Here is a 144179-nt window from a genome sequence, read left to right on the forward strand (position 1 = left end):
ACTTGCTATCTTGGAGGCAAGCTTGTTGAAGCACTGCATGTTAAAGGTGAGGTGAAATTGCAGGATGTTCTAAGGGATGGCAAAATTCTTCATCCTGTAGGGAAATCCAATAGAATGAGGAAGTAAATAATTCAATGGCTTCAGACAAGCCCTAAAAATGGCCAGATTCACTAGGTCCCTCCCTTCCCAAGCTTACATAAGCTGCTGAAAGACACTCTCAGACAATCTGAGCTGCCTGGAAGAAGCAGACAGCAACTGAGGTGCCTAGAAGAGACTCAGACCAACAAAGCTACCTGGAAGGATGCTCTCCAACATGTTGAGCTGTCTGCAGGTTGTTCGGTGAACTCCAGGTTTTCAGCCTTTATGGGCTGTCACTCGGGTGGGTGGGCTTTGAGGATGTGGTATCTTTGAGCCATTTCTGCTCCTGTAATTCTTCACCCTTGTTCCTTTAAGAAACCTCAATAAAACTCACGGGTTTACAAAGTTGGGCTTTGTGGTAACCATACTTTGGTCTGTCATTGGCTCACTACCTGAGGTGAGTAGACATGTTCATTCCAGAAATAGTGACACATAATATAAATGATGCCTGAACATGGAAAACAGAACTGTTGATGAGTTGGGGTGGTGATTGCAAAATTCTGGTTATGACTACAAACTCAGGAAACTGAGGCAGAACAGCCTTGGGGTGAGTCATTTATGAGGTGGAGCTGCCTTGTCTTGCATTGTTTGGTCCTGAAAACCTGATGGCAACAATGGAATGAAGAAAGGGCAGACACATGTATAGAAAGCTAAGATGAGGTGATGAGCTGTGGTCCCTCTGAAGAGCCACACCAGCTGTGAAACAACCCAGGACCTCATTTTGTGCATCATGTACTGTACAGGGAGGAGGAGTGAGCTAGCCTCAGTAGGAGGACCACTCTCAAGCTGTAGAGATAAGGGAGGAGGAAGTTGCAGTGGCTGTTTTTTGCACACACATAGATCAGATGTCTTAGCCTTTTTCCTGAACCTGACTCTAGGTAGGCTTTGTCAACTCCCAAAGGTCTGAGACATTGGTCTGTCAATAGTACCCATTCCCTTGGGATATCATCCACTGCAGTCTTCCTCAGCTCCCAATAAGGTTCCTGAAATGGCTACTTGCTATGAGATGGTGTGCATGCTTGTTACATTAGCAGTTGCATGGGTGCTGAGACGTGCAACTAAGGCTGAGTTCTCCATGTGAAGGAAAAGTCCAGGTGGGGAGACCATGAGGAAAATACCAGAGAAACTATTTTCTTCTATGTGGTGCACGGTGGCTGTCTGCTTAATGAGTAGTACTCAGTGTGTGAATACAGATGCCTGGGTCTGAGGCCAAGAAGGCTACTCAGTGTGTCCAATGCTATATGTACCATGATCATGTGTCTAAGGCCAAGATGTCAGCTCTGTGTGGCCACTGTTGTGTCCAGTGGACATGTGTCTAAGGCCAAGATGGCTGCTCTATATGGCCTTTGCTTGTGCTCAGTGGACATGTGTAATAGATATGTGTCTAAGGCCAGAATATGTCAAAGGCTCAGTGGGGATTTGCTTGTGTAAGAGGATGAAATGAAGATAATGCCATGCTGTGGTGGCTTGAATATGTATGGTTCCCATAGACTCATGTGTTTAAATGCTTGGCCCACGGAGTAGCACTATTAGAAGGTGTGGCCTTGTTGGAGGAAGTGTATCACTATGGAGTCAGGTTTTGAGGTCTCAGAAGCTCAAGTCTGGCCAGTGTGGCACAGTCTCTTCCTGCTGCCTGCAAATCCAGATGTAGAACTCGTAGCTACCTCCCCAGCACCATGCCTGCCTACATGCTGCCATGCTTCCCACCATGATAATAATGGACTAAACTTCTGTAAAACACCCCTAATGAAATGTTTTCTTTATAAGAGTTTCTGTGGTTCTGGTGTCTCTTCACAGCAATAAACCAATAATTAAAGCACATGCTGAGTCTTAGAGGATACAAGAAAAATTACCAGTTAAATCTGTACTAAAGAGCTCTTCCTGAATCCAAAACTTAGAGCCCATGGAAAGAGTTTGATAGTAAAGAGAGAGAGAAAAAATAAATAAAGATAATAATAAAAACAAAACATAAGAAGGTGTTTGAGGCTCAGTTCACAGTGTCAGAGAAGACTTCATCCATACAAGAGTTGAGAAAGGCGAATTTATCAGGGACCTTGGGACAAGAAAGGAGTGTTAATTGCTTTGTTGGGTCCCATGGTTTTTGAAAAGTGAGATAGCTTTCTGCAGACCAGAATTGCCTAGGTCAATATATAAACAGCTCTAGCTACTTTTTACGGAGTAGACAGGACAGGAGTTTACTTGGTGCTAAAACAAGTAAAAATGATAAAAAGAAAAAAGCCAAACATGTCACTTAGAGACTAACATGGACAGATTTTCAGCAAACTAGAGTCCCTAGGAAATAAGCATATAACATACCAAATTTGGTGCTGGTGGGTCTTTAGAAGACCTTCAGGACTAACAGTTGACTGTAGTTGTAAAAAGCAAAAGCCTGAAATTGCAGGTGATTTCTACTCTACCTCCCCATAGAGCAGGGAGTCTCAGCCTTCCTAATGCTGTGATCCTTTAATACAGTTCCCTCTTACTATGGTGATCCCAACCATAAAATTATCTCATTGCTATTTCATAACTGTAATTTTGTTACTGTTATGAATCAAAACATAAATATCTGATATGCAGGATATTTGATGTGTGATTCATCTGATAGGGTCATTCGACCCCAAAGGGGTCACAACCCATAGGTTGAGAACTGATACCATAGAGAAAGGAGGTCTCCACTGGTGAGAACCTTCCCAACTCCTTCTCTAACAGTGACCGGGGGCAGTAGAGGACCATGAAGGGTGACTGAATGCCCCAGGTTACGTTGTAGATATACTGATCTTCAGTTAATGTTAAAAAATATTTAGTGGCTGGAGAGACTGCTCGGTGGTTAAACACTTGCTGCTCTTGCATAGAATCTAGGGGTTCAGTTCCCAGCACCCACGTGGAAGCTCACTATCATCCAAAACTCCAGTTCCAATAGATGCAGTGCCTTCTTCTGAACCCCATGGATATCATACACCCACATGGTACAAACATGTACAAACATAAAAGAAAAAAATGAGCCGGGCATGGTGGCGCACGCCTTTAATCCCAGCACTCGGGAGGCAGAGGCAGGCGGATTTCTGAGTTCGAGGCCAGCCTGGTCTACAAAGTGAGTGCCAGGACAGCCAGGGCTACACAGAGAAACCCTGTCTCGAAAAACCAAAAAAAAAAAAAAAAAAAAAGAAAAAAATGGATTCCGTTGATGCTAGAAGCAGGCATTCCTTACATTCTGGGGCCCTCAAAAGTATCAAAGACAATAAGCATTGGTTAGTAAACATCTATGTAAAATAATACAGGCAAAAGAGATTAAGCGTGAGAAGGGACAGACAGCTGTTTCTTCCAGTAAACTATGTATATTTCTCTTCTGGGAACTTACACTGCTCCTCCAGCCAAGGAGACGGAGATGGGTGACTATTCCTCCATTGACCTAGGCTAGACTAAGCAACTAGTGTCTGCTACGTTAAGTTCATCAGGGTAAAGGAAAAACAGAGGCCCTACATATATACTCTAGGCTAAAACAGCCAGATAATTAACATTAATAAGCAAAATATGTTTATGCTGCACTAGACATTGCTAACAATTTAGTATCTTCTTGGTAAACTTCTATAATGACCTGATGCTTGCTCAGAACAGGTGACAAAAAGCTGAAAAAGGTGTTCCATCAAACTTATCTCCATAATCCTACCACAGTTCCTTATATGATGGTGGTTCAGGACTTTGCATCATTGTCCTATTCACTCTGTAAAAAGATGTCTACATTTTATCCAATCCAGGGCCCCCTGCCCAGAGACTGGCACTGCCTGAAGTTTCCATGAGTCTTCCCACATCAATTAGCATAATCAAGATAATCCCCACAGGGATACCAGACATCTTACTTAGAGTTTTTTATTGCTGTGATTAAAAAAAAAAAAAAATCATCACCAAAAGCAACTTGTGGGACAAAGAGTTTACTTCAGCTCATAGCTTGTAGTCCACCATCCAGGGAAGTCAGGACAACAACTCAGGCAAGAACCTGGAGACAGGTACTTGGCCATGAAGGAAGAAAGGTGCTTAACTGGCTTACTCCCAATAGCTTGCTCAGACTAATTTCTTATAACACCCAGTACCACAGTCCCAGGAGTGGTACTGCCCACAAAGTTCTGGGCACTCTCATATCAACTACTAATGAAGAAAATGCCCCCACAGGCTTGCCTACAGGCCAATCTTGTGGGAACATTTTTCCAATTGAAGTTCTCTCTTCTCAAATGATGCTAGCCTATGTCAAGTTGACATAAAAATTAGGCAGCACACCCAGAAGGCCTTTCTCAGTCCTCTCTGGTGATTCTAGGTTCTGTCGAGCTGACTCTTAACTCTAAGCATCACATTGAACACTGCTGCTCTGAGCTCTCTCAGCTTTATTTTCTGAAATCCAAAGTCTATTGTATATAACTCAAGTCAGGTCCCATTCCAAACAAGCATTCATGGGTCCAACATATTTAGAAGGAGAATAAAATAAATAATATATTGGAAATAAATATATTGTGTGGCCTTATTTCTCCATATGAACTAAATATATTTACAACATGCTATATATCCACATGTCCCCAAAATTACAGTTCAAATACTTATACCAAAATTTAAGTATTTTCACACCAGTTTTACCTCTTATGGGGTATGCCATTTTATATTTATAAATAAACTAAAGGAGATTAGTTAAACCACTAAATGATGATATTGCACAAGGGTATGCCACAATAGAAAGTGGGTGTATGATATATATACCCCGTATCTAAGTCAAAAGCAAATGCAACTTCCAATAGGCTTCAATTCAGCTTCAACAATATTACCTTCTTTCTTAAACTGAGTTACACGTATATTGATTTCTTCTGCATGATATTTTCCTGGTTTTACACTTTTATATTTAAATAGTTTTCCATTAATAAAAAGCCAACATCAAAACTCTAGGACTGGAGGTGCTGGCTGAGCACATACAAGGTCCTGGGTTATATCCTCAGCTCTGCCCAACTCAAAATTCAAATATAGTTGTGTAAGTGTATATCAAGTAGTTAAATTTCTTTAAAGATTTACTGTGTGACTCTGCATTTATTTGATAAGTGATGTCTAACATATTTAAAGATTTGATGCTTTCCTTCTAGTCTGCTTCCCCATCTGGGTCAGACCAGAGGACCAATAACCTCCCAAATCTTACAGCCTGCTTGCCTCCCAGGAGGTCTGCAGTAATCAAAGACACTGGTGAGAATCTCGCCCAAATACCCACACCAGCTGGGGCACCCACTGAGCCCAGCTAAAAGCTAGAAGACCCTGGACAGATGTTACCCAGACCCTAAGAGAACACAAATGCCAGCCCAGGCTACTATATGCAGCAAAACTCTCAATCACCATAGATGGAGAAACTAAGATATTCCATGATAAAATCAAATTTAAACTATAACTTTCTACTACTCCAGCCCTACAGAGAATACAGGAAGAAAATTTCAAACAAAGGGAGGGTAACTATATCCAAGAAAACACAAGAAATTAACATTTCATAACAAACCCAAAAGAAGAGAATCATACACACATAATGCCACCTCCATCAATAAAAATAACAGGAACTAACAACCATCTGTCTTTAATAACTCTCAACACCAATGGACTCAATTCCCCAATAAAAAGACACAGGCTAACAGACTGGATACATAAACAGGACCCAACATTTTCCTGCATACAAGAAACATACCTCAGTGACAAAGACAGACACTATCTCAGAGGAGTAAAAGACTGGAAAAAAGTTTTCTAAGCAAACAGCCCCAAGAAACAAGCTGGAGTTGCCATTCTAATATCCAATAAAATAGAATTCCAACCAAAAATTATCAAATAAGATGACACTTCATATTCATCAAAGGGAAATTCCACCAAGAGTAAGTCTCAGTCCTGAACATCTATGCCCCAAGTGCAAGGGTACCCACATTCGTAAAAGAAACTTTATTAAAGCTCAAAACTCACATTGAACCTCACACAATAATAGTGGGCGACTTCAACACCCCACTCTCACCAATGGACAGGTCATCGAAACAGAAATTAAAGAGAGACATGGTAAAACTAACAGAAATTATGAACCAAATGTATTTAACAGGTATCTGTAGAACACTGCACCTCAAAACAAGAGAATATACCTTTTTCTCAGCACTTCATAGAACTTTCTCCAAAACTGACCATATAATGAAGCCTCAAAAGATACAAGAAGATTGGAATAATCCCATGAATTCATCTGTGGTGGTCTGACCACAGATGAAGGCAGGGCTTCAATAGCAACAAAAACAACAAAAAGGCCACATACTAATGGAAACTGAAAAATTCTCTGCTCAATGATAATTTGATCAGGGAAGAAATAAAGAAAGAAATCAAACACTTTATAGAATTCAATGAAAATGAAGACACATCATACTGAAACTTATGAGACACAATGAAAGCAGTGTTAAGAGGAAAATTTATAGCACTAAGTGCCTTCATAAAGAAATTGAAGAGATGCTAGAGAAGCAACTTAACAGCACAACTGAGAGCTCTAGAACATAAAGAAGCAAATACACCCAAGAGGAGTAGATAGCAGGAAATAGTCAAACTCAGGGCTGAAATCAACCAGTTAGAAACAGAACGATTCAAGAAAAAGACATGCACAGTATGTACCCACAGACTGAAAGGCCCAAGTGAGGATGCTTCAATCCTACTTAGAAGGGGGAAGAATCATGGGAGGCAGAGGGAGAGAGCTGGGTGGGAGAGGAGAGTGGGAGGGGAAAAGTGGAACAGAATCAGGTATGGGGGTGGGGAGCAAGAGAGAAGCCCAGAGGGCCGGGAGAAGGAATGGAAATAAGCAGCCTGGGCATAGGGGTGAAAGTACCAGAGACCAGAGAGGTGACTCACTGGATTCAAAATGAGTGACCTTAGCCAAATGCCCAACTTTGGGGAGAGGGAACCTGAAAAGTCCACCTCCAGTAGAAAGGGCCCCAAGTGAAGGGGCTGGTTTACTACCCCGCAGTCAACATTTCTGACCCAGAATTGTTCCTGTCTAAAAGAACTGCAGAGACAAAAATGAAGAAGAGACTAAAGGAAAGGCAGTCCAGTGACCAGCCTAACTTGCAATCCATCTCACTGGGGGACACCAAGGCCTGACACTATTACAGATGCTATGATGTGCTTACTTACAGACAGGAGCCTGGCATGGCTCTCCTCTGAGAGGCCCTACCAGCAGTTGACTGGAGGCAGATGCAGATACTTATTTACAACCATTGGACTGAAGTCAGGGACCCCTATGGTTGAATTAGGGGAAGGACTGAAGAAGCTGAAGGGGAGGGAAACCCTAGAGGAAGACCAGCAGTCTCAACTAACCCAGGTCCCAGGGAGCTCCCAGAGATTGAGCTACCAACCCGGAGCATACACGGGCCAGTCCGAGGGTCCTGGCACATATATAGCAGAGATCTGCCTGGTCTGGCCTTAGTGGGAGAAGATGCACCTAATCCTGGAGAGACTTGAGGCCCCAGGGAAGGGGGAGGCCTGGTGTCCGGGGGAGCACCCTCTTGGAGGCAAGTGGGATGAGGAACTATGGGAGAGGGGGAACTGGGAGGGGGACAATAACTGGAATGTAATTAAATAAAATAATTTTTAAAAAAATAAAGATTTGATGCTTTGATACATATTCATGTTATTAAATGGCTAGTACCACCAAGTTAATTGATGTATCCATCAAGTAACATGGCTACCCCAAATGTGTTGAAAACACAATTCACTCCCAAATTAGTTACTTTTTTTGTTGCGTGATAAATACCATGGCCAAGGTAACTTATAGAATAAAGAACATATTTGAGTTTATGGTTCCATCACAGTGGAGATGCCTGGCAGCAAGCAGCAGGCGCGGCTGTAGGATCTGACAGCTGAGAGCTCAAGGCTTCAATAGCAATTGCAGAGCAGAGTGGAAGGACAGCAAGGCTCCCAGTTCTCAAATCTGGCCCCAGGTGACACTTCCTAGAGGAAGGGCATGCCTTCCAAACCTCTCCAAACAGCATCACCAACTGTGGATTAAGTATTCAAGTGCCCAAGACTACAAGGGACATCTCCTTCAAACCAGAGCTGTCGTAGTAACTATCCAGTATAGGATATATATATATATATATATATATATATATATATATATATATATAGGATCAGAAGCCACAGTCACAATGCACTCTTAGAACCTTTCTGTCTTCTAAACGGAAACTGTACCCATGAACAGCATCTCCCCATGCCACCTGCTTCAGCACCTGGGAATCACCATGGAACTCCATGCTTTTGGGACATTCATATCATGCAGCACTTGTCTTGCCTCTGGCTGACTTCACTTGAAATAATATCCTCAAGGGCCACCCATATTAAAACATGTAATAGGAATTCATTCAGCATTCATTTTTAAAAGTTAATGGTTCCTTTCTTCATCCCTCCGTCCGTCTTTCCTTATGTATACATGTTTAGCCATTTAAATTTTTTTGGAAAAATATAACTTAGGTCCTTTGACTATTTTAAAATCAGGTTATGTGTTCCTAGTGCAATATAGTTGTTTGCGTTTCCTTATACAGTTTAGATATTAACTTCTAAAAATAGTCCAGTTTTGCTGATACAACAAAATATCTTATACTGCATACTTTAAAGGAGTTCATTTAGCTCGTTGTTTCTTTGTTTTAGACAGTATCTGCTTGACAAAGACTCAACCCAAACTCAAATCCATCTTCCTGCCTCAACATCCCAAATGTACCACCATGAAAAGCTAACTCATGGTTTTAGAAGTTAATAATTTATCAAGAAGCCACATCTGTTTAGCCATGTGGTTGATGATATTACAACCATGGGAACAGGTTCTAGTGAGATTCTATGACAAGATAGGAAGCTAGAGGAACACAGAGGAATCCAGGAGCCAAGTTTGCCAATGTTATAGCAACCACTCTAGAGGAAATTAATTAGAGCCCTTCCAAACTACATTAGCTCCCTGTGAGGGTGGGTCACCAACAACTTAATTGTCGTGTAATGTTTTCCACCTCTTAGACGTCCCACTAACTCTCAACATTAGCACACTGTAGACCATTCTTGCATCACATAAATCTTTGGGAACATAAACCATATCCAGAACATAACAAGCCTCAGCTATATGGCTTGCAGTTCTGTTTCCATCCTCTAGGCTGCTCTTCACTCTGCTGTTCATTGCTGTGCAGAACATTGTACTTTAATGTTATCCTAGCTCTTTCTGTACTTCTGTTTTCTGTATTTGGAGATCACATCTCAAGTATCACTGCCCAATCCAATGTCAAGGAGCGTTCCCTCTGCATTTCCTGTAGTTTTGCATATCAGGGCTTTACTTCTGTTTTAGTCACTTTTGAACCCAGTTTCTTTGGCTATTCTCTGTAGATATAGCTTCTTAGTCATGCATTTCTCTTATGGAAAGTTTTTATTTCTCCTTTAATTCTGATGAATATTTTTACTGGATATAATAGTATGGGTTGATGTTGTGGTCTTTCAGAACTTGGAATATATCTTTCCGAATCCTTCCAGCTTTAAAGATTTCTGTTGGATAATAAGGTATCATTCTAATTATAAGTGACTTAATCTTTCTCTCTTGCAGCTTTCAATACCTTTCTTTATTCTGTGTGTGTGTGTGTGTGTGTGTGTGTGTGTGTTTTAAATGCTTTAACTAAACTACATCATAGAGAATTTATTTTTTGGCCCTGTCTATTTAGTGTTCTATAGGCTTCCTGTACCTGAAGGTGCTTTTCTTTCTCTAGGTTTGGGAAATTTTCTTCTATGATTTTACTGAAGATATTTTCTATGTCTTCACTGTGGCATTCTTTTCCTTCTTCTATGCCTGTAAAAGGTTGGGTCTTTGCATGGTGTATGTCTTAGTCCGGGTTTCTATTCCTGCACGAACATCATGACCAAGAAGCAAGTTGCGGGAGGAAAGGGTTTATTCAGCTTACACTTCCATACTGCTGTTCATCACCAAGGAAGTCAGGACTGGAACTCAAGCAGGTCAGGAAGCAGGAGCTGATGCAGAGGCCATGGAGGGATGTTCTTTACTGGCTTGCTTCCCCTGGCTTGCGCAGCCTGCTCTCTTATAGAACCAAGACTACCAGCCCAGAGATGGCACCACTCACAAGGGGCCTTTCCCCCTTGACCACTAATTGAGAAAATACCTTACAGTTGGATCTCATGGAAGCATTTCCTCAACTGAAGCTCCTTTCTCTGTGATAACTCCAGGCTGTGTCAAGTTGACACAAAATTAGCCAGTACAGTGTACCAAAAGTACCTCATGCCCCATTATTTTTGCTTTGATTTTTTTTCATTGCTATATACAGACTGAACCAATTCCTCTACTTTTCCTTTCATCCCTGACTGTTTTTGTCAAGATCCACTAAATTGGTAAGACTTTCCACTGTGGGTTTTATTTGGCTTATTTAGTTTTTTCAGTTTGGGTTTCCTTCAGCAATTTGAACTCTTATTTTTATGCCTTGGGTTTGATTTATATCATTTGTTTCTCTGTCTTTGTTATCTTTGAGTTATTGTTGTTGCTTTTCCATATTTATAATCATTTTAAAAAATTATTTTCATGGAAATTATTTTATGTCATTTTCATTTAGGCCATTACTATGTGATTTGTATTTTTAGAGGAAACATGTTAATTCTCTTTTTCATGTTCTTTTTATAGCTGTTTTGGTATTTGTGCATCTGCAGTTCACTGGTTCAGGTTTTCCTTCTTTGTTTATGTTGTCTTTCTTCTATCAACAGAGGTCTTTACATTGTTCAAGGAGGAGCCGATTCATAGCAGAGCTGAGATTTCCACATCCTCTGTCTGTCTGGCATTTAAGGCTAAGCCTCTATTTCCCATTTTCTGCTTGTCACTTACAGTCTGGTGTCTTCAGCATCTTGGTCAAGGAGCATGGAATACATTTCCCCTGGCACTGTGATCTAGTCTACAGACAAGATGGATTGACTGGAGTGTCAGAATCAGGGAGCTGGCAGGGCTCTGACTAGTTCCGAAGGGAAGAAAATGGTCCAGGAGTAGGCTCTGGTCTCTGGCAAGTAACTAACTGGGCTTTGAGGCAACATGAATAATGGGAACTGTAGAATGGGATGTGGAAGCATACCTGGGTCTCTGGGACACTTAGGAAGGCTGACATATTTTTACCTGTGTGTGTGACATGAGTGTGTGTGTGTATGTGTGTGTGTGCATGAGTGTGTATGTGTGTGTGTGCATGAGTGTGTGTGTTTATCTGCCATGTATGTGCAGTACCCATTGTGCCCAGGAAAGGGCATTAGATTCCCCCTCAGCACACTTCCCTTGGAGCTGTTGTTTTGGCCATGGTTAGCAGAAAGCTCCATTCTCTGTTCAACCCCTGGACCCAATTGCCATGACCCTCTCTGTCTAGATTGCCTGATGCTTGCTGCCTACAAACTACTCATTGCTGCCAAACCCCTCAGTACTGCAAGTGAGATGAGAAGTCAGTAAGCTTCTTGGAAAGTGTTACCATCACTGAGGAGGACACCAACTCACGACAGTTGAGGGGATGTGTTACTCCATTCAGTGTACCTCCATATTTGTTCATTTTCTTCTCCCTTCTCACCCCTTTTTCTCCTCTAGACTCCTTGGCTCATACAGAGGAACTCTCATTTGTTAGTGACAACCAAAATTGGCATTCCTGTGGGGAACAGGGACTAAAGACTATTCTATTTTGCTGGCATCATTCCTGGGCTCTAATACAAACATGATTCCATTTCCATTTATCAAAGTGTGGCTACTAAAAACAAAGTGTTCTATAAAATTATCATATTCAAAAAGACAGTTCAAGAAAATACAAGAATTTTGCAGGCTGGATTGGATCTCAGTGGTGCATTATTTATCTAACATGTGTGAAGCTTTGGTTTCAACTGCCAAAAGAAGAATGAGAAGAAAGAAGTTAGGGTTTTACTAATGTGAACAGACACCATGACCAAGGCAACTCCTGTAAGGACAACATTTAATTGGGCTGGCTTACAGGTTCAGAAGTTCAGTCCATTATCATCAAGGTGGGAGCAAGGCAACATCTAGGCAAGCATGGTGCAGGCAGAGCTGAGAGTTCTACATCTTCATTTGAAAGCTGCTAGTGGAAGACTGGCTTCTAGGCAGCTAGGATGAGGGTCTTAAAGCCCACCCCTATAGTGCCACTCCTACTCCAAAAAGGCCACACCTCCTAATAGTGTCACTACCTGGGCTGAGCATATACAAATTATCATAGAAGGATAAAGAAAATGGAAGAAGAGAAGGTAAAGGAGGAAGAGAAGAGAGGGGGGAGACAAAAGAAGAAGAGAAAACAATAATAGTGGTTGAGAAAAGACCCATTTCAACATTTTCTTTTACAAATGAGGCTTGGAGGCAGGAGAGCAGCTTAGTCATCATTGCCCAATGTGTCTGCCAACCTAGCTCTCATCATTGCGTCCACGGAAAAATATCAAGCCTAGGGAAACCTCTCCACAACAGGGATGTTATTATTCCTAAATTGATTTCTGGGTGCTGCTCATGTCTCAGCATATGGTGTTAGATCTACAGAATCAGATCTGAAGGCTGTCAAAACCCCATCTGCTTGACCCCTGAAGTCAACTGGCAGTATATCAAGCATTAAAATCAGAGTTGGGTAAAAATGTAGGCAGACTGTGGCAAAGCTTCAGTGTATTTAGGAGAAGAGGTCACATTTGAACTCATCACCTTTGGAAGCTTTTTTCTAAGGGAACACAGAAAAGTCTCAGTGGGTATGGAAATCAAAACTGTGTCCTCAATAAGCTGGGGATGGAATAGCAAGCAGTCACTGCCTCTGTATACCAATCAGGGTTTTAAAGACACACTTGGGATTCCATGGAATAGCTGAGGTACTGGATTGGAGTGAATAGTTAAGACCAAAGCATAAGAGCAATTCTCTTATTCAGATCAAACAGTGTGTTGTGCATGACTTACATTTAAGTGTAAATTTCAAAACCAATTACAATTTCCAAATATTCAAATATTCCGTTAGTTGCACAATCAATGCACTATGTGGTTCATCAAACAATGCATTTTAGAAAAGCAGATAAAGCACAGGTCATCCTGCTCCATGTGTCAGAGTGCATGTGCACTGTGGATTCCCAGCCATGCTCTCATCCGGCTAAGTCCTGACCCAACCAGAGTACAGAAAACCCAGAAACAACCCATTCCAAAAGAGGTTCCTCTGCAGAAATAGGCCAGGCCGAAAGAGGGCAACTTCTCACTGTCATGAACCTTAAGAGACATCTATCAAGTGACACATCATTTTCCCAGAATCGACTGACCAATTTTTTTCTTTTAAATTTCATCTAGAGCAATATTGTCATCCTCACGATGTGGTACAAAGGTGAACAAAAGGGGCCACAGCTTTGCAAAGAAAACTTAGAATCTGGCATTAAAGATGAGTCCCGGTTAGCATCACCTGGGGGGTGGTTTTTTTTTAGCTGCTATTTAACTTCTGTTATCACTTCTTTGCTTGTAAACCAAACCAGTGATCAGTTGGAAATATTCAGTTACTGCTTCCATGAGATAAGGACTTACTTTCAGTAGTGGGAAAGCAAAGCCAAGAGCAATTCTGACACACTGCTGTTATTCGGCCAGACAAGACTAGTCAGAAATGGCCGCAAGTAAAGTATTTCTTTCGAGAGGATGATTTTAAGTTTTCCTTTTTTCCTCCTTTTTAAATTTTACAAGTTGCTCAGGAGAGAAACTACACCTGCCAGTGCCCTGATCTTACATGTTCAGCCTCTAGAATTAAAAAAGAAAAACCAAAACATTTCTATTTCATAAACATCCCTGCCTGTGGAAATTTGTTATGGTTGTCCTAGAGAACAACAGCAACAAGAGATGTCAGATGCTCGCTAGAGCTCTCCCCACAAGGTGGTTTCTGAAATCTCTCCTTTACCTCTACCATTTAAAAAGTAAAGTGCTATTTCCACCAGCAGTGCTTGGGCCACTACTCACATGTATGCAAAATGAGGGAGCCATTTGCCCAACATATTGAACAGAAAAGGCAACTCAGACTGGATCAAAGACTGAAAAGTACAACATCCCTAAAAGAAAACCTAGGGCAAATCATTCATGCCATGGTTTTGTGTGAAACTCAAAGGCTCAGGTCAGAACAACAACAAAGAACCAAAAGGCCAGACAGCTGGACTTTATAAAAGTTTTAGGATGCTGAACCTCGAAACACACTGCCAGCAGAGTAAACATGCATCACATAGATGGGAGAAATAATAGCACACCATATCACACTGAGAAGTGATACCCAGAACACACAGAGAACTCCTGAATCTGAACAAATAAACATCACTACCCCAAAAAGGCGCGGGCAAAAGACTTGAATAGACATTTTTCCAAAGAGGCACATACATATTTATTAAGCATATAAAAAGGCATTCCATATTATTGATCAAAAGAAACTCAAGTCAAAAGTCCAATGAGTTACCACCACCCCATACTCATTAAGATGCCTGCAATTCAATAAAAACCAGAAACTATCAAATATGGCAAGGATGTGGATCGAGGCCTTCATCCACCAACTACCTTCCCTTTCAGGGATATAACAGTAACTATATTGATCACCTTTCCTTTGCTGTGGCAAAATGACTGGCAGAATTAACTCACATTGGAAAAGAAACTGCTTGGCTCACAGTCTCAGAGCTGACCATGCATAGTCATCTGGTCCCATTGTTTCTGGATGTGTGGTGACCGCAGACCTTTAGGATGGGGAACATCGGACCTTACAGCAGAGATGAATGATGGCCAAGAAGCAAAGAAAGGGAGGAGCTAGAGACAAGAACCTGCTCTGCATAACTATGATTCAGTCCCCATCACCTCCCCACCATCCACCAAGCCAAGACCCAACTGATCAATCCGCTCATCTTCTTAGAGCCCTTGCGATCCAGTTACCTTCCCAATACCATACCTCTAACACATCCCTGCCATGAGTTCTTAACACACACACACGAATCCATGCATGAGCCTGAGAGACAGTTCAGATTCAAAGCACAACAAGTTAAAGTCCAATCCTCACAGCATGCCTGGATTTCATGTCTGCCAACCTAGTCAGAATGGAAATAAGTCTCTGCCTAGTTTCTGTGCATCCATGACCACAGACATGACATTCCCCACAGCTACACCACAGAAACAACCCATGAGAAACGGAAAGATAAGCAAAATATGATACATCCACACAATGGACTTCTGACTACAAAGGGGAGAAGCTTGGGGAAGCAACAGGCGAAGACTGGCAAGATTAACATGAATTCATTGGCAAAGAACAGCTATCTTAGTTTCTAGCTTCCCTTGGGGTCACATAAGGCTTTTATATTCTCACAACTTACAGCCTTTATGCAAAAAGACAGCTCCTAGTCACTTTCCTTCTGGTCAAGTGCATTTGCCATCCTTGGGCCAAACAACCACATGCTGTGAGCAACACAGGTACAAGAAGCTCTTTTAATTACAAAAATAGTAAGTCAGGCTAAAACAGGAGAGAAAAAACACATGGTGAACACACAGCAGGAGCTGTATTTCTAGCGAACAAATCTACATAGCCTAAAGCAGACATCAGGAAGGAAGATGAAAAAAAAAAAAAAAAAGACTGGAAAAAAATCATTTTCCATATAGTTTCTGATGTTTATAGATCTATGTCCCAAGCCAGAAGAAGAAAGATGCCTCTGCAGGCCATGAAGATCAGCCTTGTAGGGCTTCTTGACATCTACTGGCGACAGCCCAGGGCAGCAAAAGATGCACAGAAGACAAAATAAATGCCTCATGTGATAAACAACGCTACTTCCACGGGGTGGGAGGAATAACCTATATAAAGCAAAGTTAGGGAGATAAGTTTTAGCGGGAAAACCTGTTTTAGGGCCGGATATTGGACTTGCAAGTCAGGAGTCCAGGGCAGAGGGCATGGCCAGCCCCGCCCCAGTCCGACCTCTCGATCAACCGGAGTTGCTGAGGCCCTTTGTGCGGCACTTTGTGCGACAGTTCCGACGCACTTTACGGCCCCCCTGCCGTGTTGCGCGGCGCTGGTGGAAGTGGCGGCAGCGCTGGCTCGGCCCCGTCCTTCTCCACAGGCGTACTGTGGCGGTGGGCTCGCGCTGGGATGAGCGCGCGGTGCCGAGCGGCGGAGTGGAGTCATGGTGAGTGGTCGGCGCTGACGGGCTCCGAAGGGGCGCTGGGCGGATGCGGAGACCGACCTTTACTCCGGCCTCCGGTGGCTCCAGCTGACACCCCTCATCTGCTTGCAGGCAGGCACACGTTTGTGCCTCCTAGGAGGTCGGGCTGTTACCCCACTACCATCTCCGCACTCCTCCCCTCTTTACGGTGGAAATACCTTATGGGATCAGGGAGCCTTTGCAAGCACTGTTTCCAAATCCAGCAGAAATCTTATTTCCACCGGTCTTGTCTAAACTAGAAAGGGGTTCAAATGCCTGAGGGTTAAAGTTCTCTTCCATGGCTGAAAAATCACCATCTTACTGTTGTGGGTAAAGACGACTTACCCCTTTCTTCTTGGTGAAAACCCCATACTCTGACAATAAATTGTGGATAAAAATTGCATTAGTTTTTAATTTTTTTTAAAACAGGGTTTCACTTTGTAGTCCTGGCAGTCCCAGAACGTACAGAAATTCACCTGCCAATGTCTCCCAAGTCCGGGGACTAAATGCAGGCCGCCAATGTGCACCACGTCCAATTGCAGTAGTTTTAAAGGTATATTTCTACCAGAAAAATGTTTCTTCCAGCAGACCCTGTGCTGCACTCTGTAAAGTCCCAGTTGCTTAGAGAGCTAGTCGCAAATTCGTGGGCAGCCTGGACAATTTTAGCAAAACTCCACCTCAGAATAAAAGTGTTGGAACTTTGAGAAAGGCTGGAGTTGTAGGCACCTTACCAGCATGAGACACACACTAGGTTCCATCCCTAATCCTGCCCCAAAAGGGAAAAAGAACCCATCTTTCACCAAAATGAAGGTCGTGATGAGTTTGGCTGCAGAATAGGTAGCAATCAATAGTAGTGAAGACTTACTCTTCTCCATTACCAGGCCAGCACAGTGGTAGCAGTCGGATTGACCATTGCTGCTGCAGGATTTGCAGGTTTGTTTATGGGCTGGGGGTGGAGGAGTAGACTGGTTATGGATGAATTTGCTTATTCTGTTGCTTTTGGTTTTAGGCCGTTATGTTTTACAAGCCATGAAGCATGTGGAGCCTCAAGTAAAACAAGTTTTTCAGAGCCTACCAAAATCTGTAAGCGAACCTTCTTGCTAAGTAAATTGCCTGTATTTGAAGCCCGGAGCTTGCCTGTAAGGTGAATTCCACAGGTCCATGGAGCTCAGTGTGGTGTTGCAAACCTTGCAATGGGCCACACTAGGAGTTGGTTTTCACACGTGACAACTGAGGGTGGGTGGCCTTTGCAGATTTAGAACGATGACAGAGAGTTAGCAATTAACTTTACTACACATACTGTTGACCCAAGTTTATCTGTCCAGCTGCCTTTCCTCGTCTGTTGTGTCACATAGGATAGCTTCGCAGTGATGTTAGATAACGACTCTGAACTGGTTGTAAAGCACAAAGCTGCTGCTGTTCAGGACTTGGAGAGGCCATGCCATGGATAGCTTGGGCAGGAGCATAGGACCTTGCTGCACATGATCTCTACTAAGGTTAAGATTCTGATGGCATAAATTTCCTTACCATAAAGTCTTGTTTTAGTTGTTGCCTTGAATCTTTTAAAGATCTCCAGGTCGTCTTTTGAAACTGTTTTATGGGTCAAGTTTCTATCTGGAATATGGATGAGAGTGGTTTCCATGCACTCATCCTCCCCCCCCACCCCCACCTTATGTTCTCAAGACACTGTTCCAGTTTAGTTGCAAGAAATGGATGTTTAACACATCTTAAAATAGTTGGCTACCCCTGGTCAAGCTAAAGTGCCTTGGGAAGTACACTTGTAGTTCCCTGAAATGTACCACTTTCTTTAATGATTTAACCAGACTTCCATTTACTTCATTAATCTTTTCTTCCAATTCAATTTCTTTCAGGCATTCAGTGGTGGGTACTACAGAGGTGGATTTGAACCCAAAATGACAAAACGGGAAGCAGCATTAATATTAGGTGTAAGGTAAGATTTCTACTCAATTCTGAGATGTAGGGTAAGGTAATTCCTAGTAGTAACTGAGAATGAAGTAGTTGTTGGGGATTGTTGATCAGTGGAGCTTGATGTCATTCCTATAGAACTCACACATGTAACAGCCTGGGACAGTGCTCACTGCTGCCTGGAGTGATCCACAGTAAAGTCTACTCTGGTATGCAAGCTAAGCGTTGACTGAGGACTATGATGTCAGCTACATTTTTTAAAGCACTTTTGGCTCTTAAGAAGTGCATTTTACATCTGTTTCATACACAGCTTTTCAGAGTTTTGTTGCTTTACTAGTTTCTCAGTGTTTAACTTGACTCTTCTGTAATAGTTCATGTTGTTTTGTTTTTTTAAAGCAAACTAAAGCAACAAGTATGTTTTCCTTTTCAAATTAGCCCTACTGCCAATAAAGGGAAGATCAGGGATGCTCATCGCCGGATTATGCTCTTAAATCACCCAGACAAGGGTAAGCAACTTTTATTAATATACTGGACTGTTAATGGAATAGCTAATTCTTGGTGTTATGAATGTCTGTGTGTGAGCAGTTTCCCAGTTGTGGATCACATTGTAGTGTCTTAAATGAAATTCAGTACATATGGTGACGTTCTCTGCAGTGACACCTTGTCTCACCAAAATAAAGATATAATGAACAACAATGTAAGAACGACTGTGATTTGGCAGGAACAGTAAGCACTAATACCACTTTTAGGTTCTGTGTTTATGATAGAATGTCTTCCAGTCATGGAGGTGACAGTTCTGCTAGATAGTTTGGTTGGTTGGTTTTTAGGCCATCTTGTCACGCATCCAAGGTTGGCCTAAACCTTGGCCACCCTCCCTCATCCCCAAAAGCAGGGCTTAAGAAGTGCACCCCAACTCGGCTATGTTTTCAGTTTTCCTTTTTAGGTTTGCATTATTTTTGTTTAGACTCATAAATTTAATTAAGAAAAACTTAAGGGGCCTCTTAACGTGGTGTGGACACTTGTGACAGAATGCTTGGAAACCTATGAGCTATATTTGCTTTTATTCAAATACAGACTTCAAAGTAGCTTTAACTGGTAAAAACAGATTCTTTGAGCAGACCACAAAGACCTGTTGTCATGCACATGAAATTTAAATAGAACTGTTTAGTGTGTGACTTCACAATGTAAGGAATTTAGCTTGCAGACCTCGAAGTATTCTGTTCTGGATGGTAGTGGAGTCCACGTGTACACATTCTACTAGAATCCTCTTGACCCCTCTTTGATAGGGTTAGGACCACACTGCTCCATCACTTTAGCAAACAGCAAATCTAGATGACATTACAAAGAGTCAGCTAATATTGAGAGGAAAACTGAAGCATTATAGAATAGAAAACAGATAAGTCTTTCAACATAAGCTTTGAAGCCTATGGGAAGAACAGTGGATTATATCCACATATGCAGTAATGAGTAAGCTTAGAGTTCTGTAAGTGTGTATGTGGGAGGAGCCAGATCCTATTTAGACTTTAAGATTTCTTAAAAATGGTAAACTTTTGTGTGAAAACATCTCATTTCCCATTGATCTGATATTTTACCCTGTAATTTTGAGACCTATTTATAGTATCATAGTTGCTTTTTAATGAAGATACCATTTCTGTTACACCCTGGAATCCTTGAAATGCTTCTGACAAGACTTAGAATCTGTGCTCTAAACTGTGTCTCCCCCATCCCCTTTCTTCTATAGGAGGATCTCCTTATATAGCAGCCAAAATCAATGAAGCTAAAGACTTACTAGAAGGACAAGCTAAAAAATAAAGTAATCTGATGAATTTTAAGTCCATTAGTCTACTTATGAGCATGTTTTGTAATAAAATGCCTCAGAGCTATAACCCATGAAAATTGCTTGGCAAAAGCTAAATCAGTGTCTTGGTATATTTTGTTCAAACTTAAGGATTTCAAGAATTATGATTACAGACACACAACATTAGACTATAAATGCTGTTCATTACTGACTTAGCAAAGAAATTTGGCACTTGTTATATTTTCAAGGCTAAGGCCTTGCTCTGAGAATACCCCACTACAGTCAATTGAGACAGACAACATTAACTATTGAAAGCGGGATTCTTACCTTTGGGAGGTAAAACTCAAGGTACAACTGGCCCAGGTACTTGAACACTGTACTTAAGGCATTTTCACTGGGCAATTCAGATTCTGATAAATTAAGACAATATTTTTTTAAAAAAAGAGACAGTCTCAACCAGTCTCAATTATTATATAGCTCTGGCTGTCTTGCAACTTGCTATGTAGCCCATTCTGGCCTTGAACTCAGAGATCCACTTGGCAGTAGATCTGTCAGCCCACCCAGCTACATTAAAACTGTAATAGAAACCTTCCAGTATATAGATCCTGTCAGTTTTGTTGTTTAGCTACTAGTCCCTTGGAAATACTTGATAAAGTGTTCCTTTGTTTTGATTTTCAGTTATGACCAAGCTTATCTGTGACTGTAAATTTCCCTCAATTTTAAAACTTGAGAGCCAAGTGTAACACACACCTTTAATCCCAGCATTTAAGTGCTTTTGATTTTCAACCTCAACTGTTAATATTTTACATACTATAAACCACCCAAGTTAGACGGTCAATACTAAAGTATGTAAGTTGACCTGTACAGGTCAGGAGGTAAAACCCCTAGCCAGTGGTCCCTGTAGCACTTAACCTGTCAGCACTTTAAGCTAATGAGAGGGCTTTGCAGAGATCAAGGTGTTTCAATTCACTCAAGCTCACTAAAAGTTATTTTCTATCATACACCCTCTCGTAAAATCCTTAAAGTTTTTCTAGATTCTAGAGATTTTATGTAACTAACTCTCTCAAATCCCCCTCATGCTGGGGGGGGGGGGGAGGGAGGAGAAGAGGGGAGGTCCAAAGGTACATCTCATTTTTAGTCACAGCAAATAAAGAAAAAAAGTGTTCCTAGGGGAACTGGTTGTGAGGCTCTAGTCACATGCTTCTGTTTGAACAAGCCTTATGTGTTTTATAATATTAAACTCGGAAGCAGTGTAGCCCAACTTTTGTCATATACAGCCTTTCTTGTTTTGAGAAACACAGTACTTAACCACTAGTTAGGAGGATTAGAGAAATTACAAATAGGAACACAGCACATATTCTATTGCCTTATCTGAACACATGGCATTAGAGATGACCAGCAAATCATGTTTAGTATTGAAGTTTTATGTTAGCAAGCAGGTAGGAGTCCACAGATGATGATATCTAAAGCATTATGGCTTACTAACCTTTTATTTGCCCCTTTGAACTAATAAAAAAAATTTCAGAATTACAAATATGGCTCATCCACTAAGCCCTGCCCAGGTTTGACCCCTGACCCCCATATAGCACCTCAAAATCACCTGTTCACTAGTTCCAGGGGACCTGATACCATCTTCTGGCCTCACTAGGCACAGTCTACACATGGTACAAACACACACAGGCAAAACACTCACACAGATTAAAATTTTAAATGTTTCTATGAATGATATGGCAGAGTTGGCTACAATATAAAAGCAGGTTTTTGAAAAGTATTATAAAATGCCCACAAGGAGTCACTCATTAGCTGCAGAAAGGACTGCACTATAGGTGAAAGTACCTTTGAATGTCAAATGCTATGTATGCCTGTTAGAAGATGGGTGTGTCAAATCATTGAAAGCCTTTCCTACTAAGGAGCACAGCCAATCATTCTTTATTTTGGAGTTGACATCACTAGGATAGAAGTCGTAGCTTAACTCTCTAGAAATTTTACTTCTTTGGTAATGCCAACTAGACCAAGTAGTGCTGAAAGACAATTATCTTTGACTACTATTGATTTTTAGCAAATCCCCCAGCCTTTGACCATTCTGCAAATGACAAGGAATACTTAAGGAAGCAGGAACACAAAACTACCCCATTTTGTAAACTATTCCAGAAGGCCCATGGTTGTATCTGAGACCTTTTATACCTGTAGATTCTAAACCACTGACAAGTACAAGGGGAAAATACAATGAGCTGCTGCTCAACAAGGTAAGAAACTACAGCCAATGAACAGCTCAGTGGGTAAAGACAACTCGCAAGCCTGGCAAACTCAAGTTACTAACAGAGAGGATGGAGTGAACATCTCCCAAAATGTCCTCTGGCACAAATGTCCCACACTCATCCAAAAATGTATTTAAAAAAATAAATCCAGGAAAAACCCTAAACCCGTGAACTGCCATCCTTTAAATATGCCCTACCTCATATCTTACATAGCAAACAAAAATAAAATGAGAAAATGTTTCACTTCAAATAACTGATAGTGATTTGGGGCCAGACCATAGTGCAGTCTCAGATACAAAAGAGAATTTATAACACATCTTCTGGTGATGATCACTATAAAGATTGTTTTCCAGTTCAGAGACCGAATGCCATCATACTCATAGAAGTTATGGGAAATTTACAACTTCACTCAAGTTCAAGTAGCGTATAAACAACAGCATATAAAGCAAATCACAGGCTAGGTTTTAAAGATATTTAATATGCTCAAGTAGCTAAGACACTAGAGCAAGTAACCCTGAGTGCAGAAGACATCAATGCCCTTACTTTCTGTTGCTGAGGCAATGCCTTTTATCTGCTTAGAGCAGATTGTTGGCCCTAGAGATGGGATGCTAGTGCTTCTCTTAATTCCTCTACCCCAAGGATAGGCTGAGTTATGGTACGGTGTAATCTGGAACCTATTGGTAAGTGCTGCCACCATAGTAGTATTCTTGATGGTGGAATTAAAATAACTTTTCTTAAAAAGTACCAAATCAAGGCAAGATAGCTCAATCGGTGAAGTACTGATTGCCAAGCCTGACAACCTGAAGTTACCTCAGAACCTACATACAAGTCCAAAGGAATGTAAGTTTGGGGTAATAAATACTAATTAGCTTGTAACTAGTTTTTGTTTGTTTAGAACTACAAGATTAGTAAACAGAACAATTTTAGAAGTCATTAAGATACAACTACCAAAATAGTTAAAAATCATCCACTAAGTGACATAGTGGCAATGGGGCTAAAGCCAACTGATAAACTTGTAGGAAGGCTGCCAGGCTGAGAAAGAAGGGAGCCTAACAGGAAATATCAGGGATGAACATACCCAACACACCACTGTGAATACTTTCATACTCACAAGGTTATGGGTACCTAAGGTTAAAATGTTACTCTAGATTCCGTACATTAACATCTGAACAGCAGGAGGTTAGCTAGTACAGACCTTGTGATTATAGAGAATAATTGACAACATTATGTGCTTTTTACCTATAACATCTCAAATGTTCAAAATGAAGAATTAGACAATGGAAACCATAGTCAGGTTTGCCTGTACTTTCAGGTACACAGAAGGGTGGGACAGAATCTTTAAAAAGTCAAAGCCAGAGAGCTAGAGTGATGGCTCAGCAGTTAAGAGCACTGACTGCTCTTCTGAAGGTCCCAAGTTCAAATTCCAGCAACCACATGGTGGCTCACAACTATCTGTAATGGGATCTGATGACCTCTTCCGGTGTCTTAAGACAGCTACAGTGTACTTACATATAATAAATAAATAAATAAATCTTAAAAAAAAAAAAAAAAGTCAAAGCCAAACCCAGTCAACATCTAAGTCAACCGGTGCAGCCAGGTAGGCATGGTAGTTCGATGCACGAAGACCTGAGGCAGGAAGATTACTGGGAGTTTAAAGCTAAGATGAGCTGTACTTCTCCCCAAAATTTCAAAAGCTTAATTACAAAGAAAATAAGGCAGGATACAACTCTATGTCAAAGCCTTTCATGCCCAGGGCCCTGGCCTCAACCCCTAACATCACCAAAAATGAGTAATTTTAAATGGCATTTTATTACAGTTCACATGTACCTCCATCATCCAGCTTTGATGGCTAACACCAACTCCTTCCTGAATTCCTAGTGCTTTTACTTAAAACGTATAATTTATTTGACAGAAACTGTCAGTAGTTGACCATCGTTGAATTCTAAGTGTAATAATTTAGAATAAATAACAATTAAGTTTAACAGGCATGTTTCAACCAATAGTAAGTACATACTTACAAGTTAACACCACTTGCTCAAGGACTGCTTGTATCAAACTGGAATTGATTTCAACAGATTAATGCAAACTCTTGCCAAGTATTAAACAGGTTAGGAGCAATACCCTGATTAAACCTGTTAGCAGGTAATGAAACTGGTGTGGGGGACTCCAAGCCAAAAAAGAAGCACATTAGGACTGGATGAGATTTTAAAATAAACATCCTATCCTTTTCAAATTCTACACAGCTCCAAGTAATAAAAACTGTAACCCTCCTTTAAAGATGTCGCCTTTGCCTTCACACATCGCCAGTCTCCTATTTACTTTTCCTTAGCACACACACACACACCAAGTCTTTAGGAATGCTAATTAGGATTTTTAAGCCACAAGAAAATTGGAATGTCTGCAGAGGACGTACCAACTTCTCCAGACTTTCCTCAGGCTATCTAATGCCCTAGTCAAGTCGCAGGCAGCTGTAGCAGCTGTTTTGGCTTAAGGGTGATGGAAGGATGCAGAAGAGTAAATAAACCATCTAGTGCTTCTCACCTCTCACTCAGTGCCTGATATGCTTGAGTTCTTCTGCTTTAAAAGCCCAGTATCGCCATCTGCACTTTTTAAAAGTAACTCATTTCAGCAAGCTCCCTTGCTTTGACTCCACAGCACCTAAAGTAAATCACTAAGAACCCAATGGACTGACATGCTGCTGAATTCCACATTAGAAATTTGTTTTTGCATCTCTACTTGGACTTTCTTCCCCGTAAGAAATTTCAGGAAACCCAGATCATTTTTGACCCTACCATAATCTGCATTCCCACTTCACAGTCAGTTCAGGTTTATATGGAATCCCATGTTGCCTACATCAGTGCTTTGGGCTGCACACACCCTTTTCAGAATACACTTTTCTGATTTCACATTTTGTGTAGTATGTGCAAGGATAATTTAACCAGGCTGGCATCCAAAACACCAGAGGCCAACCTGAATCGACATGTTAGCCCTGGGGAGGTGGCTTTTTACTGACCCTAAATAAAACTGACTAATCCATCTGTAAGAAAAACAAAAACCCAAGAACTTACAATTCTTTAGTGCCTCTTTGGGTTAAGTCACTGGTTGGTTATTTTCAGGTAATGAAATATCAGCTCTTGAAAGAATCCTTACCCAAACAAAACAAAACAAAAAAACCAAAAATAGCCGGGCATGGTTGTGCACGCCTTTGATCCCAGCACTTGAGAGGCAGAGGCAGGTGGATTTCTGAGTTTGAGGCCAGCCTGGTCTACAGAGTGAGTTCCAGGACAGCCAGGGCTACACAGAGAAACCCTGTCTCGAAAAACAAAAACAAACAAACAAAAAAGATTCCTTACTATGTCCTATTCAAGTGTTTCAGCTGTACTTGATTTTTAAGATAGTTTAATCTTTATGACAAAAAGATCTTGGAGAATTTTGATTAGGGATGAAAATAAAAAGAACTATACTTTCTTAGTGTCATATTTCCCAGCCTGGGAATTAAAACTCTTTGTGGGCTAAGGATGTAGCTTAATGGTAAAACACTTCAAGTCCCAATAGACACAAACTTCTCTTTGTTACAACTCATGGTTAAATTTGTAACTCATGTACACAGAACCAAGTAATTAAAAAGCCAATTATTTAAATTGTTTTCAATACTTTGAAAGTGAGGTTATGGTTATTTAATCTGGTATACCTGTTCTATACAGAGTGCAAGAATTTCACTATACATAACTCACTTCAAAGTTCTACTATCTGTACTTTACAGGTTTTTTTGTTTGTTTTTTTTTTAAATCTCCTATCAGTGCATGTTAATATCAATTAGAATGTACGTGACATCTAATGGCCCGTTTGTAACTATATGTGAATTATCCTTCATTTATAAAACAAGTTCAACATTTTTATGGACATAATTAACAAATTATGCACATAAAAAAAAACCTTCAAATGACACAAAGTACATGTCCAGTGGGAGCAGAGCCCTAAGTCCATAAATACGCAATTTACAACCATGGAAGTATATGTGTATCATTAAACTGCCACCTGAAAATGCTTCATAAAATTAAGTCTCCCGAATGAAAGCTCTTTAAACTTTTAATTACTGATTTTCAATCACTGGTACGAAAACCTTCAAAGTCATTTATCACTCAAAAAGCACATTATCAGCCTATTAAAAACTGCTTACCATAATTTAAAAATAGTTTTTAATAAAGAACTAAAGGCAAAAGTGAAAAGCTTATCTTCTGCCTCCCATATCTTCCACAAATTGCCTTTGATTAGAATTTAATACAAAGATGTTTCTCTAATGGCAAAGACATTATACATTTCCTACATCATTTACTAGCCAAAACCTTAAGTGTTAAGATTCTGGAGGGTTCATTACAAATGATTAAATGGTTAGATTTTAACACTAAATCTGAGAAACAAAATAACTGCTTCTGAAAAGCAATCAAAGAATGCTATCTATTCTAGGCCTGTAAGTACTCCTACTACTTTCAAACAATTGGCATAAAAAGTAGAAAGTTAAAAATCAGCAAATGGAAGATCAAAGTTTATTTTACTACCTGCATACAAAAACATATTGCACATCAAACAACCAAAATCAAAAAAAGGGGGGAAGGAAAAAAAAAAGAAAAAAAAAGGGTAGAAAGAAAATGTGAAAGGTACTCTACTGAAGACTAAACATGTAGTTTATACAGAATAAACCTTCTGGAAATTGATCTTTTCAGTAGTTCAGGCTATGTCTGAATGGACATGACTAGTCAGCTTAGTGTTTCAACTAAAGCTATGTTTGATTTTTAAATACTGTACACTTTAATAAATAAACCAAACAAAGCCTCAATGTAGAACAGTCACTGCCAATATCACCCAGTATCCCTGCAGATGAGTTAACATGTATTTCCAGTGGTCTGCAGAATTGCCTCTACAAACAGCATTTAAAAAACACATTAAACAGACCAGTTTCCAGACTAAACTAATGAAGAAATTACAATTCAGTGCAAAATATTTTAGACTGCTTCATTCTAGTTTTTCCTCGGGTGAAGAAGTGGTTGCATATTATTAAAAATGTAACAAAAGCAGCTAATGCTTTCATAAAGAATATTACGTTAGGGACCCCACCCCACCCACCTCCCCCCATCTCTGCCATATTTTGAAAACAAAATAACATTTCCTATAGCCAGCAACTTTTTTTAATGTTACATATACTATTCTCAAGGCACATCTGATGATATATTTTTAACACAGTAGGTGTCAAAGTATGTTTAACATATGATTTCTTCAGGATCCCTCCCCTTTCTGAATTCCAAATGGAGGAACTGAAAGTGCGATGTAAGACTGGCGATCCGTATTCTATCTTTGGCAAGCTTGTACAAGCACTATTGTAACTGTAATGTAAAAGAACTGTAAACTAGGAACTTCCTTCAGTTATGAGACACCATTCAGGACTGCTGCTTCTTGAGTGCTGTCTTCTTTTAAGGTCTTAGTCTTTTCTTCTCCCAGAGTACGCGGTAGCTTAGGAATTTCATCGCCAGAAGCGCTAGTTGGACCATTTATTGCCTTTTCTGAAGGACCATGCTCTTCAATCACATCTTTTGCCTGTCAAAGGGAGACAACTTTTTCAACATCTTTATAAAGAAATCTGTAGCTGAGGAGGAAAATAACTATAAACATTAGCTTTTAAAAATAGGATAACTTTCATATGCCATAAAGAAAGTATTTAATACTTAAAACAAATACCAATGCACTCCAGTATCAGGGTTTTAAAACTATGTATTATTCTAGTGCCTCTGAGTGCCCACATCACAGAAAGCACCTGCACTGTCCAATGAAACCTGTACCTAGTATTATGACCATTGGGACGTTCACCATATAAATGGTGTAAAAGAGTCAATACAGCAAGCAGAACAACAATCAGCCATTTTACTCACCTTTTTGAAACTCACGTATAAATCACTGAAAACATTGAATACAAATGAAACTTAAAAGGTCTATTCCCACTACTGACAAGAAGTACACACAGCCTTCTAATTATCAATCAAGTAAATACTAAAGTGCTATCTATCTGGCCAATGTCTTAGGCTCAAGCATGCATATCTTCATTTATCAGGGGCCTGGGATAGAAACAAGGATCTTCTTTAAATATCATCTCTTAAGGGAAACAACTGACCATACAGCAATTAAAAAATAAATAAATCTAAACAATACGGAAATCATAAAAAACGAAACAAAAACCCTACAGGTTAAATTCTCCTTACCATTTCTTTCTTGTTTTTAGCCAAAGTTTCCCTTGGGAGGTTTCTTTGTCTGCTCTGAGACTCAGCTCTAGAAATATAATCTGCAACTGTGACTGTTAAAGATGAGAAAAAAATTACAGGTGTTGAAAAATATTTCTAAGTTCTATTATGGATAAAGAATAATTTCACTATTAAAGTAAACTAGTGGTGGGTCACCCAATTTCAAAATTTTACGCTGGGTACCCACCTCCGAACAAAAGCAAAGCTTGAAAAAATGTGTCTGATTTTAGTACTGGCAATAGAAAAATCCTTCTCAGCTGGAACCTGAAGAAATCTAGACTAACGTCCTTTTTCCCAGGAATCCAGCTATCTCCTGGTTTATCTAAGGTTGTGGGACGAATGTGGTGTAGCAGCCCACCACCAAGAACCGCACTTCGAGTGCAGTGCTCTAAGTGCAGAGGCTATCTGCAGCAATGGGGGATGGGGCAATGGTGATTCAGATCACAGTGAGGGGAGTAAAAGTTTGAAAGCTTTGTGTTTTGGTTATCTCTCTGCCCCAGGAAAAAACAGCACAATCAAGGTGTTCAAGTGTGTTATTCTCTGTTTCCTTCCTAACATTTCATGCTAGACAGTAGTATTTAAACGAGTTGATGTTCTGACTTGAAGGAAGTACAGGCAAATTAAGACAATAAACCATAATCCTCAGCATGTAGTGGACACAGGGTGGGAAAGGAACACTGGTAACAGAGATGCTGTCCCATCAACTCTGCTATCTTGCTAGGTCTGAGGCATGAGATTAATCAAATAAAGCAATGACCCTATCTATCTATCATTCTAATAAATGGCCTCTGTTGTATTAGTACAACACTGGCCTCAGGTCTTGAAACTCAAAATCCTAACTTTGTATTATTTCCTATCGCAAACTAGATTTAAGAAAGCCCTAAATTAAAAATAAAAAACAAGTCAATTTTACATTATTTTAAGCCACTGCACTATGTTTGTGTAGAATTGGTCCACTAGACCAACTAACAAAATAAATACAGTAAAGGGCTGAATTGTATTTTACAATTCATTCATCTTAATAATGCATGACCTAACATAAAAACTGGAGAATTTCCTACTAACTCATTACTTAATGAACTTTAAAAATTTATTAAGCATCTTGAATCAAAACTTTATTAGAAAACTATAGATATTTGAAATCTAAAGCTGCTTTCCTTCAAAGTTATAAGGAAATGTTCATTATGAAGCCTTTAAATAGCTTCTCACTTTAAAATCACTGCCAAAAAATGTACAAACATGTTTAGCACTATGCTGGGGTATTAGTCTACTCTACAGGGTGACAGCACTGTCCTGAGAATGACTGTAACCATAGGTGGGAATAACATGCCAATGAATATGGTTTTCATGGTGCAGACCTCAGTTGACACCTGAGAACGGCATCTACTTCAGGATGCTGCTGCACAAACAGGCATAGTGCTCAATTTAAATGTGTGCAAACAGTTCTTAGGCTCTCGCTCATCTATCCCTATACAGAAAAAAACACTGTGTAGTTATTAGTAGTCCAAAGTTTAGCAAGTGGCACTTAGTTCTGTTCCTTGCCCCCAAATAAAAGAGAGCCAGTTAAGAAACTTGTTTTATAGTTCTTATGCAATACAACCCCTTAAAATTCAATAGAAGTTTAAATTTCAAGAAAAAAAAATCTAAGCAATTTTATGGTGTAATCGGGACCCTGGGCTTAAGAATCAGTTGAGACCACCAGAGTGTCATACTGTCTAAGTAGAAGAAAGACCACTCAATGGTTATTTACATAGACATAAGAACTAGAAATTTGAGCCAAATGAAAAACAACTATCAGCTGTTTCCCTGGACTGCTGCTGGGAAACAAGAAACTCTGAAGAAGGGGTTGAAATAAAAGAATTTGAAAAGAGAAAACACAATGGTTCCTAAGAACAGTAAAAACAAATCAGATATAGTATGCAACAGCACATCACTGTTAAAATTACCAAAACTCCAAATTATTCATTTTAGTTAATTCCATTCAAAATCATCTAACTCTTTTGGAAGAAATTCTGCTAGGATATTTTTGTGTCTGTACATTTAACTATGATCACTGGCTTAAGTTATAGTGAAAGTCATTCCAAGTTAGCGAGCCCATACTAATAGCCTGAATTTTCTATCTTGCAAAAAAGTAGGGTCAAAAAATCTTCACTGCTGTGCTACTTTCAAAGCTGAAATTTATGACCTCTTCAACTAAAATACATCCCTAACATTAAGAAGGAAAAGGAATATAAAGGGAAAACAAATTTCCTGGACACTAGCTTTGATAGTGTACAGTTTTAAACACAAACTCTTCATACTGAATACCCTTTACTAATTCCCAGGTCTCTACAACCTCTGCAGTGCAACATTTACAATGTCCATTATTTGGAGAGGGGGGAGGGGGGTAGAGAACACACATGAAAGAGTATGTTTTGGAAAGAATGCAAAAATTAGTTGGTTTGAAAGGGGTTTATTTCTACTATACACAATTTCTTCATGGTGAATATACAGTGATTCTCTGTACATAGGAAATGAATTGTGTTCAAAGTAATAGACATAGCAAACAAGTTTCTTTCCAGTTACCAAAACTTGTGACAACATAAAATACTGAATGAAACTAAGTAAGTACTATTTGAATGGTTAGTATGTGTCAAAGAAAAAGCACCACACTACAGTAACACAAAAACATTAACATGCATCCTCTTTTAAAGAAAAAGACACTTCTACATTTTATTTTAAAATTTTGAGTATTGTAATTCCCACCAAATGAAGAGCTCAATCTATAGTAAGCAGGCACCATGTAAAAAATTGCCTAGTTTTGCCAATCAACCTCAACACAATTCACACCATAGTCCCTGCAATGGCAGTTCCCATCTGAAAGCTGAAGAATCTGCCAGCTGAATAAAAAGTAAAGGTACTGAAATTCTGCCCATGTAAGAAATTAAGACACAACATTAGTTCACTTAAGACTAGATACTAAACATTTACACTGGGAAGGAAGAATGCATTTTCTTGAGCAGCATTATTAGTTGAATAAATTATGCAATGCAAATTCTGAATGTATACACACATGTGAACATATAACTATATTTAGAATGCAGACACATGACATTTTTTTCATGCTTGTGACCTGACACCAACAGGCCCACTCAAGTTACCTGGCTGTCTATCTTCTGCCTGACCCCTGAAACGACGCCTGCGGCTACGATTGCGTCGCTGGGGTTTTTTTTCACTATCATCTGTAATTGCAAAGTTTACCATCAACTATTCTGACAAAAAATAAACAAAAAACAAACAAAAAATTTCTTTCCTTATTTAATGAAGGGAAAGAGAAACTTTTAATTAAACATCAAAGATAAAGCATATACAATACTGACAAAGAATTATACACATTTTTTGCAGCATAAAGCACTGCCCTCTGGAAATTAAGAGGGCAAACTGCCATGTAATTGAAACCACCACCATCATTCAGAAATATAAGATATCTCTCCAACATTACCCTGGGTCTCAAAGCTAATGACATTTCAGCCCCTTATTAATAAATGCTAGGTTTTTGCAGCCCCCATAAATATGTACTATAATTATTAAAGAGGGAGGGACTAAAACAGTTAAGTTTTGTTTGTAGACAGATCAACTGAGTATTTAGGTTGATTTAATGGTATGAAAGGGCACTTTAAGGAATCCTCCCAGTTCAGATAGTCTGACAAATATGAAAATGAGTGCCCAAGATAGCAGCCATATCCCTCATTTAAAGTAAACACTAAAAAGAAAAAGAGGGGAAAAAAAAAAAAAAACATTTGTGAATTCTATAGAAAAAAAGAAAGGCTTCATCCATTATCAACACAATGCAATCACACACACTCTCAACTCTTCCCTAAATGCTTACATACCTAGCCCATTTTCATTAACTGAGGCTGTATCAGATTCAGTCATTCCATCCATCAGAACAGCATCTTCATCAGTCCTCCGTCTACGAGACCGCCTACGACGGTTAGTACTGTGGTGAGATTCGCTGGCGTCAGTGTCTGCAGTCTGATCTGATTCTGTATTATCAAGTAAGCTGTATGGATTGCTGTCTGGATCTTTGAGCACTATATTCATGTCAGAGGCAAGAAATATTCATTTAAGAGGACATCAGTTAAGAACGCTCCATCTACTGAATGAACTACATGCACTAATACCCCCCAATAAAATATAGGTCTGAAATTTAAATAAAAAAAAACCCTTAACACTAATTTATCTGGAAAGTAGTAATGATTAAATAAAACTTTAATGAGAATGAAAATTTGTAAAACAAAAATTATGCTTACTTTATAAGTTTCCTAATGTTTCCTTTGAATTGTTTACAAAAATAGTAAGTCTCTCTACATCTTGAGATCAAAATTACAAGGGAAGGGATGTATATTAAACATGTATGGTTCTATTTTTTCCCTATTGCTGTGCCTCAAATAAATGTAAACTATTTACATGGCATTTTCACAGTATTAGATATTGATAATCTAGAGATAATATAGAATGATATACAAGTATGTGCAAAGATCACTAATATATTTTTCATAAAGAATTAAAAAAAAACAAAACCACGAGTATTCTTGAGCTCAATCCCCCATGGATAGTGAAGGATGACTATATCAGAAATTACACTACCTACTAATTATGGCACTCATAAGTTAATCCTACTTAGAGTAGAAAAATAAAAACCAAGAGAAAGAATGTCATGATTCTAAGAGAACCATTGTTCCTTACATTGCTGATATTTTGTGCTATTAGATTATTCCAAATAAAAGAAAATAAACCATCTGCACCCAAGACCTAAGTATGAACTGAAACAACCAAACCAAGTCTATACAGGCATCTAAATCCGGCTCAAAGTGTAACTGGCTATAGAAAGGACAACACTGAAACACCTAACTTGTAATCCAACTTGAAAAACAAACCATGGGGTGAAGTTAGAAAAGAACAGTGTCAAGATACAAATAAAAAGAAAAGTGCCCATCTTACCTATATGCATCTACTGCTTCCAACATTCAAATTACAGAAGAAATTCACCTAATCACGATTACTCCTAAGTTTTCCTTGATAAGTTAGCAAGCTAGTGTCTTAGCAAAAAATACTGAGTTTACCTATTAATCATAAACACTAGGTAAAATACATTTACTTTGCAATTCCACAAAATAATTGTTTAATATTACAGTATAGAGTGCATTTTAATACAAAAATTACTTTTCTGAAAAAACTAAGTTAAAATTTCCTAGGGCCCAATGAAAATTGTAATCCAATTAGAGCCAAAGTCTTCCCTTCATTTTATGCCTATTTGTTCCAGTTTCTGTACATTTACATGTATTTTTAACATGCACAGACTATGCTAAGATTTAAGATAGAATTTTAAATGAGACATTTAATCATTATAACTATTAAATATGACCTTCTAAAAGGACAATGAATAATGCTAACACACAATGTATTAAACTAATCTAGGCTATGTATTCCTGGAAAGCCTCTCCTTCTGTCTAGTCTACTCAGAAAGAGAACTCTGTCAACAATTACTATTCCATGATAAAAAAATAATCAAGTGATCGCAGCCAACATATGCTTGAGCATACGAAGTCTTTAGTCATCTCTACACGGTATCTATGAACATATGGTGTGCCCACACACACCCACAGATCCACAAGAGGGCACCAGATCCTCCAGAGCTGGAGTTACAGTGTTGTGAGTAGCAACATGGTGGGTGCTAGGAGCTTAATTCTCTACAACAGCAGTAACAGTTCTTAATTGCTGAGTCAACTCTCTAGTTCCTCTATATGACTCTATATGGTTCAATTACTCAATAAATTTTTCTTAAGAACTGAGTCCACATGTTTCTTTCTTCAAAGTGTAGCAAAACTTTTTGGGAAAACAAGTAAAGTATTAGCTAATTGTCAAAGATCTCAAAAGGGGAAAGGATAAACATGACTCTCAAAGCCTGACTTCTTAAGGAGACCTTCACTGGGAATTACTCTTCACAACATTTACCAGATGAATTGCTATACAGTCTACTATTTACTCTAAGACAGTAAGCAGAATCACAAACTTCCAAATATATATGGCCCTGAAAGAAGGAATAACCTTTGCCGGATTATATTGTTTACAAAGCATGAATGCTGATGTAGTATGTAAAAGACTACCAGAACTGATGGAGGATTTGCCACCACGTGGTCCACCGCGACCTCGTCCCCCAGAAACACTTCTGCCTCTTCCTCCTGGGCGTCTCCTGCTGTCTCGCTGATGTCGAGTCTCTCGATCATCTTCTCCTGCCAATGACCAATCACTCAGCTCATCTTTACGCTCAGATTCTGTTTCGGAGGGGTTAGACAGCTCAGAATTTGTACCTTTGGGGAAAGACAATATATAAGCCAATTAGAAGCACATAAACAGAAATGCTAAAAAGTTTTTAAAACAGGATCTGCTAAGCATCATTTACATAAAGAAGTATAGTAACTGCTCCAAAGAGAGCAAAATTAAAAGTAAACTTTAAATTTATTTTAAGTGTAATTATCAGATTCAGCTAAGCAGTAAGAGAAAATGTATACATGAAAATGCAGTTAATAAAAAGGTTTCTGCCAATTTTAAAATTGCTAGCTTAAATTATCAGTATGTTAGCCAATACCTAAAAATTAACATTTAGAAAAAAACTAAGTTTTAATCAATAGTTATTTCCATTATTTCTGACTTGAGTATTTTTTTTCTCACACATTTTAATTTCTCTCCAATCAGAACACTTCTTGTAACTGATAATCTTAAGAAGTTAGGAATGTACTTGTCAGTTAAATGTTTTCCTATTGCCTCAGATCAGCATAATGATGTTGTTTCTGAGAAAATAGCTACTACCTAATAGAACAGAAGACACCGACTACTGAAATGAAATTTACATAATTATCTCCTGCAGAAACTGACTTCCAAATTCACACCAATTTAACTGAAAACAGAATCCCTCCCCTTCTTATTGCCATGTGGTTACTTTTCTCAACATTTTCCTCTATAGATCTACAGTGAAAAGGTCCCAAATGTCTGAGTGTGCAGAAAATTCCTTTTTATGATACATTATTTTGAAGTTTAATTGGCTAGACTTCCACATATGATTTCATGAAATCAATGTATTTAAACTACACGAGCATTTGACAGTAGTAGTAAACCCTGACACAGAAGTAATAAGGTGCAGGAAAAGTGGACTCTACCAATACAAATGACAGAGCAGAAGATGGAACACAAAAGACAGTTTAGGGGGAAAAAAATCCAGTTTTTCATTCAACTGTTTGTTGGAATGAGATCTCATAGAAGAGAATAAAGTACACATTTAACAATGATTTGTTCGAATGACAAAAACACTTAATACTGTCACTGTTGAAGTAGACGATTATCTAAGAAATAGTGAAACAAATTTGGGCTAAAATGTAAAGGTAAATCAGTCTTAATAAACTATTTTATCTTACCCAAGGATAAAAGCAAGGAAATTACTCTTTAAACTTAACCTAAATTCAGTGGGGTTTTTTTGTTTGTTTGTTTGTTTTTTTGAGACAGGGTTTCTCTGTGTAGCCCTGGCTGTCCTGGAACTCACTCTGTAGACCAGGCTGGCCTCGAACTCAGAAATCCGCCTGTCTCTGCCTCCCAAGTGCTGGGATTAAAGACGTGCGCCACCACGCCTGGCTAAATTCAGTATTTTATGAGACTAATATCTCACACACACAACATTGTTGATGGACTGGCTAATATTCATATTTCATGATCACAAAAAGTCAAGTGTAAGGCTACACCATGAGATGAGAAGATTGCCCTAAAATACTTGGGTGGGCTCCAACGGGCTCATGGGTCTATAAGACCCATGCCATAAAGATGGCAGAATGAAGACTGTTACATCACTGGCAATTTAGACCAGAGGCAGGCAGTCATAAGCCTGGAAATGTCAAGCAAGCAGGTTCTATCGAACTTCCAAACAAACAAACAAAAAAACCCAACACAACACCTGCAGTCTAAGTGATGGGTGCGAGGTTAGCCCAGTGCGACAATGGTCAGTTTTACAGTAATAAGGCTGTGCTGGTCATGCCTCTAGGTTGCTATACATTAGTGATTACAGCACTGAAAACAATATAGCCACTTCAACATCTCAATCTTATCGTACAAGCAGGATATAAGGAAAGAAATCACAGAAAAGCCTTTAAAAATGAGCCATGACACTCACAATCACAGCTTGCTTTCATCTAAATTCCATAATCAGGCTTTTCTCTACAACTTCTATCACTCTTTTTTTTGTTTGTTTTTTGTTTTTTGAGACAGGGTTTCTCTGTGTAGCCCTGGCTGTCCTGGAACTCACTCTGTAGACCAGGCTGGCCTCGAACTCAGAAATCCACCTGCCTCTGCCACCCGAGTGCTGGGATTAAAGGTGTGCGCCACCACCTGCTTCTGACCATTTTAAATGGTCATTTGATAAAAATGTACATTAAAAATGCTTTATTATAACCAAGATCTGATAAACTTCTAAGATTGAACTAAATTTAGCACAACATTAGAAATGTTGTACTAGTATCCATTTCTTAAAAAATGTTAATACTGCCCAGTCCTTTTGAAAAGTGCTCAAAAACAGCTGTAATTAAATTCAAATGGTCCTTTCTCTCAAGTTACTTCAAAACTACAATGTTTCTTGTTCCACAAACCTAAGCCTGCCATCTGCGGAGCATTTTCTGAACCAGATTTCAGAACCTTTGCCATTTCTCCATCTATTTATTATCTATACCTCAGCCACCTTACCAGAGTGCCTCCCTCATCAATAAGCAGAGGCATCAGACACTAATCAATCTGTTTAATGGCTTTTCACTCCTGCTATACAAAAGCCATATCTGATTGTCAATTTATAATTTTTTGGGGGGGGGGGGGAGGGGAGGTTCGAGAAAGGGTTTCTGTGTAGCCCTGGTTGTCCTGGAACTCACTTTGTAGACCAGGCTGGCCTCGAACTCTGAAATCCGCCTGCATCTGCCTCCCGAGTGCTGGGATTAAAGGTGTGCGCCACCACCGCCCAGCATTAACTACTAGTATTAAATACACTTTTGGACATACACCACTAGCTTACAATTCTTCATCTTTTACACACTCAACACTATATTAGAATTTTATTTGCAAACTTTAATACAGTGTTTATGAAAACAGAAATACACCAAGAAAATGAAATACTTGAACATAAAGTTGCAGCACTAGAGGGAAGGGATACTTCAGCCTTCCACCTGCACAGTGAATGTAAAAAGCACAGGTGCACTACATCAGTAGATTCCTTTGTTAAATGAAAAGTGTGGATCTGAACCTGCACTGTGCACACCTGAATTCACCTCTACTTTCTGTAAATGCTTCCTACTTTGGCCTAGGTTCATGAGTATTTTCTCTAAACAAGATGAACACAGGGAGAAGAGAAGAAAAGAACAGAAAAAGCAAATGAAGAGGGATGGGCAGGAGATCAGGTCACAGCTAATATCCAAGTCCAAATGAAGAAAGATGGAACAACTCCAAAGCTAAACAAGAATAAATGAGAATTTATGATTAGAGAATTGTTAACTACCATAGGATCCACTGATCTGTTCCTACCCTAGGCCCCAGCTTCCAAATGAAAATATAGCTTATAAAATGTTCATGACAGAAGGTTAACTTAAGCCTTCATCTTGAAGAAATGTTACTAAACAATTACATACAAGGTACTAAAACACTCAAACCCAGCAACATCAGCAAAGCTGCTGAAGGTTTATTATATGCAACACTGATCTAGTGATCAGTCTATTACTTTTCATTTGTGCTCATCTTATAGATAGCAGTAGCACACTAACTGGGAGTCTACAGAAAATGTACGAAACCACATTAGTTGGATCATAAGCCATATTCCCATTTACTCTTTATACATACTTATAACCTACTGTAACCATAATTAAAAATTATGCATTAGGTAACTATTTGCAAACTATACACCTTTCACTGTCACTAGTATGTCACATCGATGGGACATACACCTTAGAACTACCTTTCAGCCAAAATGTATGCAGCATCTAAACTAGAACCACTCCCACACACACTATACAGAAATAAATCAATGTTCTTTTTACCATAACCGGAGGTGTAATTAGGGCCCCGACGACCTCTGCCTCTTCCACTATAAGACCTAGAACCTTGTACAGAAGAGACGGTACTTTCATCAGTGGCATATCCTTTCTCTCTTTCAGGCCCTCTGGTGGAAGAAGGTCTGAAACCCATACCAATCTGCCGCAGCTGCTCATCAATCTGTAGGCGCTCCATTCTTAGTTGTTCCACTTCCTAGGATCAAAACAAAAATCCTTTTACTGTGTGTGTGTGTGTGTGTGTGTGTGTGTGTGTGTGTGTGCGCGCGCGCGCGCGCGGAACTGTACAATCTACACGAAAGGAAACAAACTATGATCTTTGAAATCATCTTCTCATAAAGCAGAATCGTATTCACAAGGTCATTTGCTGGTCAACTCAAGACACTGAAAGCTTTTGCTATAAGCAAACAGTATAGACAATTGTCTTTCAAGGAGCTGTTCTATTACAATAACTTATCTTTTATTGTTATCTAATATTACCAAATACTGTTCTTTTTCAATTTTGTATGCGTGTGTGTACATGCGTGTATAAGTCTGTATATGCCAACATGTGCCTGTGGAGATCTAACTATAACTTAAAGTAGTTGATTCTGTCCTACAATGTGAGATGTGTGTGTGTGTGTGTGTGTGTAAGCAAGCTTGTCTGCAAAAGACTTTATGCAAGGAGCCAGCCAGCTGACTGGCCAGATACTGTCTCTTTAAACAAGGAGTTAAATATTCTATTAACGGTACTATTAGCAAGCTACTTTATGTAAGATTAACAACATCTTCATTCACTACTGAGATGGACAAGCCATCCTGATCATTTAGAAACTGAAGTCCTGCAACATGTGAAGGTAACCAATCTAAACAGAGCTAATGGCTGGGAGGAAGACTACAGAAGATAAAAAAGCATTTGCTTACAAGGTCAGGATGGATAAAATGTAAATTAAATGGCATTATCAATTGTGCTTTCAAAATACATGTACAACAATGAGATCAGAGAGTAGAAGGAAAATATACTAGAAGTAGAGAGCAGTTTAGGATTATTACTATGAACAACAACAAAAAACAATGAAGAGAAAAAGAACAAAGAAACCATGACGCTTACTGGCAGCCACTCGTTTTCTGTAATCCTTGTGTACTGTGTTTAAACTGAAATTAACAAACGGGGGCTGAGGGTGGATAAAGCCCAGAAGCTGATGCCGGTTTGGTTTACCATGCACTTGGCTCTGGTTTGCATCTCTAGCAACTCACCCCTCCCTCAAAATTGATGGAACACAGTGTATTAGGGGCAAGGTAGCTGACTCAAATAATACCAGGGTTATCAAAGAGGCCCAATTTCACCTTGTGTGCAGATGGCTAAAACTTGGAAGCAGAAACAAACTGGCCCTATGAAAGCAGCTACTGTAACTGCTGAGCTCGTCAAACGTGAAGAATGGAACCTAAAGACCTCTCCTTCTCCTGCGGAAGTGAACATTTTATTCTTAAGGCCTTAACAAATAACGGGGTAAAACTTAATTAAAAACATTTAATTACCCAACAACAGTACCACAATAAACAAGAATACTCAACATGTGGGCTACATTGCCCTTGTATGTGTTAAGTATACAACGTTCACACAGAGCGTGCAGCAGGGATGACACATGACGACAAAGCGAGCTGCATCCATACCTTTAAGTAAGCGATGTGATACTCTAGAAGAACTTGCACATTCCCAATGCTTTCTTTAGTGCCAACAAATACAAATGGAACCATTCCCTGTAAGAAAACACAATGTCCTCAGTTTAACACACTAATATATAATTAGGTTCTTTTCCAACACACAGTAATTAATCTAAAATGTAGAGATTTTTCAATGCCTCATTTGTGCTAAAATTTACATTTCAGTTTGCTAAAAAAAAAAAAAAATTATCAGTTTGTGCTAGGTTTTCTGGGTTTTAGTCAATGTAATGTTTCAAGAATACAAACCACTCTTAAAACAAACTACTCAAACTGACCATGGTCTTTCAGACTAGAAAAATGATCGTGGTAGGCACAGCTTTAAAAATATTAATAAAAAGAAAAAAAACCAAACACCAAACACATAAATTGTGTTAGACAATTTATCCCCATAAGTGCTCAGATACCCTTGAGAAGGGTATGGTGGTTCATGCCTGTAATTTCAGGCCTTGGAAGCTGAAGCAAGGGAATTGTTATTAGTTCAATATAAAACAGTATCTAAAGGGGGGGTGGGGGGAAGCAAAAAGACTAAGTGTCATGTATTTCTGACCATGAAAAGACATTCTCAGGGCTGGTGATACAGCCTAGTGGGAATGGGCACTTGCCATCAAGCTCAATGGCCTAGGTGAATTTGATCCCTGGAACTCACCAAGTAGAACAGAAACAGCTTCTGCAGTTGTGCTCACCTTCACACACAATGGCAAACACACAAGTGCCGACATGTCACATGTGTACACAAAAACATATACACACATTCACAAAAGGAAAAAAAGTAAAGACATGCTGACTGCAGAGCATTATAATTTACACAGTGTAAGAATAAGAAGGTCATTGAAAAGCAGATACCCAGACACAAAAATAAACACTGAACAATAATCCCAAGCTCATGTTTATCTGGTTAAATTTCAGAACAAGGCACCTTTAAAAAGTAGAACAAAAGGGAGATAAAGAGACAGCTCAACTGTTAAAGAGTATTTGTTCAGATCCCAGTGCCCAAATGGTGGTTTACAACCATATTTAACTCAAAGTTTCAAGGGATCTGATGCCTTATTCTGATCTCCACAGGCACCAGGCACACATACATAGATGCACACAAAATAATTATTTTTAAAAAGCAAACCAAAATGGCTAAGTCAAGATTTTCTGCCATATAGCTTTCTACTATCAATTTAAACTCCCTGTCAGTTTCCATTTCTCCTCTCAAAAAATACTTCCAGAGTTTTTAAATAGACTAGCTCAATAATTTTCGGTTATAAATATGAATGCATTTTCAAAGTAACTTTATTAAAAACTCTAACACAGATGACTTATTTAGATATAGAAGGTTAAGTAGATAAAATACCAGGGCATAAGGATCCAGTACAGAAAGCTCCACTGACTGTAATTTCAACTACGAAGGTACAAAGTAAGAATAAAGTTCTGATGGTGTACTAAGAAAATAGCAGATAGGAATGCAGAACTTGCCGTGTGTGTGTGTGTGTGTGTGTGTGTGTGTGTGTGTGTGTGTGTACTTTTATACTGAACCATGTGACTTGTCTCAACCCCACAAAAAATTTCAAAGGAAAAACTTTATACATTAGAGCAGCATATGAGGTAGGCACTCCCACCCAGTATTAAGAATGAAACCAAGCAGCTTGTGTTGACAGAAGCAGTCTTATCCCTACCTGTCTTATATAACCAACTTCCTTACTCATCAAACATTCAGCTGCACCCTATGTAATGTATGGGCTTAGTGTACCTCAACTAAGTAATACAAAGAAATAAAGAAGTGCTATCTCCTGTAGGTATCTTGGGACACCCAATACTTGGTTGTCAAGACACTGATCTGATCTGAGCTAAATGTCTACAACTTTTCTCTATTAAAAGACTGACTTTCCAAGAGTTAGCAGATTCTCCAAACAGTTCTATAGTGAAAAACTGAACGAAGTTGTGTAGTGTCGAATTCTGGTTGATAATTTTAGGGACAACCGTTGGCTCATCTGCAGGCTTTAAAACCCCAAATTAGCTCTATCAAGCTGACCACAAAACCCACAGATTTAAACATCTTAATGTTTAAGTAGTTAATAACAGAACTGTAAGCAAAATATCAACATGAAAAAGGACAGAGAAAACAGTTTCAGAAAGGACAAAACAGACTAGCAACATGAAATAATGCATGCCAATCAAGGAATGTTCAATGTTTTTAGGTTCTACAAAAAGCCCAAGGAGCAATCAAGAATTGCTTCTGAGCCGGGCGTGGTGGTGCACGCCTTTAATCCCAGCACTTGGGAGGCAGAGGCAGGCGGATTTCTGAGTTCGAGGCCAGCCTGGTCTACAAGGTGAGTGCCAGGACAGCCAAGGCTACACAGAGAAACCCTGTCTCGAAAAACCAAAAAAATAAAAAAAGAAAAAAAAAAAAAAAGAATTGCTTCTGGACATCAAATTCTACAGCTTTATACTCAAAGAGTAAAAATGACCTAAGATGAAGCTTGATAGCTCAGTGGTTACGAGCATTTTTTTCCTCACAAAGGACCTGGTTCTGGTTCCCAGCAAAGTCAAACAGCTGACAGCCATTAATAAGTCCAATACCAGGGGATCCAGTACCTTATGACCTCCACAAGGGCAAGACATGCACATGATATACATATATGCATGTAAGCAGAATACTCAAACACAGAAAAAGAGGAGGGAGGACCCAAAAAGGAAAAAAAACATTTTTTAGGCCAAAACTTTTGTAGGAGCTCAAGAAGTACTGACAAACCAACTAAGAAGCCACACAGTGCGCAAAACTGAAAGATTATTCAAGTATGTAAAGTAACAGTCCAAAGAAGAATTTTCAAAAACAAGTACATCCACAGTATGGGAAACCAACTGTAAAGCTTACCAAATAGGCAAATAAACTGCATTAAACACTTACGTCTTCTCTAGGTAGTTTATTTTCATTGTCTCCTTCAATTCTTACTCGAACCACACCAGATTTATCCACTATTTCTTGAATAACTTTGCCATTTTTTCCAATTACTTTTCCTTTAGTAAGAGAAAACAGTAAGTTAAAACTTGCTATCCATCTTACATACCAACCTAGATTATGTATTACTTTCCTATCAAATGATAACCACCAAGCAAAGATGATTGTTTTTACTTTCAATAACCTCACCTAAAGACTGCTAAAGGAGCAGTCTCTTGTCTGAAATTTTCTTTGGCATATATGCCTAAAGGCTACTGACTTCAGTAGACCAATGCAATTCACAAGCAAGAGAATTCCCATGCCTAAACAGTTTTAAACATTCAAGCCATTTCTAATACTTTAAAATATAAACTCCATTTCAAACCCCTGCCGTGCCCATGAACTATATATAACAGAAAGCAATTCTACGGCTATTAGCCATGTCACTTCCTTCATCTCATTCAGACATATGTGTGCACACATCCATACGAGTATATTCTTGCAAGCAAAAATATTACAAGTTTTAAAAGTAGTTTATAGATTTACATAAGTGCATATAGCATGTATAGCCTGTCTTGCTAGGAATGTCATACTGTAAAATGATACAAAATTCATACCTTCAGACTTGACCTGTTAAGTCTTTCAAACAGCAGTTATTAAATATATAATACTTAAAAAGAAAAACTCCAAAGGTAACATGGAGGTGTTCTTTCCCTATTATAAAGCTTAACCCAAAGAATCAATGTTTAACTCAAGTATCTGGTATATTCTTGGGATATAAGTAACAGCAAAATTCCCTCTTATGTAGCAGCAGCCTTGCAACAACCAAATCAACATCACAGTTTTATTTTTAAAGCCGTTTACACAAAAGCTAGAATTTGGGGTGGAAGGAGATAAAGTAAGTCTGTCATGTGTGCTTGAAAGAACAGTTTCCATTACATACAGAACAGTGACAACAGTAAACAGAGTGGTAGAGCATAAACACATTCTTCTGATGGGCTTTTTCAACCTCTTACTCATCTCAAACCCCTTCCCCATCAGTAAGCCTCAATGTAAAGAGCAGCCACTGAGTAGGTTAGAACAGACATCAGAGTTCACATGACTGGGTCTTCTCAGAGAAGCCCTAGCAGCAGCACGTCAAAAGCAACCTTCACAGATTACACAATGAAGCTTAACAGCAGCTTCATCCTCCAACCTGCTAAAATAAATAAGCAATGCCTTTTCAGAAAACAAATGAGGTTGCTGGGCCATAAGCCCTTCCCGCAGAATCTTGTTCACTTGCTTCTTGGAACTACACCAGTGGTGAGTTAAGCATCCATCACCCTTCTGGGTCCTTGGCGGGGACCTACCTTCAAGTCTTACTTAGTCCCACCAGAGACCTTCAATATTTTAAATGATCATTTCCACAGTTTAAATTCCAGAGCATATTGACAAACTGAAGCAGACCTGTAGTATAAATTGAGCATTGAGTATAACGTTGAAGGGACAAAGTAAAGAAGTGATTAAAGGCTTCTTCTAAGAAGTGAATGATTTTGATCCATTGTCATTCAAATCAGTGGTCAAGAAATACTGTTCTGATTTTGGACAGGTGGGAATGATCAAATACTAGAATGCCTCAAACGTAGAAAGTGATCCATCCTCTCTGGAACTTACCCACCAAGTGGTCCTCATTCCCTCTTACTCCCCAGTTCTCCTCTTTCATTTGGATTAAGAACATGTACTTTTCAAAAGACTGCTTAACCCATCAAGTATTTTGGAAGACAATATGGTATTACTATACATGACAAGCACAGAAGCACCACAGGTTCAGCACTGTAAAGTCACTCCTGCTAATGCATGCTTTCTAAAGAGCACATAAGCAATTCAAATCACAAAAGCCAAACAAGACAAGAGAGTGGACAAAGGTACATAGCATGGATTCCCCTCTTTGCATTGATAACTAGATAAAGAGCCAGAACTACAAATATATCCAACTTCCGTATTTCTGAAATATCAGGGATTTTTATTCATTATTAATACTACAAAATCTTTTTTAAAAAGGCTTATCTTTGTAGAATTAAGCTGAACAAAAGTTGATTTCCTTTTTACAAAACCACCACCGAAACCCTTCATACTAGTGAGAAAGCCTAGTTCAGTTAAATGATGTTCTATAGAATAGCTACCAAAATCTTAGCACTTCATCCATGTGAATAATTGACTTTAAGAGCACAACAAACATTTTCAAAAGCAGCTCTTGTGGCTGGAGTATGGTTCAGTGGTAGAAGACCTACCTAACATGGGCAAGGCCCTGGGTTCAAACCCTTATAATGGAAGGAAGAGGAGAAAAGGAGGAACATAGCAGGAGAGTAAAATTACTATGTATGGCAGGGCAGCATGTTGTCTCGGCTCGTAAAAACACTTGCCATACAAGGCTGGCAACCTAAAATTAATCCGCAAAACTCAGACAGATGTACATAGAGAAACTGCCTCATAGTTCTCTCACCTTTACCCAGAGAGCCCAGGATTGTGTTCAAATAGTTTTAGAAATTCAAAAGTTCTTTTTGCCAACAATAATCTTTTAACAAAGTTTTACATTTTCATGTTTATTAAAATTATATAATATTCAATTTTATTATCTTCACTCATCACATAAAGCATTATGCAGTGAACAATGGCATACCAAAAAACTAACAGAATTTGTATTAACTGGCAATATCACAGCTACTTAAATGAACCGAAAAGCCTTCTACATAACTGTTAGTAGCAGAATTACAAGAAACAATTTTTTCTGCTATTAACCATTTTTCCTGTGTGAACTCCCCATGTGGTAGCCAGAGGTCAACTTTGGGTATTTTTCTTGATTTGTCCTTGTCTTTTTTATTACTTGTTTCTTTCTTTATTGGGTTGAGACAGGCTCTCTCTCTTAACCCAGAATCCATTTATTCCCAGCCTGACTAGCTGGCCATTAAACCGGCAGGATATGCTTCCCTACAGCAAGGCTAAAGATGTACTTGCTACAGCAGGCTTTGTATACAAGCCCAGAGGAACTGAGCTCAGTTTGGAAAACTAGCTTTCGACCCACCGAGCCACATGCCTGCCGCCCTACACCACACCACTTAAGTGTTCCAACAAGTATCTTTAAGAAGGTAAGTGTTTTATATCTTTTCCAACTTTATTTTACAGGATATGAGAAAATACTACATAGAGAGTGAATTACCCAATGGGCTCAAAGAAATTTCCTAGGGTCAAAAAACAAGGAGACAAAGGAAACAAATCTGTATGACTTGCTAGCAAATTCCTTCCTATTATGTTAGCACTTAATTTTACACTTACAATTTTGGAGAATCACTAACTTCTTAACATATATCCAAAGTCTTCCTTTCTCCATCAAATAGCACAAACAAACAAACCAAAGAGGCATGACACCATTCAGTACAGCACTTGAGGCCCTGGGTATGATATGATCCCCAGCCTCTCAAAGACACAAAACCAAAGACAGAGGGCACATCAACAGCAGCTTCACTAATTAACATACCTAAAAGTAAGGTGAACCACTGCAAACTCAAAACTGTCACCTTATACCTCATTAATATCATGAGGAGTGATCATCAGTGATGGAAGTAACAATGTAAGCATCCCTCCTGCATCCTCCCCCTCCCCAAGGCTTCTTACCCTTACTCTATGCTTTTGCCACAACCATCATCTATTCCAACCTACTGTGTAGAAAGGAGCTTATTACTCTATTCTTAGCCCAGGTTTACTTTTATTTCCACTCTAAACAGAAGAAAACAATTATCACAGATACTGGAAGACCTTCACCATCATAATTTTGATGGACATATAAATGAGAAAAGAAGACATTAAACAGGAATTAATAAGGGCCCAAAGGAGAAGACTTAAGGAAACCTTTAACAACAAATCATTACAGGAATTATGGGTCTTATTAATGGCACAGAACAAATACATCTTCCTTTCTAGATAGAAGACAAAGTTACAAGTCACATAAAATGCTTTCACAAAAAAAAACAATACAGGCTGTCTAACAACTTGTATTACACTAAGGTAAACAAATTATAAAGCTAACATCCAATTAAATAAATTAACTTACATGTATAATATTCATTTAACTTTTATACAAGTACCTACCAACAAGATTCCTGGGAACTTGAATAAAATCTTCCACAAATTCCAAGAAACCTCTAGCTTTTTTTACAGCCTCAGCACTCTGGATGGAGGAAAGACAAACAAACTCCTGTTAACATTTTAAAACACCAAGCCCAAAATATATAAAAAGGGAGAGAACTCTTAATTGTAATAGTATGATACAAGTCCTGCTCCGTCTACTCCAAGTTCAGGTTAGGTTGTTAGGTAACTCAGTGAGAAGCGCTTGCCTGCCTTATACAAAAGCCCGGGGCTCTCTCTTCCCAGCACCATAAAACAGAAAAGAGTTAAAGCTGTAAGCTGGCCACAGTAGGTAGCACAGCAGCACAGTCATGCACTGAGCTCAGGAGGGAGAAAATCACCTTCCCTCATGTGAAGCTAGCTTGTTCTACACAGCAACAGCCTGTACATAAAACAAAGTTGCTTTGCTTGTCCAGAGACACATTTTTAAAAAGACCTACTTATAAGATTACTTCAATTTTATATTGTGGATGATTACTTTCATTTCTTGTTCCTTAAACATAGTTCAAAAATAAATCTTCATGAACTATACGGTAAACACCATCATCATTAGACAATGGAAAGAAAGTTCAGTAAATTTCTAAGACTCTACTCCAGGCAGTACAGTTCAAAGCCTGTCCTCCTAATGAGGTTACACTGGCTACTTCTGAAGATTTCAGAAATAAACATTATGTTATGTGAATTCTTATCTCAAAACTGAAAAATAAAATTACAGAAATAAATATGATGGAACAGACTACTAAAATGCCAAATTAAGTGAGCAAAGGCAAGAAGCAGACAACTTGCCTCTCCATAGATTCTAAACGTTCCGGTGTCTTCATCTAACTCAATGGCAGTTACTCCAGGAACCTTCCTAGCTTGCTGTATGTTACTACCATGTGTTCCTATTGCCAGGCCCATTAAATCTTCTCTCACAACAAATTCTTCATGAAAAGCTGCTGCAAGTTGTTTTGTGCACTAGGGAAAAGAGAGAAATTAGGAATGTTTCTTTTGTAAAACTTTAAAAAATAAAACAAAACAAAACAACCCTGATGTTCAATTCACCATCATTCAAAATAATCAAGTAGAGGGGAAAATCCATGTCAAACAACTAATAAATGCATAACATGTGGGCTAGTCACACAAAGCTAACACCAACAGAGGAAAGTGGCATAGGTGACATGTATGAAAGCCAAGAACATTAAGATTACTGTCCTAAGAGGAATACATCAGTCAGAAAATACTAACATCACTTACAATGACGGAACCAGTTATCAGTTAAAAAACAAAGAAAACAAAAACCAAACAAAAAAAAAAAACCAGTGTGCTGATGGCTTCCCTAGCATAAGCAAAGTACTGGTACACTGAGGCACACCTCAGTGCTTGAGAAAACATCTTTCTTAAAGTATGAAAATTGTTATTGGGCACGGTGGCAGGGAAATCATGCATTACATGCCAGTCTCAAACAAACAAGCAAGCAATAGTTTAAAAGTAGCTGTGCGGTGTGAAGGGAGGAGGAAATAGGAAGCTGCTGTTCAAGAGTTTCAGTTTTTAATATGACAAGTTCTGGAGATTGACCAAGAATGCTAAATATGTGAACGGAATGGGCTAGTCAAAGATAGTAGATTTTCAGTATATTCCATTTATGTTTAAAGTCAAGACAAAAAAAAAACCCTAAGTTTAACAAGGTCAGCAAAGAATCTATTACAGAATAAAGGAAATTCATCATAAAATTGAAGAAAAATAATTTCAGTCTATTTAATTCTAGTCACAGGAAACTAATTCTAAAATTATTTTCATGAATTAGATACCAGCTCAGATGGCTGTTTCAAAACGCAGTTTAGACTGTTTAGAACATCTAAGTAAGGGCAGTCACAAATCTGAGTTATAAAACCTCTCAATTTTTCCAGGGTCAAGTGTGTGTGCGTGCTCACTCGGCTGGGCAGAGTATCATCACAGTGGCAGTGGACAAGTAGGTGCAGGTACAGAGCACTGCCACAGCAGCAGTGCCAGCCTCTGTAAAGTATGCTCTTTCCCCTTATAGAACAACTGCTACCATAAACTAAGGTCACATCTGACAGGTGACAGGGTGGTAAAAATCAGATTAAAGGCAGAATAAAGAAAAATAAGTAGTTTTTCTAGGTATGCCCAGTTACTAATCTTCTAAGCCCCAAAAAGAAAGCTAAGCAACACTTAGCACAATGAAATGTTAGGTTTGACATAAGTAAAACAGAAAATTAATTTTCTTAAGAACTCTTGGTATTAGCCATAAAAACATAGGTCTTAGGTGGCTTTCTGTTGTTACAAGTCATGTATGTAGTTTGAGACACAGAAAAGCAAACCAACTTACTTCTAAATGCTTAGTGGCCTCTTCATTTCTGGACATAAGCATCAACTTCGTCCGAATACTTCTCAAATGCATATCACTTAAGATATTTACTCTCTTCACAGTCGCTTCACTGGCCGACTATAAATGAACATGTTAATCACTCAAAAACTTAATTTTTTCCAAATAATTCCAAAATGAAAATCATTTAAATGAAGCCACCCTTGATTCCTACCTGCGGCTTATTTATTTTCATCCTAAATTCTCTCTCACACGTAATCTTACTTTCCTTTCTAATCTGCTGAACTTACATCTATCTGCTGCTCAGAATGTGTGTTAGCAGGCGGAAAAAAGGAAAAAAAAAAAAAAAAATCAAGGATTTTACACATTAAGGATCTCAAGATGTCATGGAGACCGATACGTAATTTATGAACCAGGCATGATAGCCCACCTTTAATCTCAACAATTGGCAGACTGACGCTACAGGACTGCTACTGGTTGGTCATAGCCAGCTGGGAGTAGTTTTATCAAAAAGTCAGCCAAAATAAAAAACCAAACCGAAATATTTGTTTCTAACTTACTAAAGGAGAGAAAATTAACATAGCTTAAAAACAAACAAAAACCTATTATTAAAAGTAAATTCACTGTACACATTATAGCTTAGAAAATATGGCTGGTCATTAATTAACTTAAATTATGGTCTTTATCTTACCAGTATCATTAGCTGGGTAGTTTCAGGATGATAAAAGATTCTGCATGCTCCTACTGCTTTCTTAAAATCTTTATGGGCATTTTCATTAGCACACCTAGAGAGAAATTAATTTGGATGCAAGATTTCAGTAGTGGATTAAATTTAGGAAGAGCATTATGCAACCTCAGTTTAATAGCGCCCATTAGAATTTAAAAGTTTTTTTCTAATGCTTACTTTAGTATTCCTAATTATGTGTCTTCTGTGGCAGTTAAACACACTTGAGTCCAAGTGCCAACCAGAGGCATCAGAAGCCCAGGGATCCGAGTCACCCAATTTTAGTGGTGGAAATCAAACACTGTCCTATCAAAGATGAGCAAGCGCGCTCATCTGCAGAGCCATCTCCCCGCCCTTTATTTACTTCTGCAAGGTTTTGATTGGTTGACTGAAGAATGAAGAGCTCAGCTTATAAACAATGCAATAAGACTACTCACGCTTCTCTCAGGTCCTCAGGAACATCCACTGTGCACTTAAAGAAGGTATTTTTTTTGACAGTTTTATTTTGATTGACAGGCCGAAGTCGTTCAAATGTGACTATTTCGTTGTAAGTGGCATCACAAGCAGCATATTCAATGACATAAAACTAAAAGACAAAATTCTTTTAAAAGCTCATGTGAACAGAAGTGCTGGCCTTCAGACGATGCTCTAGAACCCCTCTATGTACAAGCACTAAGCATACCTTTACATTACCAACATCGTTTACATAATAAGCCACATTACAAACGTTTACAAGCATGAACCTTTACAGTCGTAGTCTTGAGGAATACGTCTAAAAAGAATCCTTGGTGTTTGGCAATAAAAAACAAAATTGAAATTAACAATATAGGAATGTGTTAACAACAGATTAACGCTATCGGAGGTGACAGACACAGCAGCTCAGAGTTAAGGTGCCTCCTTGGAGAACAGTCACTTACCTCTCCTTTCATCATCCGAACTTTAGCCAGCCACCATCCACATGGCTCTTGGTCATTTGCTCTTGAATATACCTGAGGAGCAAAAACATTCAATTATCTATCCATCCCATAAGATTTTGACATTAAAAATGTAAATGTAAATGTAAAATCTAATTGAACTCAACCAAATGTTATTACTGAAATGAGCAAAAGAGAAATGCACTTTAAGACTGAAAGCTTGAGTAACAGTTTTCGGAAATCTATCTTAACAAATAACTATTTAAATAGTTTTAAATAAATTAAAGACATGCTTCTTACAAGGCAACTGTATTAAAATATGTATAACATGTGCCAACACTGCTCATCAAAATTAGGTTGTTTTGAAGAATTAAAAATATTTAAAACTTTAAATTTCAAAATATTACAATTTTTACAATAAGGAGGATCATGACCACCAACTGTCAAAAACATAAAGTACAATGTATTACAAGTGTTTATTTGAAAAGTAAAACATAAGACACACTCAATTCATCTAATATAGTAAACATATCTTACAAAAACAACAAAAAGTGATTTTCACATTTTATTATTTTGTTGTTGATTGCTTTGTTTTCAGACAGCGTCCCTAATAGCTCAGGCTGCACTGAACTGTTTATATCAATAACAGTGTTGACCTGAATTCCTGATCCTCCTGCCTGTACTTCTGCAGGCCATTTTTATAATTTCAACTATTTGGACTAAAACAGAAAACATCACAATTCAGATAGTTGTTCTGTTGCTGTATTTGAATCTGTGAAATCCTTACCCTGAAGGTTGGCTTGACTAATTAACCTGGTAGGCACAATCAGTCACCTGTCTAGTAATTACTCAGCCTCTTGTGGGTATAACTTATGTACTGAAGTTCTGATTGCTGGGTTTTTATCCCTAAACCTTCCATTTGGCTGTCCATGATCCCTTACAATTAACCAATTAACCAATTAACCAGTAAATCAACAAGCCTTCCTATCTATCCTAGAAGGATATTCAAAGAATGTCAGCTACCCTCTACTAATCTGCAAAAATTCAAGATTTAAAAGAACATTCATAAAGAAAAAATGTATTTCATAAAACTATCAAATACAGGACTTAGCATATCATTCAGGAGTAGAACATATGTAAAGCATGTTCTTTTGTTTTCATAAATAACTTTCACAAGCAGCACACACACACACACACACAGCTTTTCTAATTCTGTGTTTCTGTGGTATGTATGCCAAGTGTTCTTATCTATTACTCTCTGACACAGAAGCTCTCTCTGAACCTAGAACTCCTATTTCTTTTAGGGAGATTGGTGACAAGTGAGTACCTGTCTCCTCTCCCCACCAACCAGTGAGAAGCTGGGATTAAGGTACATGCTAGTATTGTTACCTGAGTGCTGGGACCCAACCTGAAGTCTTTCACTTGTGCAGCCAGTGCTCTTCTAAGTCATTCTCCCTAACAAGTGACCCTCTTAAAAAGATTTGGCATAAGCACATTACTGCTTTTTGTTGTAAAAGTAGCAATTCTGATCTTAGTTTTGGATACATCCATACCACGGAATTTTTTGTTTGATTAAAAATAAAACAAGTGTGAGCAAACATAACAATCTCTTTGATGCCCTCATCAGTAGTTACAATTAGTACATAAAAAAAAAAATCACAAATATGTAATATAGTCAAAGTTCTTACATCCTAAAATTATTTATATATGCAAAGGAGAATCTAAAACACACTCAACTCTAGCCAATTATATCTGTATATAAGTATTATAATATGTTACTATTACTTAAAACATATTTAACGCCGGGCGTGGTGGCGCACGCCTTTAATCCCAGCACTCGGGAGGCAGAGGCAGGCGAATTTCTGAGTTCGAGGCCAGCCTGGTCTACAAAGTGAGTTCCAGGACAGCCAGGGCTACACAGAGAAACCCTGTCTCAAAAAAAAAAAAAAAAACATATTTAACTTAAACTTTTTCCTTAAAATTTCAAGTTAACAAAGTATGATTACATCTGAATTGGTGCTATTTCACAAAACCGTAAAGAGCAAAGTTTTACTAGGACTGAATCATGAAATGGAAAATGAAGTAAAACAATCAAGGAACAATGATTTCCAAATCTCTGGCATGTTTTTGTCACAACTAGGAAAACTAAGTCACAGATGATTTAAAGTCAGGATAAGTATTCCCAGGCAAAGATTAGGGAAAACAGTGTTAAATAAAACATCTTTAGCCCTTCACCAATGAGTTGTGGGGTTTGTTGCTGATTTAGAGTGCTCCCCCACCCCTTAAACCAGAGGTTTACAATATTATTTTAACAGCAAAATAAAAAGAACAAAAATTATTTAAAACAAATCAAATCAAATCAAAACAAAACAAAGCAAAACACCAGCCAGGCATGATGTCACACCTTTAACCCCAGCACTTGGAAGCCAGGCATGATGTCACAGCTTTAACCCCAGCACTTGGAAGGCAGAGGCAGGCAGATTTCTATGAATTTGAGACCAGCCTAATCTACAACGTGAGTCCAGGACAGCCAAGTCTATTACAGACAGAAAAACTCAGTTCTGACAAACAAAACAACTCTTAAGTCTGTCCTCCAAACACTTCTAACTGAGAGCACTTTGACCTTGAGACGTTTTCCTCTCCTGACTCCCTGATGTGGAATTCCAAAAGAGGAAAACACAACGCTAACAGAATTAGCTTTTAAAAGCCAAAGTTAAACTTCTGCCCTCATACAAAAATATTAGAGAATAACACAATTCTGAGAAAGCCATGTTTGATGAAGTATAAAGACAACACTACCATGGAAACTTCCAGCATCACTGCCATAATTGAGTGTCTCGGAATTACCTCTGCTGGCAGTCCCTGTCTACCCAGAAGTCACTTGGCACTATTTTCTGAGGTCTTACCACATCTCTCAAGAACTCTACTATAGTATACTGGTATACTGTATTAGTTATTTTCATATTGTCATGACAAAACACCATGACTAAGCCAAGTTATAAAACAAAGCATTTATTGGGGGGGGGGGTGGTTCCCAGAGGGTTTTGAGACCATGACCATCAAGACAGGGAGCACTGCAATGGAGTAGTTCTGAGAACTTTCATGTAGAAACAACAAGCACAAAGCAGAGAAAAAAACTAAGTGGGAATGGCATGGGCTTTTGGAACCCAAAGCCTATCTACCACCATTGACATACCTCCTTCAACAAGTTCATACCTCCTAATCCACCTCAAACAGTTCTATCAACTTCAGAATAAGCATTTAAATATTATAGGCCTATGAGGACCATTTTTATTCAAACTACCACCTACATCTAAATTACAGTTATGGATCTCTTTAACAAACTTAATGGGCTTATTTTGGTAGAAGTTAACAAGAAAAGAGAGGAGTGACTGCATTTATTACTTAAGGCTCATAGTACTGACTCAAAATTGTAACATAGCTTTGTGTAAAAGCAAAATAAAATAGTAAAGCCACCTGCTGTTTTACTATCTGTGATGGTTAATACTGTCAACTTGACAGGATCTAGAGTCACCTAGGGAACAATCCTCTAGCTGTGTCTATAACAGAGCTGGGGACAATGACCCTAAAAGAGAAGTACCATCTCATAGCCTGGGATCATGGGCTGAGTACAAAGGTGCAGAGCACAAGCATTCTCCTCTCTGACTGCACAGAACAGGAACAGTAGCCTCAAGTTGCTGCTACTATGCCTTCCCTACCAATATGAACCATACGGGGCCAAAATAAACACATCTTTAAGTTACTTGTTAGGTTTTTCAATGAGGAAAAGTGAGTATACTATCCAGGCTCTATAAACCAGGCAAAAATGAGACTGGAAAAAAACTCTTTTAAAAATAAAGTAAGCATAGAAAAATTAAAAATTTATACCCTAGCCTTCCAGTCTACCATCTTTAGATCAATGCATCTTCTCAAAGATTCTGTTTACAGTAGGCAGTGACAGAAGAGACCCACAACTAGCCAAAGTGCAAATACAAGACTGCAGACTGCTCAGCCCGAAACGGAACAGTATCTGCTCTTTCCAAGAGATCATGATGGAAGAGGGGGCAGAAAGAATGTAAGAGCCAGAGACAGTAAATAGCTACAAAGAAACAGTATCTTCTGGTCATAGCAAAGCAGCTGTGTACTCATGAACTCACTGCAGCTGTGACAGCTGCACAAAACCTGTGCAAGCCCGAGCTAGACCAAATCCAAAAAAGTATCTGTTGACCAAGCAATCCTGCCCCTAGTTATAGATCTATTAACAACTGCTAGCTGCTAGGAGAAGGAGAAATGGTTTTCAGAGACTAACCACTCTTCTGTGGAAGATCATATCTCAGAGTATTTGGTCCTAAAGCATAAATTAGTCTTAAAGATTTGCTTTGTTTTTTAATGGGTGGGAAAAAAGATAGTCTGGTAGATAGGTGGGGGATAGCAAATATCATCAAAAATTTTGTACAAAACCCTCAAAGAACTAAAAAATAAAAGTTTAAATAAATAAAATAGTATTGTGATAACATTTTCAACTTGGGGAGGTGGGGGAGGGAGGTTGAAAGTACAGGATTTTATACATGGCCCAATATAGTCTCAAAGGAGTACAAGAGATTATACACCCGCAACACTATGCCCAGCAACAGCAAGCACATTCATCAAAAATAGCTAATGCTGAAGACAGGGAGCAAGTTACAGAAACAGCAGTGAGTTCATCCAACAGTGGGGAAAGGAGGTCAAAATGCAAGATGAACAATGAATGCGCTAAGTAGTAGGATTTTTGTGTTTTGTCATTTTTTGATTTTCTGTAATTTTTCTAGATATTCCTACAGTATTCCACAAAGCAGTTCATATATACATAATATATAACCAAAGGTATTGAAGCACAAACCACTAAAACTAGCTTTAGAAAGTGACTAACACTATATGGTTCTGTTCTAGGTTTCTTCAAAAAACTCAAATGCAATATCACGTAATGTTTTAAAAAACTTTTTTGAAAAACTTGATCAAGCCCACCAAAGCTAAAAATAGCAACATTGACACATGAATCTATTTCTGACTTAAGTCTCCAGTAACACTACCTCATAGTCACTGCCAATAACTAACAGGAAAAGGAGCATGATTGTCCATGAGCTGAAGATGTGCTCACAAGGATATTTATTTAGAACAAAAAATAAGGCAGAATAATGAAAACTTAAATACACATACCTCTACTTCGTCTCCTTCACTAATTTCTTTTTTTATATCAGGTGGTGGTGGTAATCGTACTTCATTAAACGGAACCTGGCGTTCTGGTTGCCAACTGAAGGATTAGAAGAAGAATTAGTACCTGTATTTTAGCAGACCCTAATAAGGAAACACTGACTAGTGCTATGTATTTTCTAAGTTAATTTTATCATTCAGAATGTTCCAAAGAGAAAACCGAACCCCTTATTCTTTAATTCATTAAGCTGACAGACTTTTGTATGATTCTTGATAAGCTTTATAACTAATTCTGATAGATGCTAAGAAGGGCAAATACATCATACCCTGCAATCGAAATGGGCTAATTTAGCAACAATGACTAGGTCCATTCACAGCTATCAAACAAAAGTGGTGAGATCAAGAATATGACATCAAAAAGATCCCAACTTCATAAATTACAAAATAATAAAAACTAACTTTAGTGTACATGCTCACAAAAGAAATGATCAGCTCAGGAGCTGAGGAGATGACTCAGTGGCTAGAGAGCGCCTGCTACTACTTTTCAGCACACACACAGTAGCACCAACTCCAGATGACACTCTCTTCTGGCCCCTGACGAGAATGGGCATGTACGTGGTACAGATATATATGTAGAAAAAACATTCATACACATAGATTTTTAAAGGACATCTTTAAAATATACAGTTCAAACTCAAGAGTTTATGTCCAGATGGGAACTTTGTGCTTCGCATGCTCACAGGGCCTAGGTTAAATCTTAGCATATACATCCTCAATAAAGTTTAACTTGTAATTAGAATCTAGTAAGGGCATAATAATCTTTACAGCAACATAAACTAACTTAGCTGCTGTTACCTGACAAAGTTTTATAGTCAAATGTCATTTTCAAGTTTCCATAGGCCATCTAACACCTGGGAGAATATCCCCCACATAAAATGGTGCTAAGTTGAATGCGGAGCAAGGAGTCAGCTTAGAGTCTAGGATTTCGCTGCCCTTTCTTTTCTCCCATTATTGTCTACATGGAGCTCACAAAGACAGAAGCTACCTTGACATCTGTTTCTCTATAAGGCAGCTGTCAAGCACATAGCTCTTCAAAAAGTTCAGAGCCATTCACAAATTCAACAATTCTTTGACCTTCAAGTTAACAGGTCCTTCTACAACCCTTCCCAACCCAGCCCAGTATATTTGTCTTCCTCACTTATAACTGCCTAGCTTCTAGAATATGAAGAGAATTACTATCAATTCTTAACATCAAGCAATTAAAGATAGCCTCAAACTCACTACTGTAACTATTTGTACCACTGCTTCAACTTCAGTCTTAAGAATTATGCTACTTGTACATCTACTTCTGCAAAAACAAACAAACAAACAAAAAACTGCTAAATGAATCATATCCATACATATTTTGACAAAGGACATAAAAATGTCAGGTAAATTGTAGATAAAAAAGCAAGTGAAAGATTATCAAAACTGGACTTGGAAATCATGAGAATCAAACACTAAAAAAACAGAATCATTTTCCTATTGGCATCAGTAAGAACAATCAGCTCTTAAAAGTTAACATCTACCAATAACTTACTTATTTTCAAAAACAACTGTGAGGGAGTCTTCGTGGACATCTTTGATAAATCCCTGCATAAAACAAAAAGTTGTATCAGCATTAATGTTATTATGTAACTCTAAAAACCTGTAATAGTGATTAAAAACTGTAGAATGACAAAAGAACACCGGTAAAGGAAGACCAGGGGGCACCAGTCTGTCTCAGCACCATGGAAGCTACAGCAGGAGGACTGAGCTAAGTTCTAAACCAGACTAATCATACAGTGAATACCAGACAAGATCAGGCTACACAAGACAACCCTGTCTTTAGAAGGAGAAAAATAAAATACCCAGGGCTAGAACTATAGCTAAGTTGGTAGAATACTTGCCTCCCATTTTCAAACACTCAATCCACAGCACACTATAAAACAGTAGGACAGACAACTCCAGGAGGATCACAAACTCAAAGTCATTCTTGGCTACACAGCAAGCTGAAAGCCAGCCTAGGGTGTGGGAGAGACTGAAAGAGGGGATAGAGAGAGGACAGACAAAGACACACACTTTCCACCTTACCCACAAACAAACCCACACTCCCCACCCACCACAGAGTTTACACAGACTCTTCAGATGTGAATTTGATTTTCATTTCCACCATTTGTAAAAAGCTGTTCTTTAGCCCCCTTGAACTCTGGTTATAACAAAAATGTACACAACAAACACAACACATTCTCATCCTTGGAGCACTGGCATTAGTTGGGTGAAGTAAGTTGTTTGAGAGTTCAGTAATTCAGTAAGAGCTAATGACCCAAACCCTTGTTGCCAGGTAACATCCTAACTCTAACTCACATACAATTGTAATCTATAGAGTTAATTAGTTCTCATGTATCAGAAATTAAAGTTTAAGTAATAGTCAACAAAGTACCTAGCACTATAACTATTACATTACAGCCCAACTCTGGAAAACATGACATCTGAAAACTAGTCAGATTTTTTCCCTCCGAGTTAAACATTTCAGAGGCAGAAAGACAGTTCAGCAGGTAAAAGTACCGGCCATGCAGGTATGAGAACCTGCGTCTGATCCTGGGGACCCACAGTGGAAGAGAGGACTCCCAAAAGTCCTGTTACTTCTACACACACGCTATAGAATACGAGTGTCTGCACCCACAGTTCACAGCTACTTTCTCAAAATGGGCTAGAGTTAATACAATTCCTCAAAACCATAAATATATTACCAACAAACATAAAATCCATGATCATTTTCTAGCCTTAAAAGGTAAATTTTAGAGTAACTGTGTATCTTCATTTGACACAGAGCCACAATTAGAGCTATAATCAGTATATAATCAGATGGCTAAGTAAAACAGCCTGGGTTATCATAGACTCCAACTATCCAATCAACCAACATCAGTCAACAAAGAAAAAAGTATAATGGATTGGGGGGGGGGGGGGGTAATAACATACCACATAAGATTTGTTTTTAAGTGAAACAGAACTGCAAATTCCTCTCTAGTCCAGTGCTTCTATACATAATTTAACCCACCGGTCAATTAGTAAATATTTTTCAACACTTACACACACTGCACTTGGTACTTGGGTAAAGCAAAACAAAGAAATCCTTCTATTCATGCTCCCTTAAAATCTGTTTAACACCAAAGTGTATGTCAAGATAAACTTGAAAAAGACAAAAACAAAAAGTATAACTGTTGTTAAATAACAGAGCAGTTTAAAAGAGCAATATTTCAATGTCTTACTATCTATTAACAAGCTAAAGACAAGCATAAACCAGCAAAGGAAAACCAAACAGCAAGCTTAGTCCGACCACAGAAAGAGCTCCTTATAATTGAACAGTCAGCCATGCCCTATGAAGGAGAGCTAGAAGAATCTTAAGGATTCCATAACAAGATTTATTATCTAAATTTAGCTGGAGTTTTGGCTAGAGACATTTTTCCCCATGTTGGGGAACCAGCAGATCAAGTTACTTGTCCTGCTGCAGTCTTTCTTTTCAGTAGTTAGGATCCTCAGGGGGTCGTCCCCTGCCATATCTGATCCACATCACTCTGGAAGGGGTCCTTTTCTCCTTTCCTCTCAACACAAATACAGAGCCTCTCTCCCAAAATAACATGTCCTTGGTCCAGTAACCAAAAATCATTAAGGATATAGAATGAATTAAATTAATAACTTGACCTCTTCCAGAGGATTTTAAATATCATAAATACCAAACTTATAATCATCCTCATTTTGGTAACTAAAACAACTCAAACAATCTAAGCAAACATCTGTTGGGATAGTGCTCCACCACTATCTCCTGTTTTATTCTTACAATTATTTTTTTTCCTTTTGGTTTTTTTGTTTTTTTTTCGAGACAGGGTTTCTCTGTGTAGCCCTGGCTGTCCTGGAACTCACTCTGTAGACCAGGCTGGCCTGGAACTCAGAAATCCGCCTGCCTCTGCCTCCCGAGGGTTGGGATTAAAGCACAATTAATTTTTAATAGTGAGATTAATGTCTAAGTTTCTACTGTCTGAGATAGCTTAGGCTGACTATCCCCTCCTTTTTGACCTATAATTTAAGATCAAAACCCTCGATCATTTATTCATCTATGTATATTTAAAACCTCCCTTCAGTGGAAATTAGTTTCTCTCTGTGGTACACATGTCCCTTTCTCTTTATTTAACTTGAATTAACATAAGTTTAATCTAAGGAGTTTTTTATTTATCCCCTGCTTTTTGACCTATAATTTAAGATCAAAAGTTCCAATTAGTTATTCCTCTGTGTTTAACATTAATTAAATCCCTCCTACTTACTGTGTGAGCCTAGTTCCAGACTCTGTTTTTGTCACACCAGGCTAAGTAATCCCAGAATTCCCAAGTTCGAAGATCCAGAGAGCTGCCCTGGCTAGATTTTTTAAATTTTTCTTTTAATGCATTTTTCTCATTCCTTCTATTCTCCGTCTTTGCCTCAGAGTAGCCTGCCTTTGTTCCCAGCACCTCCAAGCTCAGCTCTTTGAGACAGTTAGAAACCTATTAGAAGGGCCCAGGGTAAATCCCCATTGGCAGTTGTGTTCCTTGTTCTAGTTTCGTGGACTCAGCTTGGCTTGCTGAGAAACCATTTCTCTCCTCCTTCTAATCTTATATCATGATGCGTGTGTATTCCATTCAGGAATTTCCAATTAATTTTTAAAAGTAAGTTCTTGCCCCACGTTGGGTATCATCTGTAGCAGTGAATTAGTTAAATCCACTTTGGTTCCTGGCTGCCTGAGCTGGACTGTGAACAAAAAACACAAACACACACACCAGCTAATTTTGATATACCTTGACTAGCTCAATGACTGGGCACTTTTAAACCTCCCCCAAGGCAAACACACTCCCCTCCAGTATTCCCAAGTTAATATCTTTTAAAATCTGCATTTCATCTCTGCTACTGCAGACCCAATGGAGGAAATAGCCCCTCAGGCCACTTTCCAGGAATCTTCCATGTTGGCAGGACTTTAAGCTTGTTCTCCTTGCTCCCGAAATGGCTGTCCTAGAACCTCAAGCTCACAGAGCTCCACTTGACTCTACCCAGGAGTGCTGGGATTAAAGGCGTGAGCCACTCTGCCTGGCTTTAGAATTTTTTTAAAAGAGGGTAAAGAGAGTGATTTACTTTTAAGCAGTACTCATACCTTTGGCTAATTCTTATGGAAAATGAAGCTGGGTGTGGTGGCACAAGGCCAGAAACACCAACTCTCAAGAGGCAGAGCAGGGTCAAAGCCAACCAAAACTGAAAAGATCTAGTTTCAAATTAATCAAGGGATGGGAACTGCAGCTCAGTGGTAGAGCACCTGTACTCAATTTTCAGCACCACCACAAATTTGTCTTCACAAAATTAATGATTAAAAGACTTAATAAATTTCTTCCAGGCTAGCATGTGCCTCTTATTCCCAATGTTCAAGAAGCTGAATCAAGAGAAGCAGCTCAAGGACAGTCCAGACTACATAGTGAGTTTGAAGGCAGAATGAACCAAACAGAAAACCTGCCTCAAAAACGGGGTAGGGTATGGAAAAAATTTTTATTTTTTAAAAAAATGGGGGGGGGACAGGACATAAGTAAATTATTCATGATCCCAGTGTAAGGAAGTCATTTCTAATCAAAAATTTTGAGACAAAACAAAACAAAACCTACCTAAAAGACGAGCCATGATAATCACAAAGGAAAGAAGGTGGGCTGGGGGTGGAAGTTAACTCTCAACTAAGAGTTAAATTCTTAAGTTTCCCAGCCAATAAGAACATCAGGAAAGACCAAACAATGAAAGTGAGACTGTAGTTTTAATATATACAACTTTTAAGATGTTACATGTGTTACAATTTCTTCTACCTTTGCTCTTTTCCTATTTCACTTTGTTTTGTGACCCACATTATCAACATAAACAACTTTGCTTCGGTTTTCAAGTATTACCCTCAGATGCTTGGCAGTTTTGATATGGAAGCATAAACAGCTTGAAGAAAGTTCACAGTACAACACAGAACAGCCATTGAAGATACAGTTTTGAAATGATCTTCCAAATCCTCTCATTTTAGAGAAAGAAACTGCAGCAATTCATATCAACACCAACCCAAAGTCTCACTTCCTGGAAGGTTATAAACAGTGCTTAAAAAAAAAAAGCTCATTCTTTTTTAAGAGCTCTTTCCATTAAGGAGAAACAGTGGATTTAAGTCTTAGAACAATACTACCAGTAGAAATGCTGGAGACTTTCATATTTACAGAAAAAAAAAATCATCAAAACCCAATTTGTAACAGGAAAGCAGAATGGGGGGTCCTTGCTAGAACCACCATGCATTTGAAATCTGTAGATCTGAAGCAGAAGTAGGGGAATCGGGTATCAGATACCCAAGGTCATCTTTGGTCAGTTAGGAGTTCTACAGCAACCAGCCCTCTCAACAAAAAATAAAAAGGCTATAGACAGGAATCCTTTTGAAACCATACCACTAAATTGGAGGCAGAAAAGAAAAGACAGGGAAATTAATGAAACCTGGAAAGGGGAAGGAGCCATCAAGTTGATGAAGTTCCTGGCCAGCTTAGAGTAAAGAATTCCAGCCTAATTAACATTTGCTAAGATTGCTTACACACAGCAAAGGACCTTGTTTAAAGCTTGAATGTAGCATCATCAATATAGCCACACTCCTTTTCCAGCCACAAAGTTTCAATTCTCCAAGTATCTCACAAAAACTCCACTTTACAGAAAACAAGTCTTGACCTCCTTTTGATATGTGATTTCACCTCATCAGACTAATCCCTTCAAATCAGCTCCAGAGACACCGTAAACCTCTCTACTCAAAGAGAAAAGAATCGTAGCATCAAGCTAACTTCGGAACTACCAAAACTGTCTATGGCGCTTGCTGACACTCTCTCAATAAGTTTACACCTACACTTAGGTGTATCTTATTGTTTCCCTGAGCACCTCGGCAGTAAGGCCTTACGCTTCAGTCTTATGTTAAAATCTTTAACTCAGGTACCTGAAAGAATTCTTAAGGCTGCAGCAGATGACAGTATGCAGTAGTGTCTCCAGCTCCCAGGCCCCACAGCCACTGCCTTAACCCATTTGGAGAATTATATGACCAAGCTCAATTATTACTTTTGGTTGTTTAAGACCTCATCAAATGTCTTCCTTTTACGCAATCCACTACAAACTAATGTATACTCCTTACAAAAGGGGAAACAGAAACTAAAACCCCCACAGCTAGCGTTCAGCAAACAAACCACCAACTGTATGTAATCAGGAACTAAACAGCTAAAAGCTACAAAACTGAGTTCAGGATGGTAGTCTAGATAAAAATAAATAAATAAATATACTAGACTTACATGCTATAAAAACTCAAACTCTAAATTTGTTAGAGCTAAGGTTTCTACTGCAAAACAAACTACTAGCAACAAGAGAAAAGCTAACACAGCTTTCTAAAGTGAAGACATGCCTCAGCCTAATCCTTAACTTGTTTGTTTGTTTAATGATTTGTTTATCTGTTACAGATCTGCTTACTTTTTAACTTGTATGTGTGTGGACCTTCGTGAATGTATATACCCCATATATATGCAGAAGTCAGAAGAGCAACTACAGTTACAGGTGGTTGTGAACTGCCACCTGGGTTCTGAGACCCAAATCCAGGTCCTGTGAAAAACCAGTATGCAAGCACTCTTGACTTGCTGAGCCATCCCCAGCCTCTGATAGTGAGTGGTTCTGATGTTTAAAGTCCAATCTATTAAAAATCCTCATTGGTTGAGCAGGCAAATAGGCAGTTACTGCCAAGCCTGTCCACCTGAGTTCTATCTTGGGAATCCACCCCCAACTCCCAGTGGAAGGAGAAAAGTAACTTCTAAAAGTTGTCCTCTAGTGTGTGTGTGTGTGCACACACGCACACACACACTCCTTAAACAAATTTAACTTACAATTTTGGGAGCGGTGAGAGAGATGGCACAGTGCTAAATTCCCAGATCCCATGTTGGGCAGCTCATAACCACTTCTAACTTCAGCTTCCAGTGGGATTCGATTCAATGCCTCTCGCCTCCCCAGAAATCTGCACTCACATATTTCCACATACATAATTAAAAATAAAAACAAGTGGCTAGAGAGATGGCTCAGTGGTTAAAAGTACTGACTGCTCTTCCAGAGGTCCTGAGTTCAATTCCCAGCAACCACATGGTGGTTCACAACCATCTGTAATGGGATCTGATGCCCTCTTCTGGTGTTTCTGAAGACAGCAATAGTATAACTCACATATATAAAGTAAATAAATCAAGAAAATAATTGCTTACTGAAAAAATTAAAAATAAATAAATAAATAAATAAAAACCAAGTATGGTAGGTAGCTCACACCTCTAATCCCAAGGCCAGCTTGGTGTACATAGCAAGTTCCAAAACAGGTAGGACATAGAGACTCTGTCTCAATAACAAAAAATAACAAATCAATAATTAATTAAAAATAAAAACAAGTCAGGTGTTATGGCACACACTCTTTTCAATCTCAACATTCAAGAGACAGAGGCAGGCAGATCTTTGTGAGTTCAGGGCCAACCTCAACTACATAGCAAGCTCCAGGATATCCAGACCTCTATAATAAGACCCTTTAAAAAAAAATAAAGTAATTGTAAAAAGAAAAATAAGTCTAGTCTCTAGTTCACAATTATCTTCATGAGCAAGCAAATATACTACTAAACTGGCACTAATAATAATAATAATTTCAAACGACAAAGCATTCTTTTTAGTAATGGGCTTATTTTTCTGCCATGTATTAGTGTTCCTGAGTAACATTTTAACATTTTTCTAGATTTGGAAAAAAAATAATTTTATGTGTTTGATTTCTTATCAAAGGTAATTAAAAACAGGTCTAGTTCCTGACCTGAAGCAAACTTGTGGTGAAGTACTGCAGTTCTAAATACCAATTAACTTCTCTACTACTAAAAGCACCGGACTCAGTGTTAAGTGCTACAGCACTCTTTCCCTCATCCTATCAGTTGAAGATCACTGCTGGCATAATTTACACAACACTTAAGGATTCTATTTTTCTTGAATTGGTAAAATTGCATTAGATTATGACTTGCCAGGCTTTGGGCAATTGATAAGTTTATTCAAAGGTTCATTTTCCAGCTCCTGTCTAACTTCCCAGTCTCAAGTCCAACAATTCAGCATCTCTGAACCCAGGATGCTTCTTAAAAATGAGGGCATCTTAGAATAGCTGACAGCCACATGTCACCACTTAGGCATGCTCAGACTTTTGTTTGCTTGCAAATTTTCTGCTGCACTCAAGTATCATACTAAGGAAGGATTGAGGCTTCTTAGCAGAAAGTTGTTGATATCTTCTCATAAAAATCAAGAAAGTACCAGCACCACTACTTGCAAAGTAAGTGAAAATTCATGCAAGATATCTGTTTTTAATGGTGTTTTTAGTGACTTATTTAGCCTGCATTTCCTATTTTTGGTACCCAAATTAAAAATTATTTCTTGTAAGCTACTAAATGATTGCCAATCCTTGAAATATAAGCAAGCAATTTTTCTCTTGCAGTTGGCATCATTTTAGGTTATAATAAAATGGCATGGACCTTTCACAAAACATCCAAATCTTTCTGTAGAAATAATCTATTCCTCCTAATTAACTGTTTCTTTTTAAGAACACCCTCTGCAACAGACTTGATTTGAACTTGCAGAAATGTTCCTGCCTCAGCCTTGCAAGAGCTGAGATTACAGACTTGCGTTACCTACCACATTCAAATTATTCCTTGGACTCTAAACCTAGGTCAACTAGTTTGACTTCTTGACCATGGCTTATGTTTCAGCCAACATGGATAAAGACAGAATATCACCTTATATCATTTTCAATCCTACCCATGTATGATCCATCCACTTTACAGGATTTTCTAAATACAACTGTCTTTTCTAATCAGGTTTCCAATATAGCCCAACACAGGTATTAATCCACTGTGTGTAATGAATTAAGGTTTTTCTCACATCTCTAGAATATTATCTAAAAACAACGTTTCTTGTCCCAGACCTGGGAGCAACTTTATGTAAAACGAAAAACAAAACAAAACAAAAAAAAAAACAAAAACAACCTGCAAGGGACTGGAACTTGTTAATAATGAGGCACCCTCAGACACTCAAAGCGATGCTCAGGAGCATTAATGCTGCTGGCTCCATACTTCCAAAACACTACAGCAAATATTAATTTATGACTCAAACACCTTTATGTTCCTGGACTGTCTGCAGTTAAAGATACAAGGGGAAAAGATCCTTATCAGGACAAGGAAAAGACAACACTGAACGGTGACACTACAAGATAGCAATTTTGCTATTAGAACCTAAGAAAGCAACAAAGATTCCTTGTGAGTTTTCTCAACAAGCAAGCCATAATTTTCCCTCTTCTGAGCCTCTTTTCAAATCTTCCTAGAGTACCCAAGATTTTGTTGAACAATTCAAGGAGTTCTTTATCAATCCAGCCATCCTGGATACCAGATGTCATTCTCATTCCAATCCTAGAAATTGAAAAGTTGTAACCAGTACCAAGGGTTCTCAGTTCCCATATGTTTATATGTTTCCATATAAACTCTTTCAAACTGTGGAAACCACTGAGTATTATTTAAATACCTGGTGCTTGCACAAATGTCTATCTTTGTGGGGATGCACTCTTACATTAAAGGATAATATACAGATCTCAATAACTGACAAAGAACATCTCAATAGAAAAATAGACTAAAGACCTGGCTAGCTGTAGAAGAGCAAATCCAAAGGGCAAATAAACCTTCCCTAGCTGGGATATAAAGAGAACGGAGTTATCAACTATTAAAAGAAATAAGTTTTCTTTTTCAAAAAAATAACTTATTATTAGAAGCTTTTGTTTTCTGCTATTTTTAAGTTCCTTTCCAAACCATCCTATTCTTTTTTTGCACCTATGTTGTATGCATGTATATGTAGGTGGGCAATGCCCATGGAGATCAAAGGTTAACATAAAGTGTTTTCATCTTTCTCTACCTTATTCATTGAGCCAAGGTCTCTCACTTGAACCCAGAGCTCACCAATTCAGCTCCCCTAGACAGCCAACTTAACCCAAGCCCCCCTAAGACTCTGGTCCTTAAATTTCGATGACAAGCATTTTATCCATTGAGCCATCTCCCCCGGCCCTAAATTATCCTTTCTTTAAAATCTATCTAATAGAAACATGGGTATTGGGGGGAGGGGGTTGCATAGGTTAATGACAATTTTATACTCTTATAAATTGTTATGTAATCACTATAAATTATACTGTACATGAAATCAAGTACATGATTCTAGTTTTTCATGGGCACACTGAAAAACCCTACATTTGTTTCTGAATGTTTCCATACATAATGCTAAGGAAATAGAGAGAAATCTGGAATTACATTTATCTAGCTATAAAGACAGGCTTACCTGAAATGGAAGGAACAAAAAACACCATCAGGAGAAAAAAGGAAAACATTTGGACTGAACCAAGTTTGTATAGCACACCAATAATAAATCACATATGCATATGATATTGATACACATAGGTGCTTTAAAATGTGTGTTGCTAGCAGAGTGTGGTGGTACTTGTCTTTATCCAAGCACTTAGGAAACAGAGGTAGGAGGATCTCTGTGAGTTTGAGGCCAGACTCATCTACAAAGTGAGTCCAGGAAAGCTAGGGCTGGTTATACTGAGAAACCCTGTCTCAAAAAAACCAAAATAAAAAATAAGTGTGGTTGAGCATTTAATAGTATACAGCTGTAATCCCAGCACTTTGGGAAACTGACATAGAAGAATCATGAGTTAAGGGGTCAGCATGAAGGACTACATAGTGAAACTAATTTTTAACAACAAAAAAATTTGTCCTTAGCCAAGCACAGCAGCTTTGATCAATAACAACTGCCTTATACATTAGCACTGAGCACCTAACTGTTCTAAACACAAAGCAACAGGGATAAGATTGCACAGATATCAGCCACTACTTGCACTAATATAAAACAGTTCTTGAGGGGGCTGGTGAGATGGCTCAGTGGGTAAGAGCACCCGACTGCTCTTCCGAAGGTCCAGAGTTCAAATCCCAGCAACCACATGGTGGCTCACAACCATCCACAACGAGATCTGGCGCCCTCTTCTGGAGTGTCTGAAGACAGCTACAGTGTACTTACATATAATAAATAAATAAATCTTTAAAAAAAAAAAAAACAGTTCTTGAAATAAAATGCCTTAATGGTTCTACACAGCTACTGAAAACTCCAAATTTCCTGTTGCAAAGCACTGAAGTTTCAGTTATCCCTGTGTGTGTCAGTAAGTTTCTTTTGTGACAATATCAGAACTTATGTTCTTATAAATATATAAAGATTTGTTTATTTTATGTACATAAGTACACTGTCGTTGTCTTCAGACACACCAGAAGAGAGCATTGGACCCCATTACAAATGATTGTGAGCCACCATGTGGTTGCTGAGAATTGAATTCAGGACCTCTGGCAGAGCAGTCAGTGCTCTAAATCACTGAGCCATCTCTCCAGCCCTATAATCGCTTTTTTAAAAAGCCATTTAAAATGTTCAATTTGAACCAAATCAGAAAGATGTAACTTTTTATAGAGAACTACTAAGATGGCACAACAAATCACCTGTGTCCAGAAAACAAGACTAATTCTTTTACTTATTCAAATATATACTGATGCTACTATTGCAAATGCCATCAATATTACCAAGAACTCTCCAGTCACTCTCCCAAAATACTAAAGGTGAAACAGAAGGGAATAGTTAATAAAAAGAACCTCATGCCAAAAATAATCTTGTTTCCTATGAACAAATGAACAGAAATTTACTCTTAAGTCAATGTGAGATTTAATAGTCAATTTTACCATGGCTTTCAATCTGATTAACAAAGCAATGATCTGCTTTCATTGCCTAATTTTCTTATATTCCAGCTATTATTTTGAAAACCTAGTCCCAGAAAAGGGGTCCCAGCAATTTGTAGTTTGTTCCTATTCATTAGCTAAACACCCTGACCCTCCCCCCAAAAACCCAAATAAACAAACAAAATACACCATTTTTTTAAAGACTTGATCTTAAAAAATAATATAGGCAAGGCCCCAAAATTCCATTTCTAGCATGACCAGAAAAAAAATTTTTCCAACAGGCAGTTCATTTAAACAAATATGTATGTGCACTTTAAATATTTCAAAGTATTTTTGCATACTTAGTAATGCAAAGGTGAACTATGAAGATGTAATTATCTCAAAAATATAAAATATGAATCATGTACTTAAAATAGCCATATCAAAAGTAAAAACAAGTTAAGTTTTAATTGCTTAAAACCCAATATACTCAAAATATTATTTCAATACATAATTAGTATTTTTAAACCTATTCCGTTTTATAGTCTTTTTTAAAAGACTACTACCTCAACTCTGACTCTCTTTCAGCTCAATGGCTGCCATTCTGCTACCATTCTTAGAAAGCAAAAGTCACAGAAAACACCCAAGTCATTCTGCAACACTCATTCATCCCAAGTCAGTCCTCCTTATTCCCACTCTATCAGTAATAGTTGTACTTAAGAAGATCATACTATACAGCATGGTAGGTAGCACAAGCCTATAATCCCATCATTTAGGAAGTAAAGGCAGATTAGAAATTTCATTTCAGCCTCTTACCAAGTTTGAGAACAGCCCTGACCCTACCTCAAAACAAAGTGTTTTGGGGGAGGTGGGAGGGGATATCTATACTATATGTTAAAAAAATAAATAAATAAACTCCAAGGAAGCAAAACAGACTAGGAATCTTAAATAAACTTGATTTGTGGAGCTGGACAGGGCCTCAGATCTCCCCAAATGGTTGTTTCACTGTGAGACTAAATTAGAAATGCAAGTGTACAAAAACATTTAAGAAACAATCTGAAGGCTAAGCACTAACTGTTGTTAGGGCCTGACAATATAAAAAACGTCCAAATATTATCAGCTTTTACAATGTAAATACATATACAACTGCCCACTACAAAATTAAGATATTTATTTATTTATTTATTTATTTTGGTTTTCTGATATAAGGTTTCTGTGTATAATAGCCCTGGCTGTCCTGAAACTAGCTTTGTAGACTAGACTTGACCTTGAACTCACAGAGAAAGGCCTGTCTCTGCCTCCTGAATGCTGAAAGTAAGAATCATACTTGAGGGCTGGAGAGACGGCTCAGCGGTTAAGAGCACTGACTGCTCTTCCTAAGGTCCTGAGTTCAAATCCCAGCAATATCATGGTGGTTCATAACCATCCCTAATGAGATATGACTCCCTCTTCTGGAGTGGCTAAAGACAGCTACAGTGTGCTTACATATAATATTAAATCTTAAAAAGGAAAAGAACCTTACTTGATAGTGTGATTGAGAACACAATCACTAAGATATAATCTAGTTTAATTCAAACAGACAAGATGGCTCAGCAGGTAAAGGCATTTGACATAGAAGCTTGGTGACTTGAAGGAAAGATCTTTGGAGTCACACTCATCCACAAACACATATACAGTTAAACACACACAGTCCATTACTCAAAACTATCATGTAAGGAGGTGTAAGAAAATATAAACTAAGTAACAGGAAGTGAAAACCCTGGTGTTAAATGGCACTTCAAATAGAGCGTAATCTTGGACAACCTTTATCATCATAATCAGTTCCTTGTCTATCAAATGAATTAGGTGCACACCTCCTAGTCCATGTATACCTTTAGATCCCAACATTCCAGAGGAAGAGGCACCTGGATCTCTGTGAGTTCCACTAATAAGATCTACAATGAGTTCCAAGCCAGCCAATGCTACACAGTGAGACCCTATCTCAAAAACAAAACCCCTACACAAAACCATACCTCATGAATTTCCTAAGTATGCAGGAAATGCATGTGGAAGCCTAACAGAACATCTAATAAATAACAGGCTGTCAAGTTATTCTCCTACAAAATACACAAAAAAACATGACACTTAAAATATATAGATATTTTGGAAAATATTAGAAAAATATTCCTGAGTTGGGCGTGATGGCGCACGCCTTTAATCCCAGCACTTGGGAGGCAGAGGCAGGCAGATTTCTGAGTTCGAGGCCAGCCTGGTCTACAGAGTGAGTTCCAGGACAGTCAGGGCTACAGAGAAACCCTACAGAGAAAACCAAAAACCAAAACAACAGGCCTATAAACCCAATATTCAGTAAGTTAAGGCAGGATTGCAAATTCAAAGACAACCTAAAACCTGTCTCAAAACCCAAAATACCATTCATTTCCATTTACAATTAACATGTACAAAGCCTATATTTTAAATACATAGAAATTCAAAAATCATCTTACTATATCTAACTGTATTTTAGCAAAGAGCCCTGATACTAAGATAGCTACCATTGCTCCCTCAAATACTAAATTAAGAGTCGTTGGTGAGGAGTTTGACAAGGTTGCTGCAAGGTTTGATCTACAGTAAACTGGAACTTTAAAAAAAAAAAAAAAAAAAAAAGTGTTCTTTCCATCAGGTGGACTGCCCAGCTCAAACTCAAAATTGTCAGGCTAGGCAGCAAGCACCTAGCCACTCTTCTCTTTCTGACCTAGGATTCTGATGTTCCTGCCTCTACCTCTCAAGTGCTGGAATTTCAGGCATTTGCCACCGGGCCTGACTTTCAATCAAGATTTTGTACTCACTGTCAAGTCATTATGTCCTCAGCCCTCTACTCCACTGTTAATTTAGTTCATCATGAGTGATAAAATAACCTACTACTGCACAACTTTGTTATTAATCTGTTTTTATTTTTACTAGTAAGCTTAAGAAAGGAGGATATATGGATCCATTACAATACTTTGAGATGTGTCAATTATATGGTTAAAGCACAATGAAAGGGCCCCAAACTTCATTTCATTTGTACAAACAGAAAAAATCCTCCATATAAATCAGAAACTGAATGATTTGCTCTACTTCTTTTTCAAACTGTATTTAGTGTAGAAATATACAGGTCAGACATAAAACATTAAAACCATGGGTTCGCTGGGCAGTAGTGGCGCACACCTTTAATCCCAGCACTCGGGAGGCAGAGGCAGGTGGATTTCTGAGTTCGGGGCCAGCCTGGTCAACAGAGTGAGTTCCAGGACAGCCAGGGCTACACAGAGAAACCCTGGGGGGGGGGGGGGGGGGGGGGAGAGCAGCCAATCATGGGTTCAACTACCAAAACCTTATTTGTGTTTAGTCCAAAACTACACAATGCAACAGCTGGGCAGGACAGTTGAGACTTGCACTAGCAGACGTCAGTCACTGAGCTCTTCTTCACTTCCAGAGACTGAGACAAGAGGATCACATGAACCCAAGGGCTCCCTTCAAACCAGAGGTCCCAAAGTTTAGTATCACATGCATCAGTTAAAATACATATTAATGATGAAAATGGGCACTTTTGGGGGGTGGCAAGGTAATGGAATATTCGATGACTGGTTTTAATTATTAACTTCAGACATTCTAGAAATCCCCTGGGAAAAGTCTCAATGAAACATTGTCCAAATTAGTATGGTCTATGGCTCTGTCTGTGAGGTGGTTATTTTGAGTAGCTGGAAGACTCACCTTCTGTGAGTAACACCAGTCCCTGTCCAGGACTGAGACACAGACTGCTTAGAGGAGAGAGAGAGAGCTGAGCACAAGCACACATGCATTAATTCATTGCTCTCTGCACCTGCTAGATGTAATATGATGAGATGCACCAAATTCCTGCTGCCTTGACTTCCCTCGATGATGACCATAACCTTGAATTGTGAGCCTAATAAAATATTTAAACCTTTTCTGCCTTAAGTTGTTTTTTAGGGTATTTTATCACTACAACAGAAAACGAAACTAAGGCTATTAATTGAAAATGGGATGGCAGCAACAGATGCACAACTAATTATCCCTGCAAACCATCCCGTTTTTCCGATGAGTTATATACAATATACATCACCTCTTCCCAGTCTTTTAGCTCAGGGTATAATACATTCTACCTCTAAGTTTTCTAAGAAAGGCACTTTGCTTTAGGTAGGAAAGGAACAGAAGCAGGTATTTTTTACCAAATTATATCCCACCACCAAGTGTTTCACATCTTCTCATTCTTTCCCATCCCTAGATTAAAGGGCTGCAGAGACATCTCTTATTATAAATACACTGTTAACAACAAGAGCAATATACTTAGCATGGTTACCATGCTATTATGGATGTATGAATTTTTTTACTCCATGGAGCAATGCATCAAGGCAATGCACTGGCTACAAAGATCAAAGCATGATGACACCTCTCAAACTCTTAAATCACAATTCACAGAGCCAGATGTGTGTACTCCCTATATTTCTGGGGAAGTAAAGGTGTAAAAGTTGGTAAATTCAGAATTTCAGAATCACCCATACATGAAAACCTACCACTGAGAAAAGTACAACAAAATAAAACGATTTAGAGCTCTTGACTCTAAACAACTTCTAGTTTTTAGCATTTCCAAAATTCCTTCACTATTATCTTCTAAATTAGAAAAAATTAAATTCCTCTAGGCTAAACAGAAGCCAGGCTGAAAACTCTCTAACATTATTTTGCTAAATTCTATGGGTATGGCACTATTGAGACAGGACACCCTAAGAACAGTAGTTCTCGATCTTCCTAATGCTGCAACCCTTTAATACCTTTTAATTCGTGTTGTGGTGACCCCCAATCATAAACTTACTTTGTTGCTACTTCATAACTGTAATTCTGCTACTGTTGTGAATTGTCATATAGATAAATATCTGATATGCAACCCCCATGAAAGGCGAGCCTGAAGGCTGAAGGGTCACCAAGGGAAAGTTAGAGATGGTGCAACTATTCTATCATAGAGGTTGTGTTTGCACACAATTGTCAGCCATTTATCACAACATTTATTATGTTTATTTTTAAAAAAGGAAACGAAAGCTGTTTTGCAGTATACAAATTAAATTAAAAATTTAAGTGACAGAAAATAATAAACCAGTTGTAAGAATTTTTTTCAGTCATGTGTGGTGATACATGCCTGTAATCTCAGCTATTAAAAGAGGCTAAGGAGAAAGGATGGCCAAGTTCGAAGCCATGTCTCATTGGAGTTTTTCTCAAATGAGGTTAAGAGTATAGGTCAACAGTGAATCTCCTGCAAAGCATGTGTGGGGAAGGCTCCAGCCAGGTTCAAACTCAAAAGGAAAAGGCATTCCTCCCCTTGTCCTTGGGAGACCTGTCCACCCTAAGGAGTTCCTCCTCATTTTTCCTTAATAAATCTACTTTTGGGGGAAGCAGGGGACCAACCCACATGGATAATTTCACTGCATAAGATATGAAAGTATTTTAAAGCACTGTATTTCAAGTCCCTGATTTACAGGAATCCAGTGACAAGATAATGAAGTATGCCACCTAGACTTCCCATTTGCTTATTACTTCTAGTTAAGGTTCTTTTCCTTTTACCATTTTGATGTTCCAAAGTCCTGAAGACTACAGCTTGTACAAAGTACACATACAATTGATTACAGAAGGAAAACTTTCAAAATACACAAAAATGTGGCTAATGTCCTTCCCAACCTTTGTCAGTAAAATGGTGAGGTCCAGTCTAAGTATAACCAGATTTGCAGAGTGTGAAAGGGATAGAGACCTGGAACTATAGCTACCCTGGAGGCTAAAAAGGAGGAATGCAAGTTCAAGTCCAGCATGAACTACACAGTGAGTTCAGGACCAGCCTGGACAATTTACTCAGACTATCAAAGAAGGGGGGGGAAAAGGCATCAGAGCAGAGCTTTATAGCAAAAACAAATACCTACCATACTATGTACAAGCCAAGGTCTAGGCTCAATTTTCAATACAACCAAAATCAATTACTAATACTTCAAAGTTCCAACATGGAGATACATGCTTGTGAAATTAAAAAAAAAAAAAAAAAAAAAAAAAAAGACACCGAAGGATTGCAAACCAACTTTACAGAAGTCAAACTGATTATGTTGTACTACAGATTGCCATAAAATTCAGTCAAAGAAATGGTTCCCTATTATCTACACGATGAAGAATTTGTTGAAACAATCACTTTTCAATGTTTTCAATGTGCAAGGAAAACCTGCATAATCTGTATTACCTAAAATGTGTGCTGAGAATCAGTGGTTACTGAGCCTTTTCCACAGGGTAGGGAGTGATACACACTAATGAACTTTATCTAGGCAGGAAAAGTATTTAAGTCCAGTCCTTGTGGCACAGTTCACCATATCTGCAATCTTGCAGAGAAGGTTACCACTAGGTTTCAGTAAGAAGTATCTACTCAAATATTGCTTGAATCATTTATGTGACATGTTTTAAACCTGGAACACCAACGAAGCCAGTTACACACTAATAGGTGATACTAAAGGCTTCAACACTCACTCTTACTACTTAGTTGGCCACCAGAGATTTTACAGTCAAAATTTGCAAAACAAAATTTTAAAAAGTATATTTATCATTCTTTGTCAATGAGCTACTGCCTATATTATTACCACATGACAAATCAACTCCATACAGCTAATAAGCAAGCTAGAAAGGGAAAAGCAAAACACTGAAAAATTAGGAGATCGTTAATACCAAACAAAATCCTCTGGAATAAAGGAACCACTGAAATGAAAACCTGTGAGAAACCATTTTAAGTACATACAATACTCATGTACTAGAAGAGAGCCTTCATAAAAATAGCCAAGACTCTCAAACATCTGAGATGCTGGCTTGGAGAATGACTGACAGACAACAGCTGAGGAGGTTTTGTGTTGATTTGTTAAGATTCTCGCACACTTTGGGGAGAAAAAAAAATAAGGAGAAGGGGCCGTTACTATGGAAAAACTGTTCGGCCTTCGTGTTCTGCTTGGTGCCCCCTCCCCCTTTTCCAATAGAAGCAAGCGCCTTACAAATTCCTCCACTCTAGAATCCTCCCTCTGTCTCCGAGGCCAGCCTCCACGGCAATGCATGGCCTCTTCTCAAAGGAAACAAAAAGAACCTCGTGGAAGAGGACTTAAAAAGCAAAAAAAAAAAAAAAAAAAAAAAAAAAAAAAAAACCCACCTTCCCAGGGACTGGGAAGACACGCGTCCCTCCCACCTGCCGCCTGGCCTCGGGTCACCTTTGAACCCTTCCTTCGGAATTCGCTTTTCTCCCGGGCCGAGGGGCGAAGGGGCCGCCCGCTCCCCAGGCCGCAGCCACCCGAGCCCGCCGCCCGTCCGGGTTTCCACGCGGGCGGGCGCCGTGGGTTCGCAGGGCCCCCAGGGCAGCACAAGCCGGGGTAGGCCGGGGAGTCCGCCACTCACGCCGCGGGCGGGCGGGCGGGCGGAGAGGAGCCTGGCGGGCCCGGCCGCCGTGGGGTCGCAGTGAGCTGCCCGCCTCAGTCCGCCCGTCCGCGCCCCCCACCCCGCCAGGCCTCGGCGGCGCGCCCGCACCACAGCCCGCCGCTCCAGCCCGCCCGCCCGCCTGCGTCCGGGAGGCCTCGACCCAGGACGCTCCGGGACAAGAGGCAAGCCAGCACCCGCCACCTTGTTTCCAAACATAACGGAGCCCGGGCCCCGAGACCGTTAAACCGCGCCGAGGGCAGAGGCCAGCAGCACGGCCCAGCTGCCTCCCCCGCCGCCACCTGCCACCGCTCCTCGGCCCCCGGGGTCCCCGGCGCCCCTTGACCCCGCTCCCAGTGCCCAGCTCCCATCCCCGGCCGCCCCGAGGCCCGTACCTTGTAGAAAGCCCCGTTGGAGCCGCGAACCTCCACCGTCAGCTCCGCCATGTTGGAACCGCAAAGGCTGCTGGGAAGAGATTCTAGAAACTTTCCAACGCGAGGGGAGGAGGGGGGAGGGGCGAGCGTCGCGGGGGAGGGGCGGGCGGGCGGGAGGGCGGGACGCTCCCGGCCCGCTCCCGGGCTCTCCGCTAGCGGCGCCGCTCTGCGCGGGTCCTTGGGCGGCTACCCAGCGGCGGGCCGGTCCGCCCACGCCCACGCCCACGCCCGCGCGGCCCGCCTCGCGCACAATGAGTGAGGCGGACCCGCCCGGCGCGCCACCCTCGCCCCAGGATCCGTGCGGCCGGCGACGCTCCCTACGGGCTCTTCCCGTCAGGAAGCGCGGCCTGGCGGGCGCTCGGGCTCGGCCAGAGCGCATGGCCGGCCGACGCTCTCAAGAGGTTTGCCCTCATGGAGCCTCCCCTCTGGAGCCTCGGGCCCTCCCCTTGAAGAGCCTTTTCCAGGACGAACCCGGGACTCGGGGCTTCCCTGAGCCTCAGGCAGTTCAAGGGCCTCGCCCCGCGCGAAGGCAACTCACTTACCTGTCACCGACCGAACACGGTTACCTTAATACGTTATTAAAGGCTCGGGAAACCTAGGCTAATTTTGGGGGGCGGGGGGGGGGATCCTGTTTGAGACACAGTTCTCTATCTAGCCCAGGGTGGCCTTGAACCCACAGAGCTGCTTCTGCCTCTGGCCATCGGAGTGCTGGCGTTACTTTTTAAAATGTTTAAACAATGGGAAAGTGTATTCCTCCTACCCCTGATATGTTACACGTGAGAAGTTTTGCAAAGAGGATCCAAGAACCTATTGGGTTTTGTGCTGTGTGACTTTACCAGAAACGCCACCAGTTCTTAGAAGCTTTGTGGCACTCATACTTTGTTTGATAAGTTAAGGCCAACTTCTGAAAGCAAGGCTTTTGGAAATAGTACTTAAAAGAATTCATTTGTATGTGCATCTTTACATAACTTTTCAGCGAAACGTGATGTATTTGTCTTTATTTGGAGCTCAAATTCACCACCCTGCCTCCCACCTCCAGGTGCCAGTTGGGCTAACAGGCTCAGTTCCCCACGGTTACCTGTTACTCTGAGACAAGTCTCACTAAGCAGCCCAAGATGGCCTTCGATTTACCCCCCATTCTCTTGTCTCAGCCTCCAGAGTGCTGGCTTTACTGGTGTGAGCTCCTGGCCCCTAGCAACCTGGTTTGTATAAAGTATATTTTCTTTATACAAGATTAGCCCATTTTAAAACGTACAGTTCAGCATCTATCACCAGGATCAGTATAAAACATTTTCATTACAAACAACAATAAATAAGTAAAAATAAAAAGCACTTGTGCTTGCTGCTGTTCCCCAATTCACCTGAATTCCCTGGATTCTAGGAAACTGCCCATGTGTTTTCTATGTAGAGATTTGCCTAGCTCGATCTCACATATGAGTGGGATCGTGATGTGAGAGCTTCTGTGATTGGCCTCTCTCGTTTAGAATATTCTTGCAAGATTCATGGTATAGCAGATATGACTTGGTGTCCGTTTTTGTCACAGTATTACACTGCATAAGCAACCACACTGTATTGCTGATAGGGGTTCATTAGTATGTTTGAGGGTGGGATGCAGAGGATTGAAACAAGGTCCCTGAGCTACACACAGCACTATCTTCTTTAGCCCTTTATTTATTTCTCGTTTGAAGGCCCATGCCTGTAATTTTGTGGAGAATGCAAGAGGATCAGGAATCCAAGGTTATCCTCAGCTACATTACAAGTTCCAAGTCTAGCTACGTGAGACCCTGTCTCAAAACAAACAAAAAAACTCCACTGTTAGCTGAGTCAGATTCTCTTTTAGCTAAAAGTAACGCTTCTGGGGTAGGTGCCCAGTGTTGTGGTGAACACCTTCCATTCGTGTTCTCAGAAGACAAAGGCAAGAGGATCTCTGAATTCAGGGCCAGCCTGGACTACTATATGGAGTACCAGGACAACTAGAGATACATAGACCCTGTCTCAAACCAAAAAGCTGGAGCAGGAGAGATGGCTCAGCATGTGCCCTTGCAAACAGCTGGGGTTTGATTCTCAGCTGCATGGCAACTCATAACTGTATATAACTCCATTTCCAGGATAGCCAACACCCTCTTCTGATCTCCAAGACTACCAGATTCACGTGTGGGCACAGACCTGCGTGAACAGATGTATACTGTTGACACACCTTGCCAATGACTGTGAGGCTTCAGACCCATGGTACAATTTGGCAAAGCTTACCCATATGGGCCAGGCTCAAGAGGAATGGCAGAATTCCCGTTACTGATCAGTATGTGAAAAGACAACTGACTTTGACTTCCTCCTCCTGGAGGAGATGTACAGACTCCTACTGAAACTAGCTAGCCCCTCCCACTGGGTTGTACCTAGGAATAAACATGCTGAGTTCTAGGTTGCAAAGGTAGCAGAACTCCACCTGGCCCGGCTTGCTGGATGTGTGTTTCTTGGTCTGTCAGTTTTAGTTTTCTTTTCTCAGTGCCTCTAGTAATGATCCCAGGATGCAAGGTGCACCGGTCACAGCACTGCTATGAAAATTTATGCTTCCATTTTTGAAGTCCATCTCTTTTGGCTGTATACCAAGAAATCCACTTGCTGACTCCTGTTGTAATAAGTCAGTGTTTAACCAACTTGAGAAATTGTCACACTTTTCCGAAGTGTGACGTGCTTGGCCACCTACAGGCAGTGTGTTCTCTGACTTTGCCTTAGGAAGGTCTCCCTTTCCCATGTCTTTCTCTCTCCCTCCCCCTTTCTTGTTTTGGATGTTGCTTGTTTGTTTGGAATAGAACTCTATAAAGCTCTAACTGAACTAATCTAAAGGATTCTGGATGGTCTAAACTTTGAAAAATAAGAGTTGGTCTTCAGCCCTGGTATACTGAAAGTATTTTAATTTAGACTCCAGCCAACATTTCACTACTCCTTTAAGGTCATTTAGGTAGAGTGGTTTTCATTTAAAAACTGAGCCTATCTAGCATCTCATGACCCTTGTAAGTTCACAGTGCTAAGAGACAGAAGTTAAGATGCAAACCCTTGATTTCCTGCTTCCAACAGTCATATTGGTAATTGCAGCTCCAGTAATCACGTTTACAATGACATGTGACATACATTTAAAACAACTTTATTGTTTACCATTATTATTTAAGTGTGTCTGCACGTGCACATGCGAGAGCATATGGATGAAAGTTCAGAGAACAACTTTACGGAGTCAGTTGTCTCCTTCCATCTTTAACATAGGTTTCAGGGATTGCGCTCAGGTCTTCAGGTAGCAAGCACTTTGACCCACTTTTTGTCCTCCCTTAGTTTCTTTACCAGTCCTTGGGATACAGAAGTCACTCTGGAGTCATCTGTTTCAATGACACCTCAAGCCAGCTGGATGTAGCATTCAGAAGGAGAGTAATATCAAAGGGCTATAGGGAGGAGGATGGATGACCTTAAAGCAGCTGCAGAGGAAGTCTGTACCCAGTACAGCTTCCCCACAGCTATTGTGGTGGTTTGAATGAGAACCTCCCCACCTCCACCAGACTCCTATATTTAAATACTTGGTTCCCAGTTGGAGGAACTGTTTGGAAAGGATTAAGAGCATGGCCTTATGGAGGAGGTGTGCCACTGGGGTCAAGCTTTAAGGTTTCAAAGGCCACACCATTCCCAGTTAGCTCTCTCTGCCTCATGGTTGTGTCTCAAGATGAGGTTCTAAGCTACTGTTCCAGTACCGCGCCTGCCTGCTGCCATGCTCCCAGCTGCAACAGCCTCTGAAACTGTAAGCACCGCATAAACTCTTTCTTCTGTAACTTGTCTTAGTCATGGTATCTTATCACAGCAATAGTTAGGAAACTAAGATTGAAGTTGGTACCAGGGAGCAGGCTCTTGCTCTGATAAACTTGATTGTGTTGTTTGGGGGAAGAATGTGAAGGACTTTGGGAGTTTGGACTAAGAAAGTGTTTGAACACTGTGAGATTTAACAGACCATTCTAGAAGGATCTCGAAAGACAGTATTGCTGAAAGCAATGGGCAATATGGAGACCCAGTTCAAACCATTTCAGAGGGAGGCAAGATAAGCTACGGGGTTAGGGACCATTCTTGTGATATTTTGGCAAAAGATATAGCTGTCTTTTGCCTAGATCATAAAATTCTACCTGAGGTAAAATTTTAAATTTTTGGAGTAATTTTCTTGATAGAGGAGATTTCAGCACAGCCTATAATTTTGACTCTGTCACATGGTTAATGAGTGATCACTCTTATCCAGGTCTACGTGAAAAAGAGCAAAAAGAAATGTAGAACATACAAAGCACCAGGCAACTGAATGTTGTGCTGAAAGAGATAAGAAGAGGCCTGATGCAAAAAATGAAATTAAAAAAAAAATGGTGTCTCTGACAAGGCCTACCTAGGTATGTAAAATATTAATAATTACGCTTAACTCTGTCTAACTTTAAATGAATGAGACTCAAACTATGATATTTTAAAATTAGGTTTTGCACAATTACTGGGGGTTACCCTTAATCTAAATCTCTAACACTAACTAGTGTGGCTACCACCCCAACTGTGTTCCCCAAGCACTTGCTGTTTAGAATTCTCTGCACTATCCCTGCTTAAGCATTCTGATGTGCTGGGGAGGCATTTCACTCTGGCACATCCTGCTGGTCCATCATGACTCCTGGAGACCTCCTTTTCCCTCTGTCTTCCCCCCAACACTTGTGCTTGCTCCCCTCCCCCCTCACCTCTTTCTTCTCTCTCTTTCTTCTTGTGGTCCCTACCTACAACTCTCAGCTCCCATAGTCCCCTAGTCCCTCTAGTCCCCCCCAGTAATTGGCTGTTGCCAATTTTATTTAATCAATAGTTTTAAACTGCGGAGCAAGATTTACACAACAAAGGCTGGTATGTGTGAGGATCTGCTCATCTTGGAGCAACCAGATCTTGGGGTACTGAAGTGGAAATTTCTGTTTTCTTTGGAGACTCAGTTGTGCCACGTGATGTTTTTCTGGAAACTCTCTTAGAGGATGTCTTGCTGAGAACAGGCACGGTGTTTTTTTTCTGGAAGCAGCCTTGGAAAGAGTCACGTGGTGTTTTGCTAGAGCAAACACTTGAGAGAACATGTGATGTTTGGAAACAGTATAAATATAACCCAACAGTGGACCACACTGTGTGGCATTGGTTCACCTTGCCACTTTGGGCTAACACGGGTCTTCCTTGATGACACTGTAGCATTGGTTTGCCTTGCCTTTTCCCTCATCATCATTTGTTGTGACTTCATAGAGAGAAACGGACCAATAACTTCTGGTGGTGGTCCAGTTTCTTGCCACTTTTGGGGACTTGGGCTGATTGGCAGAGCCTCTCATTTTCTTCTGAATGGAATGGCTGTTGCTGATTCCTGTAAGTTGAACTGCTACTGTTTTGGCAAAGAAGATTGGGATTGCTCCAAAGAACTATTTCTAAACAGGTCCATATCCTCCTTTGCCCTATAACCTTTCCTTTCCACTCCCTCTGGTGGGTGATGGGCTAGGAGGGTGGTAAAGCATTCAAGTTCCCTTATTAAAGTAGGTTTTGAAAAATATAAGTCTGCAGGATACAGAATTTACCATGTGAGTACAAGCAGCACCAGACCAACCCCTACCCAAATAGCTTCCAACGTGTGAAAAGAAGAGGCCTGGAAACTTCAGTCCCTAAAACAACAAGGAAAAGCTTATACAAAGGTGTTCAAGGAGGAGGCCAGGCACCATCCCACAGAGGCAGTCAAGTCTGGCAGTGTTGTTTATGTGGTCAGACTTTAGAGTCATAAAAGATTCAGGAATAAGAGAGTTGTGAAATCTTTCTCTAAGCCTGTGGTTCTCAACCTGTAGGTCTTGATCCCTCTGGGAGTTCAACAACCCTCCTACTGGAGTCACCTAAGACCATTGGAAAATAGAGATGTTTACATTGCAATTCACAATAGTAGCAAAAATATAGTCATGAAGTAGCAATGAAAATAATCTTGTAAACCAGGCGTGGTGGCACACGCCTTTAATCCCAGCATTCAGGAGGCAGAGGCAGGTGGATTTCTGAGTTCCAGGCCAGCTTGGTCTACAAAGTGAGTTCCAGGACAGCCAGCGCTATACAGAGAAACCCTGTCTAAAAACAAAACAAAAAACAAACAAACAAACAAACAAAACAAAAAAGAAAAGAAAAGAAAAGAAAAGAAAAAAGAAAAAGAAAATAATCTTGTGTTTGGGGGTCACCCCAACATGAACCGCCTAAACCATCACAGCATTAGGAAGGTTGACGGGAGGTAGGAGGGTACTTCTGTGGAGGTTCTGAGAGGTCAATTCATGAAGCTGTGACATTGACGCCTAGATTGTATGGGAGATCCCAAGATGTTGGAGATGCCAGAGCCATGAAACATCTGCCAAGAAGAATGGCACACAGTGGGCAGAGGCAGTCCAAGAGAGAAGTCTTGCATCAGTAAAGCTTGCAGGGCAGAGCCAGCGAAGCCCTTTCACACTGGACACAGAGCTTCAGGATTTGGTGTTTGCCCTGCTGGGTTTGGGTCCTGCTTTGGTCCACTATTTTCCCACAATGCCCACTTTCCTTCATTTTGGAATGGTAATATGAATTTCACACCATTTTATGTTGTATGTAATTTGCTTTTCAATTTTTCAGGAATTAACTTGAGGCAAGAGACTTGGGCTTTTAAACAGTGTTGAGACTGTGAAAGACTTTTGAGGACTTTTGAAGTTGGACTAGATGCATTTTGTATTATGATGTAGCCATAGGCTTATGGAGGCCAGAGAATCGAAGGTGGTTTGAGTGAAAATGGGCCCTGTAGGCACATGTGTTTGAATACTTGGTCCTAAGTCTGTAGAACTATTTGTGAAGGATAGGAAGCATTGCCTTGTTGGAGGAGGTGTGTCTTCTGGGGGTGGGCTTTGAGCTTTCAAAAGCCCATACTGTCTTAATTGATTTTCTATTGCTGTGAAGAGGCACCATGACCAAGGCAACCTATAAGGGAAAGCATTTAATTTGGAGTTCAAAGTTCCAGAGGGTAGTAGAGTGGTGGTGGTGGGTCTCTGAGATTACCATGGCCAGCAGAGTAACAATCTGTGGGAGGCAAGAAAGTAGTTTGGTTCAACATGACTCAACAGCTGATACTGGTTCAAACTTTGGGAGTCTGACCCTAAGTAGTTTATTTTAGGCACATTAAAGCACAGCACAGTTTGGTGAAAATTTTTCTGGTGGTCATTAGCTCAATCCCATGTGTACACTAAAGTTTAAGGTATGACTACATTGGAACTTTTTGTAAAGTATTGTCTTAGTCAGGGTTTCTATTCCTGCACAAACATCATGACCAAGAAGCAATTGGGGAGGAAAGGGTTTATTCAGTTTACACTTCCATACTGCCGTTCATCACCAAGGAAGTCAGGACTGGAACTCAAGCAGGTCAGGAAGCAGGAGCTGATGTAGAGGCCATGGAGGGATGTTACTTACTGACTTGCTTCCCTTGGCTTGCTCAGCTTGCTTTCTTATGGAACCTAAGACTACCAGCCCAGGGATGCCACCACCCACAATGGGCACTCCCACTCTTGATTAGTAATTGAGAAATGCCTTACAGCTGGATGGATCTCATGAAGGCATCTCCTCAACTGAAACTCTGTGATAACTCTAGCTTGTGTCAAGTTGACACACAAAACCAGTCAGTACAAGTATATAAAGATAGGTTCTATAGATTGACTACATGTGACACCTTCTGTAAAGATATGTTACATAGATTGACAAGCTCATGGTAAGCTTCCCACTGTAGAGTCCATGACCACCATGGCAGGGAGCACGGAGCAGACAGCCAGCTATGGCAATGGAGCAGTAGCTGAGTATGCCAATAATAATCAAGACAATAATCACAAGGTAGAGAGCAAGAGAGCTCTTGGAATTTTGTGAGCTTTGAAACCTCAGAGCTTTTGAAACCTCAGAGCCCACCAATGACACATCTCCAACATGGCTACACCTCCTACTCCTCAGACAGTTTCACCAACTTTAGAATAAGCAAGACTATATGAACCACATATATGAACTCTGGGAACCATTCTCACTCAGAGCATCACACATGCCATTGCAGTTAGTTCTCTCCCTACCCCACCCCAACTCACGGTGTGTCTTAGGATGGAAACTCTCAGCGACTGCTTCAGCATCATACCTGCCTGCTACCATGATCTCCTTTATGATGGTCATAGACTCATGCTCTGAAATAAAGAGCTGAGAACTTTACATTTTAGAAGCTGAATTTTGAAGAGACTGGATGTGTTTCTACACTGAGCATAGCTTGAACATTTAAGACCTCAAAAGCCGCACCTTCACGGTGACACACTTCCTATAACAAGGCCTCCAATAAAGCCATTCCTCCATAAGTGTCACTGCCTATGGCCCACGAATTAAAAAACACGAATCTCTGGGAACCATACCTATTCAAATCACCACAGAGTTATACATTTAAATTTGGCGTAGTCTATTTTTTTTTTTGACAGATCTGGCCAAGTTGCTCAGGTTGGCCTCCAACTGAAGCTTCTTTGACCTCCCTAGATGCTTGAATCACAGGCATATGCCCTGCACCAGTGACAATGGTCACTTTCTATCATCTTCAAAAGGTATTCAGTATTAAAATGAGAAAAGCTACAAAACAGGACATGCATTTAAAGTGTATGTGTGTGGGAGGTGTGTGGGGGTGCTTGCATGTATATGTGTGTGTGTATGTATTTGTGTGTGTGTGTATACATATACATACACACACACACACACACACATATATATGTTTGTGTAGCTGGGAATTAATATTTCTAAATATTGACAGAATATACACTATGGTTGACAAACATGTTTTAAATTTTTTGTTCTAAGTTTTTGCATTGGACATATGTGGTTACCAGAAGATAAGAAAAATTCATTTTTGGGCTGGAGAGATGGCTCAGTGGTTAAGAGCTCCGACTGCTCTTCCGAAGGTCCTGAATTCAAATCCCAGCAACCACATGGTGGCTCACAACCATCTGTAATGAGATCTGATGCCCTCTTCTGGAACATCTGAAGACAGCTACAGTGTACTTACATATAATAATAAATAAAATTTTAAATTCTGTATCAGGGAAAATTTGGCGGCCACTAGAGATAAAGTTACAGAAAACATTTTTGCTGGATGGGAATATAACTCAGTCAATAGCACAGAGCCCTGGGTTCAATCCCTAGGACCACACAAACTAGGCATAATGTCACATGACTTTAATGCCAACAGTCTGGAGAGAGAGTCAGGCAGGGGTATCAGAAGTTCAATATTATCTTGGTTACACGACAAGTTTGAAGCCAGTCTAGGCTCCATCGAACTCTGTCTCTGAACAAAGAGAGAAGCAAAAAGAGTGGTCACAGGGAAGAGAGGCATATTTTAACTCATACAATAAAATTCCAGTCACCGAACTATATAAAACAGACCAACAAAAGCTACACATGGAGTCGGTCTGCACAGGCAGTACAGTGCTGTGATGGCTTCTACAGGGTGAGTGTGTAACTCAGTGGTAGAACACTCAAGTCTTGATTTCATCCCTGCACCAAGGGGCGCTGGAGCTTGGACCCAAATGTTAACTGTGCTCTAGAGAGCAGTGCCATTATAATTAGTTTTTCTTTGTGCTTTCTTATGTTCTCCAAGTTTTCTACACTAAAGAATGGCACTACATAAATAAATAAATAAATAAATATCCGCCCCATTAATTTTTTTAAAGTGCATATTAAACTGAACTTACAGTGGAATTTTAGTTAAGTAAAAATTGTAGGTGGCACCACGGCTTTGCCCTGTACTGGACCACACAGACAAGCTGACAATCAAATTGGAATCACCCACACTGAAGTTCCATGTCCTCAAACCTAAGTTGTTGGCTCTCATCAAGAAGCCAAGTGGCCACCCTCTACAGCACTCCAGAGCCTGGAAGGGGGATGTCTCTGTTTCAGTTGTGATCTTTCATCTTCATGAAAGGAAACCTGGAATAATCTGATGCCTGTTTGTCATTTGTTTGTTTATTTGGCTGATTTTGTTTTCATCCTCTGTCCCCATCATGGGAGGGAAATGACAGAAATGACAGATCTTCTATTTGTGCTTTCTTTCTGCTCTCTCCACACCTTCTCTGTCTGTAAAACAGAGAAGACAGCTCATTTGTTCAGCTCATCAAACACAGCATTTAATGTAATTTACAGAACGAAGTAATGGCTCCCAATTCTAAAATCAATAAAGGGGAACTGAAGACTACATTCCATTGGTAAAGTGCTTGCCATGCAATCAGGAGGACATGAGTTCAGATCCTGGCACTGGTATAAAAGCTGAGCATGGCCATCAATACCTGTAGTTCCAGCACTGGGAATCAGACACAAAAAGGATGCCTTGGGCTTGCTGCTCAGTCAGCACAGTCCAACCAGGAACCTCCAGGTTCAGTGTGAAACCATGTCTCAAAAACTAAAGTGGGGCAGGCAGCAAGATGGCTCAGTGAAAGCACTTGCTGCCAAAGCCTGAAGACTGGAGTTTGATCCCTTGAAAACTCAGGGGGAGGACTGGCCCCTGAAATCTGTCCTTTGTCCTTTCCATGTGTGCTGTGGCACTCGTGAGCCTCCACCATATATCATACACACATGGTAATAAGAAAATAAGTGGGGGACATTTGAAGAAGAAACCAGATGTCAACTCAAAGATGTCTGTCATTCACAAAGATGGTGGTGGTGGTGGTGGTGGTGGTGGTGGTGGGTGATTGATGATTATATGATAATGAAAGTGGTAACAATGACAATGATGACGATGATGGTGGGGGTGGTGGTGATGGTGGTGATGGTGATGATACAACCCAACTTTAAACTATCTGTGGTCATTTTTCTCTCTTTGTGTGTGAACCTAGGGTTACCATAAACAGGTACTTTTTTTTTTCTTTCCTTTCTTAGGGTAGAGACACAATGGAGTCCTCAACCCAACACAAAACCTCCCTTTTAGAGACTGGGTTTCTTCTACTACATAGCCCAGACTGGCTTCCAACTTGTGATGCTCCTGCCTTAGCACCCAAGTTCAATGTACTACCATGCCCAGATCATTTTCCTTTGCTGCCTATACACACAGCTCAATAAACACAACGCTAGGTTTTGACCAGCTTTGTGACAATGTTTACTTTAAGTTGTCTTAATGAAATGTTATTTTGAAATGTTACAGAAGATGGGGGAAATTGCATTCCTCACTTCCGAAAACATAAAAAGAATATACTACCCACCACCTTGATTTTAAATCTTCCCAAAGTGGTACATTTGAAAATAAATTAAACTTGTCTAATTGAGACTACACTGTTTTTTCCTCAAGAAATCAAAATTTGAGATGTCTAAAATAACTTTTGAGTTTTCAAAAAAAAAAAATCTCCTAGAACAAGTTGTGCCAAATCTTGCAAAAAGCTACTCAGTGGCTGGAGAAGCATAATTTACAACAGGCACTTCAACCAGACCAACCCCCTGACCTTCAGAACGGAGGGAAAGGGCCCTAGAGACTAATTGCGTAAACACTGTCCACCTTGTGATTTGGTGAGCTGCTGGGTTGGTGACCAGTGAGTGCTGAGTGTCAGGAGCATGGTGTGCCCGCTTACCAGGCCACCTGTCCTTTTTCTCATTTGGACGCGTGTGACTATTATTAGCATCAGTCCTCAAAGGCCTGGTCGTTTAACACAGAAGCTGAAATTGGCTTAACAAATGCACACATTTCCTTTACCGTTTCCATCAAAATCTATTCCAAAATCAGGCTTGACTTGTTCACAGTTTTAATCTCTCAGAGGCAGAGTAATCTCTGAGTTTGTGGCTAGCCTAGTCTATACAGCAAGTTCCAGGCCAGTTAGGGCTACATAGGGAGACCCTGTCTCAAAATTTGAAATAATATAGCTGTCCAGGGGCCATGAACAAACTGAGTTTACCTGAAATGGGGACTGGAAACGAAAAAGAGATGGGGGTGTGTGTGGGAGTGGGGGAGTGCAGTGTGGGTGGGGGGTTTAAGAGAAGAATGAAGTTGAGACAAGGCTCCAAGTTTTAAATTCAGCCCACAGACCCCACCCTTTGGTTTCAGCTGGATTGTTTTGCAAAGCAAGGTCAGTGGGCAGTCTATTCTTTTAAGTTCCTGTGGGAACTTGCACGTGCAAGTAAGGCAGGTGACTCTACCAAGGTTGATAATGTCCTTTGTGGCAAGTGCTCACTGTCTGTTTAGCCTGGTCAAGGCTGGGAAGGCCATAAATAAAATAAAATATTTTCTAGAAAGGACAAAGATTTAAGCATAAAGGTAATCGTGATTACTGAGCAAGGAGACACAGGCCTATAGTACCCCTGAGGGAGACACAGGCCTATAGTACCCCTGAGGGCTGAGTCCAGTGTACTCAAGAACACTCGAATCTGCAGGTATCCCAGTACCTCACAAAAAAGAAGGGGGTATTTACATGTAATCCATATACACTATCCTTTATATTTATACAATTTTTATTACGTTTATTTTTGTTGGGGGGGCAGGTGCAGCATATAGGACATTTGTAGGGGTCAATTCTCTTCATCTACCATGTGAGGGGATCAAACTCAGGTGGTCAGTCTTGGCGACTGTTGTCAGGTATCCACCAGAGAAAACTACTCAGATGCAGGTTTGAGCCAATTTAAAAAAAAAAAAAAACAAAACTTTATTAGCCAGTTGGTGACTAGCCTAGGAACTATGGAAGCCAAAAGGCAAGGTTAGCACATTTAGAGACCATGTCAGAACTATGGACTTTGTTTTTGTTTCAGCAGGTAGGGTTGTCTACTACATGCTGAGTTTTATGGCCTGAATGGTATTTCCATCATGGAGTGAGTCAGTTGTCTTAAGGTCTTGGGGCCTCCTCAGGTCTGGGGAGCTGTTACAATGACAAGCACCAGTAGCTGCTGAGCCATCAAAAGCCCTGTGTTACGGGCAGCCAATCATCTCTGCGGAGTGTGTAGTAACCAATGCAATAGAAATGGTATGCAAGTAAGGAGTTGTTCCAATATCTTGCTTAGCGAATATTGACAAGAAAGTTTCTGCAGATCCCAGTTCTGACACAGTTATTTTTGAACTGAGGTTGATTGAAACCACATGGAATCCATAGATACAGAGGGCCAGGTATATGTGTAATCATTTATTATAATAATTCTTGGGATTAAGTCCAGAATCTTGCACATGTTAACACACAATCTTACTGAAGTAGAAAAAGATACAAAAGGATGTTGATTTATTAATCTCTTTAGTTACTTAAAATATTGTTTCTACTGCCTATTCACCAAGTCTTGACTTCACCTGCTACCTGGAACAGAATGACCTGGAGAAATAGCTGAGACAATGGGCTGTTGTTGCCCTTAGCAACCTGCTGACTGCCCTGTGAGCTTTTGTAAATTCTTGCTTGCTTGCCCTCCCCACCTTGTGGTTTTAGAGTACTGAATGGGAATATAAACTAGCCTGGGGAGGAAGCCTTTCAGGAGCTGTCCTGGCTTCCACCCACCGGTGACATCTCCTCACTTCCACTCTCATTGGTGTCACAGTGCTTATTCCAGAAAGAGTCCTGCAACATCACTACGGTCTGGGGAAGATTTTACCCTTTCAAATCATGTCTGCCACAGCTTAGCACCCAGAAGCCACTGCTCAAGACTGGGTACCTAACTAAATATTTTAAACTTCTCACTAGGAGAAAAATTTCCATGCGCATAATCAAAAGATGGCATGGCAATAAAAATAAATCATATGAAAGAAAAATGGCTGGTTCTTTAATAAAATATACTATTATTGCTGGGTACCTATACATGATGTTTGGTGAGTGTGCACAACAGAAGGCAACTTTGTGAAGTTTGTTCCTCTCTTGTACTTTTATGTAGGTCCCAGGAGCAAGCTCAGCTCAACAGCCATCATTGAGTCATCTTGTTGGCCCAAATGGCTATTTCTTTAATACTTGCTTTTATTATATAATTTTTTGTATGTGGGTATTTTGCCTGAATGTATGCTTGTGCACCACATGCATGCTTGGTATCCACAGAGGCTGAAAGACGGTGTGGGGTCTCCTGAGACTGGAATTACAGATGGTTGTGAGCCAACATGTACATGCTGGGAATTGAACCCACACCTAACGGAAGAGCAATCAGTGCTCTTAATGGCTGAGAAAAACAGTGACATTGTACAAATGGCCATCTCCAAGTAGCTCACACTTCTGATAGACCAAGTTACACTCTGCTCAATGATATCTTTGATCTTAGTACTTGATCTTGGGAACAAAGATCTTTTCTAAATCATAATATGCAAAAAAAACTCATAGAAAATTGGAGGAAGGGCCTAAGTAACAGATAATTCACAATAATGACCAATAAACATATTTAAAAGGCCCATCTAAACCTTCAACAGATGAAACACATATGAGACCATCACTCCAATTCTACTTCCTCCCTTTCTGATTGATAAAACTTATAAAAAGCTGTATTGACACACAAATGAATACTTTTGCTGAACATCTCTGACGATGTATTTTAATTGTTCTTGCTATTTAAACCATTAATGCAACTTGTAGGCATTTACCTGACATATGGACTCAGTATGTTTATGAGTTTTCTTGGTAAAAATGATCTTGCAGTCACAATAAGAGGGGGAGCATGGGAGAGGGAAAGAGAAGGAAGGAGGGAGTGAGGGAGAGAGGCAGGGAGCAAACAGGATAACCCTAGCAGAGAAGAAATTGAAGCTTATCCCAGGGGTGCATATGTCAAACTGCAGTGTTCACATGTGTGGCATTGGCAAAGAGTAGAGAAAACATACTATGTTTACAAAATAAACAAGCTTATTAATTTAATTGAATGATACACCCCAGTTAAAAGGAAAGAAACAGAGCCACAGCTGAACAGGCACTGGGATGTGTCACAGAGCTCTACAGAGCTGCTCAGGGCACTTCACAGTTTTGAGATAAACAGTGACACCTAGATTATACAAATGGCCATCTCATCTCAAGGCAGCTGACACTCAGATATCAGATCAAGCTTCGCTCTGTTCAAAGATTTCATAATTTTGCTAGCATAGAGTTTTTAGTCCTTGAGGTGACAAAAGTCACAAGCCAGCGTGGGACAGGAAGTAAAGAGGGTGTGGTCTTTCTCATTAGAGCCTTACTAATATCTGCAAACCCCTAAAACCTTTGTGACATTCATCTGGTGTGGAGCTTGTTACACAAAAGAGCATGGTGCAGCAGAGGAATCAGAGGGGCAATCTGGCAATCAGAGTGTAAAGACCACAGGATCTCCCGTGGTTGAGAGTCCATGAAACATAGCTTTAGCCAGCGAGCCTTTCTTTAGAGTCCCTATTTGTTTATCCACCAATTCATTTTCTGACTTCTAAAAAGCCCTTAGACCACAACCAGGGCACACAGTACACTGTGCATGGGTGCTGCCAACCTTATTCGTTTACTTATTTGTCCTTCCTCCCTCCCTCCCTCCCTCCTTTCTTTCTATTTATCAAAAATGTCTCCAGCATCCCAGGCTGGCCTTGAACTCTCCTCGAAGCTGAAGATGACCTTGAATTCCTGGTCCTCCTGCCTTTACCGTCTTAGTGTAGTGCTGAGGGCCATTAAACACCAACAAACCAGGTTTGTTTATTTTTAGAGATTTATCTATTTATTGTGTATATGTGTCTGCCTGAATGTATGTTGTGTGCTTACAGGCACCCTCTGAGGCTAGAAGAAGGCATTGGATCCCCTGGAACTGGAGTTACAGGCAGCTATGGGCGGCCTCATGCGAATGTTGGAAACTGAACCTGGGTCTTCTACAAGGACAGCAAGCCTTCGGGGCAGAAACTGCTTTTTTTTTTTTTTTTTTTAATTAGGTATTTATTTCATTTACATTTCCAATGCTATCCCAAAAGTCCCCCACCCGCTCCCCACCCACTCCCCCACCCACCCACTCCCACTTCTTGGCCCTGGCATTCCCCTGTACTGAGGCAGATAAAGTTTGCACGACCAATGGGCCTCTCTTTCCACTGATGGCTGACTAGGCCATCTTCTGATACATATGCAGCTAGAGACACGAGCTCTGAGGGGTACTGGTTAGTTCATAATGTTGTTCCACCTATAGGGTTGCAGCTCCTTGGTTACTTTCTCTAGCTCCTCCATTGGGGGCCCTGTGATCCATCCAATAGCTGACTGTGGGCATCCACTTCTGTGTTTGTTAGGCCCTGGCATAGTCTCACAAGAGACAGCTATATCTGGGTCTTTAACCAAGGAGCCATCTCTCTAGCGCACCCCCCCTCCCGCCTCCCTCCCAGTTTATATGGCATAGGGAAGAACACAGAGCTCGCGCATGCTAGGTAGGCACTCTACCAACTGAGTTCCTGCCCCAGACTTGTTTGATTATGCTTAGACAGCATCTTATATTATCCAAGCTGCTCTCAAATTCACCACATAGCTGAAGCTGATGTTGAATTTCTGATTCTCCCACCTCTACGTCCCAAACCCCGTGCTTACAGACACAAACCAACAAGCCTGGCTTTGAAAACAGATGATCTTACCATCTTTCCGATCCGGAAGCTGCGGTCAACCTTTCAAAAAGTCACTTATACTCACATTGCTCTGAGTATATTTCAGCACTTACATGGAAAATATGGACCACTCTTTTCTAGAGTTCTTGAATTTTGTTAGTCATTTTATCAAATAATAGTTTAAACAGTATTTTTATCATTATTATTTTTTATCTTTTTAAATTAATTTTCTTACATTCCATATTCCATTCCCTGCCCCACCCTCCGACCGCTCCACATCCCATACCTCCTCCCCACCCCACCCCGTCTACATGTGGATGCCCCCGCCCTACCACCGCACCTGACCTCTAAACTCCCTGGGGCCTCCAGACACTTGAGGGTTAGGTGCATCATCTCTGAAAGAACACAGAGCCCAAAGTCCTCTACTGTATGTGTGTTAGGGGCCTCAAATTAGCTGGTGTATGCAGTCTGTTTGGTGGTCCAGTGTTTGAGAGATCTCAGGGGTCCAGATTAATTGAGACTGCTGGTCCTCCTACAGGATCACCCTTCTCAGCTTCTCACAGCTTTTCCCTAATTCAACAACATGGGGTCAGCTGCTTCTGTCCATTGGATGGGTGCAAATATCTGCATCTGACTCTTTCTGCTGTTTGTTGGGTCTTTCGGAGTGCAGTCATGCTAGGTCCCTTTTTGTGAGTGCTCCATAGCTCAGTAATAGTGTCAGGCCTTGGGACCTCCCATTGAGCTGGATCCCACTTTGGGCCTGTCATTGGACCTTCTTTTCCTCGGGGTCCTCTCCATTTCCATCCCTGTAATTCTTTCAGACAGGAACAATTATGGGTCATAGATGTGATTGTGAGATGGCAACCCCATCCCTCACTTGATGTCCTGTCCTGTCTTCCTGCTGGAGGTGGGCTCTATAAGTTCCCTCTCCTTACTGTTGGGCACTTCTAAGGTGCCTCCCTTTGAGTCCTGAGAGTCTCTTATTTCCCAGGTCTCTGGTGCATTCTCGATAGTACACCCCCACCCCCACCCCACCCCCCCCGCCCCAACCTCCTATTTCCTGAGGTTGCCTGTTTCCATTCTTTCTGTTGGCCCTCAGGGCTTCAGTCCTTTTCCCTCACCCAATACCAGATCAGGTTTTCCTCTCCCCCCACCAACCCCCATCCACTTTCCCTCCCAGGACCCTCCCTCCCATCCCACTTTTGATTACTTTCTTCTCTCTCCCAAGTGGGACTGAGGCATCCTCACTTGGGCACTTCAGCTTGTTGACCTTTTTGAGTTCTGTGGACTGTATCTTGGATATTCTGTACTTTTTTTCTTTTTCTTTTTCTTTTTCTTTTTCTTTTTCTTTTTCTTTTTCTTTTTCTTTTTCTTTTTCTTTTCCTTTTCCTTTTTTCCTTTCTCTCTTTTCCTTTTCCTTTTTTTCTCTTTCTCTTTCTCTTCCTTTTTCTCTTTCTCTCTTTCTCTTTCTTTTCTTTCTTTCTTTTTTTCTTTTTTTCTTTTTTTCTTTTTTTCTTTTTTGACTAATATCCACTCATTAGTGAGTACATACCATGCATGTCCTTTCGGGTCTGAGTTACCTCTCTCAGGATGATATTTTCTAGTTCCATCCATTTGCCTACAAAACACAGGATGTCCTCGTTCTTAATAGGTGAAGGTTGCCAATTTGTCTTATTGACTATGTGCTTTGCATTACAGAAGCTTTCCAGTTTCACGAGGTCTCATTTATCAATTCTTGATCTTAGAGCATGAGCCATTGGAGTTCTGTTTAGGAAATTTTTTTTTTTTCAGCACTTAAGTGTTTATTGTGTATGTACTTTTTTGTTTTGTTTTTTTTTCTTTTTTTTTTTTGGTTTTTCGAGACAGGGTTTCTCTGTATAGCCCTGGCTGTCCTGGAACTCACTTTGTAGACCAGGCTGGCCTCGAACTCAGAAATCTGCCTGCCTCTGCCTCCCGAGTGCTGAGATTAAAGGCGTGCGCCACCACGCCCGGCTCTTTTTTAATATTTTTATTACATATTTTCCTCAATTACATTTCCAATACTATCCCAAAAGTCCCCCATAGCGCCCCCCACTTCCCTACCCACCCATTCCCATTCTTTTGGCCCTGGCATTCCCCTATATTGGGGCATATAAAGTTTGCATGTCCAATGGGCCTCTCTTTCCAGTGATGGCTGACTAGGCCATCTTTCGATACATATGCAGCTAGAGACAAGAGCTCCAGGGTTCTGGTTAGTACATCATGTTGTTCCAACAATAGGGTTGCAGATCCCTTTAGCTCCTTGGGTACTTTCTCTAGCTTCTCCATTGGGAGCCCTGTGATACATCCAATAGCTGACTGTGAACATCCACTCCTGTGTTTGCTAGGATCGTCTCACAAGAGACAGCTATATTTGGGTCCTTTCAGCAAAATCTTGCTAGTGTATGCAATGGTGTCAGCGTTTAGAAGCTGATTATGGGACGGATCCCTGGATACGGCAGTCTCTAAATGGTCCATCCTTTCATCACAGCTACGAACTTTGTCTCTGTAACTCCTTCCCTGGGTGTTTTGTTCCCAATTCTAAGAAGGTGCACAGTGTCCACACTTTGGTCTTCATTCTTCTTGAGTTTCATGCGTTTAGCAATTTGTATCTTATATCTTGGGTATCCTAAGTTTTGGGCTAATATCCACTTATCAATGAATACATATTGTGTGAGTTCTTTTGTGATTGTGTTACTTCACTCAAGATGATGCCCTCCAGGTCCATCCATTTGGCTAGGAATTTCATAAATTCATTCTTTTTAATAGCTGAGTAGTACTCCATTGTGTAAATGTACCATAATTTCTGTATCCATTCCTCTGTTGAGGGACATCTGGGTTCTTTCCAGCTTCTGGCTATTATAAATAGGGCTGCTATGAACATAGTGGAGCATGTGTCCTTTTTACCGGTTGGGACATCTTCTGGATATATGCCCAGGAGAGGTATTGCTGGATCCTCCGGTAGTACTATGTCCAATTTTCTGAGGAACCGCCAGACTGATTTCCAGAGTGGTTGTACAAGCTTGCAATCCCACCAACAATGGAGGAGTGTTCCTCTTTCTCCACATCCTCGCCAGCATCTGCTGTCACCTGAATTTTTGATCTTAGCCATTCTGACTGGTGTGAGGTGGAATCTCAGGGTTGTTTTGATTTGCATTTCCCTGATGATTAAGGATGTTGAACATTTTTTCAGGTGCTTCTCTGCCATTCGGTATTCCTCAGGTGAGAATTCTTTGTTCAGTTCTGAGCCCCATTTTTTAATGGGGTTATTTGACTTTCTGGAGTCCACCTTCTTGAGTTCTTTATATATATTGGATATTAGTCCCTTATCTGATTTAGGATAGGTGAAGATCCTTTCCCAATCTGTTGGTGGTTTTTTTGTCTTATTGATGGTGTCTTTAGCCTTGCAGAAGCTTTGTAGTTTCATGAGGTCCCACTTGTCAATTCTCGATCTTACAGCACAAGCCATTACTGTTCTATTCAGGAATTTTTCCCCTGTGCCCATATCTTCAAGGCTTTTCCCCACTTTCTCCTCTATAAGTTTCAGTGTCTCTGGTTTTATGTGAAGTTCCTTGATCCACTTAGACTTGACCTTAGTACAAGGAGATAGGAATGGATCGATTCGCATTCTTCTACATGTTAACAACCAGTTGTGCCAGCACCATTTGTGGAAAATGCTGTCTTTCTTCCACTGGATGTTTTTAGCTCCCTTGTCGAAGATCAAGTGACCATAGGTGTGTGGGTTCATTTCTGGGTCTTCAATTCTATTCCATTGGTCTATTTGTCTGTCACTATACCAGTACCATGCAGTTTTTATCACAATTGCTCTGTAGTAGAGCTTTAGGTCCGGCATGGTGATTCCACCAGAGGTTCTTTTATCCTTGAGAAGAGTTTTTGCTATCCTAGGTTTTTTGTTATTCCAGATGAATTTGCAGATTGCACTTTCTAATTCGTTGAAGAATTGATTTGGAATTTTGATGGGGATTGCATTGAATCTGTAGATTGCTTTTGGCAAGATAGTCATTTTTACAATGTTGATCCTGCCAATCCATGAGCATGGGAGATCTTTCCATCTTCTGAGATCTTCTATAATCTCTTTCTTCAGAGACTTGAAGTTTTTATTATACAGATCTTTCACTTCCTTAGTTAGAGTCATGCCAAGATATTTTATATTATTTGTGACTATTGAGAAGGGTGTTGTTTCCCTAATTTCTTTCTCAGCCTGTTTATTCTTTGTGTAGAGAAAGGCCATTGATTTGTTTGAGTTAATTTTATATCCAGCTACTTCACCGAAGCTGTTTATCAGGCTTAGGAGTTCTCTGGTGGAATTTTTAGGGTCACTTATATATACTATCATATCATCTGCAAAAAGTGATATTTTGACTTCATCTTTTCCAATTTGTATCCCTTTGATCTCCTTTTGTTGTCGAATTGCTCTGGCTAGGACTTCAAGTACAATGTTGAATAGGTATGGAGAAAGTGGACAGCCTTGTCTAGTCCCTGATTTTAGAGGGATTGCTTCAAGCTTCTCACCATTTACTTTGATGTTGGCTACTGGTTTGCTGTAGATTGCTTTTATCATGTTTAGGTATGGGCCTTGAATTCCTGATCTTTCCAAGACTTTTATCATGAATGGGTGTTGGATCTTGTCAAATGCTTTTTCCGCATCTAACGAGATGACCATGTGGTTTTTGTCTTTGAGTTTGTTTATATACTGGATTACGTTGATGGATTTCCGTATATTGAACCATCCCTGCATCCCTGGGATGAAACCTACTTGGTCAGGATGGATGATTGTTTTGATGTGTTCTTGGATTCGGTTAGCAAGAACTTTATTGAGGATTTTTGCATCAATATTCATAAGGTATATTGGTCTGAAGTTTTCTATCTTTGTTGGGTCTTTTTGTGGTTTAGGTATCAGAGTAATTGTGGCTTCATAGAATGAGTTGGGTAGAGTACCTTCTGTTTCTATTTTGTGGAATAGTTTGTGAAGAACTGGGATTAGATCTTCTTTGAAGGTCTGATAGAACTCTGCACTAAACCCATCTGGTCCTGGGCTTTTTTTAGTTGGGAGACTATTAATGACTGCTTCTATTTCTTTGGGGGATATAGGGCTGTTTAGATCATTAACCTGATCTTGATTCAACTTTGGTACCTGGTATCTGTCTAGGAACTTCTCCATTTCATCCAGGTTCTCCAGTTTTGTTGAGTATAGCCTTTGGTAGAAGGATCTGATGGTGTTTTGGATGTCTTCAGGATCTGTTGTTATGTCTCCTTTTTCATTTCTGATTTTGTTAATTAGGATGCTTTCCCTGTGCCCTCTAGTGAGTCTGGCTAAGGGTTTATCTATCTTGTTGATTTTCTCAAAGAACCAGCTCCTTGATTGGTTGATTCTTTGAATAGTTTTTCTTGTTTCCACTTGGTTGATTTCGCCCCTGAGTTTGATTATTTCCTGCCGTCTACTCCTCTTGGGCGAATTTGCTTCCTTTTGTTCTAGTGCTTTTAGGTGTGTTGTCAAGCTGCTAATGTGTGCTCTCTCTAGTTTCCTTTTGGAGGCACTCAGAGCTATGAGTTTTCCTCTTAGAAATGCTTTCATTGCGTCCCATAAGTTTGGGTATGTTGTGGCTTCATTTTCATTGAACTCTAAAAAGTCCTTAATTTCTTTCTTTATTCCTTCCTTGACCAAGGTATCATTGAGAAGAGTGTTGTTCAGTTTCCACGTGAAGGTTGGCTTTCTATTATTTATTTTGTTATTGAAGATCAGCCTTAGTCCATGGTGATCTGTTAGGATGCATGGGACAATTTCAATATTTTTATATCTGTTGAGGCCTGCTTTGTGACCAATTATGTGGTCAATTTTGGAGAAGGTACCATGAGGTGCTGAGAAGAAGGTATATCCTTTTGTTTTAGGATAGAATGTTCTGTAGATATCTGCCAGATCCATTTGATTCATAATTTCTCTTAGTTTCACTGTGTCCCTGTTTAGTTTCTGTTTCCATGATCTGTCCATTGGTGAAAGTGGTGTTTTGAAGTCTCCCACTATTATTGTATGAGGTGCAATGTGTGCTTTGAGCTTTACTAAAGTTTCTTTAATGAATGTGGCTGCCTTTGTATTTGGAGCATAGATATTCAGGATTGATAGTTCCTCTTGGAGGATTTTACCTTTGATGAGTATGAAGTGTCCCTCCCTGTCTTTTTTAATGACTTTGGGTTGGAAGTCAATCTTATCAGATATTAGAATGGCTACTCCAGCTTGTTTCTTCATGCCATTTGCTTGGAAAATTGTTTTCCAGCCTTTCATTCTGAGGTAGTGTCTATCCTTTTCTCTGAGATGAGTTTCCTGTAAGCAGCAAAATGTTGGGTCTTGTTTGTGTAGCCAGTTTGTTAGTCTATGTCTTTTTATCGGGGAGTTGAGTCCATTGATATTAAGAGATATTAAGGAAAAGTAATTGTTGTTTCCTGCTATTTTTGTTGTTAAAGTTGGCATTTTGTTCTTGTAGCTGTCTTCTTTTAGGTTTGTTGAGGGATTACCTTCTTGTTGTTTCTAGGGCGTGGTTCCTGTCCTTGTATTGGTTTTTTTCTGTTATTATCCTTTGAAGGGCTGGATTCGTGGAGAGATAATGTGTGAATTTGGTTTTGTCGTGGAATACTTTGGTTTCTCCATCTATGTTAATTGAGAGTTTGGCTGGGTATAGTAGCCTGGGCTGGAATTTGTGTTCTTTTAGTGTCTGTATAACATCCGTCCAGGATCTTCTGGCTTTCATAGTCTCTGGTGAAAAATCTGGTGTAATTCTGATAGGCTTGCCTTTATATGTTACTTGGCCTTTTTCTCTTACTGCTTTTAGTATTCTATCTTTATTTAGAGCATTTGTTGCTCTGATTATTATGTGTCGGGAGGTATTTCTTTTCTGGTCCAGTCTATTTGGAGTTCTGTAGGCTTCTTGTATGTTCATGGGCATCTCTTTCTTTAGATTTGGGAAGTTTTCTTCTATAATTTTGTTGAAGATGTTTGCTGGTCCTTTGAGTTGAAAATCTTCATTCTCATCCACTCCTATTATCCGTAGGTTTGGTCTTCTCATTGTGTCCTGTATTTCTTGGATGTTTTGAGTTAGGATCTTTTTGCATTTTACATTTTCCTTGATTGTTGTGCCGATGTTCTCTATGGAATCTTCTGCACCTGAGATTCTCTCTTCCATCTCTTGTATTCTGTTGCTGATGCTCGTATCTATGGTTCCAGATTTCTTTCCTAGGGTTTCTATCTCCAGTGTTGCCTCATTTTGGGTTTTCTTTATTGTGTCTACTTCCCTTTTTAGGTCTAGTATGGTTTTGTTCATTTCCATCATCTGTTTGGATGTGTTTTCCTGTTTTTCTGTAAGGACTTCTACCTGTTTGATTTTGTTATCGTGTTTTTCTTTAAGGATTTGTAAGTCTTTAGCAGTGTTCTCCTGCAATTCTTTAAGGGATTTTTGTGCTTCCTCTTTATTGTCTTCTGCCTGTTTAGCAGTGTTCTCCTGCATTTCTTTAAGTGTGTTATTAAAGTCCTTCTTGAAGTCCTCTATCATCATCAGGAGATATGCTTTTAAATCCGTGTCTAGCTTTTCCGGTGTGTTGGGGTGCCCTGGACTGGGCGAAGTGGGGGTGCTGGGTTCTGATGATGGTGAGTGGTCTTGGTTTCTGTTAGTAAGATTATTACGTTTACCTTTCGCCATCTGGTAATCTCTGGGGTTAGTTGTTATCGTTGTCACTGTTTAAAGATTGGAGCAGAAGCTGTGTTCCACTCACCAGCAGTCTCTAAATCCTGCGGCGGGGGTCGTGGGTAGCTGACGGTACCCCGGTGCTGGTCCAGCCGGAAGAGGACTGTGGTCCTACTCAGGCCGTTTTTCTGCTTCCCTAACTAATGCAGTCTCTGGTCCTGCGTGCAATTGGATTGGAGCAGAAGCTGTGTTCCACTCTCCAGAAGTCTTAAGATCCTGTGGTGGGTGTTGTGGGTAGCTGGTGAGTGTCAGCCGACCCTGCGCCCCAGCTGCCCCGGTGCTTTTCTGACCGGAAGAGGGTTGTGGCCCTATGTAGGCCGGATTTCTCTCTCCCCAACCAGAGCAGTCTCAGGTCCCGCGTGATTGGACTGGAGCAGAAGCTGTGTTCCACTCACCAGCAGTCCCAAAATCCTGCGGCGGGGGTCGTGGGTAGCTGGCGGGTGTCAGGCAACCCTGCGCTCCTGCTACCCCGGCGCTGATCCAGCCGGATGAGGCCTGTGGTCCTACTCAGGCCGGTTCCTGCTTCCCTAACTAATGCAGTCTCAGGTCCCGCGCAATTGGATTGGAGTAGAAGCTGTGCTCCACTCACCAGAAGTCTTAAGATCCTGTGGCGGGTGTTGTGGGTAGCTGGCGAGTGTCAGCAGACCCTGCGCCCCAGCTGCCCTGGTGCTTTTCTGACCGGAAGAGGGTTGTGGCCCTATGTAGGCCGGATTTCTCTCTCCCCAACCAGAGCAGTCTCAGGTCCCGCGTGATTGGACTGGAGCAGAAGCTGTGTTCCACTCACCAGCAGTCCCAAAATCCTGCGGCGGGGGTCGTGGGTAGCTGGCGGGTGTCAGGCAACCCTGTGCTCCCGCTACCCCGGCGCTGATCCGGCCGGATGAGGCCTATGGCCCTACTCAGGCCGGTTTCTGCTTCCCTAACTAATGCAGTCTCAGGTCCCGCGCAATTGGATTGGAGCAGAAGCTGTGTTCCACTCACCAGCAGTCCCAAAATCCTGCGGCGGGGGTCGTGGGTAGCTGGCGGGTGTCAGGCAACCCTGCGCTCCTGCTACCCTGGTGCTTTTCTGACCGGAAGACCTGTTTAGGAAATTTCTGCCTCTGCCAATGAGTTCAGGCTCTTTACTACTTTCTCTTCTATTAGATTCAGTGTATCTGGTTTTATGTTGAGGTCCTTGATCCACTTGGACTTGAGCTTTGTTCAAGGTGACAAATATGGGTCTATTTTCATTCTTCTACATACATACAGCCAGTTAGATCAGCACCATTTATTGAAGATGCTTTCTCTTTTCCATTGTACATTTTTAGTCTCTTTGTCAACGATCAAGTATTCTTCTATAGAAAATATTTTATTGCAGAATAACTTTAAAATTTATAGAAAAGCTGAGTAGCATAGGATTCCTTGTATATCCTACTTCTAGTTCAACATAATGTTAACAGATTGATTACCATGGCACAGTGGTCAAAGCAAGAAATCTAGCAAATATTAAATTCTAGACTTTACTAAAGTGTTTCTAGTCCAACCCCTAGACATTTTCCTCCCTCCCGCCCTCCCTTCTTCCTTCCCTTCCTTTCCTGTTCTAGGATCTGGTCATGTGTCACTGTCTCCTCTGACCTATGACAGTTGTGTTCATATTTTGTGCATGTATGTAGGGGTTTTCGTTTGTTTGTTCCTTTTTGAGAGGAGATGTCACTGCATAGCTCAGGCTTCATGAACGTTCTCTGTAGCCTAGGGTGGCCTCAGACTTGCAACCTGCTGCCGATAACTCCCAACTGATAGGATTACAGCCGTGTAACCTCCAGCTCTTCCCATGGTTTTTATGACCTTGACCGATTTCAGAGTGTTGCACAATGTCCTTCAACTCCATTTTATTTAATGGTTTCCCCCTGACTGGACTGAAACTGTGCTCTGGAGTAAAGACTACTCAGCAGGGAGGTGCGTGTTTCACCACATTCACCCACAAAGGAAGGTTTGAGAGAAGGTTGCAGGTGGGAGAGAGAGGAGGACAGATGGAGAGGAGGAAGCCACCATAAACCAGAACCGCATGGTGAGGAGAAACAACGAGTACTTTATTCCCAGCTATAAAGTCCCTTGCTACTTGCTGGTTTTCAAACCTCCAGTCCCACCTTACACCCTCCACTGCCCACTCACAGGCTCTCACCTTTTATTGGGGAGAAGGCTCACATGGCATCACTTGAGGATGTGAACATCTGCTCCTCTGGGCAACCACATTTTAAGGAACCAGTTTTAGGTATAAGATACAAGGAACATCAGACTCACCCGCTACATTTATTGTTATGAGGTCAGGCACAGTGGTATGTACCTTTAACCAGCATTCAAGAGGCAGAGGAAGGCAGGTCTCTGTGAGTTCCAGAGCCACATAACGAGATCCTGTATTAATTTTAAAAAGGGAAGAAAGAAAAGACTGTGCAATTTTTACAATTATTTATAACATTTTCAATATATCGTTCTATAACTGCTTATTTAAAAGGAGAGAGCCATCACTATGTCCCAATAGCACCTAGGCCAACATTTACTGAACACTTACATCAATCCCTTATTATTGCAAAGTACTTGAGTTTACTCCTTGTTGTCTTATTTCAGGTATTAAAATATTCAGAATGATCCGGTGAATTAACTTTATGATCCAATAATAATTCAGAACTCAACGGTTTCAAAAAGCAGGAAATACTAATAATGATTTCAACTAAATGAGTCTCATGCTTAGTATAAGTCTAACAGGAAAAGGTTCCCAGAGCTTAGTCATAATTAAAGGCTGACTGAGAGAACACAGCAGCTATCTATATGGTTTCATTGAACCCTCTCATTACCTCTTTAACATAGACGTTATTATGCTATATTTTGCAACTCAACAAAGGTATATAGCAAATAAAGAGTCAAATCAGTACTCCTCTCAATCTTTCCGATTCCAAAGTTCATGCTCTTAACTGTGACATGACAGCATCTTTGTGTAATTACAGTTAATTAAGGGGGAACATGAATAAGAGTCAGAGGGGAGGTACTACTTAAGAAGGAATGAAGAGGAAGTTAGTGAAGTACAAAAATGGGCTTGGGGTGTTGCTTAGCTAATAAAGTGCTTACCCAGTAGGCAAGAAGCCCTGGGTCAGAACCTGTGTTCCTCAAAAGACCAAGCCTTGTGGAGACCCAGCAGTGAGGAGTCAGATACAAAAGGATCTCTGGGGCTGTTGGCCAGCCAACCTAGCCTAATGAGGGAGCCCAGGGCTCAATGAGAGACTGTCTCAAAAATAAGGAGAGCAGTGCCTTAGGGACAGCATCCAGTGTTGACTTCTGACCCCGACCCAAACACACATACACACACTAAGCCTTGGGAGTGGAAATGGAATTTGTTCAACTAATCAGTCCCCAGATTCTCAGTCTTGGGTAGTGCATCTCAGGCTACATACTTTATAGAGTACACAGCAGACTTTCTTCTGGAAAAAAATGCATCTCCCCATTTTAGTTTTTATTTTTATAAAAGAAACTTCTACCAACAAAAGAATTAATCAATTCTCCGGGTGTTTTACAAACCCTTGAAACATCCACCCCTAACCATTTTTCCTTCGGCCAGACACGACTGGCTAACCTGTTATTTTGCCATCTCTCGTGACTCTGGATAATCAGTGCATGTGTCCTGCAGGCCTGGCTCCCTTCCTTCTTGTGGTGCCTTTCTCATGACTATTTTCCTTGGCGCCTGATGTCCCCAGAACTCACTATTGCTGTCCCCACAATGTCCCATTGGGAATTTTGACACATCAATATTTTATGTGATCCATTCATTCTGAGCTGGGCTATTTTCATGATCTTCCCTCACTTTCTCTGTGTTATTTATGTTATTTTGTTTTCATATTTATTTATTAATTCTTTTTTTCTTTGTTATTGCATGTCTAGACTGACTTTGAACTCCTGATCCTCCTTCCTCCACCAGGGAATCCCAGGTCTGCCCACCACACCCAGATATCCTCTTATTCTTACCCTTCTCACTGTCTAGTTGCTGTATTCTTTAGACTGCTAGCTAATGTTTCCTTTCTCTACTTTAAAACTGTGCTTTGGTTTCTTCTCTAACAATTCCTTCCAGTTCTCTAGTTAGTTTTTCTTTTTGTTATATTATTAATTTCTAGAAGTGCTGCAATTTTTGTCTTTCAATTGTTATTATTGTGTTTGTGTGTTGTGTGTGTTTGTGTGGTATGTTACAGTATGTGTGTGTATAGTGTGTGTGATGAGGGTGTGTGCATGTGTATGTATGTGGTGTGTGTTTGTGTGGTGTGGTGTGTGTATGGTATGTATGTGGTATGTGATATGTGTATGTGTATGCGTATGTGTGCAAGTATGTGTGTATGTCTATGTGTGTGTGTATGTGTGATGTGTGATGTGTATGTGTGTGTGGTATGTGTAATGAGGTTATACTTGTGCCATGGTGAATGTGTGGAAATCAGAGACAGCTATAAGGAGTTGATTCTCCTTTCTCCACATGAGGTCAGGATATCAAACGCAGACTTGACTGCAAGCACCTTCACTTACCAAGCCATCTTGCTGGTCCTACTTTTAAAGGTTTCCTGCAAAACAAAGCAAAAAATAAGAAAAAGTATTTTCAATTTTACCACATATTTTTTGTTTTGTACATTAATCACCTTTGCTAATTTCGATTTTATTGTCTCCATGAGGCACCTTGAAAGGTAGCTACAAATGATGCAGACTTTAAACTTGTTTAAAGTATTTGGGATAGCAAGTAAAATTACTTAGAAACACAGGCAAATTTAATTGCACCTACCTCCCAATTTCCTACATAAGAGGAGGAATTTAAAACCAAGAATAGAAACATAAAAATAAATAATTAAAAAAAACTGTCACTGACTAATGCTTTCACAAGTTAATAAGTGGATAGGGAATTGGTTTTCTAAAACATTTTTAAAGGTTATATTTTGCAATGTTATGAAGGGTGCATCAAAGAAAATTATTCTAAAACTCTACAAAGCATGGCAGTAGCACAGCTCTGGTCGATTATGATAAGAGAAATTGGGTAGAGCCCATCTAATCTGCATGTGAATTTGATTAGAATGTTTTGCCTTACCTACACACCGAGTAACGTTATGAGAAGGGGGCTTCTCCCACAGGGACACTCAGCTGGACAGACAGGGCAAGGGCGGCTGCTCCACCGAGTGACGTTATGAGAAGGGGCTTCTCCCACAGGGACACGCAGCTGGACAGACAGGGCAAGGGCGGCTGCTCCACCGAATTGCTCAGGCATTCTTTTGTTCTGATATTTTTCATTATTGTATTTTTAGATTTAGCAAAACATTTCACCTGCTTTATCTAGTTTGCTTGTTTTTGCTTGCTTGCTTTTCTGCTGTGAGTTTTTCATTCTGTTCTCTGAAATTATAAATATATATAATTACATATATATAATATATATATGAGTTTAGAGGTAGCCATAATGCACAGCTGTGATTTCAACAGTTGGGAGGTGGACAGCCAGGGTGACAAAAAACCCATGGAAGCAGGACACATATGTCCCATTGAATTGAATGAAATTAAGCACTTATCCTTAAGTCTGTAGCCTCTAACTCCAGCACACTGGAGGCCGAGGCAGGAGAATCTGGAGTTCATGACCAGCATGAGCTATTTAGTGATAGCTAGTCTCAAAAGAAAAATAAAAGCTGCTGGGTGGTGGTGGTACATGCCTTTAATCCCAGCACTTGGGAGGCAGAGGCAGGCGGATTTCTGAGTTCAAGGCCAGCCTGGTCTACAAAGTGAGTTCCAGGACAGCCAGGACTACACAGGACTATACAGAGAAACCCTGTCTCGAAAAAACAAAAACAAAACAAACAAACAAACAAAAAAAGAAAAATAAAAGACATACTATTTGTAAAATACTCTTTTTAAAACTTATACTGTTTTATTTTAATGAGGATTGGCTTCAATTTTCTCATAAAATCCAGTAAGGCAGCTTCTGTTGGAGAATGGTGAGAGCTCAGCCATGACCGTATGAGCAGAGCACTTAGTCCACCCCAGCTGGTTGTAGGAAAGTCACGTGACATTACGTCTTTCTTTTCTGTTCTTGCTTTATAAACAGTTTTCAAGAAGGTTGTGAAATCAAATCTTTTTTTCCCTGCTAATTATCTTCTTAGGGAAAAGTGTGTCCTTGGTAAGTGGCATTTCTGGAGAACAACTATGAGTTTTGTCTTCTTGATCCTTTATGTCATCTCATCTACATGAGGCAGAGCCCCAGGTTTGGTGTCCAGTCCTTAACAAACAACAACAAAACCCACAAAACACTAATGATCACAAAGGTACCTGTTTTCTAGACAAAAAATACTGTGAAGGTCATTGTTTTGCTCCTGTTTTTATCAATCAAAGATATCCATGTGAGGACCAGAGCCTTGGGAGCTGAGTGAGCACTCCCCATTCCAAACGGGCTCTGCTTTCAAAGCCTTAGGACTCAGTAATATTCCTGCTTTGGCCTCCCAAGTAACAGAGGTTACATTGAATACAACTATGCCTGGCTTCTAAATATGTGTCTTTAAGTGATAATATTTAATAGTGAAAATTCACAAAAATGTAGAGGTTTGGCTCTCTGTACAAGAATTTATCACATTAGTACTATATGATAGTCTGATGTGTGGGATATAGAGAGTTTCTGATCTTTTAAAGCTTGTACATGACTAGTGACTAAGCCTAGGATTGATGATACAGTAAGGGAGGCCTTCAACAGAGATGGGCCGTACTCCACTACAGCCTGGAGCAAGGCACACTCATATAGCCCGAAAGGATGCCCTGCAGTCTTTCCAAGAAGAAGCAAACTCCACATGTTATTTTTTTACTTAAAAGGCGGGGCGGGGGGAGGGCAGTGGAAAAGATCAAATATTCAATTAACTTGGAAATCTCAAAGCACGGCAAGGAAAGCAACGACAAGGTGGACTCTTGTTACCAACCACTAACAACTCCGTAGTGACAACTATAGCTAGCAGGTGTCGTGGCTTTGGCTTGGTTTGGTTTGGTATAGCCCACTGACTCTGAACTTCACTTTCCTATGGAGGCCAGTGAGATGGGTCAGTGGATAAAGGCACTTGCTGCCCAGCCTCACTATCTGAGTTCAATCCCCAGGACCCACGTGACAAAGAACTAAATCTCGAAAGTTGTTCTCCAACCTCCAAACACACATGCACACCATGGCATATGGGCACACACACACACACACACACACACACACACACACACAAGCACGTACACACACACACACACACACAGATGCAGGCACACACGCACGCACACTCTCTGTAATTACTATGATAAGAAACCATGTCTTTTCATTTCATTTTACATATTACTATATTCCTGAGTGTGTGAGCATTGGTACATTTTCAAAAGTGCCTCTATCAACTTGGGTGGAGCTACAGCTGGACAGGAAAACATTGGGCCCATGCTAGCACCTGCTAGGATATACCTACTGCCCAATCTAGAAACTTACTAGCTGGGCTTGCCTAAGAACCTGCACATGTGACATGTGCCTGAAAAGCTATAAAATAAACAGGATGAAAAATGTAAAGCCCAGCAGAGTCTGTTGAGAAACGGAAGACATTAGACCTCCGTGAGGCTAAAGTGCCCATGAGGATTGGTGACTCTGTCCTCTAGTAAAGTGAACTACTACAATCTCTTATAAATCACAAGGACTGTGTATTAGTTACATATCTATCTTAAGTGCAAAGGAAACATGTGGTCTGGTCTATGATATGGACCAAGTTTTTAATTCAATTTACTGGCATTCAGCAGATGTAATGGGTTTCTAGAAATAGGATAAATAAACAGGAGAATAAGTTAAATATTTCATTTCCAGACACTACTTTTTTCCTTTCATTGTAGAGATGTCAAGATGGTGGACATACCTTGGGTATTTAGTGTACTTTGTACCTTAAAGCTTTCAATAATGTTTGTTTCATTTGGGAGATCTTTTACATCAGCAATAAACGGAGTCCTTTCCGTTTAACTTCTGATTGCCATGAAATGTTCTTGTCTTATGGAATGGTCTGGGAGCATTTTCAAAGCAACACATAAGTAAACACGATTGCTTTCAAGCCTTTGAAAGTCTAAACCTGGAGTCAGAGTCTATTTTTCAAGGTGATCTAGCACATACAGACACCAGTAAGTGGAACTTCCCAACACACACAGCTCTTGGCTTATGAATGATTTCCTAGTTTTTCTTCTTTTTTGTTCTGCTGTATTTTTTTTCTGATAAAAAAAAAACCAAACTTCTGCAATCTGCCAACTAAACTTAGTTGATGGCATAAAGGGGTCACAACCCACCGTTTGGAGAGCACTGCCAATACAACGTTACTAATAACAACCCTTGCTGATCTAGGATAACAAGTCCAGTACACTTTTACTTTTTAGTTCATGAGCATTACAGACAATACAAAACCAAAACAAAACAAAAGAAAGAACACTCAAGGGGCTGGAAATGTAGCTCAGTTGGTAGAGTGATGCATAGTTGGGAGTTAATTAAGCAGTTTTAGTGTGGATTTTAAGCACCAGGGGTCAGAAAGCCATTTACAAAGAAAGCACCCAAGGACTGGGTTTCATCTTGGCAAGGGAGAGCCGCCTGTGCTACATATTGCATATCTATTTGGTGTAGGGGAATGAACCCAGGCCTCGTGTCTACTAAGCATTCAACACTAGCTCTGTGCCACAGTGTAAGACGTTGTATAGCAGCATCCCAAGTTCAAGGAATCCTATCTGACTGTCAGTAAGAAAACTCAGAGCATAGCTCAGTCTTTAAACACAACAATTCGCTTATTTACTTATTATTACTGGGGGTGGGGTAGGGTTGGCTCCCCCATCCACCTTTATGTGAGATTACAGGGATAAAATTAAGGTGGCCAACCTTGCACCTACCAAGCCATCTCCCATCTGAACCATTTAAAAACAAACAAAACATTTAACTGAGAGACTTGAGCCGAGTTTATACTCTTGTAAGAAAATTATTTCCAGAATCTCTGAAAACTTGCTTTCTTTAGCATGGTGAAGTTGAAACTCAACCGTGTCAACCGTGTAGGAAACATTGTTCAGCCAGTTTCCTTAGGCACAAACAGAGACTGTTAGCTTCAGCTGCCCTTGTCTGACTCATCACCTGGCATTTGTGTTTGCTGCCAGTGAGTATGGGTGTGCATTCCTCCAAGGATAGCAGGCCAGGCTAAAGAAGCCCTTACAATTAGCAGCTTGGGAAGACCTAGGCCACCACAGGACACAGGTAGAAACACTAAGGAACCGGAGCCTGGGATTAACTCAAGCATATGCTGCTAGTTACGGCGGGGTCCCACCTCTCACCCTGCAGGTGCTTTTCACTGTGATTATTTCCCAAAGGGTTTTGATGAAATTTGGAAAACTGATCACTGAATTTTAATATGTGAAATCCACACCTGAAAAGAACAGCTCATGACTCCACAGAAGTCTAAAAATATACTCTGATGCCTTTGGACCTTGGTTCTCTTACAACTTTCGTCTACAGTTGCCAGGTGGAGAGTTGTGGCTAAGGCTTGCTGTGGTGCTAGGGAGGCTCAGAGTGGCTGACCCTGGACCTTATGTAAAACTTATCATATTTCTGCTTCCTTTCTGCTGAATGACACCGTCTATTTATAGACCTCGTAAGAAGCCAAGCGTGGTAGGGTTTTCTTTCAGCCAATAAAAAATGTAATGGAAGTCTTCCCTTGTAATGAAGCTCAACTGTGACTTGGCTTGCTAGAGCGTCGTTGCTTAAAAGAGCCGCTTATGAACCCAACCTTTGGGTCTTATCGTATGGCTTGGAAATCAGCACCCCCAGACCTGACTGCAGAGGAGCCAAGGTTGGAGAGGTGTGTCCTGACATTCTGGACCACTAGAACATACAAGTGCGGGAGGGAGAGAGCTGGGGTAAGAGTGAAGTAGAGGAGGATGGAGAAACTGCTCCCAGAGTCAGCTCGAAACTGGGACACAGGAGTTAGGCTCGCTGCTCTGAGCTGCGTTCTAAGGATTGTGGGTGCTGTCTGTGCACAGAATGCTGTGCAGGCCCAGAGGTGGTGTCTGCAATCATAGTTCTCCTGAAAGGGCTCATTTGGATGAATAATTTTTTTTGCAGTCCACTATTAAATATTTTGTAGTTGTTCAAATGAGTTCTGTTCATTGCCTTGGGAATTTCTCTGAACAAATTATTAGCTTAGAGCACAAGTCATAGAAAACTATGTTCGAAAGAGATTGCTCCTGTAAAAATCTAATGTTGTATAACTGTGTGTGTGTGTGTGTGTACTTTGGAATTTTTAGAATATTCTATAAGAGAGTATATTAATCACACATTTATGACTTTGAAAAATTGGAAAATAGCAATTATTTTGGAGTTCATCTTGGCTCATTTTGTGTTTAGTCTGACACACAGATTAGCCTCAAATCACTGCTCTTTGTTCTAGATTTTTAACAAATGTCTTGCCAGTTTTGAAAGCAGATAGATAATTTAAACTCACTGCCTAAAACACAGAGTCATTCTATTTAGTTTCCAAAATAGAGTGAAAATAAATTTGCTAACCCCAGACAAAAAACTCGAGGTTCAAAGAGAAAGGTCTGAAATTGTTTGCCTTTGGCTGGATTTGGTTAAGGCTTTTGACACTCACGAGTGTGCTCTGTATGTTCTACATGTTCACATGCATGTGGAGGGCAGAGGTTGTTTAGGTTTCTTCTTTTATGAGTTTCTACCTTATTATTATTATTATTATTATTATTATTATTATTATTGAGGTAGTTTTGGCTAGTCTGGCTGGCCTGGAGCTCCCGTGCGGGGATCTTATGGTCTCCATTTCCCAAAAGCAGTGAGGCTCCTGATGTGTACTGCTATACCTGGCTTTTATATGTAGTGGTTTGAATGAGAATGGCTCCATAGCTCCTTGGGCCATTGACTCCTTGGGCCCCGGTTGGTAGAACTGTTTGGGAGGGATTGTGAAGGGTGGTCTAACTGGAGGACAAGTGTTACTGGGGTGGGCTTTGATGTTTTAGAAGCTCATGTTGTTCTGAGCGAGCTCTCTCTCTCTCTCTCTCTCTCTCTCTCTCTCTCTCTCTCTCTCTCTCCACCACTTGTGCTCGTGGTTCAGATGTAAGCTCTCAACTACTGATCAAGTGCCATGCCCGCATGGACTCACCCTCTGAAACTATAAGAAAGCCCTAATTAAATGATTAAATCCTTTTTTTTTTTTCTTGGTCATGGTGTCTCTTCAGAGCAACAGGAAAGTAACTAAGAACGGATGTAAAGCCCAAGTCCATTGTGTTTGTCAGTTTACCCACCATCTCTTTAACTCCTGCTGTCAATATCTCAGAAAGTAATTCTTCATTGTCATTTGTCTTTGCTTGGTTTGAGACTGGGTATTATGTAGCCTAGGCTGGCCTCAAACACGCTGTGTAGCCAGCCTTGAACTTCTGATGACAGATTTCTGTGGTATTGCAGGTGGAGGGCATCCAGGGCCTCCTGTTGCTAGGCAAGCATGCTTCCGTCAGAGTTATATTCCGGCCCTGTCATTACACTTCTTATTAATAATCAATGAGCCAGTGAGTTTCACCTATCAAACCCGGACCAATGACACCTCTTAAAAAATTAACATTTAGCAACTCCCTTTTCATAAATAAAAGCAGGACAGAAGGAAGAAACAAAATAGAGGGGAGCAGCCAGGGAGAATGCCTTTGTCTTATAGCTATCTTAAAATTATGGTTAATTAATGTAAACAATAAGAAAGTGTATAATTGAGCCGGGCGTGGTGTCGCACGCCTTTAATCCCAGCACTCGGGAGGCAGAGGCAGGCGGATTTCTGAGTTCGAGGCCAGCCTGGTCTACAAAGTGAGTTCCAGGACAGCCAGGGCTATACAGAGAAACCCTGTCTCAAAAAACCAAAAAAAAAAAAAAAAAAAAAAAAAAAAAAAAAGTGTATAATTGCTGGGCAGTGGTGGTGCACGCCTTTAATCCCAGCACTTGGGAGGCAGAGGCAGGCGGATTTCTGAGTTCCAGGCCAGCCTGGTCTACAAAGTGAGTTCCAGGACAGCCAGGGCTATACAGAGAAACCCTGTCTCAAAAAACCAAAAAAAAAAAAAAAAAAAAAAAAGTGTATAATTGCTGGGCAGTGGTGGTGCACGCCTTTAATCCCAGCACTTGGGAGGCAGAGGCAGGCGGATTTCTGAGTTCAAGGCCAGCCTGGTCTACAGAGTGAATTCCAGGACAGCCAGGGCTACACAGAGAAACCCTGTCTCGGGAAAAACAAACAAACAAACAAACAAACAAAGTGTCTGATTAGCGTCATCTTCTTGGGAATGCGTGGGAAGGTGCAGGCCTCCATACAGATTCTGAGAAATGGGTTCCTGTTTCCAGCAGCCACAGAGGTGCCGGGAGCATTAAGAAAAAGATGGCTGAGTGCGGAGAGCTGGGGCTGCAGAGATTTCCAGGGTGCTCTACACAGAGTGCAGGAGACCATCTTTAAGGAGGACGGGCCCAGCTTTCAGCACCTGCTAAATCAGAGCCTAAAACCATCTCAAAATAGTACCAGCTGCTCAAGAACCTTCTGCCTCCCTCTCCCCGCCTTTCCCTGGTGCTCCAGGGAGGAGGAGTGAGCAGAGCAGCTGAGAATGTGAGGAGATACATGAAGAAGCAACTCCCCAGGAAGGATAGCCAGGTGGTCTGCCTTTCTTACACTAATCCCAGAGAGCAGGAGGCAGGCGACTCTCATTTTATTCAAATTGGTATCTTATATTTTAAGTTTCCTTGCTTACTCGAATTTAGATAGGCCTCATGTGGCCCAGCAGCCATGGTCGAACAAGGGGGGCTGGAAATGACAAAGAGATGGGGCTGGGGGGGGGCGTGTCAGTGGCGCGAAGGCTTCAAGTTTATTATTCAGCACTGTGTTTATATAGTGAGAGCCCCCCCCTGCCCCCCGCCCAGACCCCACCCTTTGGTTTCAGCTGGATTTTATGTTGCAAAGCAAGGTCAGCAGGCAGTGTATTCTTCAAAGTTCCTGTGGGAACTTGCATGTGCAACCAAGGCAGGTGACTCCACCTAGGTCGTGAAGGTCCTTTGTGGCACGAACTCAAGGTCTGTTTAGCCTGCTCCAGGCTGGGATGGGCTCACTTTCCTGGGTGCTTGGACCTCAGGCTTGGTGCTACCACGCCCAGCAATAAATTGTTTGTTTGTTTGTTTTGGGGAGGAGTACTGGTGAGGCAGGGTCTCCCTGTAGCCATGGCTATCCAGGAACTCACTAGTACACTAGGTTGGCCTTGGACTCACACATTCTGCCTGCCTCTGCCTGCCTCTGCCTCCCAAGTATTGGGATTAAAGAGAACACCATCATACCAGCAAGAAATCTTATTTTTAACATATTAGCATAACATTGGGCATTGAAGTCTCACTTTATAGACTATACTGTGATTTACAAAGATGGTTCAACTGTGATACCTAAGCATAAAAAGCATAAGCCTGGCTTATCCCAGGAAGAGTATATTCTATATTGAATGCAGTTTTCTCAGAGGCATGGAATACAAAATGTCCTGGGTCAGTCGTTGGGTTCCATTTCTGCTGTGTATTTCATGACTTCTCCCTTTGTTTACCCCTATGGTCAGGCACTGAAGCATATTAAGTAACTCTGTGTTCTTAAAAATCCTCCTTCCTGGGCTGAAAATATGTCTCCAAGAGAAAGAGTGTGTTATAAGCCTGACAACCTGAATTGGCTCCTAGGTCCCAGCCCAGGGAAGGCAAGAACCGACTCCCACAAATTGTCATCTAACCTCCATACACAGGCCTTGGTATGCACACACACACAGACCTATACATACACACAAAAAAGAAATCAGTGTAATAACTTTGTTTTTAACCTCCTCCTCCCACAACACTATCCTGGCCTATCCCCTCTGCTCCCACTTTTCTTTCTGTGTAGGGCTACGGATGGAACCTAGGGCCAGGAACATGCTAGGCAAATGCTCTGACAATATATCACACCCTATTCCTCTCTGTCTGTAGGCAAATGCTCTGACAATATATCATACCCTATTCCTCTCTGTCTGTTCAACTCACAGAGGCCATTGATTGACTAGATGACAGACCGTCTGTCCCAGGACCCTGAATTCCTGACCTTGGTGGTGGGCACATAATTCTGATCCCATCAGCCACAGCGCGGCTGATCTCCATAGAAACAATGGCAGTGTTTCCTTGAGTCTGAAGCTCAGAACTCAGCCACTGGAGCGCTGGGGCTCAGTGTGCCCTTGTGACACTGTGTTGAGTACTGCCAAAGTCACTTACTGCAAGCACCGTGTTATCTGCTGCTATTTCTGCACTGTAGACTCCTAGGTCTGGGGCGTTAGCTTAGGGAACATTCCTGGTTCTAAAAGACAGATTATCAAGAAACAGTCCTATGCCACACAGCATTCCGTTTTACAGTTCATGCTCCATGCATTTTAGTAAATTTTTTTTTATGATTGTGTGGTCAACACCAAAGCACATTTTAGAACTTTTTAAAGCCCTGAAAGGCACCCGGTGCCCATCAACATTCATTTGCTGACCTCCTTCTAGCCCTTCAAGTATTATTCATTTTTCTGTCACTATGAATTTACCTATGTATGGTATTTCAAATGAACAGTATCATGAAGTGTAGCTTTTCATCGCGGCTTCTGTTTGAGACAGTGCTTTGAAAGTTGACCTGTGGTGGAGAATCCCATCCCTTCTTGCTGCTGAGAGTCTTCTGGGTGGACCACTCTCTTTGGTTGCTTGTACTTTTAGTATTGGACCTAAGAAACTTCTTAATTAACGAATCATTAAACATATCGGCTATTTTAAAATGTTTTGTTTACTTTTATTTCATGTACATTGGTGTTTTGCCGGCATGTATGTCTGTGTGAGGTTGTTGGATCCCCTGGAACTGGAGTGACAGACAGTTGTGAGCTGCCATGTGGGTGCTGGGAATTGAACCCCCATTCTCTGGAGGAGCAGCCAGTGCTCTCAACTGCTGAGCCATCTCTCCAGGCCCCACAAACTATTAACAAAACCAATCTGAAACAAAAATAAGCATCCTTATGTACTCCAGGGCAAGCAGTTGTGTATGCATCTTTACCTACTCCGGGATGAGCAGTTGTGTATACATCTTTATCTACTCTGGGATGGGCAGTGGTGCATACCTTTAATCCAGCACTTGAGAGCAGAAGCAGGTAGATTTCTGGGAATTTGTGGCCAGCCTAGTGTACAAAGCAAGTACCATGATTAAAAAACAAAGGTAAAATAACACTCTCATGTTTTATTCAAGGAGTTATGTAGAATTAGGATTATGGCTATGGTATATTTTTTGTGAAGCTTTGTGTAGGATGTGAGGTAGGGTTCTGCATCCTTGATTTTAGCCTATCATTATTTTATTTTGAGGCAGAGATTCAAGCATCCTAGACAAGCCTCAAATTCACTTTGTGGCAGAGGATGAACTTCTGGCTTGCTGCCTCTAAGACCAGGTGCTGGGTTTCCATGCTTGGAACATGCACTGATGGGGATCGAACTCACAGCTTTGTCCATGCTAGGCAAGAACTCTGCCGAGTTGTATCCCCAGCCCATAAATTCTTTACCCTCTTACGTGTAGCTGTATAGTTATCCCAAGGCCATTTGTTAATAGTCTATTGATCCATTGAATAGTCTTGGCACTCTGTAAAGAAATCATCCGACTATGGTTAGAGTCTATTTCTGTCATTTCCAGTCCACTGAACTGTATGCCTCTCCTTGTTCCCTTACTATAGTCTTTATTACTATTGCTTAACATATTCTTGAGTTTTATTAGTTTTATTTATTTTTATGTGTACCAGTATTTTGCACACATATGTATCCATGCGCCACATGTTTGTGCAGCGCCCCTGGAGGCCAGAAGAAGTGTTAGATTCCTTCGGAATTGGAGTTGTAGATCATAGTTAGCAACCATGTGGATGCTAAGAACCCAGATCCTCTGCAAGAACAAATGCTCTTGATCATGGAGCCATATCTCCAGCACATATCTCCAGCACCTATGTTCAATGAATTTATTAAGACAATTGCACTGTACATTGTGAAAAATCTGTTATGATCTTATATCTTGCATTTGATTGTTTTTGTTTTGTTTTGTTTTTGAGACAGAGTCCCATGTATCCCAAGCTGACCTCAAGCTTACTCTGTAGTAGCGGATGACATTGAACCATTGCTCTTCCCATCTGTACCTCCTGCGTGCTGGGATTATGGGCACGCGGCACCATACCTAGCTCACGCAGTGCTGGGAATGGAACTTAGAGCTCCTGCTCTGAGACAGCGGCTAACTATGCCTCCCTGACTGGTTTGGTACTTGCTTTGTAGACTAATCTGGCCTCAAATTCCCAGAAGTCTACCTACTTCTGCTCCCAACTACTAGGGTTAAAGCCTGGAGTGGATAAAGATGCATGCTAGGCTAGTTTTCTACCCTCTACCTTCTACTCTGGCTAAACCTGTTAATAGTCTGTATGGGATCAAAGTTCTCTGTATGGGATCAAAGTGTCTTCAAATAAATAGATTTGCTTCTTTCTGTTGAAATTGGGCACCCCTCACCACTTCCTTACCTAATTGCCTGGCTGGAATCTCTTTAAAGTCTTTTTTTTTTAAGATTTATTTATTTTATGTATATGAGTACACTGTAGCTGTACAGATGGTTGTGAGCCTTCATGTGGTTGTTGGGTATTGAATTTAGGACCTTTGCTCACTCCAGCCCAAAGATTTATTTATTATTGTAAATAAGTACATTGTAGCTATCTTCAGACACACCAGAAGAAGGTGTCAGATCTCATTACAGGTGGTTATGAGCCACCATGCTTGCTGGGATTTGAACTCAGGACCTTTGGAAGAGCAGTCAGTGCTCTTATCTGCTGAGCCATCTCACCAGACCCCCCCCTCGTATAGTCTTAATAGGAGAAAAGTAGATTCGTTTTTGTTGATCTTTTTTTTTTTTTTTTTTTGGTTTTTCGAGACAGGGTTTCTCTGTGTAGCCCTGGCTGTCCTGGCACTCACTTTGTAGACCAGGCTGGCCTCGAACTCAGAAATCCGCCTGCCTCTGCCTCTCGAGTGCTGGGATTAAAGGCGTGCGCCACCACGCCCGGCTCGTTTTTGTTGATCTTAAGAAGAGTCCTGCTGAGCTGTGGGGCTGCTGTGGCCACTCTTCTGCAGCCAGTTTTGTAAATGATGCCCCTGCGTTTGCATCCTGGAGAGCACAGATTGGAAATAAGCACAGCCAAGACTGAAGGGGCTTGCCAAGCCTAACATTAGGGTTTGTTAGATGAGTTTTTGCTGATAGAGTTGCACAGTCAGCTCAGCTAAGAGTTCATTTAAACTGTATACGTACATTTATACACAGAGTTGTGTGTGGTATAAGTTTTTCTCCTCTTTAGGTAGATAGTTAACAGTGCTCTTATGACACTTTCAGACGTTCTCACTCTTGTTTTACTCTCCTTGCTTCCTCTGTGTTTATGGCCCTCCCCCATCCCTAATTAGATCTCCTCTGTTATTCCCATTTCCCAGATCACTTGTACCTCGATATTCCCCTCTCTATTGCTTTGCTTCTTAGGGTTTTATTGCTGTGAAGAAACACCATGACAAGGGCAAATAAAGGAGAACACTGGGGCTGGCTTACAGTTTGGGGGTTTAGTTCATCGTTAGGCTTGAAGCATAGCCTCATGCAGGTAGATATGGGGCTGAAGAGGTAGCTGAGAGTTCTGCATCCAGATTGGCAGGCAACAGCAAGAAAGAGTGCCACTGGGCCTGGCTTGAGCTTCTGAAACCTCAAAGCCCACCTCCAGTGACACACTTCCTCCGACAAGGCCACACCTACTCCAACAAGGTCATATGTCCTAATCCTTTCAAATGATGCCACTCCCTGTGAGTTTATGGGGGACATTTTTATTCAGGCCACCACACTCCCCTACCCCTAATCCCAGCAATGGCCTCCCTTTACTTTCCTGGCTTCTGCAGTATTCTAGGATATGTACCCACATTTGAACATTTGGAGCTGGGAGCCTCCCAGTGAGAGAAAACACATGAGATTTGTCTTCTTGAGTCTGCATTACCTCATTCAGTATGCTCCGTTCTAGTTCCATCCATTTACCTGTGTAGTCCATGGCTGCATTTTTCTCTGTAGCTGAATAATATTCTATACTGTACATCATATTTTCATTATCCATTTGTCGATTGAAAGACATTCAGGTTATTTTCGTTTTCTAGTTAGTTCTAATACAGAGCAGCAATGAACATAGCTGAGCAAGTATGTGTGGAGCAAGATGTTGATTCCTTTAGGAACACACCAAGAAGTGGTCATAGCTGGATTTTATGGTAGCTCTCATAATACCAGAAGGCATCAAGCAAGCTTCCAAAGGCGGGAAGCAACCAATAGTCCTACCAGCTATGATGCCCATGAGCCATGAAAACAGCTAGCATGGTAGAATAACCCCGACGGTGTGTGCTGGCATGCATGCCTTGGCAGTAACCGACAGCCCTCTAATTGTACTTAAGATATACTCAGCAAGAGGGAACCTGTGCTTGGTACTGGAAACCTAGCTAATCTAAACCTAACTAGTGAAGTCATGGCTCTCAGAGGAGAACCTACAAGCACAACTCTACTAAACTCGTATAATTCATAACACTATCCTAAACATTTGCCATTGTAGTCTTCATCCCTCATCAAGGAAGTTTCTCCTGCAACAGATAAAGGTCATTACAGAAAACTGCCACCAACTAAAGTGCAGAGCTGTGGCACCCAGTTCCAACGGATACAGCTACAACACACTGCTGCACCCGAAGCTCAGGGAATATTGCAGTAGATAGGTGCAGAAAGATTGCAAGTGCTGAAGGATCAGGGGGCGTTTGCTGTGAGAGCGTGTCTCCTAGTAATGTCAAAAGCTACACTCATAAAGTCTCACCAACATGATTACCCGAACATGATCATACATACCAAACAAAGATCCACAATGCTTCAACCCTAGACAAAAAAAAAAAAAAAAAAAAAGAACTACATGTAGCTAAGGAATGCTGAGGGTAGCAGGAATAGTCTTCCCTAGGGAAAAAGCAAACCAGTTTGTTATCTGATACTAAACTATTGGTCCTAAAAACATACATTCAAGTGACATTGTTGTACAGACTGAGTAGGTTGCATTAAGAATATATATGTATATATATCAACAACTAATAAAAAACAGAGGTCATAAATTTGAACGAGAGCAAAGACAGGTATATGAGAGGGCTTGGAGGATCGAAAGGGAAGGAGGAAATAATAGAATTATGTTGTAACCTCAAAATAGGAGAAATCATTTTAAACAAAAATCCAATCAAGACAGTGTGTGCCTGTAATCCCAGAGCTGGGGAAGTGGAGACAGAAGGAACCCTGAAGATCTTTAGCCAGCCAGACTAGCTGAAGTCTAGGTGAATTGCTGATTCAATGAGAGCTTTGTCTCAAAAATAAGGTAGAGACCTCTAGCTTCCACACACATATGTGCACATGTACACACACACACACACAGAGAGAGAGAGAGAGACAGAGACAGAGACAGAGACAGAGACATAGTAAGAGATTTACATAGTAAGACCAGATGACTGCACAATCTTCAGGCATGACATCTCCTGCTCTCATCTCCTTTGTGGAGATGGAAATCTCTATCTTGCCGTATCGTCCTTCTGGTGGAAGAAAGAGTTCCTTTGACATTTTTGCCGTGCAGTTCTGTGTCCTGGTGATGATGTCATTTAGCTTCAACATATGCAGAATCTGTGGAGAAATAAAAAGCAATAGCCAGGTTCCATCCCCCTTCATTTCTGACATATGTATCGTGAGTATAGAGTTCTAGGTCAGCCGTTTTTTTCATTTGGGCACCCTGCAGTTATTATGCCAGCGTCTTCCAACCTGCATGGGTGACAGTCAAAAAAATCTGTGATTTTTCAGATCTCCGGTCCTTTGTATATTGTGTTTTTTTCCTCTGTCTGATTTTAAAGCGTATTTATTTATTTATCTATTTATTTATTTTTAATGATTTTGAGCAGTGCTTTCTATCATGTGCTTCTCGCCATCTTGCTTCTGTTGTGATTCTGTCAGATAACTGAACATAAAACCTTAACACATTCATCGACTTTTTAAAAAAAATCACATCATTTCTTTCTGCATTTTTCTACTCTCTCTTCTCCCCTCTTCTTGGTGGCTCAATATGTGCCTCTGCCGGGAAGTGGAAGCTCTCCTACGATAAAGATATCCAGCTCCTTTGTCTATTTATTTCTCCCTAATCTGTATTTTGTGTTTTAGTTTCTCCGTTTTGGTCCCTTCACCCAACATCCTTTCTTCTGCAATCCCCATGCACTGTGATTTATGGCTCCCCTACTCTATTTATTGCACATATTTGTTCTTTCACTAATCTTATTGAACACATCGAAAGAGTTATAATGTCTGAAGCATATGCTTTATGTCTTTTTATATGAGTTCTAGTGACTTTTGGTTAACTTTCTATTATTTCTCATTGAGGTCATTACTACTCGCCCATGTTCCTCGCGCATTTTGCTGTGCGCGGTCCCTTTTAGCTTGTTGGGTGAAACGGGTTATTTTATGATCCCGGTGAAGATCCCCGAAGCTCTCTGGGGACGTAGATAAGTTACATGGAAACAACTTGATCCTTCTGGGTCAAAGTGTTGCCAGGTGACACTGGGACATTTGAACAAGGTCCAGTTCTGCACTCCTTCTGTGGCAGAGTTCCTGTGTGTGCTCTTTCTTGTGCTGTGTGGGTTATGAAGTATGCTCAAGCAAGCACTGGGTACAGGAGCTGGCTGAGGGTCACATCTCTAATCCAAAGTGTCCTTTCTTGGCATCTCTGAGTTCCTGTGTGCATCCATCTAAAATAAGAAGCATTCCATGGTCCCTGAGATGGAGCTCTCTGGTGAAGTATCCTCTTTGGTAGTCTGCTTCGTGAATTCCAGCTGCTGCTGGCCCTCCCCTTGACAGCTCTGCAGCTCCCCTTCCGGGGGCAAACTCTTTTCCTAGTTCATAGCTTGGAAGCTCTCTCAGTCAGTCAGTGACACAACTGTGATGGAGTTTGCCTTCTTTCCTGCCTGATACCACTTACTCTCTTTGCCTAGAGTACAGTGTCTTTATTTTTTGTCTATATTCATTGTACTGGGTTTCATTGGAAACATGTCATATGAGTGTGTTATGTACTCTGGACATCTTCCCTATCCCCACTACTGTCTCCCCAAGGACCTTTAGAGTCCACTTTGTTTCCCTAGACAGTTTTGCATCTACTTTACTGTCATATACACACACACACAATTATGTGCATTTATAAAATAAACCACCTACAAGTGAGAGAAAGTTGAGTCTGACTTACATCATTTAATATGCTAATCTTCAGTTCCACACATTTTTGTGAAAAATAGCATGGTTTTTGTTGTGGTCCAGAAATCACCTCACAAACCACATGAGCATTGATCTTATTCAGAAAGGAATAGTTTATTGAGCATACACCTCAGGACTGGTCAATCAGGGCCATGGACCTGGGCAATGGTCAGTATAGATTCGGGAACTGAACCATGATATTAAGTTAAGATTTTACAGGTTTGTTGTTGTTGTTGTTGGTTTTTTTGTTTGTTTTTTTGTTTTTTTTCGAGACAAGGTTTCTCTATGTAGCCCTGGCTGTTCTGGAACTCACTTTATAGACCAGGTTGGCCTCGAACTCAGAAATCCGCCTGCCTCGCCTCCCAAGTCCTGGGATTAAAGGCGTGCGCCACCACCGCCCAGCTTCTACAGGGTTTTTAGGTCCCAAATCCATAAACATCTGTCCCAAGCTATGTCACCAATCAGGATATATGGATAGGTGACTTCCTTAGGAACACGTCTTTGCTGTACACTTATCCTGCTTCCAATGGTTGAGGTATTCGATTGTGGCAGGGGACTTGCCTTGTCTAATATTCATGTTGTAACTTGCCTACTAGGATAGACTTGTCTAACATTCATGTCTTAACTTGCCAACCCAGATGTCAGTTATCCAGGGACATGTCTCTTTCTGCCAAGTAGATCTTGGGAACTTAAGCTTTACTAGACAACTACTCAAAATGAAAGTCTTAGTCCACTGGGCACTGGTGACGCATGCCTTTAATCCCAACACTTGGGAGGCAGAGGCAGGTGGATTTCTGAGTTATGGGGCCAGCCTGGTCTGAAGGGTGAGTTCCAGGTCAGCCAGGGCTACACAGAGAAACCCTGTCTTGAAGAGAAAAAAGAAAAGAAAAGAAAAGAAAAGAAAAGAAAAGAAAAGAAAAGAAAAGAAAAGAAGAGAAAAGTCAAGTCTTATTCCAACTAGTTTCTTGGTAGAGGTGTCTCTCTTATGTTGAGGTCCATCCCAGGGGCAGTTTACAAAGGCAAAAACTATAAAAACTTACACACAGGAGCAGGAAGTGCTGTTGGGTGGTTGGTTCAGGTCCAAGCTTATTGTGGGTAACTATACAAAACAGTTCTATTGACTTCGATCATGATTGGTTCCCAAGGGCAAAGAACATAACAAAATATGTAATCAATCTTTGTGTTAGAAAGTTATAATGTGGGGGCTGGAGAGATGGCTCACAGGTTAAGTGCACTGACTGCTCTTCCAGAGGTCCTGAGTTCAATTCCCAGCAACCACATGGTGGCTCATAGCCTGTAATGGGATCCGATGCCTTCTTCTGGGGTATGTGAAGACAGCGACTGTGTACCCACATACATAAAATAAATGAATCTTAAATTTTTTAAATGTTCTAATGTTTCTTTCTGGCAGCAGAAACATATGAGAGAGTTCCCTTACAAAGGCAGGCTATCTAGGTACCTGTTACTTAGGATTTAACATCTTACCTAGGTCCTAACAATTTTGTTTCCTTTTACAGCAGACTGGAATGCCATTGTGTACATATAATGTGTTTTTTATCCATTCCCTTAGAATGGCTCTTGTCAAAAAAGACAAGCTAGGTGTGTGGAGAGCACCTACAATCCCAGAATTCTGCAGGCTGAAGCAGGAGGATTGCTGAAAGTTTGAGGCCAGAGTAGGCTGTATAGCAAGTTCAGGCCAAAAAAAAAAAAAAAAAAAACCCAAAAAACAAAAACAAAATCAAAGCCCTTCAAAAGATAATAAGTATTGGCAAGGACTGGGAGAAAGAGGTATTCTTCAACATCATTGTGAGAATGCAAATTAGTACAGTCATTATGCAAAGTGCTATGGAGTTTCTGTGAAAATAAACATAGAGTCACCATATGATCAGCAGTCTCCGTACTGGCACCTATCCAACAGAATGAAATCATGAATTGCAGAGACCGCCATGCCCCATGTTTTACTGCAGCTCTGTGCACAAAGTCAAGAAATGGAAACAATTTAGATATAGGAAGTGGTGGATGGATTTTAAATACTGTGTGTGTGACAGTGGAATACTATTCAGCCTTAAGGGGAAGGGAGTCCTGCCATTTCAATGACACTAATAATAGTCCTGGAGGGCGTCCTGCTAAATGAAATAGCTGAAATCCAGGAATGTGAGTCTGGGACCCAGCTGAGTGTAGAAATGGAACAGCAGCTGTCAGCAGCTGTGAAGGAGGAGTTGCAACATCTTTGGGGCGTGAAATTGTTCCTATCGCTCACGCTGGGCGGGGTGGCTCACAAACACCTGTAACTCCAGCTCCAGGAACCGAATGCCCTCTTATGGCCACCACGGACACTGAGTTCATGAGAACAAATGCAGAGATTCTTGTGCTTGTCCATACTTAGTAAAGAAAACTTTTGTTTGAAAGATTTTAAATGTTCTCATCACAAAAAAATTGACAAGCATATGGATTGATACCAGCGTTAAACAGCTTGATTTGGAATAAACAAATATGAACTCTAATGTATACACAGAGTAAAACATCATGTTATATTCCATAAATACACACACTTTTCATTGTTAGTTGAATACACACACACACACACACACACACACACACACATACACATTTTTAGCCTGGAACTCAATGTGTAGATTGTGTAGACTGGGCTGGTCTTAAACACGTGGCAATATTCTTGCCTCTGCCTCCAAGTGCTGAGATTTCAGACATGTGCTAGCATACTTGGAAATAATTTTTACTCATCAATTATTTTTTTTAAATGCAGTTGATATGATTGTTGATCCTTCATGGGAAATATAAATTGGATGTAATCTAAACAGGGAAGCTCTTTAGTCTGGGTACATGGCTTGGAAGAACAGTCAGACATACTTGAAATTTGGGGGCTTGTAGCTCAGAGTAAGTGAAGGTTAGCCCAAAGGGCAGTACTTTCAAAGGTCATCCATCCTCTGATTGGCAGGTTTATGCGTTCATTGCTTTTATATTCTAGGCAGTTTATTTGTAAAATTAGGCAAGATTTGGGACACTTACAAAGGATTGTTCCTGTCAGTGCGTCTTGACAATGTATCTGAAGTTTTAAGGTTGTCACTGATATTATAATATCTTATGCAGCTTCATTTTAATAGTATAAAGCAAAGGAGAAAGAAGCTGTGATGCTGTTCAGGAGAGTGCACACTTGAAGACAAATACGGTGATTACTCTTTACACGGCGATTGACACCAGGAACAATGTGAACATCTGAGGGCACAAGACTTCAATCACAGTGCCTGGCTTTCTCATCCTGACGCACCCACAGCAAGGCCTGGATTATGCCTGCTTTTGATCTCACTAATTTGCTATTGGGACAGAAGTTATTCATTTGGGGTGCAATAAAGAAATTCCAATTTGAACGTCCACACGTCTTTTAATCAGAAATTTCCCAAAGCACAAGAGTGAGAGTGTGAGAGCCGCCATGTTTCATTAGTGCCATTCTTCAGAATGTTTTCGCCCTGAAAGCTCTGTGTGAAATTATTACAAGTTTTCAAATGGTTGAAAAAGAAGATGTATATACGGGCACTCACTGAAAGGGCATTATTTAAAAAAGAAAATCTCTGGTCACCCAGATCTCAGGGTAGCTGTGCCCATTCAGGGATAGAGGATTTGCCATCTCTATGATTATTTTTACATCTGAACTTTTTTTATATATACTGGAGAGACTCAACACTTTCAGGGTCATTTGCCCAGCATGCAGTGGGATGCCCTATGCAATAGATTCCAATTAATATGGCCATGTTCAAGGGCCCTGCATCACCAGTAATGGGTAACTTCTTTCCCTTTGGCTCTATGTGGCCCTTCTTTGTGGTGGCTGCAACCAGGTCTATCATGTCTTTGATAAAAATTTCAGTTACCCCAGAGAGAAGCTTTCAACTTTATTAAGCATTGAAGTCTACACATTTGTTCCTTTGTGCAAGGGCAGATCAAAAGCACTCTGTCTAAGAAAGTAATATCACAAATTAGGGTAGAGCTCCTGCACTTTGCCAATAATGCTTTTCTGTAATTGAAACCTAAGAACTTGTATCAACGGACTAGACTATTATGAACTTTTTAGCATTTAACAAAAGTTTTTTATCTTTTTTTTCCTTTTTTTTTTGAAAGTAAATAGAGTTCCTTGATTCTATTTAACTAGTTCTTTAGCATGCTGTGTCCTTTTGCTTGTGGTTAGGAAAAAAACCTCGATGTCAGACTAGTGACAGATTAGTGACAACCAAGGATGAAAGCAATCAGACCATCAAGTTGCTTAGACCAAAGCCTGTGGTTTCCAGTCCTCTCTGGCATTCGCCACTGTGAAAACTTGAGCAAGAGGCTTGATGTTTCTTATTTCTGAAGATGAACAAGGGATGGATTGGTGGCTGAGGCCTCTGTGGAATCTGAGGTTCTCTAATTCAAACTTGTGGACAGAATATGTGTAGATGGGCCTGAAGACCCTTACATTTTGGCTTAGATAGGTTTCAGTTCCAGGTTGGTTTGGATAATAAGGTAGCATCGTATTACTTGATTGTACCAAAATAAACCTGGAGCCCGTAGAGCCAGAAAAATTCTGCCTCCCAAAGGAGACAGGAGAGTCTCACATCTCCTGTCTTAGTCAGGGTTTCTATTCCTGGACAAAACATCATGACCAAGAAGCAAGTTGGGGAGGAAAGGGTTTATTCGGCTTACACCTCCATACTGCTGTTCATCACCAAGGAAGTCAGGACTGGAACTCAAGCAGGTCAGGAAGCAGGAGCTGATGCCGAGGCCATGGGGGGATGTTCCTTACTGGCTTGCTTCCCCTGGCAAATTCCCAAGCTGTAAGAATTTAGGAAAGACACTCCCCCTGAGGACTTCCCTGTCCCCACTCTCTGTCCCTCCTTCTTACCCTGATTTCTGCACAGCAAATGGGACAAATATTGCTTCACATGTAGCTGTGACTCTGAGGGTTGACCCTGTATTTCCAAAGAGTTAGATGATTTTTCACCTTTAAAACAGTTTGTGGAATTTCAGCTCCTTGTCAGGAGCAGAGGTCGTTCGTCAATGTATGGATACATAGGTATTGGTTTGACCAGGGCTCCAGAGCCTCAGACCTGTGGGAAATGGCAAAGCTTCCCTCAGATCCATGTGTGGATGCTGATCGTGTGTGCAGAAGGGTTACTCCCCCAGGCTGTTCACATGGTAAAGACTGCTTTCCTTCAGAGACTGCTCTCACAGAGATTAGCTAAACTGTCTCCTTGATCCAGCTAGATACCTGCCTTCTTGTTTATGTGTATGTTATAACCCCACCTCCTTTTCCAGCTGTTTAGAATAATCCCACCTCTCTCTCTACTGAATTCTATATAACAAATGCTGTGTTTCTGGGTTGCTATGGTTTTTACAACAGAGAATCTAGTTCCATCCGATCCCAGCTTTTCTGTGGGTTTTCCTGGTTCTGATTTGTCTTCATTTCCTTACCACCCCAGTCAGGTCAAAGTTCCTGGGGTTATGCAAAGACTCGGTAGTACATCTTGCCTATAGAGCAGTTATTATTGTTCATAAGGTTTTGCCAGTAGTGTTTCAAAATTAAACTTTGGGAGTGATTTTGTCTATTAATTCTTTCTACGTGTGTATGCTAAAATACTCCTGTCTACCTTAAACATTAAATAGATCTTTCATCTTACATACCTTCGTAGCAATATTCATTGATTACTGGGAGTATTGATCTACTGACTTCTTTTGGCTTTCTGAATTCTGATTAACTTCCTTATACAATTGCTAGCATTGCAACCAATCCTGTTGTAAAAAACAAAACAAAACAAAACAAAACAAAACAAAACAAAACAAAACAAAACAAAACAAAACAAAACAAAACAAAAAAACCCTACCAAGTCCATGGTTATATCACTCTTTCCCCTAATGAATTTCATGAACATAAAAGTTAGTGCACGTTTCTTGCCCTTGGGAGAACCATCAGACTTCAGGAACTGCTGTGTGTACCTCCAGTTTGCCACACAGACATCATGAAAGCAAGTGCGTCTGACTTGTAGTGTTATTTATTCCATTATTTGCAGTGTCAGCAACTGAGCCCTGCCCTGTGCAGGCTCTGCATGTATCCTACTACACCCTGCAAACCCTGGCCTCCGTTTGTGTCGGGAGTACATGGTGGTGGAGAAGGTGATGTCCGCCAGAGTGAGGTGTGGATGCTCTTAGACTGACCCAGGAGCCCAAATACTTCCTTGCCCTTCTATTCATTTCCTTTTCCAAATCAGAGGCAGCTTCCTGTTCATCTTGATCTGTAAGCCAGCACTTTTGCTTGGTTGGTTTGTGTGGAGATGGAGTCTCAGTCTCACTGTGTAACCCAGGTTGGCTTTGAACTCATGGCATTTCTGCTTTAGCCTCCCAAGTGCTAGGATTATAGGTGAGCTTATTGCATTTTATGTTTTTCTGCAGGTTTGGGGTCAAACCCAGAGTCTCTGCTAGGATGAATGCTTGCCTAATGTTATTACAAACTCTAGGTTCCATTCTTAATGTGACAGGAATGATGCCAACAAGAGTCAGCTTCTCATGCTTGCCAGGTGACTAACCAGCACCAAGTAACACTGCCTCCCCAAGCCAGTACTTTATTGATTTATTATTAATAATCCATAACCTTTATTTCCTATTACTGTTGTTGAAATAGCTTATACTTTGCCGTGCAAACATTTAAATATTCTTTGTGATGGTTTGTTTCCATTGTCGACTTTATTAAACTAAGAAATACTGAGGGTCGGCCTGAAAGTATGACTTGGTGGTAGAGCACATGCCTGTGTGTGAGGTGTTCATGGATGCAACGTGTTGCCCACTTTCTGATACTGTCATAAAGGCTTTAAAAATTCAATCCAATATACTTTACTCAGTATATGGCTCTCTCCTAAGGTTGAAATATAGACTAGTGTTACACTAATGACTACAAACAGAATCCAGGAGAGGCAAGTCTTTAATTCCCCATTGTGCACAATGTATTTCATGCTTGGGTGTTTCTCAAGAACTTCACATATGCACATGAAATGAAGTCTGGTTACTGTTATTCCTATCAAAAGGTATCTCCTGAGAGCATGGAGATTTTCTTTTTCTGGGAGCCAAATACCGTACAAGCTAGAAATTCAGTCACTGAAACGCAAAATAAGATTTGAAAATTTAAAGCACATAATCTTCAAGTTATAGGAGAAGCTAACCGTTTTCTTGAGCAGCTTTTAAGCTTCATTTGTCCTGAAAGTTTAAATCTTTCATAATCAGCAAACATGAGAACACACGAAATGTGTAATACAGGTGTACTGCAAACTTGTTTTAAAGATTCCATGTCTGACAGATTCTGACAGATTTGAAAGTAGAATCCCATTTTAAATGCATTACGAAGAATCCTGGTCTAAGAGAGCCCTAAAATGGATCTTACAACTTTTATGGAATTCCATTATTAGAAAACTCCCTCCAGTTATACTCTGAGAATCTGAATTTGTGCATTTCATGGATCTTCAGGCAAAATGTGGACTCATAGAAGCCATTATAAAAGTATGTCTTTTAATTTACAAGTTAGAGACATACCACGTCATTTTATGATCAAGTATCCGGAGGGTGAGAAGCTTTTGTGAGCTGTGGGTGAGTCTCTTGCTATGGACAGGAGTGGAGAGGTGCAGTGGGCATCTTATATCCACTGGCATGGGTGAAATCATTAGCCACTTCCTCTTTCTGGAATGTATTATGTTTTGGACTTAGTTACTGATTCCTTTTCTATGTTTAAATTGGCTGTTTCGTTTCATAATCTTTTTCCTTGTCTTCTTTATACATCCATAGACAGTGCTCCTTCATAGTCCATGGTTATCCTGGTTCACAGACGTCAGCCTCACAGGGTTAAATCCTAAATACAGAGTCTGAATGAACAGGACTTCCACTCTGTGTGCTTCTGCTTCCAAGTTCACGCAAAGGAGGGTAACAGCCCAATTCCACGGAGGTATGGCAAGGGCTGAATAAGTACATAATTTAAAATAGTGCCTGGTATGTAGGAGGTACATTGAGGGTTTTATGTGTATATGTGTGTGTTTGGGTGCACATATGTGTGCACGTGGAAGCCAGAGGTCAGCCTCACTGTCATTCCTCAGCGCCTTGTTTTTGAGATGAGGTCTTTGTTTAGCCTGGAACTTTCTGGTGCTATGTTGCTAGGCCAATGAGCATCAGCGATCAGCCTGTTTCCTCCTCCCCAGTGCTGAGTACAAGTTCACCACATCTTTAACAGACATCTTCAACGGGTTCCGGCACTGAACTGTATCAACTGAGCCATCTCCCTAGATCTTCAGTATGTTTCCAGTCTAATGTTTATCCAGGCATAGTGTCTCGTGCCTGTAATCCCAGCACTTGGGAAGCTGAGCTAGGAGTATCCTCACATGTTCAAGGGTAGCCTGGGTGACTTAATGAGTTCAAGGCTAGCCTGAGCTACAGAGTAAGATTCTGTATACAAACAAACAACCAAAAGGAGACAAAACTGAAGCAGTGCTCCTCTCAGTGCACACCGAGGTACGTCTAGCGTTGTCCCTCTCTCAGACCGAGCAGGGAAGGCCAGCAGTGATGACCTCTACAGACTTCCTCCTTGGTTTTTTCAAAGGTGGATAATTTCTAACTGGCCATATTTAACAACCAGTTTACATAACCCCTCAAATATTAACAACTGGTTCTTACAAGTAGGCACAAGCCAGGTCTGGTATTCTTCAGCTAACTTTACAAGCCTTTCTGTGGTTAACAAATTTCTTTTTTTTTTTTTTGATTTTTAATATTTTTATTACATATTTTCCTCAATTACATTTCCAATGCTATCCCAAAAGTCCCCCATAGCGCCCCCCACTTCCCTACCCACCCATTCCCATTCTTTTGGCCCTGGCATTCCCCTATATTGGGGCATATAAAGTTTGCAAGTCCAATGGGCCTCTCTTTCCATTGATGGCCGACTAGGCCATCTTTCGATACATATGCAGCTAGAGACAAGAGCTCCTGGGTTCTGGTTAGTACATCATGTTGTTCCAACAATAGGGTTGCAGATCCCTTTAGCTCCTTGGGTACTTTCTCTAGCTTCTCCATTGGGAGCCCTGTGATACATCCAATAGCTGACTGTGAACATCCACTCCTGTGTTTGCTAGGCCCCGGCATCGTCTCACAAGAGACAGCTATATTTGGGTCCTTTCAGCAAAATCTTGCTAGTGTATGCAATGGTGTCAGCGTTTAGAAGCTGCTTATGGGAAGGATCCCTGGATACGGCAGTCTCTAAATGGTCCATCCTTTCATCACAGCTACGAACTTTGTCTCTGTAACTCCTTCCCTGGGTGTTTTGTTCCCAATTCTAAGAAGGTGCACAGTGTCCACACTTTGGTCTTCATTCTTCTTGAGTTTCTTGCGTTTATCAAATTGTATCTTATATCTTGGGTATCCTAAGTTTTGGGCTAATATCCACTTATCAGTGAATACATATTGTGTGAGTTCTTTTGTGATTGTGTTACTTCACTCAAGATGATGCCCTCCAGGTCCATCCATTTGGCTAGGAATTTCATAAATTCATTCTTTTTAATAGCTGAGTAGTACTCCATTGTGTAAATGTACCATAATTTCTGTATCCATTCCTCTGTTGAGGGACATCTGGGTTCTTTCCAGCTTCTGGCTATTATAAATAGGGCTGCTATGAACATAGTGGAGCATGTGTCCTTTTTACCGGTTGGGACATCTTCTGGATATATGCCCAGGAGAGGTATTGCTGGATCCTCCGGTAGTACTATGTCCAATTTTCTGAGGAACCGCCAGACTGATTTCCAGAGTGGTTGTACAAGCTTGCAATCCCACCAACAATGGAGGAGTGTTCCTCTTTCTCCACATCCTCGCCAGCATCTGCTGTCACCTGAATTTTTGATCTTAGCCATTCTGACTGGTGTGAGGTGGAATCTCAGGGTTGTTTTGATTTGCATTTCCCTGATGATTAAGGATGTTGAACATTTTTTCAGGTGTTTCTCTGCCATTCGGTATTCCTCAGGTGAGAATTCTTTGTTCAGTTCTGAGCCCCATTTTTTAATGGGGTTATTTGACTTTCTGGAGTCCACCTTCTTGAGTTCTTTATATATATTGGATATTAGTCCCTTATCTGATTTAGGATAGGTGAAGATCCTTTCCCAATCTGTTGGTGGTTTTTTTGTCTTATTGATGGTGTCTTTAGCCTTGCAGAAGCTTTGTAGTTTCATGAGGTCCCACTTGTCAATTCTCGATCTTACAGCACAAGCCATTACTGTTCTATTCAGGAATTTTTCCCCTGTGCCCATATCTTCAAGGCTTTTCCCCACTTTCTCCTCTATAAGTTTCAGTGTCTCTGGTTTTATGTGAAGTTCCTTGATCCACTTAGACTTGACCTTAGTACAAGGAGATAGGAATGGATCGATTCGCATTCTTCTACATGTTAACAACCAGTTGTGCCAGCACCATTTGTTGAAAATGCTGTCTTTCTTCCACTGGATGTTTTTAGCTCCCTTATCGAAGATCAAGTGACCGTAGGTGTGTGGGTTCATTTCTGGGTCTTCAATTCTATTCTATCGGTCTATTTGTCTGTCACTATACCAGTACCATGCAGTTTTTATCACAATTGCTCTGTAGTAGAGCTTTAGGTCCGGCATGGTGATTCCACCAGAGGTTCTTTTATCCTTGAGAAGAGTTTTTGCTATCCTGGGTTTTTTGTTATTCCAGATGAATTTGCAGATTGCACTTTCTAATTCGTTGAAGAATTGATTTGGAATTTTGATGGGGATTGCATTGAATCTGTAGATTGCTTTTGGCAAGATAGCCATTTTTACAATGTTGATCCTGCCAATCCATGAGCATGGGAGATCTTTCCATCTTCTGAGATCTTCTATAATTTCTTTCTTCAGAGACTTGAAGTTTTTATTATACAGATCTTTCCTTCCTTAGTTAGAGTCACGCCAAGATATTTTATATTATTTGTGACTATTGAGAAGGGTGTTGTTTCCCTAATTTCTTTCTCAGCCTGTTTATTCTTTGTGTAGAGAAAGGCCATTGATTTGTTTGAGTTAATTTTATATCCAGCTACTTCACCGAAGCTGTTTATCAGGCTTAGGAGTTCTCTGGTGGAATTTTTAGGGTCACTTATATATACTATCATATCATCTGCAAAAAGTGATATTTTGACTTCATCTTTTCCAATTTGTATCCCTTTGATCTCCTTTTGTTGTCGAATTGCTCTGGCTAGGACTTCAAGTACAATGTTGAATAGGTATGGAGAAAGTGGACAGCCTTGTCTAGTCCCTGATTTTAGAGGGATTGCTTCAAGCTTCTCACCATTTACTTTGATGTTGGCTACTGGTTTGCTGTAGATTGCTTTTATCATGTTTAGGTATGGGCCTTGAATTCCTGATCTTTCCAAGACTTTTATCATGAATGGGTGTTGGATCTTGTCAAATGCTTTTTCCGCATCTAAGGAGATGACCATGTGGTTTTTGTCTTTGAGTTTGTTTATATACTGGATTACGTTGATGGATTTCCGTATATTGAACCATCCCTGCATCCCTGGGATGAAACCTACTTGGTCAGGATGGATGATTGTTTTGATGTGTTCTTGGATTCGGTTAGCAAGAACTTTATTGAGGATTTTTGCATCAATATTCATAAGGGATATTGGTCTGAAGTTTTCTATCTTTGTTGGGTCTTTTTGTGGTTTAGGTATCAGAGTAATTGTGGCTTCATAGAATGAGTTGGGTAGAGTACCTTCTGTTTCTATTTTGTGGAATAGTTTGTGAAGAACTGGGATTAGATCTTCTTTGAAGGTCTGATAGAACTCTGCACTAAACCCATCTGGTCCTGGGCTTTTTTTAGTTGGGAGACTATTAATGACTGCTTCTATTTCTTTGGGGGATATAGGGCTGTTTAGATCATTAACCTGATCTTGATTCAACTTTGGTACCTGGTATCTGTCTAGGAACTTCTCCATTTCATCCAGGTTCTCCAGTTTTGTTGAGTATAGCCTTTGGTAGAAGGATCTGATGGTGTTTTGGATGTCTTCAGGATCTGTTGTTATGTCTCCTTTTTCATTTCTGATTTTGTTAATTAGGATGCTTTCCCTGTGCCCTCTAGTGAGTCTGGCTAAGGGTTTATCTATCTTGTTGATTTTCTCAAAGAACCAGCTCCTTGATTGGTTGATTCTTTGAATAGTTTTTCTTGTTTCCACTTGGTTGATTTCACCCCTGAGTTTGATTATTTCCTGCCGTCTACTCCTCTTGGGTGAATTTGCTTCCTTTTGTTCTAGTGCTTTTAGGTGTGTTGTCAAGCTGCTAATGTGTGCTCTCTGTAGTTTCCTTTTGGAGGCACTCAGAGCTATGAGTTTTCCTCTTAGAAATGCTTTCATTGCGTCCCATAAGTTTGGGTATGTTGTGGCTTCATTTTCATTGAACTCTAAAAAGTCCTTAATTTCTTTCTTTATTCCTTCCTTGACCAAGGTATCATTGAGAAGAGTGTTGTTCAGTTTCCACATGAAGGTTGGCTTTCTATTATTTATTTTGTTATTGAAGATCAGCCTTAGTCCATGGTGATCTGATAGGATGCATGGGACAATTCAATATTTTTGTATCCGTTGAGGCCTGTTTTGTGACCAATTATGTGGTCAATTTTGGAGAAGGTACCATGAGGTGCTGAGAAGAAGGTATATCCTTTTGTTTTAGGATAGAATGTTCTGTAGATATCTGCCAGATCCATTTGATTCATAATTTCTCTTAGTTTCTCTGTGTCCCTGTTTAGTTTCTGTTTCCATGATCTGTCCATTGGTGAAAGTGGTGTGTTGAAGTCTCCCACTATTATTGTATGAGGTGCAATGTGTGCTTTGAGATTTACTAAAGTTTCTTTAATGAATGTGGCTGCCTTTGTATTTGGAGCATAGATATTCAGGATTGATAGTTCCTCTTGGAGGATTTTACCTTTGATGAGTATGAAGTGTCCCTCCCTGTCTTTTTTAATGACTTTGGGTTGGAAGTCAATCTTATCAGATATTAGAATGGCTACTCCAGCTTGTTTCTTCATGCCATTTGCTTGGAAAATTGTTTTCCAGCCTTTCATTCTGAGGTAGTGTCTATCCTTTTCTCTGAGATGAGTTTCCTGTAAGCAGCAAAATGTTGGGTCTTGTTTGTGTAGCCAGTTTGTTAGTCTATGTCTTTTTATCGGGGAGTTGAGCCCATTGATATTAAGAGATATTAAGGAAAAGTAATTGTCGTTTCCTGTTATTTTTGTTGTTAAAGTTGGCATTCTGTTCTTGTGGCTGTCTTCTTTTAGGTTTGTTGAGGGATTACCTTCTTGTTGTTTCTAGGGCGTGGTTCCTGTCCTTGTATTGGTTTTTTTCTGTTATTATCCTTTGAAGGGCTGGATTCGTGGAGAGATAATGTGTGAATTTGGTTTTGTCGTGGAATACTTTGGTTTCTCCATCTATGTTAATTGAGAGTTTGGCTGGGTATAGTAGCCTGGGCTGGAATTTGTGTTCTTTTATTGTTTGTATAACATCCGTCCAGGATCTTCTGGCTTTCATAGTCTCTGGTGAAAAATCTGGTGTAATTCTGATAGGCTTGCCTTTATATGTTACTTGGCCTTTTTCTCTTACTGCTTTTAGTATTCTATCTTTATTTAGAGCATTTGTTGTTCTGATTATTATGTGTCGGGAGGTATTTCTTTTCTGGTCCAGTCTATTTGGAGTTCTGTAGGCTTCTTGTATGTTTATGGGCATCTCTTTCTTTAGATTTGGGAAGTTTTCTTCTATAATTTTGTTGAAGATGTTTGCTGGTCCTTTGAGTTGAAAATCTTCATTCTCATCCACTCCTATTATCCGTAGGTTTGGTCTTCTCATTGTGTCCTGTATTTCTTGGATGTTTTGAGTTAGGATCTTTTTGCATTTTACATTTTCCTTGATTGTTGTGCCGATGTTCTCTATGGAATCTTCTGCACCTGAGATTCTCTCTTCCATCTCTTGTATTCTGTTGCTGATGCTCGTATCTATGGTTCCAGATTTCTTTCCTAGGGTTTCTATCTCCAGTGTTGCCTCATTTTGGGTTTTTTTTATTGTGTCTACTTCCCTTTTTAGGTCTAGTATGGTTTTGTTCATTTCCATCATCTGTTTGGATGTGTTTTCCTGTTTTTCTGTAAGGACTTCTACCTGTTTGATTATGTTATCCTGTTTTTCTTTAAGGATTTGTAACTCTTTAACAGTGTTCTCCTGCAATTCTTTAAGGGATTTTTGTGCTTCCTCTTTAGTGTCTTCTGCCTGTTTAGCAGTGTTCTCCTGTATTTCTTTAAGTGTGTTATTAAATTCCTTCTTGAAGTCCTCTACCATCATCAGGAGATATGCTTTTAGATCCGTGTCTAGCTTTTCCGGTGTGTTGGGGTGCCCTGGACTGGGCAAAGTGGGAGTGCTGGGTTCTGATGATGGTGAGTGGTCTTGGTTTCTGTTAGTAAGATTATTACGTTTACCTTTCGCCATCTGGTAATCTCTGGGGTTAGTTGTTATCATTGTCACTGTTTAAAGATTGGAGCAGAAGCTGTGTTCCATTCACCAGCAGTCTCAAAATCCTGCGGCGGGGGTCGTGGGTAGCTGACAGTACCCTGGTGCTGGTCCAGCCGGAAGAGGCCTGTGGTCCTACTCAGGCCGGTTTTCTGCTTCCCTAACTAATGCAGTCTCTGGTCCCGCGTGCAATTGGATTGGAGCAGAAGCTGTGTTCCACTCACCAGAAGTCTTAAGATCCTGTGGCGGGTGTTGTGGGTAGCTGGCGAGTGTCAGCCGACCCTGTGCCCCAGCTGCCCTGGTGCTTTTCTGACCAGAAGAGGCTTGTGGCCCTATGTAGGCCGGATTTCTCTCTCCCCAACCAGAGCAGTCTCAGGTCCCGCGTGATTGGACTGGAGCAGAAGCTGTGTTCCACTCACCAGCAGTCCCAAAATCCTGTGGCGGGGGTCGTGGGTAGCTGGCGGGTGTCAGGCAACCCTGCGCTCCTGCTACCCTGGCGCTGATCCGGCTGGATGAGGCCTGTGGCTCTACTCAGGCCGGTTTCTGCTTCCCTAACTAATGCAGTCTCAGGTCCTGCGCGCAATTGGATTGGAGCAGCGGTTAACAAATTTCTACACGTGTCCCTTTTATGTGTGTCCCTGGGGTGGATTTGAGGAGTGTGAATTGAGTCCCAGAACAACACACTCACTGTCCAGTCTCTTTGAAGGGGCTCTGCTGGCTGTTTCCACCAGGACTAAGCTGTTTAGTTTCTCCAGGGTTCTTAGTTCCTCCTGCTGTCCAGAGTTGGATTTGTGGCTGGGGGGTGTGGCTTAGTGGAAGGGCACTTGTACAGGAAACACAAGGTCATGAATTTGACCTCCAATATTGAAAAATAAAATTGTTCTGGATGTTTTTTATTCATAAATGCTTAGTTAGGCTGTTGTCTACTTGACACAAGCTAGAGTCATCTATGCTGGGCTTATTCTTCTGTTCATGTCATTCTTTTAAAAAAAATGGAGTGTGTGTGTGTGTGTGTGTGTGTGTGTGTGGTGTGGTGTGGTGTGTGTGTGTGGTGGGTGTGTGTGTGGTGTGTGTAGTGTGTGTGGTGTGTCTGTGTGTGTGGTGTGTGTGTGGTATGTGTGGTGTGTGTGTGTGGTGAGTGTCTGTGTGCTATGTATGTGTGTGTGCGGTGTGGTGTGTGTGTATGTGGTGTGGTATATGTTTGTGTGTGTGTGGTATGGTGTGTGTGTTTCCCCCCTTCTCCACCTGTGTGTACGTACACCTGCATGTGGAGGCCAGACGCCTCTACCTCATTTGTTATTTTCTTATTTTTGAGTACTTTTCTTGACGTTTCATATACTTATGTCTTGGTTATATCCACCCTTAACCACCCCAACACCTCCCACTTCCAATCCCACATTTTCTCCTTTTATTGTAAGAAACTGAGGCCTATCAGTGCTGCTGTTGGAATGCTGACTGATTTTGTTTGTGTGATTCTGTGAACACAATCAGAGCTGCAGCGATGTCATGAGTTCAGTGTCCATGACCTGTGGAAAAGCCAGCACTTCTTGCATGCGTGCTCACTCTCCAGCTCTTAACATCGTTCTTCCCTTTTTCATGGCAGTCTGCTATATCCCTAGAACAGAGCCCCACACAGAGCCCCACACAGAGTCCCACACAGAACCCCACACAGAGCCCCACACAGAGCCCCACACAGAGCATCACACAGAGCCCCACACAGAGCCCCACACAGAGCATCACACAGAGCACCACACAGAGCCCCACACAGACCACCACACAGACAACCACACAGAACACCACACAGACCACCACACAGAGCACCACACAGACCACCACATAGACCACCACACAGACCACCACACAGACAACCATACAGAGCACCACACAGAGTACCACACAGAGCACCACACAAACCACCACACAGAACACCACACAGAGCACCACACAGACCACCACACAGAACACCACACAGACAGCCACACAGACCACCACACAGAGCACCACACAGAGCACCACACAGAGCACCACACAGAGCCCCACACAGAGCACCACACAGAGCACCACACAGAGCACCACACAGAGCCCCACACAGAGCACAACACAGACCACAACACAGACCACCACACAGAGCACCACACAGAGCACCACACAGAGCCCCACACAGAGCACCACACAGAGCACTACACAGAGCACCACACAGAGCCCCACAAAGCCTTCAGCAGAGAAGCTTCTGCAGCAGATGGGGATTTTGAACAAAGAAATGCACAACTGAACCTTGTGCAGAAAGTGGGAGACTTTGGAACACTCAGCCCCAAGCAGGACATCTTTATCAAACCCTTCTCCTCAAGGCTCAGGCATCTAGCAAAAGAGAGAGCAGTAAGATTGTCAGAGCCAAAATTGGCAGAGGCCTCCACGAACAGCACCTTCCAGACATAACAGGATTGATCCGAAGTCACAGAGACTGTGAGATCGTGCAGAAGATCTGCACAAGTTTAAACCAGACAAAATCCTAGCACGGAGAAGGAGAGCGGGCACAGAATCTTACCTCTGACCAAGAAGTTATTTGCAATTTGCTGGGAAAGGGAATATCAGTTTTCTCCAATGGAGTGAGACTGAGTATTTTAACCACACTTCAGGACAGACCCCATGCCCAGGAGTTGTTGGCCAATATAAACAGACTCTATCAGACTCTATAGTTTTGTTTTATTTGTTTGTCTTGTGTGTGTGTGTGTGTGTGTGCATGCACACTCAAGGGTTTGTGTGTACATACATGTACATACTTTCTGCCCTTTGATTCTTTTGATTTTTGTTTCTTGTTTCTTTCTCCATTGAAGGTGAGAGAATGAAAGGAAGAACGTGAATTTTGGTAGATATGGAAGGAGAGTCAGTCCGGAAGGAGGAGGGGGAAAGGATATGATCAAATATATTGTCTATAAATTTTTAATAAATACAAAAATGATTTAAAAAATAAAGAAATGTCTTTGATCCAGGTTGAGAGCAACACTAGTGTATGCATGTAAATACAGATACTTAGAAAGCAATTTAATGACATGTCAATTAAAAAAAAGGTTTTTACCAGGTTCATGGTACTAGGCATGAATTCCATGTTGTGAAGCAGTCCTCAAATGCAGTCATAGAATAGTTGGTTGTCCCTATAATCTCCATGCCATTATAGCACTAGTAGGTGCATCTTCCCTGGCACACCAGAATTGTAGCATGCAGGGTCTGTCACTGAGCAAGACCACTATTATTTTCTACCTTAGCTGTTTGAGTAGCACGCTAAGCTAATTAGTTACCAAGGAAGAAGTTTCCAGGTCAAGTCCAGCTGGATTTTTATGCTCTCCCATCAAAGTGTGTTATGTCTTCGGCACTAAGGTCTTCCCGTCTAGTTCTGGTGGGCAACCGTGAGCACTGGAAATAGCTTGAGTTGTTTTGAAGGTCCCCTGGGAACCCTCTAATCAAGAACCCTGATGGAGGTATCACTCTTGGCCCCGAGGTTTACATTTAGTAACCCAGGTCTTCTGGGGGCACTTTATTTATTTATTTATTTATTTATTCATTCATTCATTTATTTTTGAGGCTGTATCTGAAACTGACCCTGGGGCTCATGTCTCCATTACACTGGCTGGCTAGCAAGCCCCCAGATGTCTTCCCACCCCATTTTTCCAGGGCTGGGATTACAGGTGTGTGCCTCCATGCCTGGCTTTTCCATGGATTCCAGGGAACTGAACTCAGTTCTTCAGGCTTGTGCCATGAGCCCGTTACCAGCTGAGCCATCTCCCAGTTATGGTACTGTGGGTGTTACCAGACAGCCTGATACTCAGACTGGCTCACACCATTCATTTCTGAAAGTATAACCTGGAAGACCAGACTCTAACTCCAGCTTCGCTCCTTTCTAACTTACAGACCCAGTCAGCCATTGACTCTCACCAATTCCTAGGTTTCGTCTTCAGACTTTTTATGCTTTCCCATATGATTGCAAGAACTCTATCTTACTCTGGTAACCAGGCAAAAATTGATGAGATTTTAAAAATCCACAAAAAGCAGTCTCCTTTCTAGTCTGGTATGAAGATTAATGTGGTGTTAAATACCATACAGTTTAACAGAATGCAGCAACATATGGAAGCAATATATAACCTTATTAATCTCATCAGCACTTTCAAAACAAATTTCTGAATCAATATTGTGGAAGGCAAATGCTCCCCAGGGCTTGAGAGCAGAGACTCACCTTAGCGTTTGTCGAGTGATGGGGGAAGATCCAGATGTTGACATTTGGTCTCCCTATGCACAAACACACATATATGCCTGTGCACACCACACACATATATGTCTGCGCACACCACACACATACAAGCTCAAAACAACAGCAGCAGCAGCAGCAGCAACAATAACAAAAAAACCCAATTATGAAAGCTGTTTGCAGAAGAATTTGACTTGAAGTAATTTAAGTCTATTTACGCCACTCAATGTGACTGAATGGTCATATGTTTCACTGCAAAGGGCATGTGTGCTTCCTTCTTCTTATAATGATCTAAAGAAAATCAGCTCAGAAAAGCCAGGACAGAGCTGAAATGGCACAGAGGCTAAGAACATTTGTTGCTCTTGCCAAGAATTTGGGTTCATTTCCACATAGCCACATGGTGGCTCACAACCATCTCCAACTTCAGTTCCAGGAGAGCTGATTCCCTCTTCTGGCTTCTGAGGATACTAAACATGCATGGGATATACACACATGCATGCAGGCAAGACATCCATACATTTAAGATTTTTAAAAAGTTTTTAAAAAGAATACTATAGGTGAGACACGCAAACTTCACTTCCTTGGGAGCCAAGGTCACGTGTGGTTCAGATAACAAGAACAAGAGGAAATAACTGGACTCTCACAGCTTCCAGAAAGGTGGAAACAATTTCATCAAATGACTCATTGTGTGCTGAAATGTAACACAGTCCCTTTAACAGAAAGTACAGTTCCTAAAATGAACTCTAATTTTCCTTGAACAAAGGAAAGCAGTCCCAGTTCTTCGAAACTTTTCTTTTATCAAAGTTGAGACTTCAAATATCAAAGGCTCTAAGTCCTGGATGCAACAACACCTTATCATCCCATGAATTGGTTTCCAGATATATAGGATCATTGTGAGTCTTGAGAAATAAAGAATTGGATTTCCAGGAGTTGGGCTGAATTTAGAATAAGACCGAAATAGGGTCCTGACCTTAATATTTGCTCCGCTGTCTTTCAAAGCTGTGGCTCGTTCCCTGCCATTTGTACAAAGCAGAGCTCTCTAACCCTTGGCTCCTGGCTGCTGCAGGCCAGGTCGGAACGCCCTGCAGTGTCGTTGTAAGTACAGCCTTTGCAACCAATCTCCTCACTGGCATTTTGCTATTTGGAAAAAAATAAGCCACATGTGAGCCTTACACTAAAAATATAGAAATGCAAGTGTTGGCCACTGACTTAAAAATCTAAAACATCTTGGATTTCCAGTCCTTCTGCCCTCTTTGGAAAGATCCTTTTGCAGTATTAAAGATAGCAATGTCTATTTTATTTAAGACGTAGAAGAGGGCTTGGGAAATGGCTCAAACTCTAAAGTGTTTACCTGGTAAACATGAAGACCTGTGTTAAATCCCCACAACCCACATAGAATCCCATAAGACCCCATTGCTGGATACACCTCACATCTTGTTTGGAAGATACAAAGAAACAGCTGGGGTTGTACTAGAATCCTTCTCCATCCTGGGTGCTAAGCAGGCTAGCTAGAATTCTCCTCCAAATGGTGCTAAGCAGGCTTCCAGACAATGCTAAGCAGGCTTCGGTGAAAGATAAGACACTGACGATCTTACCTAGCAGGAAACTTTACGAACTACAATACCAACCTGCCAGGCCTGCAACCATTTTTAATTCCAGTTGAAGTGACTCTGTCACTATTACCTTCTTCTGTCCTCCTCGGGCACCAGGCACCTACATGGAGCACAGACATACATGAAGGCAAAGAAAAAGTCCATGGCCTGAGAACTTGTAGGCTCTAGTGAGGACTTACTACAACTGTTCAGCTAAACTCCATCTAAAATATTCACGTTCATACCCATAGATGAATGGGACTTTTAGCCTTATTCAGAAAGGCCTCTCCTTGCAGGAGAATCCTGCTTGCCCAAAATGCTGAACCTAAGAGGCAGTAGACATTTATGTGTCCACATCTAAGGCTTTCAGACATGGCCTTTGTCATGGCATTAGGAAGAAAGCCTAAGAGGAGAAGGAGATGGGAGAGGGAGTGGGGTAAGAAAGCATGGGTGTGTGTGAGAATAATGAGAGTTACACATATGCATGAAATTGTCAAAGGGAAAAATTAACTAATTAAAAACAGATACGATATACAAGACAGATATAATAAAATCACATGGCTCATTAAAAGTAACTGTCCAACAACAGCAAAGGTGGCTGTGGTGGCATAGGTTTGTAATCCCTGCGCTGGGAAGGAAGAAGTAGGTAAGTCTTTAGGGCTCACTGGCCAGCCAATCTAGTCCACATGGTGAGTTTCAGGCCAGGAAG

General features: G+C 40.6%; 2 protein-coding genes across 8 annotated transcripts; one reads left to right on the forward strand and one right to left on the reverse strand.

Annotated features, from left to right (window-relative positions):
• Positions 1–16166: 16166 nt before the first annotated feature.
• On the forward strand, positions 16167–20173 carry Dnajc19 (DnaJ heat shock protein family (Hsp40) member C19). 3 transcript variants are annotated; one of them, XM_021158387.2, is made up of 6 exons: positions 16169–16317; positions 17214–17265; positions 17342–17415; positions 18204–18283; positions 18694–18764; positions 20000–20173. In XM_021158387.2, the coding sequence occupies exons 1-6, from the start codon at positions 16315–16317 to the stop codon at positions 20068–20070; spliced, it is 351 nt and encodes a 116-aa protein (XP_021014046.1). In that variant the 5' UTR covers positions 16169–16314; the 3' UTR covers positions 20071–20173. The 3 variants fall into 3 exon arrangements, with proteins under 3 accessions (XP_021014045.1, XP_021014046.1, XP_021014047.1); XM_021158386.3 differs by having other exon boundaries at positions 16167–16317; positions 18694–20090; XM_021158388.3 differs by lacking the exon at positions 17214–17265 and having other exon boundaries at positions 16170–16317.
• Positions 20174–26847: 6674 nt separating this feature from the next.
• On the reverse strand, positions 26848–77476 carry Fxr1 (FMR1 autosomal homolog 1). 5 transcript variants are annotated; one of them, XM_021157373.3, is made up of 18 exons: positions 77372–77474; positions 58238–58290; positions 56665–56758; positions 51472–51543; positions 50992–51140; positions 50522–50615; positions 49834–49950; positions 48291–48461; positions 47469–47547; positions 43314–43423; positions 40370–40456; positions 38855–38912; positions 38705–38767; positions 34754–34957; positions 32477–32677; positions 31745–31825; positions 28566–28657; positions 26848–27906 (listed from the first exon to the last, which is right to left on the reverse strand). In XM_021157373.3, exons 1-18 carry the CDS (start codon positions 77420–77422, stop codon positions 27736–27738), a joined length of 1947 nt encoding a protein of 648 aa, XP_021013032.1. In that variant the 5' UTR covers positions 77423–77474; the 3' UTR covers positions 26848–27735. The 5 variants fall into 5 exon arrangements, with proteins under 5 accessions (XP_021013032.1, XP_021013030.1, XP_021013033.1 ...); XM_021157371.3 differs by having other exon boundaries at positions 38705–38912; positions 77372–77476; XM_021157374.3 differs by lacking the exon at positions 31745–31825 and having other exon boundaries at positions 77372–77472.
• Between the last annotated feature and the right edge of the window lie 66703 nt (positions 77477–144179).

This window comes from Mus caroli, unplaced genomic scaffold (genome assembly GCF_978045245.1).
Source record: "Mus caroli unplaced genomic scaffold, Mus_caroli_1 scaffold_3, whole genome shotgun sequence".
Lineage (NCBI taxonomy): Eukaryota > Metazoa > Chordata > Mammalia > Rodentia > Muridae > Mus > Mus caroli.

Bases quoted from the DNA above. Each gene is read 5' to 3' on its own strand.
- Dnajc19 (XM_021158386.3), top strand. The intron at 17,416-18,203 runs GTAAGCGAACCT...AATTTCTTTCAG, and splicing joins TTCAGAGCCTACCAAAATCT to GCATTCAGTGGTGGGTACTA. The intron at 18,284-18,693 runs GTAAGATTTCTA...TTTTCAAATTAG, and splicing joins GCATTAATATTAGGTGTAAG to CCCTACTGCCAATAAAGGGA.
- Fxr1 (XM_021157371.3), bottom strand. From the start codon at position 77,422: ATGGCGGAGCTGACGGTGGAGGTTCGCGGCTCCAACGGGGCTTTCTAC. The intron at 51,141-51,471 runs GTAAGTGACTGT...TTTGTCTTTTAG, and splicing joins TTCGGATGATGAAAGGAGAG to TTTTATGTCATTGAATATGC. The intron at 32,678-34,753 runs GTAGTCTTTTAC...ACATGAATATAG, and splicing joins CAAATCCTCCATCAGTTCTG to TGCTCAAAGATCCAGACAGC.